Source organism: Haliotis cracherodii, unplaced genomic scaffold, assembly GCF_022045235.1.
Source record: "Haliotis cracherodii isolate W230 unplaced genomic scaffold, xgHalCrac1.p SCAF_11, whole genome shotgun sequence".
NCBI lineage: Eukaryota > Metazoa > Mollusca > Gastropoda > Lepetellida > Haliotidae > Haliotis > Haliotis cracherodii.
In genome coordinates, this window is record NW_027266266.1 from 42606479 (window position 1) to 42750657 (window position 144179).

Consider the following 144179-nt stretch of genomic DNA (forward strand, 5'->3'; position numbering starts at 1 on the left):
ACTAACATTCTATATGAAATTAAACCACGCCCTCCACGGGTGCTATGCATCTCTGGTTATGTATCTGTATTTAATATTGAGTTGACTGATATACGTATAGTAATCTCTAACGCAACCACTGATACACGATATGTGTAGCTGAATACATGATTGTGTGTCAGACATAGTTTACGAGACGTATTTTTCAAGTTCAAGAATTTTGACAAGAGTATCTTTAAAAAGGATGATGAAGGCATCATTTTAATCCAAGAGAAGAAGAAGCATCCTCTACAGACTTAAACTATGTTTCCCATATCCAAAGTATTTCCTGTTGACACACTTGAAGCAGCATAAGTGCATGGTGTTTCCCATAAGCAAATATAAGTTGATATATCCCCAATATAATGATAAGGATGTTCATGTATTCCCCATAGTGTGACAAGGAAGTTAATATATCCCACATATAATGATATGTATCCCACATGTCGTGGCAAAGAAGTTCATGTCCCACACATAACGACATATAGTCACAAGGAAAATCATATATCCCCCATAGTGTGACAAGGATGTTCACATATTCCAAATGTAATGACAAGGAAGTTCATATATCCCACATATAATGATATGTATCCCACATGTCGTGGCAAAGAAGTTCATGTCCCACACATAACGACATATAGTCACAAGGAAAATCATATATCCCCCATAGTGTGACAAGGATGTTCACATATTCCAAATGTAATGACAAGGAAGTTCATATATCCCACATATAATGATATGTATCCCACATGTCGTGGCAAAGAAGTTCATGTCCCACACATAACGACATATAGTCACAAGGAAGTTCATATATCCCCAATATAATGACAAGCGAGACAATGACTAGGAAGTTCCTATATCCCATATACTGTGAGGAAGTTCATATATCCTACATAATGTAACAAGGAAGACAATGACAAGGCAGTTCATGTACCTCATACAGTGACTAGAAAGTTTACATATCCCACATATAGTGACAAGGATGTTCATATATCCCACATGTAGTGACATGGACGTACATATATCCCACATATTTTGTGAAAAAGGGTTTTATATATCCTACATTTAGTTACAAGGACGTACATACATCCCGTATATAATGACAAGGTAATTCTTATATCCGATACAAAGTGACACGGAAATCCAAATATACTGACAAGGAAGTTAATATATTCTATATATGGTGACACAGACTTCATATATCCCACATATAATGACAAAGACGTTCATATATCCCTCAAACAGTAAATTACGTTTATAACGAACACGTTTATAACGAACTGACAGATATAACGGACATTTGTTGGGGTCCCGGCCATTTTCGGTATATATGGTGTACATATGCATATAACGACCAACGGTTTAAACGAACTTAAATTAGTGGTTCCTCTGAGTTCGTTATTACCGTAGTCCACTGTATAATGACCTTGGCGTTCATACATCTCACATATAGTGACAAGTAAATTCATATATCCCACATGTAGCGGCAAGGAAGTTCATATATCTAACATATAATGACAAGGAAGTTCATATATCTCACATACAGTGACCAGGGAGTTCATATATCCCTCATACAGTGACAAGGACGTTCAGATAACCCACATAAAGTGAAAAGGAAATTCATATATATCCCTCTTGTAGTGACAGGGAAATTAATATAATGACAACGACGTTCATAATCCCACATAAAGTGACAAGGACGTTCATATATCCCATATATGCAGAAATGCCTACCACTATATTTAGAAATGAGTTGTATCTTAAACTTGCTGCATGGTCGTCACAGTTTGCACTCTCAAATCCTACACTCAATGGGCGGACCTGAAATGATGTTTTCTAAATATACATCCACGTCAGTGGAAGTTGCACATATAATGGCAAGGAAATTCATATGGTTTCATGTTACTAACAGAAGCAACAATGCTGTAACAATTATCCAACATTCATTTCATGATGAATTATAATTCACATAAATTCCAAAGAATCAGGATGTTAAATTAATAATAATTACATGAATAATAACAAACAGATATTGTCAACTTGTCAATTTAACTTTTTATCCAGTGTAGATCAGGGCCTCTGTGCACGGAGACTCGGTATACTATGCAATAAGTCTATTCATACACGTGACATGTCTGCTATTAGGTTTGACGATCTAGGTCACTCAAACAATTATAAATAACCGAAAAAGACGGATTTGAACAAACTTACTGGGCACAAATCACATATATTTCATGAAGGTCAGAACTGATTTCGTACTCGGGTCCCATTGCATATAGTATGCAATGTGCAATAGGAACAGTCATGTAGGACCGCTGGACTGTTTCCTCGGTGAGAGTACAACACTACTTCTTGGTCCTTATAGCCGACACTGCATATGTGACACAGTGCACTCGTTCATCAGGTTACATTTAGAAAAAGTCGCGCCACCCTGGTAACCTGTGTACTACTTCCGGTTTTGCCGAGTTTGACTGCTGCCGTCGTATTAAATGCGCTCCGCTCAAACCTGGCTCAACAATAAGGCCGTGTGCCGTGGTTGTTAATATTAATATTTGTTTGTAGACCTATGTTATAAATAGTATTCGTACCTGTATAGAAGTTATCCCGCGAGTGTGCTTTGGGTTGGTAAATATCCTGTATTAGGAATAAACACTGTATTTAATACAGGGTATTTACCTTCCCAAAACACACTAGCGTAATAACCTCTTTACCATATAATGTCATTCCAAAATTCTGTCGCCGAGAAACCTGTTCTCATCTCACACAAACATTACCTAAACATTGCAAGTTTTCGTTGAATGTGCGCATTAATATATATTACGTCAGGCGGTCAGTATTTGTCAGTCGGACAGTGACAACAGTCAATAGAGTTGTACATACTCATTCTGAATAAGAGTGTGTTCTTGCTATGAAAAAATGTTGTTGAATCGCAAGCGGGTTTGCGCAAAGCTTACAGTACTATTGATAACGTTTTCTATCCTACCGTCTGTTATTGATCGCTATCTTTTTTATAAAAAAGAGGTAACTGGTTTGAATGTTTCATAGACTTTTCGAAAGCTTTTGACTTCGTGAATAGGGTATAATTGTAGTACATTTAAAGGCTGAGAGGCGTAAGTAGTAAAAGGTTAAATTCAACCCAAGCTCTCAAGTTTTAAAGCATGTCTTAAAAATTTAATAATTATTTTTAAACATATTTTGATTGTCCACTGGGTTTACGACAAGGGTGTATCTAAAGCCCACTTCTATTTTTCATTCTTATCAATGAACTAGCTTATGAAATAGAAGCATGTGACGTATTATGAATACAGCTTCATCCTGAACTTGTACAGTTACTTCTTCTTTTATTTGTTGATGATGTTGCGTTTTTCTCCGATACAATTTTGGTTCTAGGGAAGAGACTGAATGCCGTAAAGGACTTTTGTTTGACGGTAAATTTGGAAAACACAAAGGTAATATTAAACATTGCGTACAATTAGAAAGTTTTTCTTGGTACAGATATCTAGGTTATCTAGAATATCTATTTTACTCAGTAGGTCATTAGTATGGATCAAGCACGTAGAAAATGAATGTTTGCAGGCGAAACAAGTATTATTTGGTATGTCAGATCACTGTCAATGTTTAAGTCGTTACCTTTTGATGCCAAAGTTTGTCCTTTTTTAATATACGGTTCGGAAATGTAGGGACTGAATGTTAAGGAAATAGAAGTTGTACATTTAGCAGCTTGTAAACGATTTTTAGCAAGTAAGTCCTGTGTCAGCGCATGTTGTGCGAGACGAAGTTGGAAGATATCCATTGTATATTTATACTATCTAAAGGTCTCTGAGATATTAGAGTAAAATATTGAAAATATCAAATGAGCGTTATGTCAAGAAATGTTATTATGTGCTTATACAGTTGGAAAGTAATGGTTGTAAAAGTTGGGAATCTCGGATTAAGCGTACATTACATTGGATAATCGTTGTTTAAACCTATTTTCGGTGTTGCACAATATATCCACATAAACAACTATTTGAAACAGTGTTCTTGCTCCGTTGTGGTCGGGTCCTCATTAACTACGAATAGAAACACTGGCAGGTATATTGGAGAAGCTAGAAATGAAAGATTAAGTAATATCTGTAAACTGCAATACATAGAATCTGAATTAAATTTCTTACTCATTTGTAAAAAAATATGTCAAGCATTGCGACGTTCGTACATTTCATTAAAAGATGAATATTTAACAATCCACAAATTGAATATGCTTATGCTATCATCATATGTAACCATCTTAAAACATTTATCAGTTTATATCTATCAAGACATGTTGGTGAAACAGTCTTCATTATAATATACTTTCTCACACTGTACTTCTCGACGTGTAACCTGGGCTTATGGCCCATTTTACTTTTTGAATAAACTACAACAACTAACAGAAATCCAAGATCCGAGTTTTAACTGATGATCTCAACCTGGGGTTCCCCTTCTATATATGGCATCGTCATAGCCATTAGTAGGACATGGGGAATACCCAAAACAACTATTAATAAAATAGTACATGTATCTTGATATTGAGCCTAACGAACATATTTTAAGGCCTCTTGAGCTTTCATGTAATTTGTTGGTTCCTTAAAGGGTTACTATGAGGATAATGACTTTAGAAAGCAACTGTGTTGAATAGTCCATCCCAATTACACAATTTAACTTACGACGCAATAGTTAAAAATACTTTATTTACAGATGCGATACTTCTACAATGAACACAACCTCGGCAGGCTAATTTGTGTGCCATGTCATGTGTATATTTATCCAGATAGACGAGTCGAAGACCACGTGAGTTCAACTCATTCAACTACTGGTTGACTACCCTTTCTTATCAGCCAATCAACAGCCATATTTTATGAACGGTGCGACTTCTACTTCAAGGAGCAAGGTTAACCTATTCGTGAATCCTGTGACAAAGGGTGTTCATACCAATGAAACATACGCTATTGGGAGCTAGAATACGTACAATCTGTGTTTGTGCATTTCTGTAAACTGAATTTTTATCTTTCCGATTATTTATAGATTCCAACTGACAGTGCAGGCTGTCAGCCATGTTGGAAGGTACTGGTGTTGGTCTACTTTTCTTCATTGTGTAAGTATGCTGCAGTATTGTGTTTTTGTATATAATTTGATTGACATTGTATTAATATCCATTCGTTATTTTGAATAAACATGACATTATGCGAAGGAGTTTTTTTAGATTTTGTCAAATGTATTAAAATGGGTGGACGTGGAGCTAAAAATATTCACGCATGATGTGGAGCTAAAAATAATTCACAGTTCAACAATGTCGACACATTTGGGAATATCACTGTATCTGCGCATGCCCGGTTTTATACTAGATGTGTGACACCGAGTTGTAACTGTACATATCCGGCTATTCCATAGGCTGTATGACAAGCTCATTGTCAAGTATTTAGCATAGTTAGATCATCACGAAAGGAACTTGGTTTCAACTCCTGAAAAGATGGAAGTAAATGAGAAGTCAGGTGTCTGTCTGCATATCAACAACGAATCACCACAATTTAGACGGAGGCTCAACACATTCCAGGCCCTGAATAGTCGGACTGTGCAGTATTCTCTAGCACGAGCTGGTTTCAAGTTAATAGGTAGGTAACACAGCGAATTCTTAATGTACTATATAGGTATCAACCACGTAGTTTTTTTTCTGTTGATGGGCCTAGGGTGTGACAATATATCTTTTTCGGTCCTCTGCTGGTGGGGAGGTGGAACTATGGCAAAACGATTTTGGTGTCCATATTATCTTCTTATTGGTTGGAATGTGACACTTTGTTTCAACAAATGTATTTCCTTAAACGCCATTTAACTCCCAAAAAAACGTTGAAATCTGAAAATGTACTTGCCACTATTGTGGAGAGGAATCGTTTTGGAGGTGGCTCTGTGATGATTTGGGGTGGGATAACAGCACGGCACCGAACCCCTTTGGTGGTTGTGCAGGGCAATCTCACCGGTGTTGGCTACAGAGATCAGTTTCTGAGGCCTGTGGTCATTCCTTTCCTGCAACGTCATGGCCCGGGATTGACATTTCAACAGGACAACGCTCGTCCTCACACGGCTAGGGTCGCAATGGATTTCCTTCACCATAACAATGTCATGTTACTGCCATGGCCTGCAATTTCTCCAGATCTCTCCCCAACAGCATGTGTGGGATGAAATGGAGCGCCGTCTGCGTCGTCTTCCACATCCTCCAGATAACGTCCGTGACTTGGCACAGGATTTGAGGAGGATATGGCAGGCCATTCCCCAGGCCTTCCATGCCCAGTTGGTGGACTCCATGCGTCGCCGATGCACTGCTGTGATTCACGCACAGGGTGGTCATACCCGTTATTGACTTTGTGACTTTGTCGTATGACCCCCTACTCCATTTTGATCTTCTGACGTCATCGTAACAGATGTTGTTCAGGTCCCGTTGATATTTTCTTATGGTCCGATCATTCAGCTGCTACAGCGTCTGCATCATTTTGTTCTTGCTGTGTTGTATTTCAATCCAGAATATATTTTCTCCGTGCACAGTTTCTTTATGTGGCTAGTATAGTAATATCTGCCAAGGACAATCCGTTCTTGTATTATGTATGTTGAGAGTTTATAAATCTATTTCAGGACCTGGTACCAAAGTGCAATGTGACGTCTGCATGGGAAGGTACAACTGGACAGAAGGAGACGACCCTTTTGCTGAACACCAGAAATACTTTGAAGACTGTGCTTTTATCATACAGTTAGCACAGGACATGAAGAAACCTGTTACAGCTCAGTATAAAGCTCAGTACCAAAGGCTGGCATCCTTTTCCTCAAGGCCATTCCAAATTTTACCAAACCTTTTTGCGGCGGCTGGCTTTTACTATGACGGAGAACAGACGCGGTGTTTCTACTGTGGATTGGAACTCCGGGATTGGGGTCCTTGTGATGACCCGTTCTTAGCCCATCAAATGTTCAATCCATGCTGTGGCTACATCAGGAACAGATCGAATTTCCAGACACTTGGCATTTCGGAATATGCTGATTGGTCACTTGCGGACAGAACTTCACTTCGACAGATTGTAGGAGCAAGTCTAATCAAAGACCCACACCTTCGGGGACAACTGGACGAGGTCAACTCGTCCCTTCCTCTTGTTGTGGAGTTATCAAATGTGTATGATCTTGAAACAATACTCAAAGAAATGAAACTCCAGATTATTAGAACTGGAATGAACTTTGAGACTGTTGCAGATTTTATTTCTGGAGTTGATAAGCGAAAAGAAGCAATGGGAAACAAAACAACTGATACCCAAATGGCTGGCCAAGGTCCACAACTCTTTTCTGAGAACCAGAGACTTCACCAGTTGAAGTTGTGCAAGTCATGCAATACTGATGCCTTGGTTGTCTTCTTGCCATGCGGTCATCTGGTTAGTTGCTACTTGTGTGCAGCGACCATTCAGAAATGTCCCATCTGCAGAGCGGGGATTCATGGTACAGTGCCAGTTTATTATTCATGACATATCTGTGAAGATCTGGTATTTGACTTAGTAGTGAATGTTGTTCAAGGTCAAAGCCTGCAATATTCCAACCACAAGAAAAGGGATAATTCATAAAACAGTGCAAGACATGCAATGACGATGATGCCATGGTTGTCCTCTTGCCATGTGGTCATCTGATTAGCTGCTACTCATGGGCTTCTTCAGTTCAGAAGTGTCCCATCTGCCGAGCAGTGATCCACGGTACAGTGCCAGTATTCATGACATGTCTTTGAAGACCTTGGGGGTATTTGAGTGTGTGAATGCTGTTTAACACCAAAGACAGCAATATTCCAACTACGCATATATATCACTGAATCATTAGGGTAATGATCCAAGCAATAAGGGTTCAACAACAGGCCTTTTACCAATTTGTGAAACATGTGAAATCTTGCTGCCTTGACCTGAACATGTGAAATATTGCTGCCTGTAATAAATGTAATCAACTTAAAGTATTATTCTTTTCGTTTGTAATAATGTGTGCTGTATATCCTTAGTTCTGCTTTAGATTTGTGACACCTGTTTCTTCTCATCATGTGACATGACCCAGTCCTTGCAACCATTTGGAGGAACAAAGTATTCTTGTACCCACCTCTCAGCAGATACTGGTGGCGTCAGACATTATGAAAAAAAACAAGGCCAATGTCATATGTAGATATTTCCAAAACACACTTTTAACTATAGAATGTAGAAGTGAGTGAGTATGGTTTCACCCCGCTTTTAACAATATTCCAGCAATTTCATGGAAGGGGGCACCAGAAATAGGCTTTATACGCTGAACCCATGTCGGGAATCGAACCCGGATCTTTGAGGTGATGAGCGAATGCTTTAACCACTAGGCTACCCGACCGCCCCAAAGAATGTATGATAAAACAAAAGGATGGTGTCTTACTTTTCCAGGTATATAGTTATATATTTTGTCAATTTTATCAATAAAATAAGTTGTTGAATAGCAATATGTTGACTGCGTGGAGAGCATGAGATGAAAGTGCAGTGCTAACAGAAGGAAGAACAGATCATGATGAAAGATGGAGAAACAATGACAATGGCTAACAATGAAAATGTGATTTTTTGGTGTTTTTATTGTTTTGTTTGTTTAATGCCACACTCAGCAATATTCCAGCTGTATGACGGCGGTCTGTAAATAATCGAGTCCAGACCAGATAATCCAGTGATTGACATCATGAACATCAATCCATGCAATTGGGATACGATGACATGCATCAACCAAGTCAGCGAGCCTGACCAGCCGATCCTGTTAGTCGCCTCTTACAACAAGCATAGTCGTCGCCTTTTACAGCAAGCATGGGTTACTGAAGACTGATAACATGAAGGAGAACTAAAAAAGTAAAACAGCTGAGTGACATGCCAGCTTATTTTGGGAAAACGTGACGCACAACATGTCCATTAGCACAAACGTTAAAACCACGATCACAGGTATGGTTTTATTATTAGGATATCATTATTAGGGTCATTACTAGAACTTAAACCCATATTCATAGGATCCTGTCACGACTAAGGGATTCAACTCCATTCAGACAATTCAGCCACCCAGCCTTGAGAGATGTGTTACAAACAAATCATGACATGAATGCACGTCTAACAATATGATAAAAGTCATTCTGTGGATTTGTGAGGAACTAAAATGTGAAACTGATCACAAAGGTAACAATGGTTCAAATTGGAATGATGGTGGCAAACAAACATGGTTGGTAATATGAACATACAACAACCGTCTTTCATCATATTCAATAACCATGGTAAAATATCCATAACATATCACAAGTACACCATCATTATAATGAGTTTAATGCCGCTTCCAACAGTATTGCAGTCATATCACGGTGTGTCAGCTAAATGTGGGAGGAAAGCCCGAAGTGATGCAGGTCTCAGATGGGTATGATGACAACACCTAGAAACATAATCGGGGTGGAGCAGGATTCGAACTCACGACTATAGGTGTCTGATGTGCCTGAGGAATGCAGCTCTGGACAGCAAATTGCGGTGCCTCAGATGACTGGGTTGCATCGTGCCCCCCCCCCATCATCATCATACTCATCTATATTGAACACTGACTCATCCCTTGTGACAGTTTAGACCCTTCTCAACTCTATGCAAAAGTAACTGTCATCATGTTGTTCTTTATTGCACTGTTATTTCATTAGAAGCATTTCTTTCTTTTACAGATTTTCAGGTTTTTAATTAGGATGAAAATAGACCCCATAAAGTTTTTAAGATATTTCAATTATAAAATTCAAAATTTAAACAAATTAAATTTCTGCCATTTTTGTCATTATTACACAAGATCAATCTATACACCATTTAGTAATCTAAATAATTCATATAATCAGAATAGTCACTTTTCTGCTGTCAATAAAATCAATCAGTTACTTTTGCCTTTTACACAAGGACAGAACACGATCACTCAAGACTGTGAAACAGATTCATCCGTAGCTTCTTTGAGTTTTTCCTCCAGAGCAACATCTAGCTCCTTGTGGAGATCCTTGTCAATGTCCACTGTGTGCAAGTCTTCCATGCCTTCTTTCGGCTCGTCTCCGATAAGAATGTCGATGAGACTCATGATGGCGACATTGTTGACTCGATCTGTCTCCCACTTATGGAGTTCTCTCATAATGACGTAGGTGTTCTTCTCCTTGATGTACAGCCGCCATTTCCTCGTTGAACAAAGCTGGGACAAGAAATAGTTGAGTTAGCACAAAGGGTGTGTGAGTGAGTGAGTATGGTTTTACGCCGCTTCGTCTTCGGCGTGATGAGCGAACGCTTTAACCACTAGGCTACCCGACCGCCCCGTTAGCACAAAGAGAGAGAGAGAGAGAGAGAGAGAGAGTGAGAGTGAGAGGGTGAGTGAGGCAGATTTTATGCTGCTTCTAGCATTATTCAAGCAATATACAGGCAGGGGACACCTGAAAAGGGCTTCATACAATGTACCCATGTGAGAGTGAGTTTTGTTTTACCCTGCTTTTAGCAATATTCCTGCCACATCACGCCTGAGGATGCCTGAAATGGGCTTCACACACTGTACCCTTGAGGTGAACTGAACCCGGGTCTTTGGCGCAACAGGTATACGCTTTAACCATTAGGCTACTCCCTCACCCTGCTAGTACAAAGAGTATTCTCCCATCCCATATATTGGGTCTGAACCCAAGCCTAGTAATTGACAAACTAGGCAACGCAAGTAAGTGTTGTTTGTTTGTTGTTTACACCGCACTCAGCAACATTCCAGCTATATGACAGAGGTCTGTAAATATTCAAGGCTGGACCAGACAATCCAGTGATTTACATCATGTGCAATCGATCCACACAATTGGAATACGATGACATGCATCAAGCAAGTCAGCGAGTCTGACCACCAAATCCTGTCACTCACCTTTTACAGCAAGCATTGTCAAGTAAGTTAACGGTTGTGCAAATGAAGGAAGAGAATTTTTTTTCATGTCTACATCTTTCCCTGACATGAGTGAGTGAGTGAGTTTGGTTTAATACGGCTTATATGAGCAATATGCCAGTTATATCAACTGTTGACCTCATGTGAGTGCACATTCTCAAAACTGTAGATGATCCTTAAGGGGCTCCATAAAACCATCTTTGTTGACACTGTGGATAGTCCTTGAAGAGCTCCACAAGATCCCCTATGTTAAAACAGAAGATACTCCTCAAGGAGCTCCACATTACCACTTTCTTAACACTGTAGATGTTCCTCAAGGGGCTCTATTAGACTCCCTATGTTAACACTTCAGATGCTCCACAAGGAGCTCCATTAGACTCCCTATGTTAACACTGTAGATGCTCCACAGGGAGCTCAATTAGACTCCCTATGTAAACACTGCAGATGCTTCAAGGAGATCCATTAGAACCCCTATGTAAACACTGCAGATAATCAAGGAGATCAACTAGAACCCCCTATGTTAACACTGCAGAAGCTCCACAAGAAGCTCCATTAGACCCCCTTTGTTAAGACTGTAGATGTTCCTCAAGAAGCTCCATAAGACCCCCTATGTTAACATTGTAGATGCTCCACAAGGAGCTCCATTAGACATCCTATGTAAATACTGCAGATGCTTCTCAAGGAGATCCATTAGAACCCCTATGTAAACACTGCAGATAATCAAGGAGATACACTAGGCCCCCCTATGTTAACACTGCAGAAGCTCCACAAGAAGCTCCATTAGACCCCCTTTGTTAACACTGTAGATGTTCCTCAAGGAGCTCCATTAGACCACCTATGTTAACACTGTAGATGTTCCTCAAGGAGCTCCATTAGACCACCTATGTTAACACTGTAGATGTTCCTCAAGGAGCTCCATAAGACCCCCTGTAGATGCTCCTCAAGGAGATCCACTAGACCCCCCTATGTAAACACTGCAGATGCTTCTGAAGGAGATCCATTGGAACCCCTATGTAAACACTGCAGATAATCAAGGAGATCCACTAGACCCCCCTATGTTAACACTGCAAATGCTTCTCAAGGAGAACCATTAGAACCCCTATGTAAACACTGCAGATAATCAAGGAGATCCACTAGACCCCCCTATGTAAACACTGCAGATGCTTCTCAAGTAGATCCATTAGAACCCCTATGTAAACACTGTAGATAATCAAGGAGATCCACTAGACCCCCCTATGTAAACACTGCAGATGCTTCTCAAGTAGATCCATTAGAACCCCTATGTAAACACAGTAGATAATCAAGGAGATCCACTAGACCCCCTTTGTTAACACCGTATATGCTCCTCAAGGAGCTCCACTAGAACCCCTTTGTTAACACTGTAGATATTCCTGAAGGAGCCCAATTAGAACCCCTATGTTAACACTTTAGACGTTCCTCAATGAGGTCCACTAGAACCCCTATGTTAACACTGTAGATGCTCCTCAAAAAGCTCCATAAGACCCCCCATGTTAACACTTTAGACATTCCTCAATGAGGTCCACTAAAACCCCTATGTTAACACTGTAGATGCTTCACAAGGAGCTCCATTCGACCCCCTATGTTAACACTGGACGTTCCTCAAAAAGATCAATAAGACCCCCTATGTTAACACTGTAGATGCTCCACAAGAAGCTCCATTAGACTCCCTGTGTTAACACCTGTTGAAGCTTCTCAAGAAGCTCCATAAGACCCCCTATGTTAACAATGCAGATGCTTCAAGGAGCTCCATTAGACCCCCTTTGTTAACACTGTAGATGCTCCTCAAGGAGCTCCATTAAACTCCCTATGTTAACACTGTAGATGTTCCTCAAGGAGCTCCATTAGACCCCCTATGTTAACACTGTAGATGTTCCTCAAGGAGCTCCATTAGACCCCCTATGTTAACACCTGTAGATGTTCCTCAATGAGCTCCACTAGACCTGCTATGTTAACACTGTAGATGTTCCCCAAGGAGCTCCATTAGACCCCCTATGTTAACACTGCAGATGTTCCTCAAGGAGCTCCATTAGAACCCCTATGTAAACACTGTAGATGCTTCTCAAGGAGATCCATTAGAACCCCTATGTAAACATTGCAGATGCTTCTCAAGAAGATCCATTAGAACCCCTATGTTAACACTGTAGATATTCCTCAAGAAGCTCCATAAGACCCCCTATGTTAACACTGTAGATGCTCCACAAGGAGCTTAATTAGACTCCCTATGTAAACACTGCAGATGCTTCTCAAGGAGATCCATTAGAACCCCTATGTAAACACTGCAGATGCTTCTCAAGGAGATCCATTAGAACCCCTATGTAAACACTGCAGATGCTTCTCAAGGAGATCCATTAGAACCCCTATGTAAACACTGCAGATAGTCCTCAAAGAGTTACGAACCTGTGTTACTGCTTCCACCAACATCTTCCGAATGTCTGGATCCTTCTCCCGCTCCTTCTCTGGAGGTAGGTACTGGAGGTCATCCGGGAGTCGGTCCATGTCATCCTCATCAAATTCTTCTGGCCCAGCCAGGGGCAGCAGCAGTCGAGGCAAGATGTCCACCTGGTCCCCCATCAACCAGTCATGGCGGTCTACACAAACACAGAATCAGTGTGTAGCAATGTAAGACTTACCTTTAGAATGTGACAAGATGTCAACCAGTTGTGGCAATCTGCACAAATACCATCTTCCCTGAGGCAGTTAACTGACTTTATAAGTCCAGTTTCCACAATTGCCAAACTACTCGAATTTCCAGGCTCGATCATAGCTCCACTCATGATTACGACCAATCAGTTGACATCTCTCATAAACCAAATGGTGGCGCCCAGTCAAGACGATCTGATCAAGATCTTTATTGTAATAAAATGGGTCTTACCTCGCGAAGTGCATCAAATCACTTGAGCACCTTCATTAAAATCATGAAAAGATTTTGAAAATATCTGTCGACACCCAGTTGATGACACACTACTCTGCAAATCCTGCAGTCGACCGAAATCAGTCAGTTAATGCCCTTGCTTCGGGAAGATGCACAAATACAGAATCAGTGTACAGTCAAGTCCCGTTAATCCGACATCGATGGTTGCATATGATTGTGTCGGATTAACGAGTATGTCGGATAAACGAAATTTAGTAGTATCAACGTTCGTGATCGAAAATCAGATAACTACACAATAGATAAGGATTCAAACACGTTATAAAAAATATAAAATATATATTCATATTGTTATGTTACATTGCTGGCGGAATATGTTTTCTAATCATGCAACCTCTAAAGTTTAACACAAAACAACTGTTACGGACTGTATGACAAATTCAAAATACTTTAAAAAGCATAGTCTGGAATGGAAGTCGCAACTTTGAAACTGGTACCCAAAGCTTGAGAAAGCTGCTTTCTAAGTGGCTCACATCGACTTCCTGTTGGTCATTTTTTGGTCGGTCATAGTTCGCGAAAGGTTGTTCTGACGTGACTTGTAATGGGATGTCCTCGTCGATAGCGAGAACTTGTATCTGATTTTAATAAGATTGAGGTAATCTAAGCATGTGAATTATCCTGTTTTCTTTATTTAAAGCTTTAATTGTTTATTGTTAAGCAAGTTTATCTCTGCAGCTTTGTAATATGCAGCTACCAGCCGACTTGCCTCGCATCAAAACACTGGCTGTGTACTCGCGGGCAGATGACCACGGAGTATGCTGATCACTGTGTCGGATTAACGAGACTGATTTCAGTAATTCGTTGCAAATTAGGTGTGTCGGAGTCGGAGTACAAGACTGTCAGATTAACGGGTCTAAATAGCACTGATTTAATCGGTTCCCATCATGTTGGATAAAGCCGATTGTCAGATTAACAAATGTCGGATTAACGAGACTTGACTGTATAGCCATGTAAAGATTTACAAGTAGAAAGTGACAAAATGTCCCGTTGACATCCCATCAACCTGTCGTGGCAGTCTACACAAACACAGAATGCGTGTGTGTGTGTGTGGGGGGGTAATTCTGGAGAAACGTCTGTCAACAGCATAATCTGACAGTGAACAACAGTGCATGAACGTCACCCTGATGCCCTGCAGATGGATCATCAGGACACAAACGTCAAAATAACAATGCATATTTTCCTCTGAACATGCTGAAGAGGCACAGTACTTTTTCCCCATACTTTCCAGTGAGGGAGTGAATGAATGTTGCTTTACGCCACAGTCAGCAATCAGTATGAAGGTCCTGGGGTCCTAATATTACAAAGATTGAGTGGGTTCCAGACTCATATACCACAGTACCATGTGTTAAGGACCCCAGGACTCCCACCCTCGCACTTTATTTGAATGCTGGCAATTTGCCAAGTCTATCTTGGCAGCCTGTAAAGAACCAAGACTGGACCAGACAAACCTGTGACTGAACACCTGAGCATCAACCCTTCCATCGTCGTCATACAGCTGGAATATTGCTGAGAGAGGTGTTAAACAAAAAAACAAAAAACACACAACAGATAGCCTGACCACCCAAATCCATTACCCAGCTGCTGGACCTCTGTGCTGCTCCCCAAAACTGGTTTTATTTAGAATTGTCGCTACACAGATCCAAATCTGCATTGCACTTTATATGCTTCAGGAAAGTACTGTTGTCGTGATCTAACAACAATGCAACATGTATGCAATTGTTGTTACTGTTAATCCCCTGCCGTTAATTCTCCACCTACTATAAACATTCTGTACAACGTCCCTCATTCAGTCCTGCTTGGCAACGGTATAAGGATCTGTACCGAAACGTCACTTTTTACAGTATTAAAGAAGTTGTTATCGATAAAATTGTGTCTACCTTGTCACCCATCAACTTCTAAGTAATGCCTATCAAACAAAGACAAAATATGCAGAAAACAGGGTCCTTATCAACTTATCCTTTGTCCTATGGAAAACATCAACTAACCTGTCTCAAAGCAGCAATTTTTCAGAGTTCCAACAACCCCTCCTCTTCGTAGATGGGAGCCTTTGTATTCTGTGAATGGTATCAGCCTTTGTAGAATGCGACTGTTCTTGTCCATCAACTCCTGTCTGATGGAGGAAATCTGAGTCAGATTGGACAGGAGCAGCCCCAGACAGTCCAGGGTAGCAGACTGGTTGTAGTCCAAGTTACACAGAGCGTCAACCATCTTCTCCACACCAACATCATCACGATGCTCTTCCACGACAGCTGCAAGTTTCAGAGCACATCTCTGTGTCCGTGTCATATTGGCTAACATGCTGCCCACCAGGTCGGCAAAATCACTTTCTTTTCTCAACAAATATTTCATCAAGTCTAGACTTATATTGGGAAATTTGGCCAGATTTAGTAAATGCCATGAAATGTCTTCATCTGTTGCCAAATTGAGCAAACTTCGGAACGCATCTTTTATGATATCTTGCATGTCATCAGAGGTCAAGGACACAATTGCTTCCAGGAAAACTGGATTATCTTTGACAAACTGAACACCCTCTTTCTTCCCAGTTAGACCAAGAATGAAGCCGAGAGCCTTGTGTTTCACGTCTGGTCGAGCAGATGGAGACAGAAATGGCAGCATTTCCTCTTTCACTGTCTGCATGGTCGCTTCATCAAGGGCAGACATTGTCTGGAAACAAATCAGAAGGCATTGTTACCATGGTTACCTTTGCGGCTAAATCAGAGCATTGTCCGTCTTTGTCTTCAGTAAATTTTACTGTCCATCTTTAGTACATAGAGCTATGTATTCCTCTTCCAATAACATGACAAAACTATTTCCACTGAGTGAGTGAGTGAGTTGGGTTTAGTGCCGCTTTTAACATTATTCCAGTTATATCACGGCGTGTCAGCTTAATGTGGGAGGAAAGCCCGAAGTGATGCATGTCTCAGACGTTTACCACTTCGGTGAAACCCACGAGCATGGGTATGGTGCTGACAAACCTAGAAACATAATCAGGGCGAACCGGGATTCGAACCCACAATCATAGGTTTCTGGCATGTCCAAGGGACGCAACACTGCACAGCAAATCGCGGCGCCTTAGATGACTGGGCCACCCGTGCCCCAAATATTTCAACTGAAACTGTGTCTTGTTTTCAACCAGAACATGTGAACTATTCCAGTGTTCCCCATTCCTCTGCCATGTTGATAATTTTATTTACATGAAATTCTTAGGGAAGCAACTTAACTTCTTCATGCTAGTTGCGTTTTCAGTTTCATAACTCATTTATTTTCTTTGTAAAATCTTCATTTATTCAGTTCTCAAAACAAGCATCAGATAAGCGTGATAATGTGACATATTCTTTCCTGGAATACCAAATGCAAATATCATAAAATAAGTGTATGTATATGATGTATTATTATGAGAAGACTGCCGTCATATAGCTATATACATATATATATATATATATATTTATATATATATATTTATAAATATAATATATATAATATATATATATATATATCAGTATGGTCACAAACCTGTAGTCAAAACGGCCACAAAGAAAAAGTCAAAACGGCGACAACAAAAAATAATAATAATGTGAGCAGGATGTGTACAGATTATGCATGTCAGATGTTGTTATTACAGTGTATTATCTTCCAGTGGAGTGCATGTGTTGTTGTTTTAACCAATCTCATCAATTTACTATGATCTCCTTACTGACCAATGTCAAACCGTTGTGCAATCTCATTAAAATCAGATCTTAGTTCTTGCTACAGCTAAACAAAGATCTGAGGATATCCCATTATAGGTCATGTCAGACCGACCTTGCGTGAACTTTGACCGACCAATGGAATGACCAATCAATAGGCATTTTTCTCGTGCTTTACGGCACTAGATTCAAATTGGCGACCGCGCTTCGAAACATATTTTGGAAAATTCTCGATTACAAATTTGAAGCCTGAACAAAAGAACATTCTGGAATGGCTAATAGATGGTCTAGATTGTATGGATTTAGTCGTTAAACCCGTAACTATAGTTCGGAGTTAAAGTTTTCGAGGTTGCATGAGTAGAAATCACATTCCGACTGCCACTTTCATAATCTGGTAAGCGATGCTGTGATTGGTCGGATGAAAGGTCGTTCTGACGTGACCCTAGTGGGATGTCCTTAGATCTTTGTTCAGCGGTAGCGAGAACTGAGGTCTGATTTTAGTGAGATTGACCGTTGTGTAGACATGAATAAACTTTTATTCTAATGATGATGAAACCTTTTGCTGCCTGGAGATTATACAAGGGAGGGGACACCAAATGGGCTTCAAACTATGAACCAAGGGTTTAAATGTGTGATACGAGTTAGTGCTGAAGATCTGTGTGTCTACAATTAATCTGATCTGATCTAAGAACTGTTATACAATGTATATAATGCAATCAATGCATAATATATTTAATGTGACATAATACTTGAGTTTGTCTTCTTTATTTTCTGTGTGGCTGTTATTACTTTTTGTGTGTGTGGCCCTATTGCCTTATTTGTGGCCGTATTGGCTTTTCTGGGGCCCTTTCGACCTGCTCTCCCTTCAGACCCCAAACACAACTCTTGAAAACACCTGACATCAATTCCATACTCTGCACAAACACAGGGACAGGAGAGGTCCCTTTCTATCACATTGAGATGACAGTAGCACATATACACGAAACTCTCTAAGCCAAATGAGATCAAATGTTAATGAAAATATGTAACAATAACTTGTAAGTTGTATTCTGACACATACCTTGGTCAACAAAACACAAAACACACGTGTGTGTGTGTGCAGAAACCCCAGTTATCTCCCTTGCGGAAGCTGTTTTGTTTCGTTTCGAATAATACTTTTGGTTGTTGATTGACTCACAATCACATTAATGTAGGGCTTATCGATAATAAATGTTTATAATATCATTACCATCAAATTAACGCCAGTTTAATTATGTCAAATTACGAAAAAGCAGATGTGTTTAACTCTGTGCAGGTGTCCATGTTGCGGTAATATTTCCTGGTGGAAGAATTTTTTCAGAATATTTCTTTTTCACTTACTGATCAGGTTCTTTGAAGAAAAAATATCATTTTCATTCGCCATACGTAACCCGATTTTCTTTTCATTTTGGCGCAAACATGATTAATATCTAAATCCAAACACTCCAGAGTAAACAAATGTGATTAAGTTTCAAAAAAAAAAAATGATTCTGTGAGTAAAGAATTGATGTTGATCATTGATATAAATAGGCCTAAAGAATAAAATGTACGAAAGCGGTTAGATAACGGGTTAGACTTGATCGTTTCAGCTCCGTATTGGCCGACATCATGCACGTTCAACATTCAGACTACCTTTAAGAATATGGTATGATTATGAAGACTTTTGACATTGTGCTATTATGTTTCAGAATTTCATGATGGGATAGAACTGTATGTGATGTCTTGCATGTTGAAGGTAATGGTGATACCATCAAATGAATAAAGTTAATTCTTCGATGGACATAGACTTATATGTGCATTGATAAAACATTCATGCAGGAAAGATTGTAAACTTACAACTGTGTAACATGTGATTATCATCCCTTTCCTTCTATAATTGGTTTTAAGAAACTTTTCTCTGAGATAGAACATTATAATCATGTGTCAGAGGAACAGTCAGATTGTAAGCCATGTTGAGACTCTGATCACTTGTTCAAGGATGCTTGAAGATAACGGGGTAGAATAGGTCTTCAGTAACCCATGCTTGCCGTAAAAGGAGACTATGCTTGTCGTAAAAGTCGACTAACGGGATCGGGTGGTCCCAATATTGCATGGACCGATGCTCATGATATTAATTACTGGGTTGTCTGGTCCAGACTCGATTGTTTACAGACCGCCGTCATAAAGCTGTAATATTGCTGAGTGCGGCGTTAACAACAAACCAACCAATGAACACTAGTTCAAGCCTTTGTATTCAAATTAAGAGCAATACATTTTCAGCACATTTTTAAGACAAGAGCTACAAGTATCACAACCTTAAATTGTACAGGCCTCAGTGTGCTGCACAGTTTTTACTTTTGGCTCAAACTAAATTTCCTTGTGATCAGAACCTCAACAGTTTTAGCTCACCTGCACCAAAGGTCAAGTGGGCTGGGTTATTCATTGTGATGTCTGTAGGTTCTCAGAAATTTATCTGAAATAGGTTATCTGAATTTAAATTGTAAGTTACTGGTTTCCTCCAGTGATTTATGACACCTAAGATGCTGTCACAGCTTTATGGAAAAACATACTTGTCATGTTTTGGCTCCAAGTAATTTTGAGCGCAATTGTCTTAAAATAGGTATCCGGGGAATATTTAGTGGGTCTCAAAGTAATTTTTGGTTTTTGACATGATTTGGGTACTAATCTGTATTGGACCTCTACCATCCTATCACCATAACATAAAAAGTTCTTTTGATTTGCATTCTTCATCTGAAAATGCTGCAATTTGCCTTTACTTGGCATACAATTACCACAAAGGTTTGCAAAATAATCTTTTTATATTTATCAGATTGATTTTTTAAACAAACGAAAGGAATTAAAATGTTTGGGAAAACAGAAATATAAAAAAGAAAGAACTTACTACATTTTGCAAAAATACAGACCAGCAAATTAAATCTGCTCAAATGATCATAAGAAATATATTTTTGTGTATTGATATAGTGTGTTTATCACTAACCTTCACAGCCTGGATGATGTTCAAGTTATGATTTTGGGAATTTCTTCTCAGATTTGAAACTGCCAAGCCAATCAACATGCTGAAACTTGTATGTTTTTCATCATAAGAAACTTTCTTTTCTTCAAGCAAAGTGACTGTAAGGAGCTTATGAGTAAGTGAGAGTTTATGCAGTTGTCAGCAGTATTTGAGGTATTTCATGGTCATGATAGTGAAGAACAGCAAGAATGAACGCACAGAATTTGTCTACATTTGACGTGTGATTCTTGTACAAGACAGACAAATGTTTTAACATTTAGACATTGAAGGGAACTCAATAAGATCAAGGGTCTTGAAAGATATTTGTTATATTAATGATTACTGAATTTTCACGTGTTTTGATCTGAATTAGTAGTTGATTTATCCTTTGTTTCATAAATCCTATTGGTGTCTGTTTTTCTTTGCTGTCGAATATCGAAAAGAAATAATTAGGTGAGCTACAGTGCCACTGTGCTGTTATTGAGACTAACATGGTAAGCTTTTGTTGGACATTGTTTGGTTTGTATTGTAATAATTCTTATATTTCTAAAAGTTTCTGATTTCTCTGTTTTTGCATTTCCTCAGGGGATGAAAACTTTATGGCCAGCCAATATTTTAAGATGCACTGTGCATTGTACTTGTAAAGCTGAGGTCCATAACCTAACTAACGTCAGCATTACCAGTACTTTCAGCAGTGTATGAGATCTCCTGGTCACATGCTCAGGTCATGTGACTGTCACATGACCTTTCATCGACAGGACAAGCTTTGATGGAATATCGTCGTCATTGCTGAACCTCACTGATGATACATATGATCATCGTTCAAATTGGCTTTCCTTGACAAATGAATGTTTCTGACAAAAATCTTTTGAAGTTGGTTTCAGTTGACTTTCATTCTCTTTTTTTTTGGCCAATTTTTTAGGTTTCATCTAAGACTCGTATGTTCTTTGTCTATAAACAGTTGTGAGCCAGTTTGATGCTGTTTGGCTGTTGCAAAGACTAAATCATAGTTAAGACTAAACTCAAAATGAGTGAACTTTCAATAAGCGGAACTGTGCAAAATAATGGCGATGAAGGGATTGGAATCGCAGCAAGCAACTCAGACATGGAGTCTGGGGAAGAGGAAGATGCCACGCCATCATCACATCATATGTCCAACTCAAAATATGAAGAGTTGGACTGTGAAAATGATGCTGGAGGGCTAACCACTGAGAAAGGCAACAAAATTCACCTCCAGTCGCAGGAGGAGGACGAACCACCACGGAAGAGACCCAGACGTGATCACACCAGGGATGTGAATGGGAAAATTGAGTTTGAAATTATTGATGAGATTGAGGCTGATGAAGAAGACCATGGGAATGGGGACGATAGTGATGATGACGACCTCTCAGATGACGAGATCTACGCATGGCTGGAGGAGGGAGTAGATAAGAATGTCCAGGCGGAGAAGGATGACAGTATTCCTGTCGAGAGGGAGAAGGTGGTATTAAAGGGTAAATTGTTGACACATTCTCTATTTGGCCTGTCAGGCAGGATTTTAACAGGCACCAGTTCCATTTTCTTGTCCAATTAGCTTCATGTATATATCGGAACCAGTTTTTGTCTGAACCTATAGCTTAGGTTAGGAGAATCTTAATGTGTGACTCACCAGGAGAAAAGGGATCTTATGGGTGCTAGGATACAATTGTGCTGTGACGTCTTACAGAAAGATGTTTGATGTCAGCTTACTTCCATAAAAATCAAAGTGTAAAAAAAATCATATTTTTCTCTAGTTAGTTCCTAATGCAATGAAAACATTATTTTCAGAGCATTTTAGCATATATATCTAGTTTCAATTAATCAGACATGTCTAAAAAGTGAAATTATTACATGAGCAGTTATAAGAAAATGGGACTTTGCAGAAAATGAGTCCAAATGTTTGATGCCATGTATATCTGTAATAAATATTTATTGAAGTGTGTGAATTGTAGTTTTATGGTCCTAAGATACTGTAGTTTTAAAATAAAATACGAAGTCATAATGTTAATTTTCACCCATAAGGTCCCTTGTCTCATGGTTGGTCACACATAATGTTAAGAATAGTTTCCTGAGATGTTAGCCCCAGGCAGCCAATGCAGATTTGACAAATTATTCTAAATTATGGCTGGAATTTACTTGAGAGTTGTAATAAATCTCTTACCATCACTTTCCTTACATATACACTATGATAAGAGTGACATACTGTTCACTCACTCTATTCTACTATGCTTGCTGTAAAAGGTGACTATGCTTGTCATAAAAGGCGACTAACAGGATCAGGTGGTCAGGCTCGCTGGTTGAGCGAGGTTGGTTGATGCATGTCATCGGTCCCAATTGCGTGGATCGATGCTCATGATGTCAATTACTGGATTGTCTGGTCCAGACTCGATTATTTACAGACCGCCGTCATATAGCTGGAATATTGCTGAGTGCGGCGTTAAACAACAAACCAACCAACCAACCACTCACTCTATTCATTCATTTTCAAGTATAGGGTTCAACATGTTCAAAAGACATGGATAGATATTTGCTGGTTCTTGTTAGCTGTGCTAATGTGCTGAAGTTTTGTGCTTTTAGGTGATAGTTTTTCTCATCAGACAGACCTGAGTAATGATAACATATGGAACACTGTTGAAAATATGAAATTTCTACTTGCCCCAAAGGACACCTCTAACATTGTGGCAGATTTCAATCAGACCAGTGGGAAAGTGCTGATTTCGTTTTCACTTTTGATTAGCGTTTCAGGAATGTAATGTTAGGGTCCTCTAGGATAGTAGGGTTAGGTTTGACAATGTCTCTTTATTGCCTTGGGTTTATAAGGAAATTGAGCCAGTGATAAGAACTACAATGTTTGGATAAATAATAGTTTGTTTTCACAATGCTGTTGATTAGCAACATGTCAAGAAGTAACAGCTTAAAGGGTTGAAACACGATTGAGCAAGTAGCCAGCTGCTGTCAATCATTTTCCACATCCTTCTGGCACACCATCTGTTTTTATGAAAAACTGGAATTCAATGAATCTAACTCTGCATGTTGTGACCCACCCCATATTTTGATGACTATATTGTATCACCGTGTTATGGGTTTTCGGACTCTTAAGAAGCATTTGTAGACTTATCTCTAGTCACCTGAACAACTGTAAAACATCCCATTCACTTTTAAAAGGCAACTTTCTCTTGAAAACAAGCCATCATCTGAGTATTTAAAATGTCTGTGTGATGCTACACTCCCTGTTATAGCGCGAGTAGTCACGATAAACATGGCCGTCCAAAAACATATGATGCATGTTCAGTCCCCCCTGTATTCAATTTTTGTAAATCCTGCAATCAAATTTTGATAATTCTGCACACATTTCTGCAAACTTTTAAGCTTAGGTTTTGTGAATTATGTAGTTTTGCACCTGTTTGACTTGTTGCAGGCATTTTTATGATAAACTTTTTCACAGCTAGAAGAGCTGATTGAAGTGAATCTGGAGATCACTAGTGTAAACATAAACATGCAGTTTTGGTATGCAATAATACAAAAGTCAACTTCATTTTAAAGTGAAATAAATATTTGTTTACTCATCAAAACTTTATGCTCACCTGTTAAAATTCTGCAGTGTATTTGACGAATTCTGCAGCAGTTAAATGCAAAATTATTGTTAAAATTTCTGCAAGATAGTTTTATTTCTGCACCAAGTAGGATGTTATGCAAAATATTCCATGACCATGGAATAGCGGAATGCAGAGGGGAAGGTTCAATAATTTTAATGTGTTATGCAATGTTAAGGGAATTGAAAGAATGGGCTTTGGTATTTCTACAGGTGAATGTACTGACAAAAATTTGAGATAAACTTGCCAAACAATGTTTCAGAAAAAGGTCACGATCCATTCGACATTCTCCCTGAAGGCTGGGTTGTGGTGACCCACAACAGCGGCATGCCGGTCTATCTGCACAAGGAGTCGAGGGTTTGCACCCTGGCTAGACCCTACTTCCTCGGACCAGGCAGCGTCCGGGTAGGTTTCATGATAGGAATGTGATGGGAATGAATAATGTGAAAATTTTCTGTGCATGCTCTGATACTTGGCCTCTTTCATTTCATAGACATTGAATAGAATTCATTTCTTCACGTCTCTTCATCGCCTCAACCTCACTTGCCTCGGGAGGCCAGTGAGATAACTGACTATAAAAGTCCAGTTTACACCCTTCCCGAGTTAGGCTGAAATTATGGAGTTATGTTTTAGCTGGACAAACGAGTCTATGCATTGTCGATCAAAATTGCATAACAAAATCGACATCTGGTTTGTAAAATGCTGTGCAGATTTCAGTCGGTTACAGGGGATTGGGGTACCTGTGTAATAAATTTGGACTTGCCCTAGCACGCATATCCATGTGAAACTGGTATGGTATCCCAATGGGCTAGCACTATAAAACTAGCATTAGTTTGTACAAGCAGACATGCGCGCATGCTTTACTATATAAGTGCAATAATCTTGGATGCAACGTTAAGTTCCATTTCACCTCACTTAGAACTAGCACTTTCTGGTTTCAGCGACAGAAGGCAGCGAGTGCTCAGCTTACATTGCGTTATGTTTCTTGCATAACATCATTGCAATATATGTTATTGCCTTGCGGTCTTCTGCTCAATGTCAGGCAGTAAAAGAGTTAATGGACAGAGTAGGGCATGTCCATGAATTTTATACGTCCTCATTTTTATTAAAAATAGACGTGGGTCACTGCAACAGGTCTCAGCAGTCTCATATATTCACGGGTGATGGACATTTGGGCATACAGGACTGTGAAGTATTGACAATGGTTTGGAGTTCAAGTGCAGCTCCCTTTGTTTTTTTATTAATAATGTTCACTAATTTGGCGACCGCCTCCGTGGTCTAGTGGTAGAGTGTCCGCCCAGAGTGCGGAGGGTCTGGGGTTCGATGTTGAAAAATGGCACTTGTAGTTACCCTGCCTGGTTCTCGGCATTAAGGGGCTAAAACAAGGATTGCGGAGGGTCTGGGGTTCGATGTTGAAAAATGGCACTTGTAGTTACCCTGCCTGGTTCTCGGCAATAAGGGGCTAAAACAAGGATTGCTTGGCTTGGAGTCAGTATACTCTGAGTGGGGTATTCATGTTACAGACCCGTGAAGATCCGGGGTAAAATAGGTCTTCAGCAATCCATGCTTGCCATAAAAGGTGACTATGCTTCCTGACTTTGTTGGTTCATGTCATCGTTCCCAATTGCGTTTATCAATGTTCATGATGTCAATCACTGGATTGTCTGATCCAGACTTGATTAATTACAGACCTCCGTCATATGCCTGGAAAATTGCTGAGTGCGGCATTAAACAACAAAGAAACAAACAAATATTCATGTTACAATGTACCATGGTATCTCAGTGGGCTAGCTCTATAAATTGACATTAGTCTGGACACATGCATGCGCACACCAGGGGTCCGGAAACCGTCATATGCGCCGGACATGTCCGATTGGGAATCTCAAATGTCCGTTTTAAAATATTGCTTACCGGACATTTTAAAAAGTATTGTCCGGACATTCTTAAATTTTGACCGGACATGATCAACAGTTAGGACTGAGCAGTTTCTGTCTGCAGTTGCAACACAATGAAGATTAACTACACAGACAAGCTTTGTTTGTTTTGATTGCTGTAAATACATCGTACCTACATGATAGTCCAATCGGTCAATCACTGTAATAGGCAATAAACTGAGTTGACACTGATTAATCGAGGATTAATTACTGAGAACATCTTGTTAATTTGAGTGAAAGGTGTTTACAACTGTACATTAATACCTTGCATCATCGATGTACCTCATTGTCCTCACAATGCTACGATACGAAACCTCAGACAAGAAGCGAAAGCGTGACGACAGCCAGTCGACCGATGCAGATCAGTCGAGCGAACTGCCAAACCCTCAAAGTCTGGACGATCATTTTGTAAGTCGTGGCTAACGACTTTCACTTGGTTGACATACAATGAGGATTTGCAGATTTTATTGTTTTCAGTATCTAGTCGTATATTGAATCTTGATTGACCGCCATTTTGCTTTCTCGGACGATCGATATCCAATTTTTTTATGGTCAATAATTAAGTACAGATGAAAAAAGTATTCAAATAACTATTGCTATCAACGATATTTTAGTATTTGTGATTAAATTATCTGTCTTGTTTTTAAAAAAATCTTTAGTTTAAAAAAAACTTTCCCCGTGAGGTCACGTGATAACCAAATATGGGATAATAGTCTCGATCCAAATGTTACAACGCGTACACTTGAGCAGACTCATGAATATAACTCATGAATATTAATTAGACCGTTCACTACGTTAACAGATCGTTATTATAACAGAAACAAACGTATGTTTTCCATGTAAATCTAAAATGATATTATTTGTTATTAATTGTCCGGTGAATTAAACAATTGGTTAAATTGAAACAATTCATAATTCATCATATTATGAATACGTGAACTTGTAATGTGTGTGAAAAGTCGTACTGAAATACGCTATTTGAAGGGGGCGTGGCCTAAATGCAAATGTCCGATTGGGATTTTAAATTTTCCGGACCCCTGGCGCACACACACACACACACACACACACACACACACACACACACACACACACACACACACACACACACACACACACACACACACACACACACACACAAACAAACAAACAAACATACACAGAGCTCTCACTAAATAGTGAACAGATTTATGTTCGCTTTTAACCATATTGTTTTTACCACCAGGCTGAATTTACACCTGTCTGGTACCACCAGGCTGAATTAAAACCTGTCTGGTACCACCAGCCTGAATTTACACCAGTCTGGTACCACCAGGCTGAATTTACACCTGTCTGGTACCACCCGCCTGAATTTACACCTGTGTGGTACCACCAGCCTGAATTTACACCTGTCTGGTACCACCAGGCTGAATTAAAACCTGTCTGGTACCACCAGCCTGCATTTACACCTGTCTGGTACCACCAGCCTGAATTTACACCTGTCTGGTACCACCAGCCTGAATTTACACCTGTCTGGTACCACCAACCTGAATTTACACCTGTGTGGTACCACCAGCCTGAATTTACACCTGTCTGGTACCACCAACCTGAATTTACACCTGTGTGGTACCACCAGCCTGCATTTACACATGTCTGGTACCACCAACCTGAATTTACACTTGTGTGGTACCACCAACCTGAATTTACACCTGTGTGGTACCACCAGCCTCAATTTACACCTGTCCGGTACCACCAACCTGAATTTACACCTGTCTGGTACCACCAACCTGAATTTACACCTGTGTGGTACCACCAACCTGAATTTACACCTGTCTGGTACCATCAGCCTGAATTTACACCTGTCTGGTACCACCAGCCTCAATTTACACCTGTCTGGTACCACCAGCCTGAATTTATACCTGTCTGGTACCACTAACCTGAATTTACACCTGTCTGGTACCATCAGCCTGAATTTACACCTGTCTGGTACCACCAGCCTAAATTTACACCTGTCTGGTACCACCAGCCTGAATTTATACCTGTCTGGTACCACTAACCTGAATTTACACCTGTGTGGTACCACCAGCCTCAATTTACACCTGTCTGGTACCACCAACCTGAATTTATACCTGTCTGGTATCGCCAACCGGAATTTGGAACTTACTGGTTTCACCGGGCTGAATTTTGAGGTTTTACTGCAGGTGCTTGACAAAGGGGAATTCTTTATATACTGTGGGTGTTGATCTGTCAGTAGTCAGATATAATCTGCCCCTGCTTGATCAGTTGATACCCGTTTTTGTCCTCAGAAACACGACATTCCTCTAAGTGCCATTCCATGCTTACAATACAAACGAGAAATAGAGAAGGAGAACACAAATGATGCCAATTCCATTCCTGAAGAGCCTGAACAAACAACAGTCAAAGGAAACGAAGTTTCTGATAAAAATACTGAGAATCAAAATGAGGTTGAGGCAGGGAATACAATAAATTGTGCGGATCTTGCGCAGAAGACAGCAGGCATTATGGAGACAAACTCAAGCGGCCAGGAAACGTCTTCTGCTCTGGCATTTGGTAGTGTCCGGAATATATCCAAGACTGGCGCTAGTCAAGATGAAGATCCAGACAAGACGTCAACTGAGAATCCTGATGAAGAGAAATCCAGTTCTATACTTGTTACAAATGCCATGTCGGATTCTTCCAAGGTGGGTGCTGTTGGTGGCAAAAATCAGTTGGTTACAAGCCAGTCGGAAACCTGCCCATTTAAACCGGTGCAATCTAGTGTGAATGTCAGTTTGGATGAAACTGAAATGGATTGTGCCGAAAATGAAAATATATCCTGTGCCACTACAAGTGCCAAACCAGCGGAAGTGTCTGTTGAATCTGAGTCAGTCAATGCCAAGGTCACTCTGGAAGGGGCATCTATAATAGAGAACGGCATAGCAGGAAGTAACACCGGTGGAGGAAGAGATTTTGAAAATGGTAGGTTTTTACTTAAGTCCCTTGGGTGAGGATAGTTTGTTACTTAAGATGTAATATAATCATCAATTGGATCTTTTACTCTGAAATGTCAGGGAACTTACTTATAGGTCAAACAGTGCCAAGGCTTCTCAGTACAAGTAAACAGAGCAGAGCATTCAGAGCAGCATGTATGATTTCTGTATCTCCAAAATAAACATACATGGGCAGTTCCAAATGGAAAAAATAAAGGTGTGCTATGTTTGTTGTGGATTTATTCCATACACTCGTTTTCTGATCTGTATTGCATCTAAACCAAAAAAGGTCCCTTTAGTCTACTTGTAGGAGCTATAGATAGCATACCAAGGGAGATAACTCAATCAGAGCTTATCTGAACCATGCAGACATCACTGCTTCTTCCCTTGTAGGAGCTGTAGATAGCACATCAAGGGAGACAACTCAAGGAGACCAACGAGTGGAAGTACATCCTGTCAAGGTTGAGAGTGCTGAAGAACGAAGAAAGCAAGCTTCTTTAGGTAACAAAGTTGTGTAATGTAGATGAATAAAAAAAAAAGGGAGTGTGTTGTAGACTTTGTAGAGTGTATTGGAGGGCAACGTAAGATGAATAAGTGATTACTAACTTTCTGTATAGAAATAAATGTTACACTCTCTGCTAGTCACTCCTTACAGCCGGAACCGTCTTCAGCAACCCATGCTTACCGTAAAAGGCGACAATGCTTGTTGTTAAAGGCGACTACTGGGATCGGGTGGTGGGGCTCGCTGACTTGGTGGTTGAAGCATGTCATCGATCCAAATTGAGGGGATCAATGCTCATGATATCAATCACTGGATTGTCTTGTCCTAACTCGATTCTTAACAGACATATAGCTGGAATATTGCTGAGTGCGGTGTAAAACAACAAACCAATCAACCAACCACTTGTTAATCAGTCATGTCTGGAATTTCAGCTCATCATTCTGTCACTTGATCATGTCATCACCATAATGTTTTCAATCTTTTTATTTCAGACCCACCTGCAGTTAGAGAATATTGCTCAAGACTGTTTGAATTTAGGACAATTACTGTCAGAAAATACAAGTAAGATGTTCTTCTGTCAATTCTTTAATCACAAAAAACTTTGCACTTCTTGCATTATGATTGTAGTCTGGCGGTCGGGTAGCCTAGTGGTTAAAGCATTCACTCGTCACGCCGAAGACCCGGGTTCGATTCCCGACATGGGTACAATGTGTGAAGCCCATTTCTGGTGTCCCCCCGCCGTGATATTGCTGGAATATTGCTAAAAGCGGCCTAAAACCATACTCACTCACTCAATCACCATGGCATAAGAAGTGTGAGAAGGACTATACATGTTTGATAAATAGAACTAAGCACTTGCTAATGCTGTTTATCAGTGGCTATGCATTAAGGGAGCAGTTTAAGATCTAGTTTATCTAGTGGTGCTCAGTGGCCTATATTTGGCACCAAGTCTGCAGCAAATGTCAGCCAAATTCCCAAATTGGAATTGAGATCTTGTCCAATCATGTTAATGTACGTTAACTACTGTATTGACCTTGTAGAGACTTTTACTTCATTGATATTGTGGTCGATAAACATGATGAAGAGGAAGAGGCTTGAATGCTTAGTTGTAGATATGGCTGGCTTGATAATCATGAACTCAATATCCATCAGTTATCGCTTAATATCGGACTTTGAGCAAAAATGCAAAAAGCTCAGGGAGAAGACAATATTTTTCACTTCATTGGTGAGTGGTGACACATTTATGTATGGATTACGAGGGACATTTAATTAAAGTTGCTTTCCGTCTTCAGTAATGGACAGTAACAAGTCTGCTTTGGTAATTAAAACATTATTTCATCACAGTAATTTATGTAAGATATAAATGACATAATTTTCATATCGATAATCATAAATATTTCTTCTCATCGGCGATATTTCTGATTATCAATCTTTTTGCCAGCCCTCGTTGTAGATTACTGCATTGAATGCAATGCTGAGAATATATTGGTAAAAAACACCTCTGAATTTAAGGAAACAAGAAATTTTAAAAAGCCCAAAATGGAGCAAAATAGCGATTATCTTTTTTCCCCCAACTTGCCTGCCAAGGGCACTTACTTAAGAATCCTAGATAAATCCCTGCCTGAAATCATTATGATACTCTCTCCTTCTATTGTATTTGTATTTTCATGGAATGGGCACATTTCATCCTCAGTTGATCTAGGCAAAGACGTATATGGATGTATATACATCTTTGATCTAGGTATTGGTACTTATTTCTTTTAGATGTTGTTCATAGTTTGTAACATTATGAAATATACCGTATTCAACGTAATAAGCGCCCAAGGCGCTCTCAAAATTAGAATTAGGGGGCTCTTATTAGAATATTATTTTGGTGGAAAAACAGAGTTGAAAGATAAATTTCGTTGTTTATGCTGACGGTCTGACTGTTTATATACGACAGATAAATTTTTCCAGAATTCAATTGCCTATAATTATGGGTGCATATAACACACGAGTGCGTATTATACACGAATAAATAAGTCTTGTGTACATTGCTCAATCGGAAGGGGTGCTAATTGGGATTGTTCAATTGCCAATATATTAGCAAATATCGCCGTGGGCGCTTATTAGAGTGGGGCGCTTATTACGTCGAATACGGTATATCAGTATCCCTTCTGAAGTAATATATGCTAAACATTCCTTGTAAGACACACTAATCTTGATGTTTTCAGAACTTGGCGAGATAGACGTAGACATATGACTCAGATGAAGAAACAATCCCGTCCAGAACTGGTAAATATGGTCAAATCAGTTCAAGTACAGATTCTAGATTGAAACCAGTGTTCCAAATTAAATGCAAAAGTAGAAGGGTTAAAAACATTGGTGTTTTAGGGGGTCCCTAATTTCAAATACAATCTTAAGGATCAGGCTTAATGTTTTAACACAATAAGCTTATGACCTCACATCGATCATGTTGACATGCATTAGTTTTGGATTTTTCACTCCGTTCACTGATCATGTGACAAAAGACATGCTAAGGGATAAAACTGCTTCTGTCAAAGTCATTGTCAAGTGATCAAATGCGCATATGCAGGGTTTTTTATTGGTTTATTTTTTAGGACATTGGCTGACATGTCCTGGCTAATTTTTCAAAATTTGTTAATTGGATAAAAGAATGTCCTATTAATACTGGATAGGGTCATAAAAATGCCCTACCGTATATGTCCGCAGATAAGTCGAATTTTGAGGACTAGAAATTAGATTCTGGGTACATTTTCTCACAGGTTCATTCTTCCATACACACGATTCACAAAATGGCATCTCGCTGTGGATGGCAACATAATAATCATTATGAGATTATGAGAACAGAAACAGCTTCCCACATTAGGGGAGTTGATGACTGGTTTGTTAAATCTTTATAAGAAATTATAATGACTTTTTCAATATAATTACAACATTTTTCATCTTATATTCTCTTATCTGCAAGTTCTGATAGTCTTGCAGTCCGACTTCGCGGTGTGTCGTTGCCTTTCACTGCCTGGTCATATCATGTTCTTTATATTTCAAGGGTCAAGGTAATGCCCCGACTACGGGGTTGGCTTATCTGGGGTCATGTACGGTGTTGCCATTTGTCTCTAGCAAAATTACTGATATGAACCTTCAGTTCTATGGATCATGGTGATGCCTTGATAAGTATACATAGTGTACATCCCCGATTACCAGCTGGTTACTGATGGAGGATCTAAGTCACGCTGTGTATATATACTTGTTGCGATGTCTCTAGGCAGATAACGTGTCCCGTGTCATGTGATTAGCTACAGTAGAAACATGGAATCTCGCAGACCAGACAATGTACTATTTTAACACAACAAAAATAATTGTAAGAAAATTACTCTAGAACCTCTGTATTTTATTTCAGCCACCCAACACAAAGCTCATCACTTGTTCCTTAAACGTCCAACTGAAACCCGGAGATTTCAAGTCCACCAAAAGGAAAGGTAAGAAATGATGGGAATTCTGGGAATATTCTGTGTTTTAGTCAGGAGACCCATACCCAAGCTGTTGGGAAACCAGTTCAAGGTAAGTGGTTGACGAATGACGAAGGTTGCAAGTTTGATCCCACTGAAATATATATAACATTTGTTGTTTGATTTTACATCATTCTGCATATTTCCTAAAGTGTAGCATTGTAATGTGTGTTATGTAGAATGTGTTCATTAGCAAACTTCTAACAAGAGGTCTCTGGTCCTGGACCGATCCTTATAAATGCTCTCTCCTTTCATCTTATTCCCCAAGTTTTAAGATTTAAATTTCAAAGATTTTGTTATCATACACAGAGTTTGTTATTTATCGTATTTTCCTTCTTTTTTTTTTCTGAGTAACAGAAGCTTTCGATTCAATCTTTCTTTTTTTCTCCGCCACCTTGACTCAGCCTAATTATAAATGGTGTCGGCCTAACTGTCAGTTTGACAGTCATATATTTCTGTGTTCAACTTTCATTGAATTGATCTTCTTCCAAATGAACAATATGGACAATCGAGAGAACTTAATATTTGTAATTTCATTGGATGCTGTATACACCAACCAATCAGCACATGCTTTATTTGTGCAGGAAGTAAGTCTGATGTCATCAAACTGTAAGGTCGATGAATATCTTTCAATGATTATTTTTTGTAAGTCAGATGAAAATATAAATAACTAATGACTGTTTTGTTATTCATTTCATCAAAGTTTAATATGCATTGTTCCGTCAGACCAAATGGCTTTTACATTACTTGGTCCCACATTAAGTGTGTCTGGTCTTGGACCTGTGGAGTGTCAGGTTCACTTAACATGTTTTACCCCCTAGACTACACAGGGACGGGGGATATTTTTGAGAAAGTCCCTTATAACAGGTCATTCTGTGAATCAAGGCTCCAGAACTAAATCATGTTTTAAAAGTGATTTTAAAACTCCTGATATAACTCAAGAGTTGCCAAAAATCTAAAGAACAAAAAATGAGCCCGCACTTGGGCGATAAGTGTAGGTGAGTTATTTCGGTGAACTTGATGTTTAATTAAGGTATCCTCAGTAAGGTGTGGTGTGCCTAAAACATAAAATAATAAGATCTTGTATTGAAGTTTTATGTTCCATTAATGTTATGACCAGCAATAGCTCTTTGATATGTTTGTGAAGAAAAATACATCTGTAAGCCTTGCATATTTTAGTTAACTGAATAATTTTCTGCTTTCTGCGTGAAATGGTGGAAGGAGTTATGTCCCTTGAGTGGAAATTATTTTTATCCCCCGCCCCAACGAAGTTGGCGGGGGTTATAGAAATGGGTTCCGTCCGTGTGTGAGTGTGTGCATGCGTGTGTGTGTGCCTGTGTGCGTGCGTGCGTGCGTGCGTGCGTGTGTGCGTGTGTGCGTGTGTGCGTGTGTGCGTGTTAGCGTGTGTGCGTCGCGAAATCATTTCCGGAGCATAACTCAGAAACCGTTAAATATTTCTCTACAAAACTTTGCATGTCTATCAGACTCATGCTGAACTGGTGTCTTTTGCTATTTAGGAATTTTATAAATTTTTATTTTTAACGTTTCCATGGCAACAAGTTGGACTTAGGTTCTATAAGGGTGCTGTTCGTTTCTGGAGCGTAACTCAAAAACCGTTAAAATATTTCTTACAAAACTTTGCATGTGTACCAGCCACATACTGAACTGGTGCCGTTTGCTATATAGGAGTTTTATAATTTTTATTTTTAACGTTTCCATGGCAACACGTTGGACTTAGGTTCTATAACAGTATAAGGGTGGTGTTCGTTTCCGGAGCATAACTCAAAAACTGTTAAATACTTTCTTACAAAACTTTGCATGTCTACTAGGCACATACTGAACTGGTGCCTTTTGCTATTTAGGAATTTTATAAATTTTTATTTTAGAATTTCCATTGCAGCTATTTTGACATGGCCTAAGAGAAATGTTGGGTCAGTTACCTGGTTTGGGACCGTAACGTGTTAAAATGGCGGGGGATATAGATGACCTCGTCGACTATGCGTTTGTTTTTAATCAACTTGCAATCTCATTAAAATCAGATCAAAGATCTGAGGGCATTCCATTACTAGTTACGTCAGAACGACCTTTCATCCGACCAATCAAAGCGTCGCATACTAGATCATGAAAGTGACAGTCGGAATGTGTTTTCTAATCATGCAATTGAAAATGTCAACACGTGATATTCCGAGTGACAGTTATGGCCCGTACGACTGATTCCGTCAAAATTATCATCTATCTCTCGCTTCCATGGGATAAACATTTGAACGGAGGAGGCGTTGCACAGTACGTGGGAAGCACTGCTGCACAATCTCAACCATATATTAGACATTCCGGAATGTTCGTTTGTTCAGTTTTCAAAATTTAAATCGAGAACTGTGTCAACATATCTTTTAAGTATAGTCTGAAATGGAAGGCGCCAGGTTGAAACGAGTGCCGTAAAGCTCGAGAAAGCTGCTTTCTAACTGGCTGATGTCGACTTCTTGTTAGTCATTTCAGTGATAGGTCAAAGTTCACGAAAGGTCGTTCTAACGTGACCCATAATGGAATGTCCTTATATCTTTGTTTAGCGACAGCGAGAACTTAGATCTGATTTTAATGAGATTAAATCAACTTGCAACTCGTCAGTTGATTTCAGTATATGTTTGGCCAAAATGAGTAATTTGCACTTGTTGCTATGGAAATTTCTAATGCTAAGCATGATTTGTGATGTATTTATAAGACCCAGTTGTAACATATATATGTTGTTAGTCTATTTATCATGTTCATGTACAAGTAGGTCTCATGGAGTAATAGTACAATGTGTGAAGCCCATTTGCGGTGTCCCCTGCCGTGATATTGCTGGAATATTGCTAAAAGCGGCGTAAAACCTCACTCACTCACTCACTCACTCACTCATGGAGTAATAGACTCATGGAGTTTTAGTTGATATTCTCTTTTTCAAACCTTTACAGAGATTATTTGTATCAATTTCTTGTTTTAGTCATGTTGTCTTGACGGGGATAGGGGCGGTTAGGTAGCCTAATGCAAGTTTTGCCTTGTCAAGCTGCAGTTTTAGTTTGGGTGATAGACATTGAAGAACACTTTTAGATAGGCCATTCTAATCCTCCAACAGATGTTACTACCATTGTTGCCCCACATTATGGTATGGATGGGTAGCCTTGTGGTTAATGTGTTTGCTCATCATGCCGATGACGAGGGTTCTATTCCCTACATTGGTACAATGTGTGAAGCCCATTGTAATATTGCTGGAATATTGCTAGACTAACATCTAGTCTCTGAAATGAACACATCTTACATAAAAAACAGTTGTTCAGTTATCTGAATAAAAATATAATAAAAAGGAGCCCAGTGACTCTCTTCATTTCCTGATACTGCAGTGATCTAGACTTGCCAAACATTATAGACTTGCATGGGATGTATTCGATATATATTTGTATCAGGGTCTGTAAGACAGACTAGAATATTGCTAAAAGTGGCGAAGACCATACTCGCTCGCCCACTTCTCTCATTGGTGACAGACTAACGGCCGGATCATATACTTTGGAAGTCTGCTCTTACTAAATACTTATAAACCCCTAGTGACTGTTTTGTTATTGATTTGATATAATTTCGAGTCATTCGACCAAATGGCCAATATACTCTAGGTCCCACATTAAATGTGTCTGGTCTCGGACCTGTGGAATTTTCAGCCTCTCAATGGTCAAACCCACTTTACAAGTTTTACCTTTCTAGGTGATCCAAGACTTTCTCTAGACTATCCCAGTGACAGGGATATTGTGGAGAAAGTCACTTCTAAGAGGTTATTCTTAAAAAGCAAGGCCCCTTAAAGATGATAGGATACCATCTATAGAGGCTTACCGTATTCGACGTAATAAGCGCCCCGCTCCAATAAAGCCCACGGCGAAATTTGATAATATATTGGCAAGTGAACAATCCCAATTAGAACCCCTTGCAACTGATCAATGTACACAAGACTTATTTATTCGTGTATAATACACACTTGTGTGTTATGTGCACGCTTAATTTTGGGCAATTTATTTCTGGAAAAATATATCTGTCGTACATGAACATTTCAGGCTGTCAGCACAAACCGCAAAATTTATCTTTCAACTGTTTTTTTCCCCACCAAAATAATGTTCTAATAACAGCCCCCTATCAGCATTAGAAATTGGCACTAGTCCTATAATCCTTGCCAAACTGCCCAATGATAAAGGTATCATAAGGACTAGTAGAAATTTGCCTTTTTTTAAGGGTTTTGCTATGTTATCATTATAAGGACTAGTGGACAAAAACTGTTAGTTTCTAACCCTGCCTATTCCTAATTTTGAGAGCGCCCTGGGGGGCTTATTACGTCCGTATATACATATGTGCATTTTAAACTCCTGCAGCGATACAGGAGTTGGCCAAAATTTGATACTAAAGAAGAAAAAATGTGCCAAGGAATTGGCAGTAGGGGGGTCAGGGTATTTGGAGAACTTGATATTTGATTAAAGTGTCCTCAGTAAGGTGTGTTGTGACTGAAACACAAAATAAGAATATATTTTATTGAAGTTTTTTTTTTTTCATTAACGTTATCACTTAATAGCCCTTTGATATGTTTGTGAAGAACAATAGATCTGTAAACAGTATATATCTTAGTTAGTGGAATAATATTCTGCTTTCTGAGTGAATCGGACAAAGGAGTTGTGTCCCTTGAGTGGAATACACAATTTCTGTAGTCAACTCCTAACTTGATTTCAGTATTTATTTGGCCATTTTGCACTTGTTGTTATTGAAGATATAATATTTGGCATGGTTTGTGAGGTATTTGTAAGACCCTGATGTAACGTACATGTTTTTTAGTCCTTACATCATGCTTTATGTCCAAATAGGCCTCATAAAGTTACAGACTCGTGGAGTTTTGGTTAATTTTGTCTTTGTCAAACCGTGACAGATTATTTGTATCAATTCCTCTCTTTTGTCATGTTGTCTTTACGGGGATAGGGGCAGTTAGGTAGCCTAATCAGCGGTAGAAACTAACATTTTTAGTCCACTAGTCCTTATAATAATATGTAGCAAAGAAAAATGGCAAATTTCTACTAGTCCTTCTGATACCTTAACTATTGGGCAGTTTGGCAAGGACTACAGGACAAGTGCCAATTTCTAACACTGCTAATATAAGATAAATTCATTGCAGCAGGATCACTCTGGGGACACATGGTTTTATGCGTCCCTCGTGAGGTTTTAACACAGGACACTTAAAGCCCCATGTACCCTGAGTGATCTGCTACAACTTGGATGCCATCACTTGAGGTTTGTAAGTGTATTTAAAACTCCTGCTACAATGCAAGAGTAGCCAAAAATCCAAAGAACAAAACATGAGCCCGCACTTGGGCTATAGTTGTGGCACAGTTTTTGGTAACTTGATATTTAATTAAGGTGTCCTCAGTAAGGTACGCTGTGCCTAAAACAGAAAGTAATAAAGTCTTGTATTGAAGTTTTATTTTCCATTAACATTATGACTTTCAATAGCTCTTTGATATGTTTGTGACGAGCTATACATCTGTAAGCAGTACATATGTTAGTTAATGGAATAACATTCTGCTTTCTGAGTGAATTGGACAAAGGAGTTATGTCCCTTGAGTGGAATATTAAATTTCTTTTATCAACTTGTTACTTGTTTTCAGTATATATATTTTGCCAAAACTCATTATGGAAGATGTAATGTTAAAATTAAAAAAGTGTGACCTTATTGCTTGCTTTGCCTGAAACTCTTTGAGTGCAAGTGCAAGTGTGCCCAAAATTGATTTAGTAAAGGAAACGTTACTGTGATGATGTGTTCCGGCAAGCTCCTTCCTAGCACGTGACACCTTCGTTCCACTCTTGGTAACATTGCTGCCACCAATGTGGGAGCGGCCATTACAAGAATCTTGAAATTTGCCCTCTCACCCCAAATGTAGTAACGTTTATACTTTTGTTCATTTCTTTGAGAATGCCATCATAGTTAATTTTTGAAAAGGTTTACAACTGACCATATTTCCAAGATGTATTTACCTTTTTGTCTGTTTAATTAGATTGGTTCGAGATTGCAGGCGAATGGAAAATCACTTAACTTCCCCCTTTCATTCTTGCTATATCAATTACATGATAGTTGGAATGAAATAGAAATTCAAATTGACAAACAAAGAAAATAATTCTGGCATAAGAGTATTCGGCGTCACGACTGTCATCACTTGCTTGTAAACATAATGATCAGTTGGTTGTGAGTTCAACTCCAGGCATGGTTGTGGTCATCTATCACTGTGGGGAGTTTTGACTGGTGGCAGCGATAGTAGATTAAGAACTTTGGGAGCAAACCTCAAGGACTCCTATAATTTTTATTATCTTACTCAGTATGACATTGACTTCTTTTATTTTTCAGAGTTTCTCCTCAATCCCTCAGGGAAGTCATATGTGTGTATCCTCCACGAGTATGTTCAACACACCATGCGAGTCCAGCCAAGATATATTTTCAAAGAAATGGGTAAGTTTGTAATCAGAGGGGCTATAAGGCTGTGATATAACAAATACAGTGTTGAAAGCAGTGTTAAACCAACTCACTCACTCACTATATAATCAGGGGGCACAGGTGGAAACCTGTGATTGTGGTCTCATATCCCGGTTCGCCCTGATTATGTTTCTAGGTTTGTCAGCACCATACCCGTGCTCCTGGGTTTCACCGAAGTGGTAAACATCTGAGACCCGCATCCCATGGGCTTTCCTCCAACATTAAGCTGACATGCCCGCGATATACAGGAATACTGTTAAAAGCGGCGTTAAATCCAACTCACTCTCTCACTCATTGAAGGTCAACTTTCAACCTCTTGCTTGCAGAAAGTGCCCTAACTCCCTACAGTGCTACAGTTGTGATAAATGATGTGGAGTATGGAGTCGGCTATGCATCCAGTAAGAAAGCCGCTAAACTTGAAGCTGGTAAGTTATCTCATCACAGACATCTTCCCGAGGCAAGAGAGTTAACTGACTTTAAAAGTCCAGTTTCTACACCTGCTGAACTTGGTAGGAATTCCTGGGCTCAACCGTAGCGCCACCTGTGGTTGTGGTTGTGCCCCTACTAAGCCTCTCTTATGGACCAATCAGATTCCATCACTTGCATTTCTTTCAAACAAAACGGTGGTGCCCAGTCAAGACGATCTTATCGGTAATCAAGATCTATGTTGTGATGAAACAGTCTTACATCGCGAAGTGCATCAAATCACGCGGGCACCTTTATTAAAAACATGAAATGGTTTGGAAAACATCTGTTGACAACAAGTTGGGGGTGCACATTCTTTGCAAATACTGCAATTGACCGAAATCTTCGCAACAGTTTACGAACCGGATTTCGATTTTGATGCACGATTTTGATTGAACTATGCATAGACTCGTTAGCCCAGCCAAAATGTAACTCCATAATACCAGCCTAGTTCGCCAAGGGTGGAAACTGGACTTTTATAGTCAGTTAACTCTCTTGCCTCGGGAAGATGCATCACAGAGGGTGACTGGGAGGGTTAACCGTTCTCAGTGTTTTCCATCAGCTCTTAGTAGGTCTGGCTTAAAGGATCGATAATCAGAATTGTCGTCGATGGGAAGAAACATTAATGATAATCGATATGAAAATTGTGTTGTCGATTATATCTTACATTAACTATTGTGATGAAATAAATTTTTAAGTTACCGAAGCAGACTTACTTTCCTCCACTGCCAAAGATGGAAAGCAACTGATTTCGTTCTTCCTCAAATGTCACCAGTGATGCGAAATAAGATGTTTTGTCTCTGAACTTTTTGTATATTTTCTGAAAGTAGGTTCTCCGATATTATGGATAATTGATCAATATTTAGTAAACAATTTTCGATCTGAAAGATCAATATGGATAGCCAGACAACTTTTAGAAGATATTTGAGTTAATAAGTAACATTTTTTTTAACAATTAGTAACGTTTTAGGGTGTGTGTCAGTGTAAATCTTATTGAACGGAGAAGGGGATGACTTCATTTTAGGGTGGGAGAAACCCAGGAGATACAAAAACTAATTCATCAACATTGAAATGAGAAGTGCAGGCAGTAAGACATCGATCTGTGATAAAAAGCACCATTTAAAGTTTGGGTCAATAATTTGGGACAAGCAAACCTTCGCTTGTCACGCCAAGACCTGGGTTCGAATCCCGACATGGGTACAATGTGTGAAGCCCATTTCTGGTGTCCCCCGCCATGATATTGCTGGAATATTGCTAAAAGCAGCGTAAAACCAAACTCACAAACTCACTCACTCACTAGTTGTTAAAGCGTTCGCTCATCACGCTGAAGACCCGGGTTCGATTCCCGCCATGGGTACAATGTGTTAAGCCTTTTTCTGATGTCAGCTGTTGTGATATTGCTGGAATATTGCTAAAAGATGCATAACACTTCACTCACTCACTCACTCACCCATGCTTGCTGTAAAAAATCATTGGATTGTCTGTTCCAGACTTGATTATTTACAGACTACTGAAAAATAGCTGGAATATCACTGAGTTTGGTGTTAAAAAACAAACAAACAAACAAACAAACACAAATTCAATAAGGGACACAAGTCCGCAGCAAATGATTTATGTTGTCATTGGTGATGCTTATCATGTACCTGTGACATTCTGTGTTCTAGCCAAAGACACCCTCAACATTCTCATTCCGGAAATGAACAAGGTCACAGATGACCAGAAAGGGGAGGGCGAGGATCTGTCGGTAAGTGTCCCAGTTCCCATCCTTGTACTCTGGTGGGAAGAATCCCAGGAACCCTTTGCTGTGCTTTTGCTACCTGCATGGACCCCAGCCGGATACTGTCCCCATGGACCCTAGCATGGTGATCTCTCTTCAGTGGCTGGCGATCTATAGCTCATTTTTATCGTGTATTGTTTCGTATGATGTTATATTTTTATGGCTAACTACTAGTTTTAGATATAATCTGTGATAAATCTAGTTATTTTACTGTTCTTTGTTGACAGGTTTTTATTTCGTATAAATATGTGTATTCTTAATGTACTTCTCGTCACGATATGGCTGAAATACTGCCGATTTGACGTTAAATCTTAACTCACTCACTGACTCACCTTTGCTGTGTACAGGAATGACTGATGAGGATTAGTTGCAATGTTGTGATGCTCATGATGGAACTCTGTTTCAGTTCTTTGATGAAATCAAGATTGAAGATCCTCGAATCTATGAACTGGGGAACAAAGCAGGACAGCCTAGCCCATATCAGATACTCTGTGAATGCCTTAGAAGGTAGGGCTGTGTATTTGGAATAAACCGTGTTTGAAATTAAGCATCAGTGTCAAGGGTTTACTTATATGAAAAGTGATAAACTGCCCCCTAACTCAAGTACTGTTCACAGTTTGCTTAAACCATAACTCGCTCGCTCACTCGCTTGCTCACTCGCCCACTCACCCACTCACTCACTCACTCACCCACCCACCCACCCACCCACTCACTCACTCACTCACTCACTCACTAGGCAGGGTAATTATTATTTTAAACATGTTCATCTCATCAAGTGTTTTTATATCTGTCACCTTATTTTGCACGGCTGCAACAAAGCCACTGCTACAAAATTTGAAAAAAATTAGGAAAGAGCCCTTAGATTTATTTATGAGGAATACAACAGCACACTTCCCAGTCTGCAATAGTAATAACCAAGCATTACAATCTCTTCCTATTTATTCGTCCTGTTATCAGTGAAAAACATGTTATTTCTACAAGGCCATCAAATTAGCTATTTGTTTAATACATTATAATTAACATAACTTGGGAAACTTTAATTTGATTTTGGGAATTTTTTATGACATTTGCTGCAGACTTGGGGCTGAATACGGCCTCTGAGCATGTCTGGATAAGTCCCTGCAAGTGTAAGACTGGGTTGATGTTGCAGGAACTACGGACTGGGTGAGACCCACTGCGAGATGGAGATGAAGCAACTTAAGCATCAGAAGAGCGAGTTCACCATGACTGTCGGCAAACACACGGCTACAGTGAGTGGAGCAACATCTCACAGTATACATTTCTTTCCCTCTTTGTGTGCTAAGTCTTCAGTCAGCCAGGCAGAGCATAGGGGCCCTTGCCTGAGGCCCTGCAATTCAGAGTTGCATCCCTTTGACACATCAGAATCCTATGATTGTGGGTTTGAATCCTGGTTCACCCTGATTATGTTTCTAGGTTTGTCAGCACCATAACCGTGCTTGTGATAAACCAAAGTGGAAAACATATAAAACCTGCATCACTTCAGGCTTTCCTCCCAAATCATGCTGACATGCCATGATATAACTAGAATGCTGTTCAAAGTGGGGTCGAGACCAACTCAATTACTCATCCTGGAGATTTTACTCAAGATGTTCATATGAAAAATGTGGTAGTCTTTGTGTTTTAATATACGACTCAAAAGAAGCAAGAGAATGCTGGACTATAGTCGTATGAAAATATCAGGGGTTCTTTAACTTCTTTTCAGTAGTATATAGGGGTATTGTAAGTCTCTGATATGGTAATCAAAGGAATAGGCACACCTACACAAGCATGAGTTTAATGAATATTCATGTGTTCTTGCAGTTAGATCACTATTTTTGTGTTCTTGAAGTTTGGTCCATATTCTTGTATTCTTGGAGTTTGATCAATACTCTTGATATCTTGGAGATAGATCAGTATTCTTGTGTTCTTTTGCAGGTGATTGCTAAGAATAAACGAGATGGGAAACAGAGAGCGGCACAAGCCATACTTCAGGTATGTCACACATACAGTTCTGTAAGGGGCAGTTGGGGTCAAGATGCCCTACACTAGGGACCGCCTCCCTGGTCTAGTGGATAGAGCGTCTGCCTGGTGTGTGGAAGGTCGGGGTTTGATTCCCATCTGCTTCATGCCTAAGAATGGTACTTGTTCTTATCCTGCCTGGTGATCGGCATTAGAAGCATATAAGATAAGGACTGGTTGGCTCCGAGTCAGCATGTAGCTATATGAGTGCAATAATCAATAAATTTCACCCTACACTATGAATCATATGAATCATTGCCCTAACTCCCTCACTAACATCCTCGATTATTTCAGAAACTGCATTCCCATGTGACCAGCTGGGGTTCACTGCTGAGACTTTATGGAAAATGTTCCGAAAAATATTTTGCAGAGAAGGTAAGAATTACGTCATGTTTATGAGCATGCATCTGTAAACTGGTCAGCTGAGTGGGGAGAAACTGAGGTCTTTTGTCAAACCTTGATCTGAACATGTCATGAATATCGCCATGCCCACACTCAGCAGCTGAGGTCTTCTGTCAAACCTTGATCTGAATATGTCATGAATATGGCCATGCCAATACCATCATCTTCAAATTTCAGACAGATTTGTTTTTTAATATGTATTCATACACTGTGAAAAGTTCAGAAGATTTCAGTCATTGATTCATCAAGCTTTCGGCACGTTTTGTAAGTGCAGTTACAGTTATGTGCAAAGTGAGCTAACCGTGTTATGAAATATATTTGTCTTCGCTCTGCCGTTGCCTTGAAGAGGAATCTCACTTCCTGGGTAACCATGGTAACCAAATGTACACCCATAATTGAACAAAATCTTTAGAATTGCTTTTTCTTGAATAATTGCATACTCTGGAATTTGAACTAGTTAATCATTACAGCCATCCGACGATTGTTTTGTTGTTACTTATTTGGGTGTAACAATTGTGGTATAAGATAATAGAATTGAACTGAAGTTCCTTTGGAGGCACATCACTGATGTCTATGTCCCTTATTGCTCTGACGTCACGTACCTGGGGTGATGACAGAACTGATGTCTATGTCCCTTATTGCTCTGACGTCACATACCTGGGATGATGACATAACTGATGTCTGTGTCCCTTATTGCTCTGACGTCACGTACCTGGGGTGATGACAGTTCTCACTGGCTGTTTCCAGAAAGACGAAATGAATATCAATGAGCTCCAAGCTCAGGTAAAAGCAAACCGTCCAAACAACGCCATTCTCGACAAGCTGAAGGAAGAAATGACCAGACTACACATGCAGAGGGTGAGTGGTGTCTTGGTACATGTGGGAAGGTTTTCTGCTGTATACATGATAAGGGCAAGACATTTCAAGCTATGTCTTCAAACCCCCAGTACCCAGGCCCATACCATCAGCCCCCAATTTTCAGTCCACAGCCCCAAGTCCCCAGTCTCTTGTCCCCCAGTACCCAGTCTCCTCTCTCGAATCCCTCAGTACCCAGTCTCCAACACCCCACTTCTCATTACCAAGTCTGCAGTCTTGTCTCCAGTCTCCAATCTGCTGTCTGTAGTCTCGCCTCCAGTCTCAGTACCCAGTCTCCAATCCCCCAGTCCTCATTACCCAGTCTGCAGTCTTGTCTCCAGTCCCCAATCTGCAGTGTGTAGTCTCGCCTCCAGTCTCAGTGCCCAGTCTGCATTCCTCAGTCTCTTGTCCCCCAGAACCCAGTCTCCTCTCTAGAATTCCTCAGTACCCAGTCTCTAATCCCCCAGTCCTCATTACCCAGTCTGCAGTCTTGTCTCCAGTCCCCAATCTGCAGTCTGTAGTCTCGCCTCCAGTCTCAATTACCCAGTCTGCAGTCTTGTCTCCAGTCCCCAATCTGCAGTCTGTAGTCTCGCCTCCAGTCTCAGTACCCATTCTGCAGTCTTCAGTCTCTTGTCCCCCTGTACCCAGTCTCCTCTCTAGAATCCCTCAGTACCCAGTCTCCAATCCCCCAGTCCTCATTACCCAGTCTGCAGTCTTGTCTCCAGTCCCCAATCTGAAGTCTGTAGTCCCGCCTCCAGTCTCAGTACCCAGTCTCCAATTCCCCAGTCCTCATTACCCAGTCTGCAGTCTGTAGTCTCGCCTCCAGTCTCAGTACCCAGTCTGCAGTCCCCAGTCTCTTGTCCCCCTGTACCCAGTCTCCTCTCTAGAATCCCTCAGTACCCAGTCTCAAATCCCCCAGTCCTCATTACCCAGTCTGCAGTCTGTAGTCCCGCCTCCAGTCTCAGTACCCAGTCTCCAATCCCCCAGTCCTCATTACCCAGTCTGCAGTCTGCAGCCTCGTCTGCAGTCTCAGTACCCAGTCTGCAGTCCCCAGTCTCTTGTCCCCCTGTACCCAGTCTCCTCTCTAGAATCCCTCAGTACCCAGTCTCAAATCCCCCAGTCCTCATTACCCAGTCTGCAGTCTGTAGTCCCGCCTCCAGTCTCAGTACCCAGTCTGCAGTCTGTAGTCTCGCCTCCAGTCTCATTACCCAGTCTGCAGTCTGCAGCCTCGTCTGCAGTCTCAGTACCCAGTCTGCAGTCCCCAGTCTCTTGTCCCCCTGTACCCAGTCTCCTCTCTAGAATCCCTCATTACCCAGTCTCAAATCCCCCAGTCCTCATTACCCAGTCTGCAGTCTGTAGTCCCGCCTCCAGTCTCAGTACCCAGTCTCCAATCCCCCAGTCCTCATTACCCAGTCTGCAGTCTGCAGCCTCGTCTGCAGTCTCAGTACCCAGTCTGCAGTCCCCAGTCTCTTGTCCCCCTGTACCCAGTCTCCTCTCTAGAATCCCTCAGTACCCAGTCTCAAATCCCCCAGTCCTCATTACCCAGTCTGCAGTCTGTAGTCTCGCCTCCAGTCTCAGTACCCAGTCTGCAGTCTGTAGTCTCGCCTCCAGTCTCATTACCCAGTCTGCAGTCTGCAGCCTCGTCTGCAGTCTCAGTACCCAGTCTGCAGTCCCCAGTCTCTTGTCCCCCTGTACCCAGTCTCCTCTCTAGAATCCCTCAGTACCCAGTCTCAAATCCCCCAGTCCTCATTACCCAGTCTGCAGTCTATAGTCCCGCCTCCAGTCTCAGTACCCAGTCTCCAATCCCCCAGTCCTCATTACCCAGTCTGCAGTCTGCAGCCTCGTCTGCAGTCTCAGTACCCAGTCTGCAGTCCCCAGTCTCTTGTCCCCCTGTACCCAGTCTCCTCTCTAGAATCCCTCAGTACCCAGTCTCCAATCCCCCAGTCCTCATTACCCAGTCTGCAGTCTGTAGTCCCGCCTCCAGTCTCAGTACCCAGTCTGCAGTCTGTAGTCCCGCCTCCAGTCTCAGTACCCAGTCTCCAATCCCCCAGTCCTCAGTACCCAGTCTGCAGTCTGTAGTCTCGCCTCCAGTCTCAGTACCCAGTCTGCAGTCCCCAGTCTCTTGTCCCCTTGGTATCCAGTCTCTTCTCTAGAATCCCTCAGTACCCAGTCTCCAACACCCCTGTCTTCAGTACCCAGTCTGCAGCCTCGTCTGCAGTCTCAGTACCCAGTCTGCCATCCTCAATCTCTAGTCCCCCAGTACCTTGTCTCCAATCTGTAGTCTCGTCCCCAGTACCAAATCTGTAGTCTCTTGTCCTATGTCTCAAGTGGCCAATCCCAAACTCCAATCCAGATAACACTGACCAAAGACCCTCAATCAAAAACCCTCTAAGCCAAATCCTCGAGCCTCACTGTTATAGGTAAAAACATAATAATATAATATATGCATAATCACCAACTCTCTTCATTTCACATTTTAAATTCTGATTAATCTGTGTTATATTTCTTCCAGGGGGCCATCCAATCCAAAGGCAAACTGCATCTTGAGACCACCGAACTGCCAGCCAAAGTTCCAAGCCTGGACTTATAAACTGTGTCTTTTTATCTTTCACTGCCAGTATAACCCTCTGAAGAACATATTCCTATTTTATGCAATTAGTCTCTTTTATATGCCATTTTGTTGCATAATGTGAAATATCAATTTGCAGGAGTGGACTGTCATATTGTTGGTGCCAAATTTGCTTTTATGTAACTACGGTAACACATTCAGCAGACATTATGAGGAATTGATGGAGAACGCAGATGAATCTGGACACCTCAGAAAGGAAAGGTCACCTGGAATACTAAAGTATTAAATCATAAATGACGTATCGAAGTCTTGCTATCAGGAAGGACAGTTTCAAGGTCTAGACGAACAGTACTCGAAGGAAACATGTCAATTTAATTCTGTCTGATACCTTAACTGTCATAATTTGTGCCCTTTCCTGGTGGTCTCTCCATGTGCAATCTCTGGTACTGTTCTGAAGACTAAGCAGGAACATTTCATGATCATATGCTGATATTCAGTTCAAAGTGTGCAGCAAATGTCAGTTTTGGATTTATGAAAAGTTTATCAATGAAACCGTTACTGGCATTACGCCTAGCATTGTCATTAACTATCATTTATCATTTTGGATGATCTGATCACCCAGTGCCCAAGGGGGCACGGGTGGCCCAATTGTCTAAGGTGCCGCGATTCGCTGTGCAGAGTTGCGTCCCTTGGGCATGCCAGAAACCTATGATTGTGGGTTGGAATCCCGGTTCGCCCCGATTATGTTTCTAGGTTTGTCAGCACCATACCCGTGCTCGTGGGTTTCACCGAAGTGGTAAACGTCTAAGACCTGCATCACTTCGGGCTTTCCTCCCACATTAAGCTGACACGCCGCGATATAACTGGAATACTGTTAAAAGTGGCGTTAAACCCAACTAACCCACCCAGTGCCCAATGATAGTATCTCAATAAGCACCAGGGGCACGGTTGTTTTAGGTGCCGCAATTTACTGTGCGAAGTTGCGACCCTGGAGCACACCAGAAATCTATGATTGTGGGTCCGAACACCTGCCTGTTGGTTGCATAAAAGCGGTCAACCTCTGAGACCTGCATCACTTCGGCCTTTCCTGACACGCTGTGATATACTGTTAAAAGCAGCGTTAAACCAACTCGCTCACTGAGCACCCAATATGGCCTCTTGTGAAACACCCCAATGTGGGGCTCCTGGTAAGAATTGGTTGGTACACTGCAACCTATTGGTAGTAAGAGGCATCTAATTTGATGTTTGGTCAGGGTCGGTGGCTTGCTTCATTGCATGTCGCGGATCATTGCTCATAATATCAATCACTGGATTGTCTTAAGTGTGAGTTATTTTCAGGCTGATGTCATATATCTGGAATGTTGCTGAGTGTGGCATTAAACACAAACAAACAAAATATCTATCTTTTGCAACACTAATTTATCTGGTTGGACACATAAGAAGGTGTCTGATGCAAACTCCTGACTTAAAGCTGCAATGTTGTGTCAAGATGAATGCAGTACATGTCATTGTGAGATATGTATATATAGAGCTATATCAAAGGTGAGTCTGTTGTAAGGCTGACTGGAGATGTATTGTTAACTTACGATGGTGTATATCAATGATGTTTGATTACATGGAGAGTACAATCCAGTCCAGCTCTTCACTGGGTTTCCCGGGATACAGGGTTTAATGGAAACACGGTAACACTGACAAATCAAAACAAGCCCAATCAGTGCCAAGTTTAACAGATGATTCAGCAGTCTTCTTCCAGGAATTGTTGTGAATTACCACAGGGATTATCTGGATCAGAGGCTGATATTCCGGTGACGATATTCCATCCCTACAGCAAATGTCAGTAAAAATTACCAATTGGAATTGAGATTATTCCTAAGTCATGTTATTATAGTTATAACTGATGTTATGGCACTGCAGAAGTGACTTATATTTTGCTAACAAGAGGACCAATAAAGATACTTTGATGCATAGTTTTACATTATTCCGTGGAAGGCAATGTTAAATGCTAAAAACTAAAAACAAGTCACAGTTTTCGACCAAATAACTTTTTTCAAATTGGCCAGCCAAGGAATCCGAGATAAATCCCTGGCCTAGAAATATGCTTTGTTACATGGAGATTTATTTGAACCCATTCCCATTACTCCTAACATCCACTGGGGTCTTGTGCCAAGCAACTTTCATATGCAGTGCATAGCCATTAGGCGATGAAAAGTTGGAAATATGTCTCATCATTGTTCAAGGAGTTTTTTACGTGAAGTCATATGAAGTGTTTTTTTGTTTAGTTTAGTCAATAATTTTGTGGGCTGTATATAGGTGTTAAAAGTCTGGTTTTGATATTAGTTTTAACTGAAGAGTCTCTTGCCTCTTGTTACTATATATTGCTATCTATAATCAAAGTTTTTAGTACCCAGAATGAGAATCCAGATTCACAGTATTGATGTACTGGGTATATGAATCAGCATTGATTTTTGAAGGTTTCTGCAGGATTGCGTGATGTGTGTGATGGTATTATACGACAGTGATATAAGGTAATTCAGTTCTTTTATTATAATAATAATAATAATAATAATAATAATGATAGATCTGTAAAGCACCAAATCTATTACCCCGGTCAACTGATCAGTTTGCACTCGATATTCAATCACATCTCCCTGGAGAGTATACAACCCAAGTTGTGGTGATGTGCTAGAAGGTCAAGAGTAACGTTTACCATCTCTGCCCACAAAGATCAAGAAAAGGAGGCTGAAAGGAAGACTCGAGAAACTGGTGACCTGGTCAATTTGAAAATAGGCTTCTGATGGGAAACATTTTGTTCATGGCCTCATTCCTGTGTTCCGTTAGTATCACAAGTATGGTGATTGACTGTGTATGTATATTGAGCTTTACAGTTATTTATTGTCATGATTCATCACCTAATTCCAGCTTGCACCCCGACATATCCAACTTACTTGTGGCCATTTTTTCGTATTTTCTAAATAGTATTATCAATGTTTGTACTCGATTGAATGTTGCTTCTTTCCATGTCATATGTCAGTTTTCCGCTACCAGGCGATATTGTGAAAAACTATTGTATTATTACCATGTTCCAGTATATACCAAGATGTTTATTATATTCAAGCCCATATGACCTATATTAGATGGAAATATATATGTAACATGCACGAGGTTACATGTCACCTCCGAGTTGGAAATGCGAAGTAAATATTTAGTAAAGGTACAGTTTGTTTCTTCATCTTTTAACATACACAGTTGGCAAGGTATGATATTTTTACCTAACAAGTCACTAAATTAATCTCTCATATCTTCATATAAAGGGCATGTAATATGACATGATTCTCGTCTTCAAGAATGTTACATTCTATGCTGAAAGTGTAAGCATTACGTGATGTGCATAGTGCTCTGCCAACATTTGTGTTCCCAAGTGAGTTAAACCTGAGAAAATTCAAATTTAAGTAAGGATGTTATCTGTAATGGAAGTTATTTTAGTTATTTAAGACTCACATTCTAAAAGAGATTTAAAAGAGGTGTAAAATAGTATGTACCATGTTCTATTTATTACATGCCCTGCTCCAAAAAGAGCCCCTATTGTTTTGAAAATTAATCTCAAGTGTCCTTTGTTGAGAATAATGTAAGATATTTCCTTACCTTTAGTTTTTAGTACTGACTAAAGAATTTGGAAGCTTAGCCTTCTTGAAATGGTGTGTAATAGGTCTGAATCAACCATTTTAAAATCTAAACGTGTTTCTTATCCTGAGTGCTTGATAAAGAATTTGGTAGATTACTGTGACACAGAATTTTGTACTTTTGTATCCAGTGGCAGGGGCAGTCGGGTAGCCTCGTGGTTAAAGCGTTCGCTTGTCACACCGAGGATCCGAGTTCGATTCCCGACATGGGTACAATGTGTGAAGCCCATTTCTGGTGTCCCCCGCCGTGATATTGCTGGAATATTGCTAAAAAACGGTGTAAAACCAAACTCACACACTCACTATTCAAAACAGAATCAAACCCTATCATTTGAGCCTGGGAACTGCAGTGTTCTGATCAAATGCACCTAGATACCTTGCATGTCTAAGGTGCTGCAATGCCACGTGTACTGGTGCATCCCTTACACATGCCTGATACCAAAGATCTTGGATGCGAATCTTGGTTCTCCCTGATTTTGTTTCCAGGTTTATCAGCACCATACCCATGCTCGTGGGTTTCACTCAAGTGTAATCTGTAAACGTGCAAGACCTGCATCACTTCAGGCTTTCCTTCCCACATACTAATGGGATACTGTTAAACGTCGCGTCCAAGATTATTGCACTTATATAGCGACTTGCATGCACGTGTGTGTGTGTGGATTGTACTAGTCCGGACTGATGATGATTTATAGTGCTAGCCCACTGAGATAACATGCCGAAGGTTAACATGAATACCCCACTCAGACACAGTATACTGACTCCGAGCCGACCAGTCCTTGTTTTAGCCCCTTCATGCCGAGAGCCAGACAGGGTAAGAACAAGTACCATCTTTTAACGTCTTTTTGTATGACGCGGCCGGGAATCGAACCCCGGACCTTCCGCTCTCCGGGCGGACGCTCTACCACTAGACCACGGCGGCGGTCTCCCTCATTCGTGAGAACATGATGTGTATTAATGGATTGATTATTGACAGCGTCTGGTGAGTACATGTATTGCCAACTGTCCCTTTCAGAGGTCATATTCTCAGCTGATATTAATGATTTCTATAGGTAATTGCAGAGCACAGTTCCAGAGACGTATTTGCACGGTAAGGAATAAGCTGCACAAACCTCAACTCATTTCAGAGACATTTCAGATTGTTTTTTTGGTTCTTCAGAGAGTTCATTGAATATGTTGACGTGTGTTTGTTAAACTTGTCTTGTCATCTCCCCTATTGAAACCTATTGTCTTGCAGCTTACGTTAGTTTAACATAATGTATGAACAAGTTTTTTGGGTGAAAATTGTAACTTTGCATATAGTGGAATGAAGAATATAGTGCTTTAAGTTTTGTTTTTTTCAACATTGAATTTGTTTAGTGTTGGCTAAATGTGTAAACTGATTTAAGAAAAATGTCATGCCCTAAACTGATTTTTCTAATTTTCATTCTTATATATTAATGCCTGGGGAAAATTTATGTGCCATTCTTTCTTTTTCTGTTTAAATGCCAAATTTTCCAAGTATCATTTGGATAAATGTCTGGAAAAAAGGAATCTGATGCAATGTGTTTTTCTTTAAAAAAAAATCACCCCCCCCCCCCCCCCCCGAATATTAAATGGCTGAACCCTCATACACTACTCCACTACTCCCTAGTGGGGTACTCCGAGTGGCTAGATGGAGACTGAATGAAACAAATTACTTGGATAAGTTGTCATGAAAATATTAGTCAGTTGCCATGGGACTAGCATTTCCGCTATTTTTCAAGTTCAAATGAATGTAAGTGAACATTTTATGAATTGTTTTGTAAAATTATAACATGTCTCAATGGTTGAGTAGTATGCCATGTGATGCAAAGAAACGGGAAAACAAACGTTATTCAAATGACTGTTGTCACAAAACATGCCAGATAATAAGTGTCAGTTTCTGCTTTTCAATATGATTGTCATTTTGTAAACTAAACAAATTTGTTTGTCAGAAGATTAAAAACAGGATTTCATTTTACAAAGTGGCTATTTAATTTGGAAATTAGACGTTAACGGCGTATCTGCCAATATGTATCAAGTCATAGAGAGCATTGGCTTCCCACCTGATGGGCTTTATTTGTTTTGCCCCCATGGCTACAGTTTGTATTATCAGTTCTTTGTGTTCCCTACCTTTCAATGAATAGAGCTAAACAGGCATAAAAAATTCTTACCTACTTATTTGTGTGTGTCTTTTTTTTTTATAACGATTTATCTGTTATCATTATAACAACCTTCACTCTTTACTTGGGATTACCATTGTGATGATATCGCAATAGTTTTGACATTTATTGCGTTAATTGGGGCACGGGTGGCGCTTAGACATCGCAATTCACTATGCGGAGTTGCACACCTCTGGTCATTCCAGAAACCTTTGGTCGTGGATAGGAACCCCGGTTCACCCCGAAGCCCATTTCTTGTGTCCCCCGCCGTGATACTGCTGGAATATTGCTAAAAGCGGCGTAAAACCATACTCTCTCACTCACAAAGGTACGTCTACCTTCAGATGTTTCAAATTCCCTGTGTTGGTTCAGCAAGATGTCAAGGCTTGAGACAATAGACATTCCTTGTTCCCTTGAAATTGACCTGCCCTTCCCATTTTTGCAAGTAACAAGACACGGCCCCAACGACACGGAGAATACCTTCTAGTTAATGATGTACATATGTATGGTGTGGACTCTCCACCCAACAGGGGCACGGGTGGCCCAGTCGTCTAAGGCGCCGCGATTCCCTGTGCAGAGTTGCGTCCCTTGGGCACTCTTCGAAACCTATGATTGTGGGTTCGAATTCCGGTTCGCCCCGATTATGTTTCTAGGTTTGTCAGCACCATACCCGTGCTCGTGGGTTTCACCGAAGTGGTAAACGTCTGAGACCTGCATCACTTGGGGCTGACACGCCGCGATATAACTGGAATATTGTTAAAAGCGGCGTTTAACCCAACTCACTCACTCACTCACTCCACCCAATAGAAGGTTACAACATAGACCATCTTATATGGTCTCTGGTTACAATAAATAATTTTGCGTTGCAGGTGGTTGAGAGAAAACGTTTTTGACATTTTGTAACGTGACGACCGGTATGGCATGCACAAGAAGCTTGCATGACGCAAGTGGATCATAGTTTGCCCAGAACAATCAAGAGTAAAATAGAAAATAACTTCATGAGTCGATATTTGGCGATATGTCTGATGTAAAGGTCAGTAAAAATCCCATATTGGAATAAAAAATACCCGATCCAGGTTAAGATAGTTATAACCAATGTTATTGCTTTTTAGAGTTTTATCCCTTAGCTGTACCAGGATGAGCTAGTTGTGCGTTCGACACCCAGATTCATCCAGGTTATGACCCCTGGCATGTCATCTCACCTGTGCCACTTTACCTTCCCTCCAACATCCCTAACAGTTGTGATATGACTGAAATATATATTCTTTTGTTTCAAGTACATTTCGTTTTCAATCACAATGGTGATGATATTTTAACTGGTCAATTTTACATAGATCGTAGTTAACAAGAAATGGAATATAGAGAAGTTCGTGCATTTTCTCATTTGTTTGGCTAGTAACTCTTGTTTATAATGACACGCCGTGATTTGACCCGAATACTGAAAAAAGCCGCGTTAAACTCGACTTACTCTTGTTTCTTATATTTAACAGGGGTCGATGCACTGACCCTCACTCATTCATCTTCTGTATTAATGACTAATTAATGACATTATTCAAAAGTGAGTGAGTGAGTTTAACGCCGCTTTTATTCCAGCGATATCACGGCGGGGGACACCTTAAATGGGCTTCACACATTGTACCCATGTCGGGAATCGAACCCGGCTCTCCGGCGTGACGAGCGAACGCTTTAACCACTAGGCTACCCGACCGCCCCCATTATTCAATAGGATTACATTGTGCAAACTATACTACACAACTTCAGATAAGAATACCGAGATCAGACCTGATGTAACCCTTCTCAGAGACGATAATTTATATATCGAAATGTGAACCCATGTTGACATGAAGCTTAAAAATGTCATTTTCATGAAAATGTTGAACACAACTATGTCTATGACATCAGTCCGTATCATTCAGTCCCGAATCAAATGTTGAGCGGTATATGAGAGGCATTGCAGGATTCAGTTTGCAGCATTGAATGACTTTATTTTTCTGTTTCTTTATATTTTCTGAAATACCTTTTGCCTATAGAATGGCTGCCTTCCACGTCAAAGGTCAAAACGAAAGATGCACTTAGATTACTATTGAACAACCATTTTTTAATTCTTTACAAACTGTACCACACCAGGTGGTGATATTTAGTTAATACTGAACCTGTCACTATAGTATATGAAAGAATCTGATGGTCCTTAACTTCTTTTGGGTAGTATACCTGATAAGATTGCAAATTGAAAGTGTTGGCTAGATTTAGAAATGGCCGTTCGTTGAATTCCACTTCGTCACGGGGTTGAAGTACACGTTGCAGCCATTTCAGTTTCTGGAAGACTTTGGTTGTTATAAACACAACTGATGATCACATATTCATTTCTCAAACAAAAGCCATAAATGATATGACCTCTATAATTAGGAAATGGCAGTGTGTTGTCTGAATGAGTGTTGATGGGGCATGTTCAATGAGAAATGATTTTGACTTGAACTTGAACGCTCTCATAATATGTGAATATATCTGCACTTCGGTCACCTTATTTGTTGATCTGAGTTGACTGACCGGTTCCTGGTTATGTTATGTGCCAAAGAAAAATCAAAAGATGAGGTTGAATCTACTTTTGGCTTATTAAGCTACAGATTCCTGCAAGATGCACATCATCTACAAGTTGAATCACTTAGAAGCATACTGGGCGGTCGGGCAGCCTAGTGGTTAAAGCGTTCGCTCGTCACGCCGGAGGCCCGGGTTCGATTCCCGACATGGTACAATTTGTGAAGCCCATTTCTGGTGTCCCAAGTCGTGATATTGCTTGAATATGCTTGAATATTGCTAAAAGCGGCGAAAAACCATACTCACTAAAAGCATACTTTTGTCAGGCGAGCTACAGTGCTTGCGTCTTACCAGACATCTGAATAATGCATGTAGTTGCAAAATTGTTCTTAATCGTAATGATCTGTTCTTAAAGAACTGGTCAATATTAACTGCAATCATGATAGTCATTACAAAAGTATATTTTGTCCCTGTGTGTTTGTAATGCTAACGGAAGTGCTGTATTAAATGTGTTACAACATACCTCTTTTGTGCACATTGAGTAATTGTCCAATAAACGTGATCTTAAGAAAATGTTCTGTTATTACTTCATTTTTAGAAGCTTGTTGATAAACAGTACAACTCGCCCTCTTCGTCCCATGCTTTTGGTCAAATGGCTCTGTACGTGCTTTTGGGAAGGGTGTAACTTTTGTCTTGAACTGGCATTATTCGTGTCGCATCTTAAGCTTACTCAGAACTGAGTGGCTAGTACATAAAACGTCTGCCCGGAGAGCGGGGCTTCGATCCACACCCGGAGTTTAAGGATGATACTTCTTGTTTAACTGCCTGGCGCTCGGCATTAAAGGAATAAAACAAGGACTGGTCGACTCGGAGACAGTATACTGTGTCTGAGTGGGGTATCCATGTTAAACTGCAGCATGATATTTCAGTGCACCGACTGCTGAAGGTGTTTTGGTCTGTCCCAATATCAAAGAAAGCCGATGAACGCTTATTTGCCTCTGCGTTATCCTGACTATAAATTTTCAACCCTGATTTTAAGATTAAATGTAATGCTCTCTTCCTTGTTAACGATGCGATCGTAAAATATACAACTGTTTCTGTTAACGATGCGATCGTAAAATATACAACTGTTTCTGTTAACGGTGCGATCGTAAAATATACAACTGTTTCTGTCAACGGTGCGATCGTAAAATATACAACTGTTTCTGTTAACGGTGCGATCGTAAAATATACAACTGTTTCTGTTAACGGTGCGATCGTAAAATTTACAACTGTTTCTGTTAACGGTGCGATCGTAAAATATACAACTGTTTCTGTTAACGGTGCGATCGTAAAATATACAACTGTTTTCTGTCAACGGTGCGATCGTAAAATATACAACTGTTTTCTGTTAACGATGCGATCGTAAAATATACAACTGTTTTCTGTTAACGATGCGATCGTAAAATATACAAATGTTTCTGTTAACGGTGTGATCGTAAAATATACAAGTGTTTCATACAGGATCCATTTAGGGTTTTCGGCCCTTCGCTGCTGTGTCGAGCCTTTTATTCTGTGCATTTAATAAAACAGACTTAGGCAAGGTGCTACCATTTAGTTGGTTTATGAGGTGTGGTGAAATGGGGTTAAACAACGCGTTCAAGATTATTGCAAGAATACAGCGACGTGTATGCATGTGTGTGTGCGTATGCTGGCACTAGTCCGCTGAGGAGTGTGCTGACAACGAACCGACCAGTCCTTGTTTTATCCCCTTAATATCGAGATAATAGGTATTCAGCAATCCATGCTTGCCGTGACAGGCGACTATGCTTGTCGTAAGAAGCGACTAATGGGATCGGGTGGTCAGGCTCGCTGACTTGGTTACTACATGTTTTCGTATCCCAATTGCGTAGATCGATGCTCATGTCAATCACTGGATTGTCTGGTCCAGACTCGATTATTTACAGACCGCCGTAATATAGCTGGCATATTGCTGTGTGCGGCGTTAAAGAACAAACAAATCATCAGTGAATGCTTTCTGCCTCTTCCGGGGGGACTTGGCAGAGTTGTGCCCTGGTTAGGATCCTAGCAGCATGTCCATGGGTTTAGTGAAAGTTATCAACTTCTTCGACCTGCGCCACTTTCGGTTTTCCTTTTACAAGCTGTCACACCGTGATAAAACTGATCCTGTTCAAAGCAGAGTCGATTGTCCGATTCCGACTAGATCTTGATCATGTGTGTATGAATCACTATCAAATAGCGATGATACTAGGAGTTCGAGAAACGATAAGCGTATCCTGCCCCACCGGTGCACCCGCTACAAACACATGCAAAGGCAAATTTATTGTTCACACTAAAAAACACACGGGAACATACGGTACAAGTGAAATTGGGGAATTGCATGGGACATCATTTTTTGAATATCTGATCATGGTTATCTTGACCTATATGAAAACAAGGCATGACGAACTACCCCTTGTGTAGAAATAGAGAAAAGATGAACATACATCCGTGGAAATTTTTTTTTTTATTAATTATTATCTGTCATATGTGTAGTTACAATACTGACAAATTAAAACAAACATAAAAAAGCTCACTCGACATTGACATATGTATTGAGAATGTGTAGAATCAAAACAAATGAAATGTAAAATGAAATAGAACACTAACATCCATGAAGACTTTCCCTTGGTATGTATCTGTCGCAGCTCTACATCGCGACTGTACACATGATATGAAAAGCTTAGTCGCAAGTATTACAATTCCATTTGAAAATGTACCAGCTGCTTTCCTAATAAAACGAATTGTCACCATCACTTGGAACCACGTTATTTCAACATTTTAAGTGTTCATATATCTTGTTAATGTCTTGAAGTTACCTGGCCAGATCTCTAAGATGTGCTTTTTTTCATAGAAAATAAAGGCAACTGATGATATGGTTACATCGAGACACAAACTTTACATTAAGATCAGAAGCGCAATTGGCCGGGGTAGCGTCTTTATAACAAGAGTCTTAATGCTGACGTTGATTTTACAATTGATAAATATGAAATTAGCTTCTCCGCCCTTTTCCCGATACATTTGACAGTGATATGCAAATTGAACAAGACACTTGAAACAAATTATAACGCTGGTATGATGTTTAGGTGAAACTTTGGCGTTATCGGAACAGTCATATAGAGCCGATAATGTGTTTATTTTCAGAATAGGTATTATACCTAATTCAATTTCTAAATCGAATATGCCCTTTTGATAAGAATAGTGACAGTCAGCCCTTCATAAAGCGTATGTAGTTCAGGCAACAGTCAATTTGTGTTTTTGTCACCACAATTAAAACAGGAAGCAGTGTCCCACACATTTAGCTTTTCCGTCCAGATAAAGAACCCCAGTCAAGTTCAGAATACTTGAGAAGAAATGTTACTTTAAGTAGACGTTTTAGTGGACTCGTTCATATATAAAAAGCGTGGCAATAGACCCGTAAACTGGCTGTGTTTATTAGACATCTTCAAGATGGATCTGGGAAGAACATAAGGACACAAAACGCGGAGACAAAATAATGTCTGATTACTTTACATTGTAGTGAAAGCTCTGAACTTATTTTCCTCAGGCGAATCAGAACACGAGACAGACCTTTGACACCGAACACAATTGCACAAAGAATTGGTACTATAGCTGGTAAAGTTCGTTTGGTCAGATGATGTGTTCAACCAATCTTCTTGTACTTCCGGGTACACGTCACTCCATTTCCGGTCATAGTCTGCAAAGGAACAAACACATATTGACCAAGGTGTCCATGACCAAGGTGTCCATGATCAAGGTGTCCATACATTTCAGAAACGGCTGATGCTAGAATACGTTTTAGTTTTAGGAACTAAATTGGTCACACACATACCATGTTTGTGACAACATTTGACTTAAATAATTGCACTTAATCCATCATCCCAATTGTCCTTGACCGTGCTGTAACTGAATAATTAAACACCACTTGCCAAAGACGGAACTTGTTTATCGTACCCTTAAATAATCGAGTTTGTTAATACACGACTCTGGACACATTGATTTAGCTTGAGACAAATGGCGTCACGACATTTTAATGATATTGTCATTTTGTATACGCCATTTTTTTTATCATGGCCAATTTTGAAAAAGATTCTATTGAATATTTTGATCACGACCATTCGATGCCCCAGAAAAGTTTATTTTTCTGATAAACCAATCAACTTAATCGTCTTTTACGACCAGAATGGGTTATTGGGAACCAGTTCTGAGTGAATGAGTTAAAAAGTAATGGCAGCATTATTTCAGCCATATAGCGACGACCTGTTCTGACCCACAGGGTTTACAATATACGTTCTTTTCGAAATGCTTAGTATTAACTTACCATAACCAGCTCGTCTCCGGCTACTGTCCTCACGTTCTTGGTCTCAAATCCATCACCCTTCTGTACCTCCACCAAGGTGCCGCCTTCCTCCGTGACAACAACCTGAAACAGCAATCAAATAATCTAGTCATCCGTGACCTCAACCTGAAACAATAGTTATGTCATCTAGTCATCCGTGACAACAACCTCAAATATCAATTAAATCATCTAGTCATCCGTGGCAACAGCTGAAACAGCAGACAAATCATCTTGTTATCCGTGACAACAACCTGAAACAGCTATCAAATCATCTAGCAATCTTTGACCTCAGCCACAAACATCAACCTTAGCTTCCAGTCCTCCGTGACAAAAACCTGTACAGGCAATCAAATCATCTAGTCATCCGTGACCTCAACCTGAAACAATAGTCATATCATCTAGTCATCCGTCACAACAACCTTAAATATCAATTAAATCATCTAATCATCCGTGGCAACAGCTGAAACAGTAGACAAATCATCTAGTCATCAGCGACAACAACCTGAAACAGCTATCAAATCATCTAGCAATCTTTGACCTCAGCGACAAACATCAACCTTAGCTTCCAGTCCTCCGTGACAAAAGCCTGAAACAGCAATCAAATCATCTAGTCATCCGTGACATCAACCTCAATCATCAACCTAATCTTCCAGTCCTCCTTTACAACAACCTGAAACAGCAATCAAATCATCTAGTCATTCGTAACAACAACCTCAATTTTCAACCTAATCTTCCAGTCCTCCTTTACAACAACCTGAAACAGCAAATAATCTTCCAGTCATTCGTAATGTACGAACTTGTACGAACACGTCCTCAATGACTGACGCTACTCTGACACAACACAAATATCAACCCAAACTCCTTCTACTCTAATCAAATAGGTCTTATAAACACAGAAAAAGATAGTATACGTTTTGTAAATCATCACATGTATATGATGTCTTTTCGACCCTACCACGCGAAACCATTGAAATTGGCATTGCTCCAGTCTTAATGTTTTCAAACACGGTCTTGAAATTATTTTAGATTGGCACGAATGAAACGTCTTTGCCTAACGATGTGGTAATGGTGGTATAACATTACCTTTGCCTATCCACAAGAGAGGCATCGTCAATTACCAAGTGTAATACCTTGAACCCATTCGTCACCTTAGCTTCGTGTCAGTCGTCTCTCGTGTTATTAACTAAGAACAAAATTTCTTCTGCACCAGTGTGTAATTTGATTCGACAGCTTGCTAGTTTTAGCAACTTGTCGTGTCTTTCGAATCGGGCTTCTAACGAAACTATGGTGGCACAGGATATTAAAGATAATGGAACGAAGATATTACACACTCGATAATGGAGGATGTCAGAAAAGGGCAAAATACAAGACAAATCTAATCAGTAATGACGAAAAGGGTTGCGTGGATGTGTGTCTCGTGTGTTTTACTTCTATACATACCTTCACTGGCCTGCCATCAAGAGTGGCTGTTGAAAATTCTTCACCCAGATTAAACGTGATCTCTTTCTCTCCTGCGCTGGTGATGGTCTTGAGGGTCCAGGAGTTGCCACTGTTGGAGAGATCCTGCACAAGCTTCGACCCTGCCGACAGAGCAGTCTTAGCCTTTTCGATGTTCTCGGGGGTCACACCTGAAATGAGTGAGTGAGTGAGTGAGTGTATTAGCACTGATGTAATGATCTTAATTGAATGAGTTAGTTGGTTTTAACGCCGCTTTTAACAGTATTCCAGTTATATCGCGGCGTGTCAGCTTAATGTGGGAGGAAAGCCCGAAGTGATGCAGGTCTTAAGCGTTTACCACTTCTGTGAAAATGACACACCTAGAAACATAAAACGGGGCGAACCGGGATTTGAACCCACAATCATAGGTTTCTGGCGTGTCCAAGGGACGCAACTCTGCACAGCGAATCGCGGCGCCTTAGACGACTGGGCCACTCGTGCCCCCTGTAATGATCTTAAACCTTACGCTAATTATATACTTCTTAGTGACTGAGTGTAGTATATAACAGTCTGACGTACTTTGTATTAGAATGGAACTATCATTTCGGTTTATAGGCATGCTACAACTGAATTAATTGTAATGAGCCATTCAATCATATTCTTTCACTCCCATCTGACTCATACATATGCGCCCATTCTAACTTTAATGCGCACAGCACGTGATATTGCGCCCATTCTAACCTTAATGCGCACAGCACGCGATATTGTGCGTCTGGTAAATCCCAGTACATAAATAATGTAATTGTGTATCTCAACAACGAGAAGCAGAGCCTAATTATTTCATGAGAAATACGACACAGCATCACAGAACACGTTAAAAAAGCTTCAATGCAAACATACAAACCTGATGTTTATACACTGATATAACTCCAGTTTATCTTAAATGTCTTAATAAATTAAACAGATGTTAATATAATCATCTATTATGATGATTGCGTAAATTGTGTGGATCGATGCTCATGATATTAATCACTGGATTGTCTGGTGCAGACTCAATTATAACAGACTGCTGTCATGTAGCTGGAATATTGCTGAGTGCGGCCTTAAACAACAAACCAGCCAAACATACTTCAACTCAATACACCATATCATATCTCACTGTCCTTATTACTTATATACAACTCTACTTTTGATTGGGATATTTTTCATATTAAAAAATGTTATCCATGATACACAAACATGATTCTCACGATATTTCAAGTGCATATTTAGACAGAAGGACATATCTGATTACGCCTAACAAAAGACGAGCAGAATATATCTTTCAGTTCGGTAGCCCCGCAATGCCACGGATGTTTACACTGCAGTAAAGAGGTAGACACGAGCGGGAAGGGATCACCAAGGCTGTGTTTAACACATTAAGTATTATCATGCACAGCATACGACGTATTTACGTTACGTATTCAGATCTCCCACTGATGGTGTAAATGGGTTTAGCGCCTGATGTACATGTATCAGCCGAGCGATGCCCGGTCACAAACACACAGAACAAAGTCACCCAACCCGACCTGGCGTCTATGTCAGAATTTAACATGCAACTTGTCTGGCAATAGGAATCTGAGTTATATGGGATTTCTTCATTATATCCAGTCAAAATAGCTCTGGCATTAAAAATCAATCCAACGCTTGCCTGATGTATTCCATATGTACCCACCCTTGTCTAAACATTCTTCCATGGAGAATGCCATAGAATGACGTTATTCTGCCGTATTCACAGCACGAATTTGCAGACTTGTGTAGAGCGATTGTATATTTATGCGTAGGCATACAACCCTATAGAATGCCATGTTTTAAATTTATTTATTTAAAATATGTAATTTGATACACATAGACAAACGTGTCATTCGTTATTTAGGTAATTAGAACTAAGTATGTATTTGTTGGTTGTTGAAGTTGCTAGTCAACGCCCTTAAACTAAACAGACACGGTGATAGAAAATAAGACCACAGGATTATTTAAATGTTTCGGTTGAAACGACCTAGTTTCATTAAATAATGAGGATAAATATAATTAATTTACCTTTTACAAAAGGAATGTCAGTAAGTAGATATTATATAGGACTGAGTGAGTATTGCTTTACCCAGCTGTCATATATTCCGGTTCTATAAGGACAGCGAGTAAATAAGTGAGTCTGGATTCGGCAGACGGATGGTTGACAGCATGAGCAATGACCCAGGCATCATAACACACAATCAGCCAGGTCACACAGTGTAACCATTAGAATTGTATGTTTGTTGTTTAACGCCGCACCAAGCAATTTTCAAACTTTAGTCGGCGGTCTGTAAATATAAGAGTCTGTACCAGACAATCCGGTGATAGACATCATGAGCATCGATCAACGCAATTAGGATACGGTGACACGCATCAGCCAAGTCAGCGAACCTGACCACCCGATCTTGTGGCCTCTTACTTCAAGCGTGGGTTAAAGAACTATTCTACCCCGGATCTTCATGGGTCGTAACCATTAGGTGGAACTTGTGACACACATTGAGTACTGAGGACGTATTCTACTTATGGGGTTATAATTACAATATTAAGAAGGGCAGAAACCCCTTAGGTAGTCATTTACAGATCACATTCCCCTCAATACATGACTAGAACATTGAAAACAATAGCAAATGAAAGCGATGGCGATTCCGACAAACAAATAAGTATTTTTTCGTGTTATACATGCAAAAACATGGGCGTCATGGACAAGCGTATCTTTCATCAGTAGATAGTGCCAACGTGTCTGAATGTTAGGTTGTTTTGTGAAAGGTCTAAATACAAATACTTGAGGTGTTATCTAGACAAAATGTTTTTGCCGACTGATCGATGTTAGAATATTGTTTTTGAATTCACATTCGAGAACTGAGGTTTCATGTTTTTCAACCCTACTTCAAGTGCGACGGCTTGAAGCTTTGAATTTTGTTTACAAAATATGATATCGCATCAGACAGAAAGCCTAACGGTTTTTTCCTTGTTATAAACAGAATGATATCTCAACCGAGTGGGTGTATTGCTCTTCAAAAGAGCTGGAATCTGACCGTATCATTGCATGAAAAAACAGACACATGCATCCCGGAATTGAAGGGAAATTAAGCAATCTGAACGTGGAACAGTATCTTTGAAGTTTAGAAGACTCGGAAATTGGGACATCAGCGTACATTAGGGTAAAGCCTCGCGATGGTAGGCAGTGACGAGGGGTGAAACAACAGAATACAGGCAGGTCAACAGAGAGAAACCTCGCACACTCGTAGTCTTTTCTGTTTGCAGCCTTCAGGATATGCCATGCATCTTGTAGAATCTGCTTGATGGCGGTGTACTCTTGAAAACATGGGTCAAAATTATCTCTATCTTTTAATAAGTAAACAAATATATTTCTGAAAATAACATGTTACTGAAACTTACATTCAAATATTTTTATATACGATGTATGAATATATTCTGGTGACTGTGTTTCTGTGAATCTCCTGGACACTTGTAGCCACATCTGGATGTACCTACTGACATCACACATTCTACATCCCGATCCCAGGGTAATTTCCTTAATGGTCGACGTGCCGAATGTAAATAGTCAGATGAACCCCTATCAGGGTGTTTACATAAGCACTATTCTCCAGTCACCGCGGCTACTATCGTTAGACCAGGGCATGTAAGGTACATTGATTTGTGGGTGAAGGTTTCAATGAAGAACGTTTCTTTCTTGTTAGAAGGGGCACAGTTTGCCAAGTCTGATACCTGCATCACTTCAGGCTTCCTCCCACATCAAGCTGCCCCGCCGTGATATAACTGGAATACTGTTAATATTGTTCAGCGGCGTTAAAGTCACCCACTCACTCACTGACATATCCTTAATTTACCGTACATGTTTATATGAGAAACATACCTTCGAATAAGGGAGGACATATCGAAACCCTCAGTGAATGTTAATGTCAAACACTGTTGGAATTAATCAACTGGGATTATTCTAAAGCAAAGTCCTCCCTGATAAGCTGATCAGTGGTGCTTCACAATGTTCTCAATCGATACAATTCATTTCCCCCGCGAACCACATCATACTAAGTGGTCATAACTTCTGATGACAATCTGGGGTTATTAGATTATTGTCTAATTTACAAAATCTCATTCTAGGTCAAAAGTAGGATTTCAGTGCAAATCAAATCTTTAATATGATGTGAGTGAGTATGGTTTTACGCCGCATTTAGCAGCAGTCTAGAAATATAACGACGAGTGACACCAGAAATGGGCTTCACAGTTTTCTCATGAGCGGAATTATCGAACCCAGGTCTTTGGCGTGACGGGCAAACACTTTAACCAATAGGCTACCCCACGGCGCGTAATGTGATATGTAAATCACTCACAGCCAAATGTCTAAAATTGATGTTATTGAGTATACAGAAGCAATGCTTCCTTACATTAACAGTTTTTGCGAACACCTGTTATGATCACTATTAGATACTGATTCATAAAGACATGCTTATGAAATAGTCGGATATGTACATTTGAGTCTGTTTTTAGCCGAGATCTCTTATGATTATGAAAAGGGCTGTGTAACATTGATATAGATTGGTATACAATCTTAGTAATTGTCTTAATGTCTTATTATTATTGTATTTGATTGTCAGTCAATGAGAGAGGTTAAACGACCCGCTGGTGCACTGTGTAATCTTAAGCACGATGTGATGACCACCTGGGTCACAGCCGTGAGTCGTTCATACCAACCCATGGATAGAGAAATCTGCATTATGTATCAACGTAATCCAACATTAATGACGCCAGGTGTTCACGAAACGGGCGCTTACAAGAATAGCAACGTTTCGTCAAACAGCCACATGTTGTAGTGTTTGACATTAAGGGGTGGGGGAAAGTCCTTGGGGTATGCTCCTATAATTGACACCCCCCCCCCCCTTCCCTTAATTTCAAACACTGTGTTGTAACGTTTGCAAAAAAAGAGAATATAATGTCTGTTCGTGACTGAAAAGTGTTTCATATTTCTAAATCTAGCATGAAATGACGTGTCATCAGCTTAATGTAAACTGCATACCACATCCAGATATAACGGGGACATCCAGGATCCATCAAATCGTGGAATTTACTGATGTGTTCGAACAAAGGATAAAGCAAAGATACAAAGGGAAGTGCCTGAGCCTATTGACTTTTTGGAAACTCACCGTGTGCCTCTCATGCATGCACGTGTTAATGATTTATTATTTAACGGTGATCGATGCAGGCTGCCACAGAAATACTCCCACGGCACCAATCAAACCCTTGTCAGTTCTAGCGATCTATTCCCATCGTGTCAATCAAATCATTGTCAATATCATGTTCAATTTTACTCAAGCCGTACTGATTCGGAGTTTATAACATGGCTTGGTGTGAGATAATCCCTGCGGGATAGCGTCAATATATTCAATATTAATCCAGAACCGGTCTTTACAATCAGCGAACAATGCCGAGTCTCCAGTGACTCGGAACTTTCCGAAATAAGATGCGGATTCACATCATTACCGACTTGTTTAAACTGGAATGATTTCAAACCTGAGTCACACACGTTTACAGCTTGTATGATTCGTCAAGAAATGTAGACACGTCTTTACTTGGTTTACTTAAGAGTTAGTTGTGCAAACTGTATAGATGGGAATATATGTATTTAAGAAATAAACGAGTGGGAATGGTTTATCGTACAATAAAACACTGCAGGGAGAATAAACCATTAGGGTGCAGTGCCCTCTGCCTGCTGCGCCCCCTCATGGTATATTCTCCCTGCAGTGTCTTATTGTACGATAAACCACTCTCACTCGTCGTGTATGTCTTATGTGAGATACCAACATTATGTACAATCTCTTTATAGGATGTTGATAAAATGTACAAGATTTAAAAATAATCAAATTTTAATAATGATGACTTTCTGAACGGAATCTGACCTAAATCATGATGATAACTGAGCATGATAATTATGCTTGTGGCTATGCGCTATATATCAGTAGCATCTTAAGAAAATGTGAGAAAGAGTTCTTATTAAGTATGAAAGGTACTGGAGGATATTATGAATCTGGTTGACTAAACGAAATATAACAGTATATCATTGTTATTCCGTCAGTATAACAATGAACAGCTTGTAAAGAATACCTACGTAACAAAATGTCTGAAATGTATATTTTTAAATACATTTTTATGCAAATTCCTCATTCCAATACGAAATTTAATAGTGCATTTCAATATGCCAAGAAATCCATTTACTTTCATATCATATGGAACATTTCAAATGTGTTATCTACTTAGGAAATAACTGATACTGCAAATATGCAATTCATTAATCATGATGATAAACTAAACAAAAGGGGGCGGTCGGGTAGCCTAGTGGTTAAAGCGTTCGTTCGTCACGCCGAAGGCCCGGGTTCGATTCCCGACATGGGTACAATGTGTGAAGCCCATTTCTGGTGTCCCCCGCCGTGATATTGCTGGAATATTGCTAAAAGGGGCGTAAAACCATACTCAATCACTAAACTAAAGGGGAGGTAACTCAAGTGTATCGTGCATTCCGTGTTTAGCTCGGTAAAAAACTGCTACAACCCTGTATATTGATCAGACCACTTCACTTAACAACGCCCAGGACAAGAATTCAAAGACCATGCATTGCCCGGTACGGAACCGCACCCAATGCCACTCGTTATCAAATACCTTGTACTTGTTTCTTTGTCTGTTGTCAAATACTGCATCAACCTTCGTTATGGATCGTGCATTTGAGGACGAGTTGGACACAGGGCGATGCGTGCAAGTCAAATGGGTGAATTAATAACTACGATAAGAAGAGGAGCTAAGAATTGAAGGGCTTTTTCACATCGGATTAAATTTAATGTCACACATAACAACCTGAGGTTTATTTAAGCAGTTAATGCGCTCACACATAATAACATCTACTTAAGAAACTAAACTCAATAATCATCAAATTTCACCAGCGAGAAACACTCTGTAGTTGTCCATATACATCAATAACCATTCCTATTACCTACTGTAAACTACGGTTATTACGAACTCAAGGGACCACTTATTTTAGATAGTTATAACCGTAGTTCGTTATAAGCATATATACAGCATATATACAACTCATAGCCGGCTCTACAAAATAAGTCCGTTATATCGGTCAGTTCGTTATAAGCATGTTCGTTATAACCGTAGTTTACTGTACTTATTTCTGGGTACAAAACATGCAAGAACACACACCGCGATTTATTTGCATTCAAGCATTTAAATATCAATGCTAATGAAATGTAAAAGAGCCTTAACTACAAGCGTTTCGGAATAACTGATTTACAATCGACTGTCTCCATTCGATGAAAGCAGACAGAGCTACAAAATTGCCTAGTTTTATTGATCATTTCCCACTACATACATTTAGGGGCTCTAACTGAGGGCCTTGTCATATTACACATGTACAAGGCTGGTAGTGAGTGGATTACCATGTTTACACATTAGAAACCATGTTATTAGCTAATGGACCTGGGGTAGAGATGAGATTAGTATAGGAGAACAAGATAATTATTTTGACTTCTTGACCACTGAAGAAAACTTGCATATATTGGTTTCCCTTAATGACTGTCATGGTCTTCAGAAGCTGGAAAAGGAGGTGATTGTTTTGAAATTTCTGAAGTTTAAGACACGTCATTGTTGTTTAACAAAAGCGACCAAACTGTTTCCATATTCATAAGAAATCTTTGCCAAAAACAGAGTAAATTGTGAAAAAAACTAGAGTATAAAGGGATCGCAAAAAGAGAACAATTTAGATAAATGGTCACAATATCTTGAAGTATTGGTTTTAAGAAAAAATTTAATTTCATCCTATCAAAGTTAAACATTAACTCACTAGTTTAGACTACATATACAGTAAACTGCGGTGGATATAACGAACTGTTTTTGTCTCGGCCATTTGCTGGATATATGCTGTAGATATGTTTATAACGAACTATGGTAATAACGAACTAAATTACTGGTCCCTCTGAGTTCGTTATAACCGTAGTTTACTGTATTTAATTTTTCTCACAGAGAGTAGACTTCTGGCATTGAACCTTGTCATTATCAGGTGTTGTTGTAGCCATGTATCAGTTCCTGCCTTTTTCAACTCATATGATTTAATATAATACAATCTCATTGTTTGTTACATGTATAGGTGTGTACATGTCTCCTTCAACATGTACAAGACTGTGTGAATAACTTACACAGCGCAAGACTGCAGATAGGCTAACACCAGAGGCCATATCAATGGTCTCTGCTAACACTTGCATTTTGAAAATATATACTTTCGATAGAAACAAGCAACATTTATATTTAAAGTGAAAAGGAGAAAAGACGACTTGCTTCATTTAGGGACATAGCATTACATTTCATTTAGGGCTGAGGGGAAGGGGAAATAATATGGTTCAGGGAGTGTGAGACAATTTTGTCTGCAGACAACAGAGTTCCATTCTCAAAGCGACGTACTTTAATAACTCTATGAGGGTCGGTGGGTTAGCATAGAGTCGAAAGATTTGCTCGCCACGTTGAAAGTCAAAGTGTTCTGCTCCCCACATGGTTACGTGTGAAATCCATTCTAAGTGTCCCAAATTGTGATATCAGAGCTCCAGATAAGCTTTTGGTGTTGTGGGTATTTTACCCATGCATTTTAAAATCATTGGGTATCAGTAATTCTATCTGGGTATTCAAATTTCTGTTACCCACTAGTTTTTACACATATAGGTATTTAAGTTAAATATTTAAAACCACTATACATCTAGTCCCTGCAAACTGGTGTCGTGTGGGTTCGAGAGCTTTATATTAAAAAATACCACGATACTTCCACAAGAAAGTGTGATGGCAAATGATCATGATGTAACTGTCATCGTGGAGTTTGGCAAGGTTGACGGAATGCCCGTTTATAATTTCAAAATAAGTTGCTGATTTGCTAATCGAATACGCAGGGTTACTTCACAATATTTTGATAATACGCACAAGTTATATTTTTGTAGCGTAACTGTAATGTTCGTTGCGTATTTGATACGCTTGGATTTTATTTTACTGCGTATTTCTGCATTTCTGATGAGTATTTTACGCAGATATGCAGCCTATCTGGAGCTCTGTGATATGGCTGTAATATTGCTAATAGCCTAGTGTAACAGTACCCTCTAACTAAAACATTACTGTTATCTGGTCACCATGGCATTGTGATACTATAAATAACTATTCTGGGACGTAAGGGAAGTTCTTATTCACGTTCAATGTCAAGAAGCACAATATCTGTCATGGACCGAGTTCGTATCATTCCGGATCAAGCCTCCTTGCAGTTTACGGAAACACGAGAACCATGAGACCAGTATACCGTAGTCGCTTTGAGCGGGTTGAGTATGTCGTAAATATGCGATATTGTGCTGCAACTGAACGGAAACGGTTTTAAATAACTAATTGGTGTTACTTTATGCTGTGATCGTGTCTCAGAAAGACGCAGTAATGTGAACACACTCGTAGAAAAGGACGGAGATTAATTTATACATAACTGATGAGTTAGCCCGTCTAAGCTGAACTAGATATAACCTAATAGGGTAATTGGAAACAGTGCTAAATCAGATAGGAATTTCTCAAATAATGAAACTGATTCGGTAGCAGAAAAAACGGCTATCTATATACCATGCAAATCATGTGATCTCATTCCGCAAGGGAAATCTAAACAGAAGTTATAACCCTGTTTGCTTTGGTTAGTTTTCAAAATGGCTCTCCAACTAGATATATGGTGAAAAGTGTGATTAAGCCATAAACTGGCGTGAACAGATGAGCCTTGATACACGATAACGACTCTCCCAAACTGTTTCCCCGGGGCGATAGGTATCTCCCCGACCCACTTCGGAATGTGATGGCGTAAAAAGCAGAACTCTCATAGGAGTTTTTACAATCCTGATTTGCCTGATATGAGTAGTCACTGAATTTCACAAACGTTTGAATACGACTAAGAAACTGGACAAAACAGATTGCATTACATATCTTTCACACCAATCACAACTTGGAATTAGAATTTCCAAAGATCTTTCTTGAGTTTATGATAAATGATTACATATATCAAACAGACTGTCTCAAACTTCCGAATCCAATGCTGTAAACCATAGATTCCAGATCTGTGCAAGGAATTCTTTCAATTCCTGGAATTAAGGCTATTTTCGAATAGGTTTTAAATGACTCGATGATTCATGTCATTACTTAGCATGTTTTGAGTGTTTTGCCCTCTCGAGGAGGTAATCAATACAGATGTGACAGGATAGTTGTTTTACTGCAAGACATGTCCACACAGCGGTTTCACTCCACCTCCTGACATAAGTAGTTACACAATCTATCAAATATTAAATGAGCAATGTGAGAAAGAGTATAGAAACAAGAACAGAATCTATCAAATATTAAATGAGCAATGGGAGGAAGAGTATAGAAACAAGAACAGAATCTATCAAATATTAAATGAGCAATGTGAGAAAGAGTATAGAAACAAGAACAGAATCTATCAAATATTAAATGAGCAATGTGAGAAAGAGTATAGAAACAAGAACAGAATCTATCAAATATTAAATGAGCAATGTGAGAAAGAGTATAGAAACAAGAACAGAATCTATCAAATATTAAATGAGCAATGTGAGAAAGAGTATAGAAACAAGAACAGAATCTATCAAATATTAAATGAGCAATGTGAGGATTAGTATAGAAACAAGAACAAAATCTATCAAATATTAAATGAGCAATGTGAAGAATAGTAAAGAAACAAGAACAGAAGCTCTGCAAATGGATGGCGGTCATGCATGGCGAGATATTTCAATCCATCAGCTCGAGTGTTTTGGCATTCAGATTGTTTATATGACTTGACAAGGTTGTCATCACAATAGTTGACTGTGGCGAAAAACATGCTATTATTCACTCACTGTCCTCAGACCAACGACTAATCACTGCAGGACAACATGTTACATATACATGACATTTATCACTACGTATCCGGCGATACACAGCTTCGGTATACCGTGCATGAATTACACGATATTTCCCGCAGGTTGGCAATCAGGTTGGCAACCACCACGAAACATCGACCGATTGCCAACCACTTTGATACTAAATATATTACTCATAATGAATGAACTAACGAGGATATTTATGTGAACTCACAGATAGATATTACTTGTGGTCGTGAAAGCGGTATTGGTCAAACGTACCTATACGGATCACAGGCTTAACTTCCATATGTGCAATATTTGAAGTAAAACATGTGCTTCTGGAATTATGACTGACGATATGAATATTTTTATGACTACAAGGAAATATATCGCAATGACAGGCGCATATTGATGTCATCTGTATGGATAAATATTTACACAGATTAAGGAACTTTGGTCAGTGCGTGTCATGGACAATGTTATTTTGAAGTTAAAAATAAAGATTTTTTCCTGTCGTCTTGCAGTTGTTACATTGTCCATTAAACATTTAAGAGACATTTCGTATACAGCGGGACCGGGGAAATAAACACCGGCACTGCTGATTGTATACTGGAGAAGGATACAGTTATTTGCCATTTCTGTAACAACTTTAAACTTGCAGTTGAAACTGGAAGATTCTAAAATCCCATATGAAGAACGTGTGTGCTGTTTTGCGACTCCAAAGGTTTAACTCTAATTGAGGATGAGTATCATGTATTGCCACTCCAAAGGTTTAACTCTAATTGAGGATGAGTATCATGTATTGTCAATCTGTGACAGATACCGAGCTGCAAGAAGAAAATGCTTTGCTGAAAGTGAAATCAACTTTACCACATTTCAACTGTTTTTAAACCTTATGTCAACAAACTCCACACTCCACTTAAAACACACTGGACTATTCCTATCTAAAGTTATGAATATACGTAACTCATCACTGTTCTAACATATTCTAAAACTATTTGTCTTAACATAACGCCACAGTATATAAGCATGTATGATCTACATTATGTTAACATGTATTATGGGCTGGAGGCCTGATTACTGAATAAATCTGTCTGTCTGTCTGTCTGTCTGTCTGTCTGCCATTTCTGTATCTTTATAATGTTTTGAATCAATATCATACAGACAAGGGTGTATCTAATATTATTTATTTAAATTATTCGTTGATTTGTGTTTTCGGCTCCTGAGAGTATATTCAACTACGTGCTGTCCCAACCACGGGAAATGACATCACTAGAAGGGGATCTCTTCTTATTTAAATTAATTTCGACGTGCTGCGTTAATTAGAGTTGATTGTCTTGTAAGATCAGGATCAACTGTTTCGCTTTTGACGCTCTGCGCTGTGTGCAGAGACCTTTTGACAATCGTAAATCCAATACTTCAGGATAGGCTTACGGCAGTCGTAGCACAAATATAGCTTTGTAGGCTAAAGTAGGTGAAACATTCCTTTTAGTTTACCAACTAACAAGTGAAACAGCCTCATAAAATACAGAATGTGTTATAATGAAGAAATTAAGTTTACCGCCCAGCAGATCAACAACTTCTAATTTCACTCGCATCTGACATGTACTGCTTTTGTCACGAGTAAATAGACACTCTAGTAATCTCGTAGCACGGTGCATCACTACCATTCCGCAGAGATAACATCGTGGTTGAAAACTTAACGCCTTAAAAGGTTAAAATGATGTTACCGTACCATAAACACCTTTCAAATATCGAATACATATTGCCAATATGTGTGCACTGATAAGTAAGTTGAGCTAAATCTCGAATATAAGCTGATAGTTGTGTTTAGTTTCCGAATGAATTCATAATTGAACTAATACAAACCATTACGTGGGCACCAATACTTCAGGTACTAAGGGTAATCATATGAAGGTTGGTTCACTGTTCCTTTACTCTGTGACCCGTGAAGATTCCGGGGTAGAATAGGTCTTCAGCAACCCATGCTTGCCGTAAAAGGCGACTATGCATGTCGTAAAAGGCGACTAACGGGATCGGGTGGTCAGGCTCGCTGACTTTATTGATGCATGTCATCGATCCAAATTGCGTGGATCGATGCTCATGATATTAATCACTGGATTGTCTGGTCCAGACTCGATTATTTACAGATCGCCGTCATATAGCTGGAATATTGCTGAGTGCGGCGTTAAACAACAAACCAACCAACCAACCAACCAACCTTTACTCTATAGAGCAAATATGTGAACATCGAAGACTTGAGTTTCAATGTTACAATGTCTACAGGTTATAAATTGTTGGCCATCTCTACCCGTTCCAATCCCCATCCGACTGAGTCATCATGGCTATCTGAAGTGTAGTGTTCCTACACGCTGCTGGTGACTTCTTGATAATTTAAATCGTCCAAAATACACTGTGTACTACTGTTAATGAAAACTGGGCGTTGTCAAGGAACATTCTATTGAAACATGATCAGATATAATCATTAACAATCCTACAAAATATCCATGATGCGTGACATCAGGTGTATATTAGGTAATGATTTTAGTTTTGCGCCATATCCGATCCTAGGTCTCCAACAGAAACACCATCAAGTGATAATTGTTTGTTGATTGACGCCGCACTCAGCAATATTCTTACTATACGACGGCGGTCTGATAAATAATCGAGTCTGGACCAGACAATCCAGTGATTGACATCATGAGCATCGGTCCAAGCAATTGGGATCCGATGACATGCATTAACCAGGTCACCGAACCTGACCACCCGATCCCGTACGACAAGCATAGTCACCTTTTACAGCAAGCATGGGTTGCTGAAGACCTATTCTACCCCGATCTTCACGGGGCCCCCGAAGTTACATAGTTATTCGTTTATCACTGTGGCATTTGTAAAAGTTTGAGGGTGCAGTTGTTCAAAGATAAAACAATAACAAATGTTTATTTGCATGAGCAAATCATTATATCTGGGACTTGACACACTTGAAGATCATAAGAAACCGATATGGACCGGCGTGTCCACCATCCTAGTTTCCAGACTTGGATATAGTCTAGTGGACACGCTTGCCCCGGGAAGATGTATTACTTTATGTCAATTCATATGTTGCAAGAAATCATGACACGCATCAAATACCATGATTACAAAAGGATTACTTCGCATATGGAAAAAGAACACACAAAACTGAGATACATGTGCAGTCAGTTGAATCATGATTTATATAGAATTGGTATAAAAGATCCCCCGAACTGTACATGTTCAAATACATGTGAAAATGCATATCATTATCTCATGGAATGTACATTGTTTTGTCATCAGCGTGAAATTGTTTAACAGCCTTAAAAATATTGTTAATAACATACCTGTTGATGTACACCTACTGTTATACGGCAATGCAGATCACGTTGTTACAGAAAATGAAGCTATATTTAAGGCAGTACAACATTATATATGTACAACTAAAAGATGTGTGAAAAAGAACTTTTCATTCAACAATGCATCTCTCCCCTTCAAACTCTCTCCCTCTCTCTTTCTCTCTATCTCTCTCAACATTTTATGTCTCTTCTACAGTGTTGTATGCATATATATTGAATTTGAAATTGTGAAATTTTATAAATACCAGTGAGAGGGCAATCTAAGTTGGAAGAACGTGTTCCCCAATGCAGTTCACTTCTTATTAATAAATATGTTTAAATCAAAGGATTTAAGTAGGAAACACACAGACTTCATTCTGTAGACCATATACTACATACAGCCTACGGAGCCTCATGAGGTAGACATTACAAACTAAAGCACATCCACAGATAAACTACATTATTCATTCGAATTTTCCATACTATCCATCTAAACAAAAAGCACAGTAGACTCATAAATTTTGCCCAATGGGAAACGGAGATCATCAAAACATCGTTTTCAATGCACACCTACATCTGGTGGGATGAATGGAGGCGTTCAAATAATATTCGACCCAATAAGCGCCCATGTCCCAATAAGCGCCCCCCCCCCCCCCTTTTCCCGGATGCCCAAGTAAGATTTACTCACCTGTTTTTTACATACGGTCAAGAATCTTTTGTAGTCGGTTAATGAGGAGATGTTCACCAGTAAAACGTAAGTAACAGTTTATCTCTAGCCCCCCAGCAACAGAAGAATATCGATAGGCTTACAGATGAATTTACGCCAATTTGACTTCTGAATTGGTCCCAATAAGCGCCCACCCTTCTGTCTTTATTTCAAGCGCCCTGGGCGCTTATTGGGTCAAATACGGTATGTGTTGGGTGCAGTGTGACTGTGGGCGGCTGCGCCTCTAACTCACTATAAGTGATTAACGGATCACAGTGAATCACAAGTTGTTCCGCTAAACACGCGAATACGCTGAATACAGACACGACATCAACAACCATAGGTAAAACAGGTGGCGGGAGTGTTGTTTACAAAGAAACATGATTCGTCGAGTAAAATGTCAGATTTATTTAGCTCCCGAAACACGTATTTGATAGAAACCCACACAGACGAATCTTCCTCGGTAAATGAACCAATATTTGGCAGATATTTATCTGCCACACGTCCACAACGTAACAGAAATTGTGGATTTATTTTGGAGAGGGCTGCTGTTTCCTACTGAAACTGAACGTTAACACTCAATCAAGTAAATATTTTAATCGGACAGACAACGAATAACTGTAATTGTGGATTTTATTGTGAGAAGAGTGCTCTTACATTTAGACAACGAACGATAACCCTCAAAGTTGTGAGTGAGTATGGTTTTACGCTGTTTTTAGCAATATTCCAGCAATATCATGGCGGGGGACACCAGAAATGGGCTTCACACATTGAACCCTATCGGGAATCGAACCCGGGTCTTCGGCGTGACGAGCGAACGCTTTAACCACTAGGCTTCTGTGTGATGCACGTATTCACTGGCGTAGGTGTATAATGGGCGAGCATTAACTTTCGAATTCTCTCTCCCGTGGAAACACTTGATAATACAGTATGGAAATATTATCACATTAGCGAATATAAAACATGTTTTCCCCACAACGTGTAATACTTGTGTTATGTGTTAAATTAATTAAAAAAAAATTTTTTTGTTATTTGTTATTTTGTTTAATCAAGGCAATGAATGTTGTCGGAGTCAAAATACATAGTTTGCAACTCCACTCACTTCCAGACAGTTTGGCATGTGGTTTCCACAAACGTTTTCAATTTTATAAACCAGAAACCGAGTCACTTCGGATCGCGGATAAAAAAACTGCCAACCTTGCAAGCCAGCACATGTCAAAGGTAGAGTTCGTGCATGCAACTTCGTACAATAGCACTATATTTGTTCCCAGGCGCACACATGGCAACACTGATTATGTTCAAACATCCAACGAGTGTTAAAGTATCCACGACAATCAAACAGGTGATATGATAGTGTTATTTCTTGTACGAACAGGTGCTGCCTCAGCTTATCCACGCCAGGTTTTTGATACACCAGCACTAGACGATAGCGTGTTCAACGCCTCGTCATAAACATGGATGAAAATGTGTTTAAAAAGATGGGAATGAGTAGGCTATTTGTTGAAATTGCACAAAACGAAAAAAGGCAATATACATCAAATTTGCACATATAAAGACCATAACTGAAATATACATCGAGTTCAGACACAAAACTATTTGAGTGTGTCTTGGCCGTCGCATGGCAGTACAGCTGTTCGGCGTCAGGCAACGAACAAATACTTACCTTTTTTATGAAAAGTGTGTGAGTGGTGGGTTCTACCGGTAGAGCAGGACATGATTAACCTTATCGCGAACACCTGGTGTTCACTTATCCATTCATATCATTACCACTGTTATTTTGCCATTTACGCCCAATGGAATCTGTTTCGAGGTTTTTTGCTCGTGTTGACGTAATAAAATAAACAAAATTGAACAAGCACTCGGTTGTCTCAGACCGGACGCAAGTAATAGTATACTGTGAAATCTCTTTACATACATTGTGCACATTTCTGGCATTTGCACATATCTTAGACTTGTTCCTTGGTAGGTCTGGATCACAAGCTACTCGTAAAAGTTTGTTATGTTCCGGCGTATGTCTTAGCCATGTGATGTATTAACGACATGGGTGGACAAGGATCTGCAACCACATATGATCGACGAATGATGATACGATGATACGATGATACGTATTATGGTGACTTACAGACTCTCCTTTACCATGCAACTACAGAATCAATGTGTATGAACCAAGACGTAAATGTAGACGGATAGAATATCGAGTTATTTGAAATTTCCAAAAAAAGACCTGATGGCGCCATCATCAGCATGGCTAAATAAATAGATATTATCTTGCTAGGTATCTTCCCGAGAACTCTATATCTGGAAGGTTTGTTCAAGATTTGGGAAAAAAGCGAGTATTCTATGCATATCTTCATTCCAACTTTACTTAAAAGAGTGAGTGAGTATCACGCCGCTTTTAGCAATATTCCAGCAATATCACGGTGAAGGGGGGGCACCAGAAATGGGCTTCACACATTGTACCCATGTTGGGAATCGAACCCGTATCTTCGGCGTGACGTGAACGCTTAAACCACGCCCATCGCCCTCCAACTTTACTTCTAAAACACATGGGCGTTTCAAGCGGTAATTGTCCAGAAGGTGGGGTTTCCGGATTGACGAGGTCGGGACTATCGCGGTGTCACTGTATATCCGATGTGTCACAAGACAATAGTAATTAAAACATTTCTTCTGTTGAACCTGCATTCAAACAACTAGATGTACACAACATATTCACAAAGTTCCGAGCTTGACACCCCTGATCCCCATTACTCAATCTTAAAACCGACACAACGGCACCGTGTTCTGCGATAAAACAAGCTATAAACGACTTCTTACACAATAATATTAGCTCTACCCCCGACCACATGGTGTGCTGGCTGAACAGATGTTGAGTGAAGTATTGAGGGCGCAGGCTGGCGCTTAACCGTTGCATTTCACTGTGCCGTTTGTTCAAGCCACCGGCATAAATCACTAATTACCCGGAATTACCTAATCAGCGAGATCAATGTGTTACTGGCACATAATACGACATTAAGCTGGGGGCATGTTTGAAAACCCATTAACAAACCATGAGGCTTGGGTGAACAGTGGTATCTTGGCACGATGGTATTTTTTTAATTTATAGTTACACCACATGTGTAAAAGGTCTTGATTAAATTCTGATTAGAAATCGTCTCAGAACCTTTGACACAATGATTAGAAATCGTCTCCGAGCTTTTGATAATTTGATTTTATGTTCAAAATTGTGTTCATAATCATGCATGTTGTCAATAGTTGCTTTTATGCTTCGTTAGAACAGTAAACTTGCAAGGCATTTTCAGCAACGAACACCAGAATAGGCTTAAAAGACTCTACTTGCTCATCGACCATGACCCATTATGACAGGACGATCGAATTAGTCCCGAGTTGTACACTCAAGCATGTCTTAAGCATTCTTCTGGAGAGGTTGGGCTACTGACTTGTTCTTATATACCATTATCTACAGCATTAATTATATATTACATCGTGCATCGTTTCATTCTTCTGAGAGGTTTGGCGACAGAGCTGCGCTGTTCTACAATACCATTACTAACAGCATTAATTATACATTGTACTTTGAAGCATCGTTTCATTGTGAAATGACTGCAACTATCACGTCGAGATATCGATAAACGACCTAAGTATCATACTATGTTTTCTCTCGGTGTTAACTAATCTGATATCGTTTGATATATCGGATCGCATACAGAAGCAAATAAAATTGTGAATAGGAACTGGTCTGTTTCAGAATGTCTTCAAACAGGCAGATTGTGAAAGGATGTTTTGATGCGCATAACCATTTTTAAAGTCAACATCCCGATATTACATATATTCAGTCATACCTGATTGATGCGAAACATCAAACGATATACAATATATATGATAAAAATAATTCTTTAAATCTGGTAAATCCCAATTATATCACAATATCTAGTTGATATTTTCGTAAATTACATTTGAGAAAATATATATGTGTTGTATATTGTAATTGTTGAAAAGGTCCATCGTTCGATCTGACAAGTGTTTCCCATATTTCAAACAATCTGCTGACATACCAATACGTACATATGAACACATCAAACAAAGTTTAATCAAACTCACCGATGGCTTTCATATATTCAGCAAATCCATCGCTGCTAGACAGCTCCCAACGTCCAACGCATCCCGCCATGATAGCTACACACAGACACTGAAACTTGCTCGCCAATAACTTTCCACTGTGTCGTCTGCTCTTATCGGCACGTGCCAGTGATCATCAGACTCTCGTGCACTCTATATATAGTCTATCGGGTCACGTGATATCAGCTACTTCCGTTAATCGGAATCAAGAATTATGAGAAAGGTGGGGCACAGCATTGTCAATTTGATTCTAACATGAATGCTGTTTGTTGCTTGTCAAAACTTGTTTGGCATTTCTGACTCAGTGCTTGTAGTGTTTTGGGGGTATTGGATTACTGCGAAATGTCACTGTTTCGTACATTGAGAAACGTGTTACTGTGAATGAAAGAATGTAGTAAATGTAATTATTTGCGTTATCAACCGAGCAGCGACTCTGACCGCCCGATCCCGTTAGTCGCCTCTTACGACAAGCGCCTTTTAAGGCAAGCATTGGTGGCTGTAGACCAATTGCAACCCGGGGCGATCAGGTAGCCTCATGGTTAAAGCGTTCGCTCGTCACGCCGAAGACCCGGGTTCGATTCCCGACTTGGGTACAATGTGTGAAGCCCATTTCTGGTGTCCCCCGCCGAGAATATTGCTAAAAGCGGCGTGATACTCACTCACTCTTTTAAGTAAAGTTGGAATGAAGATATGCATAGAATACTCGCTTTTACCCACATCATTAACAAACCTTCCTGATACCGAGTTCTCGGGAAGATACCTAGCAAGATAATATCTATATATTTAGCCATGCTGATGATGGCGCCATGATGTTATATTTTAAATTTCAAATAACTCGATATTCTACCCGTCTACATTTACGTCTTGGTTCATACACATTGATTCTGTAGTTGCCTGGTAAAGGGGAGTCTGTTAGTCACCATAATACGTTTGTGGCTAAGCCTCTGGAGACAGTATCACTCACTCACTCACTCACTCACTCACTCACTCCAATTGTAACCTGGATCTTCACGGGTCAGTATTTTAGTTATGTTGTAATAGTATACCTTTCAATTTATGTCAGGAATCATCAACTATCAAAAGTGGAGTGGTATTCGTTATCTGTGAACATTGTAAGTTGGTAGTATGTAATGAATTTTGTATAAAATGATGTCAACGTGCCTACTTAGCCCCTGTTCATCATTTTGGAGGGGCGGTCAGGTAGCCAGGTGGTTAAAGCGTTTGCTCGTCACGCCGAAGACCTGGGCTCGATTCCCGACATGGGTACTTTGTGTGAAGTTCATTTCTGGTGTCCCCCATCGTGATATTGCTGGAATATTTCTAAAAGCGGCGTAAAACCATACTCACTCACACATTATTTGAGATGAAATCGCCAACGCCCTTGACATGCCGTGATATAACTGGAACACTGTTCACAAGCGATCGAAACCAAACTCACCCCCTTTCTCAATGAGACAGTATGAAGACAAAGAAATTACTCCAACATTTCATCCATGTTGAGAATCGAACACTGGTTTTCTGTGGAACTACTGCAGGTGCCCCTACGAATTCGAGGGAGGACACATCCAAGGTGCAACCAACATATAAACAGAGGAAGGCATTTCCGAGCTTGTTCAACGTCCAGCTAGCCAACCGACACTTTCACAACTGGGCTACGTCACCGTCATATATGTACTGGAGAAAATACTGAATAGCCTGTAATTTGTAGGGGGCACGGGTGGCCCTGCGTCTAAGGCGCCGCAATTCGCTGTGCTGAGTTGCGTCCCTTGGGCACACCAGAAACCTATGATTGTGGGTTCGAATCTCGGTTCACCCCGATTATGTTTCTAGGTTTGTCAGCACCATACCCGTGCTCGTGGGTTTCACGTGGTAAACATCTGAGACCAGCATCACTTCGGGCTTTCCTCCCACATTAAGCTGACACGCCGCGATATAACTGGAATACTGTTAAAAGCGGCGTTAAAGCCAACTCACTCACTCACTCACTCACTCACTCACTCACTCACTGAAATTTGTATTGTATGAGTGGCAGGTGCTATCGGTGGAACAGGGTATGCTTACCCATTTCGCGAAAACCTGGTGATACTGATTTTACGTGATTCATTTATTTAATTTTCAACACTATTTTGCCTTGAATCTGTTTCGGCAGATAATCGAAACTGGTCTTTCTCTGGTGTTGACGTTTTGAATTTACAATATAACGAGGATGTGTACCTAAATTGACGTATCTACTTTTTCGTGATTTCTGAAATTAAAATCAAGTCGGTTCAAGTATGAAATGTTGAAAATATATGAGGATATAATTTTCTTTAAACATATACCTAATCTATAGTCATGCATGCGCTGTTTTTGTTAGAAGTATATACTTACACTGGCAAGTGCACCTTTAAGATCATCATTGCCTTGACTAAAGTTTTAATAACAGCTCTGACAAGGTAAAAATAAGATTCTAATGCCATTTTACAAGCAAAAGACAACTATCCTTGACGACTTAACGCATATTTCACACATAATTGAAAGCACATCTACGTCGTATCTCGTTGGAGATTCTCGTTTGTACACATACATCAAAGGGGGATATTCTGTACTTGATTACACACGCACCGGCGACCATGCGGGGGGTCTGTCAAGTCCGTTTTTGCCGAGATAAACAAGTGCGTGTTTCTTTATCCACGAGGTGTATCTTCTTTGTACATTAAGTGCTTTCGTTGCCACAGGTGTAAACTGATCCTTTTCCCATTCAACGTGTCGACAGGTTGAATCAGCGTGCGCGTGCGCGTGCGCGTGTATGTGTGTTTGGTGTGTTGGTGTGTGTATGTGGAGAGGGGAAGGAGCTGTGCTTATTGGTCTGATGCCCATTTCCAACCAATGTCTAGATGAAGTAGTTAATGCCCTTTGTTAAATTGAGACTCTGCGTTTGGGCTATTCATCGGAACATTTGACATTTGATAAGGCAGAGTATCAAGTGATGATAGGGTGAAATGAAACAAACTTGCTAGGACTGTCGGTCTGGCCGAGCACAGCCCCCCTTTAACAGTTTATGGTGTTCCATATTATACACAGACATTTTTTCATCATCATCATCGTCGTCGTCGTCGTCATCATCATCATCATCATTGTCCTCATCTAGACCCAGACAAGACATGGACTCCAGACAGCGGTGTATAGTCCTTACATCTGTTGTCGTTTATGTATGCCTTCAAAATGAGTCCTTGAGTGAATGAGTGAGTGGTTTGGGGTTGACGCCGCTTTGAACAGTGTTCCAGTTATACCGAGAAACTGCAGTACGTTTGTAACTCTGTCGAAATGTCTACATCTCAGATTAGCGTGTATTTTTCCGTAATCGTGAATAGATGAACAGATGTCAGTTTATTCTCGCAGCAAGACGACACCATCGACTGAAGAAACGCGTTGGCAGTGTGCAGTTGTGTGAGATTGTAATAAATTATGTTATCTCTCTGTTAAGGAGATTACTCTTGTTAGTATAACAGATTCAATTGCATATGTATGTAAATATACACTCAATGAAATAGCAACACGGCAATGTCAAGGTAAATATAGGGATATGGCTATTTACAGATCATGTTTTATCATTTACTGAACCTTACGTCAACCACTGCATATACAAAGAACAGTGTTTGAATCACCAGAACCACTGTCTGCACTACTCTAAACACTGTCTGCACTACTCTAAGCACGGTCTGCACTACTCTAAGCACGGTCTGCAGTAATCTAAACACTGTCTGCGTATGTGCGGCTACGCCTGGCCTTACCTGAGATACAGAGACAAAACTGCCAATTACTCTTCACGTTTGAATAACTACTTATTATAAAGGAGGACCCTAGAAGACCCAAAAATCTAGACTGGAGACTTAAGACTCCTGATAGCATGCTCAAAGTAAATGGCGGTTGTAGAATGTTTCAAGGGCCATTTGCACAGTGACCTTGACCCGGGACGGACACTTCCGGTGAGGTACCTGATCTGATCCCAGACACTTCCGGTAAGATACCTGAAATGGCCCCCAGGGTCTTCCGGTAAGGTACCTGAACTGACCCAAAACTCTTCCGGTAAGGTAGGGCAGCTCATCCGTTTCACGAATAACTGGAGTCCTAATTGTTCAATGAAATTAGTTTTTTTCAAATTTACTGTTTACATTTGCAGTTCGGACGGTGGTGTAGTGCTTAAAGCGGTCACACCTCACTACGCGGATACAATTTGTGAAGACCTATTTTCTGGAATCCCCCCACCCCTCCGAGCTATGGTTGAAATATTGCTAAAGGCGGTGTAAAACAACACTCACTCATTTGTTCTACCAATTATTATACAATGAATAACACATTTTTAAGTACAAACTGTACGAATTATACATCAAACACTAAACTTTTTGTGAAGTAAGTTCACTTTGACGCCGCCGTGGATAATCGAGACTGGCTATTTTCTGGCGTTGACGTTTTATAATTAGAACACTATTCCAATTATATCATGGCATGTCAGCTTGATACAGGGAAAAGCCTGAAGTGATGCAGGTCTTAGATGTTTACCACTTGGGGACGGGCACGGGTATAGTGCTGACAAACCAAGAATCACATTTAAGGCCAATCTGGGATTCGAACCCACGTCTGGGCCACCAATGAAACCTCTCTCAATGAAACATAAAGCCTGCACATCTCGTATTGATTTGTAAATTACACATTTTATGCAAATGTCTCGAATCTTTGACCACATGATTCTGGCACAACAAAGGGACACCACTCTGCACAACAAAGTACCACTTCACCTCCAAATGCATCTGATTCTGACACAACTTGGTTTCCTTCCCGTACCACGAGCTCACCCGCCTCTCTTGAATTACATACATGCTTACTCATGCTCATGACCGTTAGGTGTGGGTGTTTATAGACAAGTTGAGCTCTATTTTCACGCATACAGAGAAGATAGAGAACAGCAAACGCTATGATGAAAGCATCCATGTGTTGACCACGTGTGTCTGGAAGCAATATCCGCGTTCTCAGCTGGGAGGGCGGTCATTCACATATATTGCATTGTTTGAATTGACATTGGGAAATGCTTCTTGTTCATCTTATAATGTCATGATACCTTTGGAGAAATAACTGGGGCATGTATATACGCACCGAGAACACAGCATGTAGACACGGGGAACTGCTAACTTGTACATCATAATGTCATAATACCTTTGGAGAAATAACTGGGAAATGTATATACGCACCGAGAACATATCATGTAGACATGGGGAAGTGCTGTCTTGTACAAGTTCTTAAGGTATGTCATCTATATTTGAAATGTTACGATACAAGAGTACGTGTATGTTTCACGCATGAATGGGGATATTTTTATCCATATGTTACAGCCATACTGTGGGATGAGTCATTTCGTGAAATGACTAAAACTTTCATTCTTTTCATGAAATGACTAGTAGGTGTAGTCAATTAATGACGGTGGTGGGGTGGCCTAGTGGTTAAAGCCTTTGCTCGTCACGCCGAAGTCCCGGGTTCCGTTCCCCACATGAGCACCATGCGTGAAGCCAATTTGGGGTGTCCTCCGCCATGATATTGCTGGTATTTTGCTAAAAGCGGCGTAAAGCTATACTCACTATTCACCCTTTGCATGAAATGACGTTTTAAAATTTGAATCGCCATAAAACGCCATACGCCATAAAACATGAGTATATTTAAAGCATACACTACTCAAAGAACACCCGATGTTTTCATATTACTAATAGTTAATTGACATTGACATCTTGCATTCATTATATGAAGACCCTGTCCTTCTGGGGGTGTTATAATAGGCTATTTATATTGTGCATATTTCCACACCACTTAGGGGCATGCTCAAAGCGCCGGCCACTAGATCAACTCAAGCTTGTACATCCAAGCTGCCTGTAAGGTGCTAGAAGGTTAACAACCACATTGCCATCTCATCCTACCGGGTACCCATCCGCTGCTGGGTGAACAGAGAATAGTTTGGACATAGTCACTTGCCCAAGGATACACCACATGTGTTACATGTGCTTCAGGGTGGGACAGGAGCGAAGCCCTAGAAACTCACAGGAGCCAAGCTGCCGAACATGGTCACCCATCCAAGGACTCTTCACGGCGGACGTTGCTTAACTTTACGTTGTGCGCATGACCACGTGCCACCACGTGTTACATATAATACTACAGCCGCATTAAGACACTACCGCAATACATAACACAGATTCATCTACCCTGTAGTTGACCCACCGATGTGAATGACACGGCGGCCAACATCACCAATATGTCAGCGTGTAACTGGAGCCAGCGAAACACTTACAAGTAGATGCGTGACCTTCACAAATGGGTAACTGGCAATTAATATCGTCTCCAATGACAAGTAAACGCTACTTGGGAGTGATTACTAGTGATTTGATACCTCTGTTATTAACATAATGTGTTCGGAGGTTCATGTATGTCTAACGGGGTAAAGTTAAACAGGCAAAGGGAGATTAGTTACTGTTACTGTGGTAAAACATTGATGACTAGCAGAACATGATATACATTACGTATTGCATAAGCAGAACATGATATACCAAAGATATTGCATGAACAGAATACGATTTACGTAACATATTGAAGATAAGCAGAACATGACATACATCACGTATTGAAGATTAGCAGAATATGATAAACGTAACATACTGCAGTAGGACAATGATATACGCAACATCTTGAAGAATAGCAGAAAACGATATACAGTAAAGTACGGTTATAACGAACTCAAAGGGACTACTAATTTTAGTTCGTTATAACCGTAGTTCGTTATAAGCATATATACAGCATAACTACAGCTACTAGTCGGGACCAAAAAGTAAGTTCGTTATATCCGTAAGTTCGTTATAAGCGTGTTCGTTATAACCGTAGTTTACTGTACGTAACATATTGAAGATTAGCAGAATATGATAAACGTAACATACTGCAGTAGGACAATGATATACGCAAAATCTTGAAGATTAGCAAAATACGATATACGTAACATATTGAAGATTAGCAGAACATGATACACGTCACATATTGAAGATTAGCAGAATACGATATACGTACCATGAAAGATAAGCAGATTATGATATACGTAACATACTACATTAGCGGAACATGATATACATAACATATTGCATGAACAGAAAATGATAAACGTAACATATTGAGGATTAGCAGAAAATGATAAACGTAACATATTGAAGATTAGCAGAATATGATAAACGTAGCATATAATATTAGCAGAACATACTATTAAAAGCTGACAGTAGGAGTTTTGATGTTACTTTTCTGATTTGTGTGTAATTTGTTAAATGGGGGTAATCTGTGGACATTGAAACAGATGTCCAAGGCAATGTACTACTAAATCAATTATGCTTCACCCGATTCTTTTGTATTACTATAGTTAATCTGCCATTTCGTGACAGATTAGCTATGGTAATATGAAAGAGTATCTATGCCATGACAGAATAGTGAGTGAGTATGTTGGGTTTAACGGGGCGAATCATAGGTTTCATTCGTCACCACTCGCCCCTTTCCGTAACCTGTAAGAAGACTCGCCCCCTATCGATGAATGTGATGTGCGAAAATACGACAAACCAATCAGAATGCACTTATGATTTCAAGTTCTTCGTCAAAGAATCCCACTGAAATAATTTTGATTTTACATATGTCTTGCATCTAAAAATATACCAAAGACACAGTTAAATGTGTTCAATCATACTGTATAATTCCGCACGTCCCGATGCGTTTTAAATTGCATCTGAAATATATATAACATATGGGAAGAATGTGTGAACCTTTACGCAAAGAGTTGACAATTGTTTTAGGTATGCCCGTTCGCTTGCTCTAAGACGGAACCCGGTCGCAAAAATGGCCATGAGAGGGGCACGAGTCGCTATTCGGCTTGTCCCGGAATAACACGAGTTGGTCACGAATGCATAGGTTTTTGGCGTGCCCAAGGGACGCAACTCTGCACAGCGAATCGCGGCGCCTCAGACAACTTGGCCACCCGTGCCCCTTATTGTATATGAAGGTATTGACCCTTCACAGTCGCAATACAAGCTCCATAGTTCATTTGTGAGTTGAGTTCAATGTCGCTTTGAACAGTACTTCAGTTTTATCACGGCGTGTCAGTTTGCGTTGGTCTACGACATGGATTTCACCTGTATTAGTTTGGCAGCCGCCTCCATATGATACTCCTGTGAGAGGCAAGATAACATGCTTTCCTGGGTTCTGATAGCACCAAATAGAAAAGTAGACATGATATAAATCAAAAGAAAAGCTGAATATTTTTCTACGTTCTGTGTTATCTAAGAATTTTGATGAAATTCATCACCAGCTTTACCAATGTCATCACGGGGGCAGTCAAAATTAGGAATTTATCAGACATATTTTTTGTCACTGATGCGGCAGATTTGTAAACGCCATCACATGTCTACCATTAAACATTCCACAGACTTCACATGCCCTTGTGGAATATCAGAACATTGTTACAATTACCAATGGGTGGAAATGAAGGGTTAAGGATCGGAAGCAATTTACATAACATAACACAACTGAAACCATTATAGATATTTCTTGCCGATACACGTCTCATTATGGAAATGAATGATGTCCTAAAATAGAAGCACAGTAATTTGCAAGACTACTTTAGCTGAAAGCGACATGAATCATTTGGAAACAGTGCGTATTATGTCATAGACTCGTTAATAATCCTTTCCATCCCGGTTTGTATAAAACAGCATCCTATTATTTACGAAATGGGATAATTCTCAGAGTGGAAGAAGAATTAAAGTGATACTCCCAGTCTGGCCATTTCCTCCGTGGTCTGGTAGATATACCGTCTTCCCGGTGAGCGTAAGTTCCCCGCCGCGTCATACCAAAAGAGGTGAGGTGAAATGGGGTTTAACGTCGCGTCCAAGATTATTGTACTTATATAGCGACGTGCATGTACGTGTGTGTATTTGTGTGTGTGTTTGTACTAGTCCTGACTGATGCCGATTTATAGTGCTAGCTCACTGAGATACCATGCCGCAGTTTAACATAAATACCCCACTCAGACACAGTATACTCCGAGCCGACCAGTCCTTGTTTTAGCCCCTTAATGCCGAGCGCCAGACAGGGTAACAACAAGTACCATCTTTTAACGTCTTTTGGTGTGACGCGGCCGGGGATCGAACCCCGGACCTTCTGCTCTCCGGCCGGACGCTCTACCACTAGACCACGGAGACGGTCATACCAAAAGATGGTATAAGGTGGTACTTGTTATTACCCATTTTGGCGCTCGGCATAAGGGGATAAAACAAGGACTGGTTGGCTCGGAGTCAGTATACTGTGTATGAGTGGGGTGTCCATGTTAAACTGCGGCATGGTATCTCAGTCCGCTGTCACTATAAAGCCGGCATCAGTGTGGACTAGTACAAGCAGACACACGCACACACAAATGCACACGCACGAACGTGCATGCACGTCGATAAATAATTGCATCAATCTTGAACGCGACGTTAAACCCGGCCGGTTTGGAACAGCGAATAATTTGTGTTCCTATAATGGACCCCACATTTGGTTACAAGCCTACAACGGGAAAGTCCCTGTTTGAATTCAGGGTAGGAACAGATCTCCAACATAAGCTGGCCTTTAGAGACGACTGAATGGACCCGGCTTTCAGATTCGGTGACTTGGTTGATTTCGTGTCATCGTACCCCCACGGCGTGGACCGTTGTTCATAATATCAATCACAGGTTTATCTGGTCCGTTCGACTATTTACATTATCATAAAGCTGATTATAGCGGCGTTAAACAGCTAACAAATAGACAAAACATAAGGAGAGCGTACCGGAGAACAATAAGGAGATCTTTACTACCAGACATATGCGTATTATACATACTTTAGTTGGTTGATTGGTTGATTTGTTGTTTAACGCCGCACTCAGCAATATTCCAGCTATATGACGGCGGTCTGTAAATAATCGAGTCTGGACCAGACAGTCCAGTGATTAATGTCATGAACATCGATCCACGCAATTGGGATCGATGACATGCATCAACCAAGTCAGCGAGCCTGACCACCTGATCCCGTTAGTCGCCTTTTACGACATGCATAGTCGCCTTTTATGGCAAACATGGGTTGCTGAAGACCAATTCTGCCCCGGAATCTTCACGGGTCTACATACTTTAGAAAAACCTGGGGGAGTAAAGTCCCTAGAGGGGAAAAATAGTCACCAGCACTTGTCATATGAACCGAAGAATAAGGATTTAGTGGTGACAATCTGAAGCCATAATGCCCGGACGGCGTGTGTTGTTGGCCAGGACATGCTTGGCTTGTGTCATCACTGATTTGTACACAATTCTCACCTCTATGTTGCCTTTTCGCCTAAAGGAACTCGTTTCAGCAGAGATGGGTAATCTTTGGTGACTTTTAATATTGCTTCTCATGCTTTCAATCACTGGCTTTCTTAACCAAGACGCTATGGAGCTGGATAGAGTTGCGTCCCTTGGACACACCTTTTAAAATGGTCTTCTGATCTGCAGACGTGCAGTTGATAATCTTTATTTTATCGCCAAGTGGCTCACCTCAAAGTCTGGTTTATGTAGAAGTAAACAGAAGCATGAAATAACAACGCTGGAGATTACTGGTCTCGATTATACACCGAAACAGATTCTGTTGGGTTGAAAGTCAAACTAGTGGTGAAAATAATATAAATGGATCACTGAAAATCAGTGATGACACCAGGTATCAACGCTTCGAATATCATCATTTCTTGATCGAATATTGATCAAGTGGTTCGATTACGTTGTGTACAGTGCATGTCGGTTTCAGTCACTATTCAAGAAGTATTTAATTATGTTGACAGAAACGTATCGTGGAAACTAAATCAAACGGGCTTTTAAAAAAACATTTATTTTAGAATGGGAAACATGATTTTATACTCGATAAATTACTCACATCAAAAAGAGGGAAGGAAAATGGTTGACTCATATTAAATAATCGAATATTGATCGAGTAGTTCGATTAACGTTGTGAACAGTGCATGTCATTTTTATGTACTGATAAGGAAGTGTTTAAAGTATTGACACGTGGAAATTAAATCAAACGGCTTCAAAAAACATTCATTAGAGATTGGAAACGTGTACTCGATGAATTTCTTACATCATAAGGAATTTAGGAAAAGCGTTGACGATAACGTTACCATGACCTTGACTTTGCGACCTTGTGACCTTGCGACTTCGGTTAAGTAAGAGTATCGTGTAAATGCACTGTTCTCAATTATGCATGCTTCTGTAATGCAGGGGCGTTACGTCATATCCCATCCCCAGTGGTATCGCTGATAGGCCAAATAATGCATCCATTGGCCCCTGTTCAAACATTCTCCTCTGAAGTGCATCAGTATGGCAATGACACAATGGTACCTTGGCTTACAGGTCATAATCAGTGAGGTCATAAGTCTCATAGGTTGCTCTATAAATATAATATAACACAGTGGCGAGAATATTGGTAACTATGCAATAATGTGCTAATCATTAATATAGTTTTCGAAAATATACAATTATAAATATTTCATGAAAACAAAATGAAATATATCTGTAATCAATAATGCTCACGAAAATGACAATCAAAATCGTCCAATTAAAAAGTGTGCTCAAAACAGTGTAGGAATTGAAATTCAAAAGAAAACAATTTAAATAATATAATAACAAAATCAATAAGAATGTCAACACATCAATCATAAATTGTAGGGTTCCATTTAACCATCAATTTACAAATCGCATCTTCATTGGTTTCCCAGTTATCGTATATAAGGAGACGTTGCTACATCAACAATGAAACAGACAACATTTTAAACTCGAAGTCCAAGGTACCATTGGAACTTCATCGTGATACCTGTTGTTTCAGAAGATTGGGATTATGAGTCAGTCCATTGTGACAATATGAAGTCTGCCTGGCCCATAAATATACCTCGTCTTCAACGACATTTTCAGTAAATCGAAGTTCTAGATATGGAGGTTTCACCACTTCTTTCTGTATTTTTGCCGATTGTGATGGTGATGGTTGTTTTCAATATATATATACATATATGTATATTTCTAGTATTGTTAACCCTATTGAAAACAATATATCTGTATGCGCCTGTACTTTATGATCAATGCTTTGCAGGAGAAACTGATATAGTTTATTGAATCGCAGCCAGCGTAAGTCCCAAGAGCAACAACGTTATCAAGCGTCAGTAGTACAGCCGCCAACAACACACACATCGAGGCTACGTGTAAACCAAAGCGAGGCTTGGCACGTGCAGTCCGTGAGTATTATTGGACATGTTAACCCGAATCAATTCCCCAGCTTTAGATCTCAATAACGCATTGATTACATAGCAAGTTAATGCAATAAAGTCTGATATTGTGTGCAAATAACGAACTTGGGTGAATGATCTGCCACAGAAGTAATATTTTCTGTTGAGAGATTATCCATGTAACAGGAATTTTATTGAGTGTAGACTGGGATACTGTCTCTGTGTGAGGTATGTTCGGGCGGCTGGCTGTTAGTGGATACACCAAGTACAAAGCTGAATCTGGGAATCGGTGATAAAGCCTAGTTAATATCAAAAGCTGGCAATTAGATGTCACTGTCTTTGTCATATGATAGCTCAAGCAGATTTTCTTGTATTGATTAAGTGTCATTTTAGTGAGTGGATTCAACGCCTTTCTAAACATTATTTCAGTCAAATCACAGCCAGCTTCGATTCAATCCACACTCAAACCCAGTCGACCTGTCGTCTACCTTTTTATCACCTATTTTACACAACCGACCAACATTAATATATTCAAAGCAGAAACAATCACATTTGACATTTAGAAGGCTGGCTGTTTTTCACAATTGTTCTATATACTGATTGCAGGGTGAAAACCACCACCATTTACAAATTGATGGCTCTTCGCGAGCGAAACCTCAGAGGACACACGCGTTGATGTTGCCATTGACCTTCGCTCCAAATATACTACCCAAAAAGGTCGAAGACACCCGGACCGCCTCCGTTGTCTAATGGTAGAGCGTCCGCCCAGAGAGCGGAAGGTCCGGCGTTCGATCCCCAGCCGCGCCATACCAAAAGACGTTAAAAGATGGTACTTGTTGTTACCCTGTCTGGCGCTCAGCGTTAAGGGGCTAAAACAAGGACTGGTCGGCTCGGAGTCGGTATACAGTGTCTGAGTGGGGTATTCATGTTAAACTGCGGCATGGTATCTCAGTGTGCTTGCACTATAAATCGGCATCAGTCCGGTCTAGTACAAGCAGCTACACACACATACACATGCATGCACGTCGCTATATAAGTGCAATAATCTTGGACGCGACGTTAAATCCCACTTCACCGCACCTCGAAGACACCCGATATTTCAAATAGTTAATCTGCCATGGTTAGCGGGTATTGCAACATAGAGCCTTCCAATAGTGGGTGTTTTTTTGAAACTTGTTTTGAGTACCTCACTCATAAAATATCTTGTCTTCATTCTTTTGAGTAGTATATTTATCAGTGTGTACTATTGTTGATCTTTTGTGTAACACCACACTCGCATTATTCCAGCTATATGACAAAAGTCTGCAAATAAACGAGCCTGGGCCAGACACTCAGTGATTGATGCCATGATCATCGAGCTACGCATTTTGGATACGATGACGTATCATCAGTGATTACAAAACTGATGGAATCTTGCTGGAAAACAAAGGGTAAGTCCACCAATACACATTGGCCACACAAGTGGTCTTCAGATACTTCACTGGACCCCATGTGCAACGTAAGGAGGATACGGGTTTTAACAAGATATGGTGAAGTGTAGAAAACATGAGAGTTAAAAAACAACAACTCCACAAACTGATTTAACGCAGACACCTTAATGGATGACTATTACCGTTAAACATTGAAGCAATCGATTTTGGACAAGACAATCCATGATTGACAGCATGACCATCGATTCACGCAACTGGGATACGATGACATGCATCAACCAAGCCTGACCACCCGATCCCGTTAGTAACCTCTTACGACAAGCATAGTCGCTTTTTACTTGCTCAAGACCAATTTTGAGTATGGTTTTACGCCGCTTTTAGCAATATTCCAGCAATATCACGGTGGGGGACACCAGAAATGGGCTTCACGCATTGTACCCATGTCGGGAATCGAACCCTGGTCTTCGGCGTGACGAGCGAACGCTACCACTAGGCTACCCGACCGCCCCAAACCCGGAAGTAGTATACAGGCTGGCCCAACTTTTTCTAAATGTAACCGTATGAGCGGGAGCGTTGTGTCATATATTCAGTGTCGGCTAAACGGAACAAGAAGTAGTGTTGTTCTCTCACCGAGACCTTTTGTGTCTTATGTGTCTGCATTTTATCAGTTGATCGTTTTGGGAGAACATCGCAGTTGGAGACATTCAACTCTTATACAACAATTCACGGTAACGACCTTTTTACTGCTAATTCCTGGAGTAATTAACGTGTTTCTATGGTGATGTAAGATAAAAAAAGATATCCAAGTGAGAGGGTTGATACCGACGTGATGTGGAGAATGTAAATAGCTCTATTAAGACCACCATTTACATACAACTGGGAGGGATGAAAGTTACAAACCTCCACAGCTCTGAGAGACTGTGGCCCTTCAACTGTCAGACCGCCTCCGTGGTCTAGTGGTAGAGCGCCCGCCCGGAGAGCGGAAGGTCCGGGGTTCGATCCCGGCCGCGTCACAGCATAAGGCGTTAAAAGATGGTGCTTTTTGTTACCCTGTCTGGCGCTGGGCATTAAGGGGCTAAAACAAGGACTGGTCTGAGTCAGTTTACTGTGTTTGAGTGGGGTATTCATGTTAAACTGCGGCATGGTAGCTCAATGAGCTAGCACTATAAATCGGCATCAGTCCGGACTAATACAAGCAGCCACAGACGCACACACTCACGTGCATGCACGTCGCTATATAAGTGTAATAATCTTGGACGCGACGTTAAACCCAATTTCATCTCACGTCACCTTCAACTGTCAACAGGGCCTCGCATTGGCAACAAAGAACGAAATGTTTGTGTTAGGCTCAACTAAAAAAAACATCAACGCCAGAAAATAACCAATCACGATTATCCCACGAAACAGATTCCATTGGGCGTAAAAGGCAAAACTGAAAGTAATGCTAAAAGTGATGTGAGTGGGACACCGAAACATAGATGATCCGGGATAGAATAGGTCTTCAGCAACCCATGCTTGCTGTAAAAGGCGCCTATGCTTGTCGTAAGAGGTGACTGAGGGGATCGGGTGGTAAGGCTCACTGACTTGGTTGATGTCATCATATCCCAATTGCGTGGATCGATGCTCGTGATGTCACAGAGACTCGATTATTTACAGACCGCCGTCATATAGCTGGAATATTGTTACCATATCACGCTTTAGGTTTATACCAGGAGCCGGAGGCATAAAACAACATAAACCCCTCGTGATACTGCTGCAATTAATTTATATTGCCGACATGTTTCAATTTTGCGATTGTATATGAATTAAAACAAATTGAAAATTGATAGAAAAGAAACCTACGTGCTGTGTCGCGTGACATTCATTGACTCTAAAAGCATGAAGGTTTTTGCTTCGTAACAGGATGCAAGAAATGTATACTCCGTTAAACATTTTACGTGCAGCCTGTTCATGGAGGACATGTACACTCTCCCTCAAGCTATTTAACTGCCGGACGAAGGAAGGTATACACTCATTCTTGATGGTAGCTATAATGAAACAAACAAGAAATGGTTATTTGATGGTGATGTATTTAATACGGGTACCGTATGAGTGAGTGAGTGAGTAGGGTTTTACGCCGCTTTTAACAGTATTCCAGTTATATCACGGCGTGTCAGCCTAATGTGGGAGGAAAGCCCGAAGTGATGCAGGTCTCAGACGTTTACCACTTCGGTGAAACCCACGAGCACGGGTATGGTGCTGACAAACCAGGCGCCTTAGACGACTGGACCACCCGTGCCCCCTATATATTATGAAGTTAACAGGGAAAGTTTGTGGTGTGCAAAGGTCAATAAATAGACCACCACCAATCTCATTAAAATCAGATCTACGTTCTCGCTGCCGCTTAACAAAATCTGATGATATGGTTCAGATTGTATGGCAGTGCTTCCCACGTACTGTGCAACGCCTTAGACGACTGGGCCACCCGTGCTGCCTCGGGTGCCATATGAGATATTACATGTACCATATCTTATCAACCTGGTATTGTTTCCATAACGTTTGTGATATTTTGGATGCTTTCTTTTGCCCGGTTGTTTAGCTGTGCCAGAGGTTGGTCATCACATAAACACGTTCGTTTTGATTGTTATTCATTTATGTTTTTATTGTAGTTTGCTTCTGAGTTTGAATCTGTCTATTTTCAGGATAAAAAGGAAAGAAAAAAACAAACGCCATACTTGGTAATAAGCTACAAACGTTGAATTGCCTAGCCTAGTTATTGATGGAGAGATGGAGACAATTGCCCAACACAGTCTGGCGTGTAGGGTGTCTGTTATATCGCTTGATGAATCGTCAAGCATTGCAAGCAGCGTCCGCATGTTTGCTGAAGACCAGATAGTCGCATTAAGGCGATTATCATCAATAACAGTGTACACACTGCATGACAATAGCCCGGTAGGCGGATATGAGATAATAGCAATGACGAGGCTGAAGTGGGTGGCATTTTAGGATGGCCAGGACATTTTCAAACAAGAAGAATTTATGATGTGATTTGTAACGTAAGAGAATATATCATCAAGATAAATGGTGCACTTTAAGATATATTTTTAGGAAACGTGGCTGTGGTCTATATGTTTCCAATCGTCTGATGAGAGTTGCGTCCCTTGAGTGTACCAGGATCTGCTAATTATGAGTTCCGGGTTTAAACTAATGGTATTAAAGTCATAAACTCGTGGGGTTATAAAGCGGCAGCAGCATCAAACTATTCACTCCCTCATTGCGGACAGTCACCATTCACTGAATATATGGGATAAGGGCTTCCAATAATGAATAGATATTAGGAATCGAACCTTGGTGTCTAAAATGAACACACGCACTGACCGTTGTGCTTACCTTGCACGTAGCGCAGCCTGTGAGTGTGTGTGGTATGTCTGATCTTCTAGTTTTCATCACATCATCGAAATACGATCAGAGACGCTTGGGAATACTCTATACTCGGATCCCTCCTCGCGAGCTATTTATTTAGCTAGGGGTCCCCAGTGGTTACAGGCTTCTTGGTAAAACAAGCGTTAACATATGCTGAGAGAACGTTCACATTCTGATCAAACAGGCCAGTTTACACGCCTTCGACTGTCGCGTACGATGAGAGGCTAGTGCATACCTAGCTGATATTTGATTGCGTTTTAATCGTTTGTTAGGTTTGTTAGGGAAAAATGAATCGCGAGGTGCATGTACGTGGGTGCATTATCTGACGGGACTGAAGATCGCAGGTGCAAACTGTGTTTGTGAATACGTAAGTTGTTTTGAAAGCTATTAGGTATAATCAAGTAGATATATCATTTATTGCCACCAAAAATACCCGGGAACGGGTATACTGGAGGATATTCCTGTAGGCTTTTGCAGATAGTGACGCACGGTATTTCACTACTGTACTTATGTAATCCTTGGTGCAAGCTCGACTGTCACTATGGTCTCGTGTGTAGAGCATCTGTCCTTGGTTCGATCCCCGGTATCTTTGCAAGATCGACTGTCCCTATGGTCTTGTGTGTAGAGCGTCTGTCCTTGGTTCGATCCCCGGTATCTTTGCAAGCTCGACTGTCCCCATGTTCTTGTGTGTAGAGCGTATCTTTGCAAGCTCGACTGTCACTATGGTCTCGTGTGTAGAGCGTCTGTCCTTGGTTCGATCCCCGGTATCTTTGCAAGCTCGACTGTCACTATGGTCTTGTGTGTAGAGCGTCTGTCCTTGGTTCGATCCCCGGTATCTTTGCAAGCTCGACTGTCCCTATGGTCTTGTGTGTAGAGCGTCTGTCCTTGGTTCGATCCCCGGTATCTTTGCAATCTCGACAGTCCCAATGGTCTTGTATGTAGAGTGTCTGTCCTTGGTTCGATCACCCGGTATCTTTGCAAGCTCGACTGTCACTATGGTCTTGTGTGTAGAGCGTCTGTCCTTGGTTCGATCCCCGGTATCTTTAGAAGCTCGACAGTCCCAATGGTCTTATGTGTAGAGCGTCTGTCCTTGGTTCGATCCCCGGTATCTTTGCAAGCTCGACTGTCACTATGGTCTTGTGTGTAGAGCGTCTGTCCTTGGTTCGATCCCCGGTATCTTTGCAAGCTCGACTGTCACTATGGTCTTGTGTGTAGAGCGTCTGTCCTTGGTTCGATCCCCGGTATCTTTGCAAGCTCGACTGTCTCCATGGTCTCGTGTGTAGAGCGTCCGTCCTTGGTTCGATCCCCGGTATCTTTGCAAGATCGACTGTCCCCATGTTCTTGTGTGTAGAGCTGTGTCCTTGGTTCGATCCCCGGTATCTTTGCAAGCTCGACTGTCACCATGGTCTTGTGTGTAGAGCGTCTGTCCTTGGTTCGATCCCCGGTATCTTTGCAAGCTCGACTGTCCCCATGTTCTTGTGTGTAGAGCGTCTGTCCTTGGTTCGATCCCCGGTATCTTTGGAAGCTCGACTGTCACTATGGTCTTGTGTGTAGAGCGTCTGTCCTTGGTTCGATCCCCGGTATCTTTGCAAGCTCGACTGTTCCCATGGTCTAGTTTGTAGAGTGTCTGTCCTTGGTTCGATCCCCGGTATCGTCACACCAAAAGACGGTAAAAGATGGTACCTGTTGTTACTGAGCCTTGCGCTCGGCGTTATGGGGACAAAACAAGGACTGGCCGACTCGGAGTTAGTATACTGTGTCTTAGTGGGATATTCATGTTAAACTTCGGCATGGTATCTCAGTGAGCGAGCACTATAAATCGGCATTAGTCCGGACTAGTACAAGCAGCCACACAAACACACACACGTACATGCACGTCACTATATAAGTGCAATAATCTTTGACGCGACGTTAAACCCCATTTCACCTCACCTCACCTTAGTGGGGTGGTCATGTTAAACTTCGGCATGGTATCTCAGTTGGTTAGCACTATAAAGGCGACATAAGTCTGGACTAGTACAAGCAGACCACTAAGGAGATAAAACAAGGACTGGTCATCTCTGAGTGGGATTTCCATGTTAAAAGTCTAATATGGGATCTCAGATGGCTAGCACAATAAAACAGCCATTTGTCGTAAGAGCCGGCGCAAAAGGGGATCGGATGGTAACGGTGACTGACAGTGTTGAGTGTTTGTCACCTGACGGCCTAGATCGCTGCCGATGTGATCAAATAGTGAGTGCATGTTGTTTTAGGCTGCGCCAGTAATATTCCGGCTCTTGATTTATCCGAGTAAACCAAGGATTGATAGCATGAACAATATTCCACACAATGAGTACCATGGCAATGACAAGCGATCAGCTTGGTCACACAATGGAAGCATTAGATCATTACTTTAGTTCGTTGTCGTAGACAAAACGCCATCACCCGACTACCATGACACAGCAAACTGACACGCCCTGATAAAACCGAAGGACTGTTCAAAGCGACGTTGAACTCAACTCAATCATGCACTATGGAGCTTGTATTGCGACAGGGTCAGAACCTACGTATACAGTAAGAGGCACGGGTGGCCCGGTCGTCTAAGACGTCGCGATTCGCTGTGCAGAGTTCCGTCCCTTAGACACGCCAGAAACCTATGATTGTGTGTTCGAATCCCGGTTTGCCCCGATTATGTTTCTAGGTTTGTCAGCACCATACCCGTGCTCGTGGGTTTCACCCAAGTGGTAAACGTCTGAGACCTGCATCACTTCAGGCTTTACTCCCTCATTAAGCTGACACGCCTTGATATAACTGGAAAAATGGTAAAAGCGGCATTAAAACCAAACACACACTCACTCACTCACAAACAATAAAGACAGAACAGTGTAATAAAATTGACGTTAACTTTAAACGTGGTATCATTCGAACGGACTCAAGACAAGATAGACGTATGGTGGCGAATGGGTCCAGGGTATAGTAATACAATCGATGATGTATCAGAACATTTTTATCTCAAACTTTGAAACCTTTCCTCAGTAAAGCGTGCCTCACGTGCAACAGTGTCATTGTTTATCATAAGTGAAATGAACATGTGTTTGGCAGGTGTCCGACGTACAGTTAAATCAACCACCCTACAGCCCAGACTTAGCCCCCAGCTCCTGTTACGGCAAATGAAATCTGCCCTACGTGGAAGACACTTCCAGGATGACGAGGACATAAAGGCTGCCACAGAGGCATGGTTAGAGGGCCAATCTGCGGATTTCTATAAAAGTGGTATTACAAGCTTGAAGGACAAATGGAATAAGTGTATTGAGGTGTATGGAGATTATATTAAAATATAAAAGTACAAAAGATATTCTGCGACTTGGTCTTATATTGAAGTTGCAAATCGCATGGACAACAGCATTCGACCCTGTTGCTGTTGGTCAAACATTATAGCCCATTTATGAATATTCAAGAGATGCCAAGTCACTTATAATTTCAAGATTTGTTGGCATTGTTTTCAAAGGAAACATTGCATTTAATATTTATTCAGCCTATCATATAATAAGTGGTACATGGCAGTGTAATCTATTGTTAAACATGATTGTAACTGTACTACATTGTTTCTTTTGAGATTCAGTAGAAGTTCATTGCATTGAATTTGGACAATGAGTAATTGTCAGGAATGCGGGTACTATTTAATGTCAGCAGTGGCGAGGAAGTTATTATATTTTGATGCTCGAATTATCTTTAAGCTTCCGGAATAGTATGAATGGATGTCAAGTGTGGTAGAAAAATGTTGAATATTCTGTGATGTTCTGGCGACACCGGAATGGTCTGACACTGTGTAGAAAGTGCAGGAAGCTGGTTAGATTATATAAGTGGAGCGGGCGTCTCATCTCTCATTTCATCTGAAATTACATCAAGACCAGCTTTCCTATGAACATTTTCGTTTCGCCCTCGTGTTCAGCCTTGGTCTTTCTCGGAAGCTTGACTACTGTTGCGGCGAATTGATTATTATTCTTGTCACTGTCATTTCAACTCCTCTAACATTTTATACTGCCATTGAATATTGTACTGCCACTCTATTGTGTACTGCCATTGTAAATGCTGTGCAGTAATTTGTTTTGATTTGAAAACCTAAATAAGTTTGTAATACAATTGTTGATTGTATACCATTTGTTGGTTATTTGTTGGTTTCACACCAAATTCCTTTACCTACAGATTTCTGTGTTAACATATTGTTTCAATTTGGGAATCGACTCGTAGCATAAGTCATAATCAATAATCCTCCATATTGACATTAAGTGAATATCAAATCTAGATTTGTCCCCAAACCTTCCAGCAAGACAAACATAATTTATCAAACTGAAAGAAATTGTTCTGGTTTGTGAAACACTCGCAATTGATACAACTGTACCTGGAGTTATGGAGTTGAAATGAACTGTCTCTAGGGACATATTTGTGGTCGTCACCCGTCTGTGACTTCATTTATAAAACAATAACACAGTGGAATATCAGACAACGATATCGATATTAGTTGTCAACTTGTTTAACTAGAGAAGAAATCATTTAATGATATCGAACTCTACTGCCATTTGTTATACCTTCAGTGCTGAATAGTTTGAGTCTTGTTCCAGTCAAACAATCAAACACTTAAACAGTCAAACAGAAACGGCTCAGCCGGAACAAAGCACGGCGAAAATCGAACATTCATTGTCGGAGCTGCATCGCCTGTCCAATTGATGGCGATGGAGAGATTCAAAAAGGTATTTCTATTCTGTACATGTTTGTGTCATTCATTGTGTGTTCCCATTTCAGATTAAGAAGGGGACACAGGTGGCCCACTCGTCTAAGGCGCCGTGATTCGATGTGTAGAGTTGCGTCCCTTTGGCACGCCAGAAACCTATGTTTGTGGTTTCGAATCCCGGTTCGCCCCAATTATGTTTCTAGGTTTGTCGGCACCATACCCGTGCCCGTGGGTTTCACCGGATTGGTAAACGTATGATACGCCGTGATATAACTGGAATACTGTTAAAAGCGGCGTTAAACTCACTCACTTACTCAGATTAAGAATTATACTTAGGACTTTAACATCATCCGTCAGGATTACGTCAGGTTGATATTTTGCTCGACATGACTCCCTGTCTTCACTCCCTCTCGTCTTACACCATGAGGGTCAACTGCAAAATGAACTCTTCCACATCTTTTTCAATGAAACGCACCAACATCGTTCTATAGGAATCCAATGTAAATAATGCAGTTCTCTCTCTCTCTCTCTCTCTCTCTCTCTCTCTCTCTCTCTCTCTCTCTCTCTCTCTCTCTCTCATTTACATTTACTTACCAAATAAAAAGGTGAATTCATGTATGACTATTACTATTTTATCGTATGTGAAATAAAACTGACAAAACTGCAGGACAACTAAACCAAATCAGAGACCACGGTGCCTGTGCCTACGTCCTCAGTACTCAATGTGTGTCACAAGTTCCACCTAATGGTTACGACCCATGAAGATCCGGGGTAGAATAGTTCTTCAACCCAAGCCTCCCCTAAAAGATGACTACCTCTGTAGTAAGAGGCGTTTGGGATCGGGTGGTCAGGCATGCTGGTTTGGTTTATGCATGTCATCGTATCCCAATTGCATGGATGGATGCTCATGATGTCAATCACTGAGTTGTGTGGTCAAGGCTCGATTATTTACAAACCGCCGTCATACAGCTGGAATATTGCTGAATGCGGCGTTAAACAAACAAACAAACAAACAAACAAACAAACAAACACATACAATAGGGGCCGGAATAACGGTGTTTCGATGAAGCCGAATTAAGTCACAAGGAAGACGCTGTACATTAAGGGTAATTAGCAACAGCTTGAATTGTTTCACTAACCCGATAACCCTCCTGCTGCCATCGTCAGATGAGAACTATTCCAAGTCCAAGTCAATGAGGTCATAAACTTAGAACGCACTAAACCAATCATCCTAATGAGATCACGATTAGTATCATTGATTAGACACAGTAGGATTGGAAGTAACTGTTTATTTATGTCTGGATCGATGACTCATTAATTCTATTGAAATGACAGTTTCAGAATTGACAGTCAGTTGAAGGCCACGTATATTCCTAATATGAAGTTAAAGAACACTCCATTCTTTCATATTGCTTTTATTGATCTGTCATGGCATGACAGACTTACTACAATAATGAAAGAATCGGGTGTTCCTTAACTTCTTTTCATGGCCTCACAGGTGGACAATAGTAATTTGAACAAGTGCGGTGTTCTTTAACTTCTTTTCATGGCTTCACAGGTGGACAATAGTAATATGAAAGAGGCCTCATAGGTTTCTGGCGTACCCAAGGGACGCAACTCTGCACGGAGAATTGCGGCGCCTAAGACGACTGGGCCGGCCGTGCCCACGATGAGAGAAAGACCCAGCAAGGTGCCTGTTGTCAGGAAGACATGTTGAGTAAATCGTCAACTGGACGCAATCCTGACGGATGATGTTAAAGTCTAGGGATAATTCTTAACCAGCAAATGGGAACACACAACGCAGTGACACAAACATGTATAGAATAGAATTACCTTTTTTAATCTCTCCTTCATCATCAATTGGACAGGCGATGCAGCTCCGACACTTTCGTCGTTTTTGTTTGACTGTTTGATTGTTTGACTGTTTGAGCGTTTGATTGTTTGACTGTTTGAACGTTTGACTGTTTGAGCGTTTGATTGATTGACTGCAGTGTATGCTCTTCTTACTATCTATACTCGTCTTGCCCGGACAGTTTTTCATCCTGAATATTCAGCCGACCTGAACTTGAATTGGTTACAAGAACTCGCAGCTAGCTACGTAATACACAGTAAATGTGATTATGTTTCTGTGATTCAATTAGCTGCAGTGTAGCAAATGCCGTGCGACACACTCATAAAATATTTTCTTATCTGATATTACCTGTAAACGAAAAATCCGAAATTATACGGGTCGTAGACTTTTAGCCTGTACAGCTTGTGCGTGGGTGAGAGGGTTGGGTTTTAACGCCGCTTTTAACAGTATTCCAATTATATCACGGCGTGTCAGCTTAATGTGGGAGGAAAGCCTAAAGTGATGCATGTCTCAGACGTTTATAATTACCACTTCGGTGAAACCCACGAGCACGGGTATGCTGCTGACAAACCTTGAAACATAACCAGGATGAGTCCGACAACTGAGGGTCGGACGCCGTGAGACTTTTAAGTCAACGTATCTTCTAATAACGACCTATACATGTTGGTCAGTGCCTGATATGGTTACCTGGACCAGGTTGAGAGAACAAGACTACCAAGCCGTATCATTAATAGGTTGTCTTTAAAAGGTTGTGTCTAGTTTCGGAATCACGTTGTATAGAATTATCGTGGGGTGATTGAAAGGTCACCATGGATCTGTCATGACTGCCTGGTAAATTAGCCATAGGAGACCGGCGTATTAGAGGAGATAATAAATATGTGTGGTTTGATGATTATTGGGATTTTCCTTATTAAGGTGAGGTGAAATTGGGTTTAACGTCGCGTCCAAGATTATTGCACTTATACAGCGTGCACGTGTGTGTGTGGCTGCTTGTACTAGTCCGGACTGATGCCGATTTATAGTGCTAGCCCACTGAGATACCATGCCGCAGTTTAACATAAATACCCCACTCAGACACAGTATACTGACTCCGAACCGACCAGTCCTTGCTTTAACCCCTTAATGCCAAACGCCAGACAGGGTAACAGCAAGTACCATCTTTAAACGTCTTTTGGTAAGACGCAGCCGGGGATCGAACCCCGGACCTTCCGCTCTCCGGGCGGACGCTCTACCACTAGACCACGGAGGCGGTCTCCTTATTAAGGATACGCTTGATCAACAGTTCATACCAATACATCAATACGTGAAAATAAAATGCCTTTGACTTGTCTCAAACATTTAATTTCATTTTGTAATTATTTTACCCAATCGACAATTCTATAAGTAAAGTATATACATGTAACTGTTATTCTTTTGTCTTCGTGTTTATCATTTTTTTTTATCATAAATCATCAACGCCAGAGAATAACCAGTCTCGATTATCCACCGTAACAGATTCTTTTTGGCATCGGTGGCCCTCAACACAAACACATGCAAAGGCAAGTTAGTTGTTCACCTAAACAATTGTTCCTTCAAACAGCTCCCTCAATTTGCTCCTTCGCCGAATAATAGGAAAGCACGTAATTGAATTTCAACACTTTCATCCTAACTTTGATACCGTTATTATCGTCCGTTTTATGTGAAATAAGATAAAGTTACGTTCACTCGAACTCTATTGTCTCGACATGCCGTTTAAGACGCTGAACGGTATGGCAATTATCATCACTTTTGTCTGATACCGATATGTCGAACGTCGGATAACACGAATAAAGTCTATATACCACGGGACCTAAATTAAACGATCTCCTGTTTTTCACCCTTGGATAATTAAATAATGATTAAACACCCCTTGATGTCTGAGCAACGAAATCGACTAAACACATTGAGTGTAGGCCAGACTAAATTAATTATTTGATTTTAAACTCCACGCTTTTCACAAGCAAATAGTCCACCTTACACCATTGTATTGTCCCTCTGTATGAATTTTACATGTATTCTCTTCTAGCTGTAGTACACTGCCGGGCAAAAGAAAGTATACACTCATGTTTGATTATTGACTAAAATAAACAAAACAATAAATGCCTATTCGATGGGGATGTTTTTGATAAGGATATCATAGCAGTGTTTTGGACCTTAAGTTTGTAGTGTTTGGGCGACTGTTTTCAGCCTAGTAACGTTTTGCTTGTTTCGTCACATACATTTTTATGTGTATTCTATACAGTAAACTACGGTTATAACGAACTCAAAGGGACTACTAATTTTAGTTCGTTATAACCGTAGTTCGTTATAAGCATATCTACATCATAACTACAGCAAATAGTCGGGACCAAAAAGTAAGTTCGTTATATCCGTAAGTTCGTTATAAGCGTCTTCATTATAACCGTAGTTTACTGTACTTTGCCCAGTAAGTTAGATAAAATACTCCATGTATCTGTTCCTATCAAACATTCATGCTATATGTGAACCGCATCCGTCGTTAATATACAAAGATGCCTTTGAAACAGTTTGATTGATAAATTCCTCCCTCATCCCATTTGAAAATCCATAAAAATCCATCTATGATGATGCAGTGTGGCCTTTGTTGAGATGTGTCACCAATAGTGCCGTTAAAAGCATCTCTTTTAGAGCCAACGGTAAAGAATAATGCGCGCAACTGAAAGTGACACTCTCATTATGTGGCTCATAACCAACATAAAACCTTTCACAATGTTCATCATCAGCAGCATGCGAGTCATTTAAGCCATAATGTGGGAACGCTTAATGTTTATGTGCGATCAATAGTTTTTGGTTTTGCCCGGTAAAACATTAAGTAATTGTAATAGCTTTAAATCAAGATTGTTCAGATTTTAACGGAAGATCTTCCCTTGCATAGACATAAACTGGGTCCACTGTTGGTACACGACGCAAGCTTTCCGCTTTAATGGAATCTATACTATATTTGGTTATAGCCGCGCATGCGTAACGTCCTTATTGTGGATACCGAGTTATCGTTGGATGCATTTTAACAAGTTCTGAAAAGTGAACGTTCATACGCTAACAGAGTTGTGTCCCTTAGTCGTGCCAGGATCCACTGATATCAGTTTCAAATCCAAGGTTCGTTCTTGTAAGGATCCTGTGTCAACACCGCACCCGTGTGTCGGGGGTTTCACCAAAGTCGTAAACGTCAAAGATCTCTATCACCTCCGACCTTCCTCCCAGATGAAGCTGACACGCCATGATGTAACTAAAATACTGTTCCGCGCGGCGTTAAAACCAACTCGCACTCTTTCCTGCAATGAGCTGCCTCGTATATACGTGGCTGACATGCATGGGGAGATATACATTGTATAGATGTTATATTCTTTATATTTAAATCTCACGACCGCCTCCGTGGTCTAGAGGATAGCGAAAAGAGAAGTGGTTCGTTAAATGATGGTATTTATTGTTACCCTGCCTGGAACTCGGCATTAAGGGGATAAAACAAGGACTGGTCGGTTCGTAGTCAGTATACTGTGTGGGGAATAACAATGTTAAACTGCGTATCTCAGTGGGTTGGCACTAGTCAAGACTTGTACAAGTACACACAAACACACACACACACACACAAACGCCGCACGCGCACACAGACAAACACTCATGCACGCACACACGCGGATGCACACACACGCGCACACGTCGCTATTAAAAAGGCAATAATCTTACACGCGACTATAAACCCCATTTTTATCTCACCTCACCTCATTCTGTTTGAAAAAATACGCAGAACCAAATATTAATTAGATGTTCGGCTTCCCCCCAGACCCCCGTCAGAGCTATATTTCTCTCTGAGTAAACGCGCTCGTAAAATCAATCTAACTGTCTCTGAGACGAGAGCTAATGTGTTCGTGCGCCGCTGAAACACAGAGGTGCAGGTTTCTGTTAATTTCATTTCACAAATAGTTGTTATGGGAACTACGTTCAGCTATTAACACCACGCCTAACACCAGATAGGCGTATGGATTACAGATTGGCGCGTTGGCGATTTCAGACCTCGCGTGGTTCATTGTAGTTATTTTTGCATCATTCTTAATGTCATTGCACTTCTTTATCACCTCGTTATGAGTGAGTGAGTATAGTTTTATGCCCCTTTTAGCCGTATTCCAGCAATATCACGACGGGGGACACTAGCAATTGGCTTCACACATTGTACCCATGTGGTGACTTCCTCGAGACGATCGAACGCTTTAACCACTAGGCTACCCCCACCGCTCCTCACCTCATTGTAGGAAGGTGGGGTAGCCTGGTGTTAACCGTAGACCCAAGTTCGATTCTCCGCGGCTATATATATACTGTGTGGAAAACTCAATCGTGATGCCTTTCGCCGTCAACTGATCAAATAATTGTAAGAATGGGTAAAACATGTCATCTATTCCCGGAAATGCAAAAAAATGATTGTTCTCAGGTTATGCCCAAATCCTCCATTGGACATACCGGATGTTCCGGGGCCCCAGAATATTGCCTGGCGTCTTCTCTTTGAAGAAATAAATTGTATGGCTTGATGCGCTGACTAAACACAAAAACAGAAGAAGTCAAAGTCGGGGGTCGATGACTGTCGGTACGGTGATTCATTGTAATCATCTCACCTCCATTTGATAATTAGTCGTCTCTTTGTAAATATAATTTCAGATTATGTCTCCTTTTACGACAAATATAGGGATGTAGCCATGTGGACCATGTGTGTGTGTGAGTGTGTGTGTGTGTGAGTGTGTGTGTGTGTGAGTGTGTATGTGTGAGTGTGTGTGTGTGTGTGTGTGTGTTTGTTTGTGTGTGTGTGTGTGTGTGTGTGTGTGTGTGTGTGTGTGTGTGTGTGTGTGTGTGTGTGTGTGTGTGTGTGTGTGTGTGTGTGTGTGTGTGTTTGTATGTGTACGTCTTTAAAAATGTGTTAAGATCCAAAACACAAACCGAAACACGTTCCTTGTCCCATAATTTTGACATGTTTAGGTCTAAACATGTCAAGAATTGTGTTTAACTGTGTTTAAACTGTAAACGTTTACGCGTGTTTAAATCCTTGAATGTCTGTTTAAATTCTAAACATGCTTAAACGTCTTTAAATTCTGAACATGTTTAGATGATGGTGATGCTTTGTTTAGGAGGCGTTCCTTGTCCCATATATAATTTTGACATGTTTAGGTCTAAACATGTCAAGAATTGTGTTTAACTGTGTTTAAACTGTAAACGTTTACGCGTGCTTAAATCCTTGAATGTCTGTTTAAATTCTAAACATGTTTAAACGTTTTTAAATTCTGAACATGTTTAGACGATGGGGATGCTTTGTTTAGGAGGCGTTTAGGCTATATGTTTAGACCCTAAAATTGTTTAGATAGAACACACCTAATGTGTATTCCGTATTGGATTTAAACTCATTCCTAAACATGTTCAGATCTAAACATGCCTTGAATGTGTTTCCGTTCTAAGCACATTTTTACAGTGTATGTGCGTGTGTGCGTGTGTGCGTGTGTGCGTGTGTATGTGTAGCTGATACACCTGAAGTTGACTGCAGTTTTATTAAGACAAATTATTTCTTATCTCAAATTTCCAAAGAATCTGTAGATCTGGAAGCCGTGTTGTTAGATTTTCTTAACTCGTGAAAAAACGCTTAGCGCTTACGATAATGTCATAGTTGTAAAATTGGTCATGTTTTCCTCAATATTTATGTAATAGTTAACTGTGGTAATAGTCTTTATTGTGTTATATTAAGTTAAATGTAAGGTGCTGTTTTCAATCAGTCTCACATGTGAAGGTCGCAGCTATCTAGAAAATTACATAACATCCTTGGAGCATGGTCAGTATTATCTATCTGTACGTGTCTCAGCCTCTATCGCAATGAGCGCTTGTCACACGTTTGCTGATACGTCCAACTCATATCAATATTTTCGGACTACTTCATCAATTATTATTCAACTTATGTGGACATCACTTGGTCAAACTTCTTAGGCAAGCCTTAATCCCTATTCTCGGCGCACGAACTCAAATTTTCTTATCAAGCTGATAATTGAACATGCAGTAAATTCGTGACCATTCAAGGTGTCTAGAGTATATATACTGGCTAGCCCCGGGGGTACCTCACTGTCGAGAAATCCCCAATAAAGGAGCTGGCCATAGACACTTTGTTTGGTTTCTTTGAAGGTAAGTCATGTTCACCTTACTATTTCTCTAAAGTTATAAGTTAAATTATTTTATTGTCATAGTTGTAAAATTGGTCATGTTTTCCTCAATATTTATGTAATAGTTAACTGTGGTAATAGTCTTTATTGTGTTATATTAAGTTAAATGTAAGGTGCTGTTTTCAATCAGTCTCACATGTGAAGGTCGCAGCTATCTAGAAAATTACATAACATCCTTGGAGCATGGTCAGTATTATCTATCTGTACGTGTCTCAGCCTCTATCGCAATGAGCGCTTGTCACACGTTTGCTGATACGTCCAACTCATATCAATATTTTCGGACTACTTCATCAATTATTATTCAACTTATGTGGACATCACTTGGTCAAACTTCTTAGGCAAGCCTTAATCCCTATTCTCGGCGCACGAACTCAAATTTTCTTATCAAGCTGATAATTGAACATGCAGTAAATTCGTGACCATTCAAGGTGTCTAGAGTATATATACTGGCTAGCCCCGGGGGTACCTCACTGTCGAGAAATCCCCAATAAAGGAGCTGGCCATAGACACTTTGTTTGGTTTCTTTGAAGGTAAGTCATGTTCACCTTACTATTTCTCTAAAGTTATAAGTTAAATTGTTTTATAATTTGTATCGTATATGGAGCAATATTACCAGCTGTAAAGGTGTTTAATCTTATGTTATTGACCGTGTATAAGTGCAAATATATTAAGTGAGTTGTATCTATTTAACGGACTTATCTGTCAAATATACGTGCGTTAGGTTAAGACAAAACTATCGTTTAAGTATTAACTCCACAGTATAGCATATATTGAATATCAAACATGTTCCGAGTCGGAAATAAGATGTTAACATTCGGGTGTCGTGGTAGCAAGCTGTGTTTTTTATCTGCTTATTGATATTTTAGTGTGATTCAGTTATTTTGTATATGTGAAAATGTCGCGTAAATGCAGACGAACTATTTCACTTTGATCAGACCTTTTATATCACACGAGGTATGTACATATCTTTTAATGTAAGGATTCTATGATGAACCATACATTGCATGTATTACTTGTTCATAAACAGAATCCAGACTGTTTTAAATAATTTTTATATGAGTTATTTGATGGATCTAGCCTGGCAGAAAACGTTAATTTCTGTAGCTAATATATGATGTATTCACATCACAAATATTTATGCTAATAGCACAACTAAGCCAGAGCTAAAATCAGTAATAATATCCATGTAATCATTTAGCTAATCTGTTAGCAATGTACAAATAAGATAGGTAACTCTCTTGTACTTACATAGGGCTGAGCATAATACATTTGTAACACAGCTTCAGCAAACATGTCTACGTTACGAGCAATGCCTAAAATGTACATGTATCCATATATTATACCATTCAGTAATGTGAATGGACATTTGTTAATGGGCCCGTTAACTCAGTGTATGTGGATGCTATCAGATATAGTTTGTTTGCTCCGGTAGTTTAGATGAATTATAGATATGGCCTTCAAGTATAACATATACCAGCATAAAACAATGAATGATATTTGCTCAGAAGTACAGCCAACGCATGTTGTTATTTATATTTAAATCTGCGTACATTCGATACCGATATTGGGTTTAACTAGGTTTATACGTAAATAAGACATACCTTATGGCAGTCCCATTTAGCAAGGCGTAATCATAATTAGGAGTGGCTGAAAATAAGTATCACATAAGATCATGTAAGCTTTGTTCACAGGTATCTTTGTAGACTGACTTTAATATTGTTATTTGTAATTGGTTATTTTATCAATAAGCCCATGATACATTTGTATATCATGACATTTACACTCTTATGTATAATCATTGTTTAATATCACGCACTATTGTGATAACTGCTTCTTTTATGGAAACTGTAAATGTTCTATATGACTTTGTACTTTATATGTAAAAATATTTCTTATTTTAAATGTGAAATGACTGTCGAGAAATCCCCAATAAAGGAGCTGGCCATAGACACTTTGTTTGGTTTCTTTGAAGGTGGTGCCCGATCCCGAGCTAATTCCCCAAGGCTAATTCTAGATATTGTGACGGTTTGCATACGAAAGTGTCAAACCATCATAATAATATGCGATTTATCTTATCACGTGCAGCGTGCAAACATGAAAAGTTGCACAGACTGAGTAACCCTTATCTTGACATATGTCTTTATATACATGTACTTACCTACCTTTTCGTAGTAAACCAAGAACAAACTCATACATACATTAACGATCGGTCGAAGTAATTACTGCAATTCTTGAAATTAACGTGAAAGCGAAAAATGCGAGTTGTCTTTGCTCGCATTAACTAAACGTCGCATTTACGAGTGAACTAATTACCAGCATTCTAATTATCCTTTCTTAGATCTTTCACACGCATATGTACAACGCATCATGACGCGGGGGCACGGGTGGTCCAGTCTCTATGCAGAGTTGCGTCCCTTGGGTACGCCAGAAACCTATGATTGTGGGTTCGAATCCCGGTTCACCCCGATTATTATCTTCCTAGGTTTTTTAGCACCCTACCCGTGCTCGTGGGTTTCACCGAAGTGGTAAACGTCTGAGACATGCATCACTTCGGGCTTTCCTCCCACATTAAGCTGACACGCCGTTATATAACTGGAATACTGTTAGAAGCGGCGTTAAACTCAACTCACTCGCATCATGACGCATAGCTAGTGTTATGCTTGTTTGTTGTTTAAAGCCGCACTCAGCAGTATGACGGAGGTCTGTAAATAATCGAGTCTGGACCAGACACTCCAGTGGTTGACATCATGAGCATCGATACACACAATGTGGATACGATGACATGCATCCCGGTTGCGTAGATCGATGCTCATGTTGTCAATCACTGATGTGTCTGTTCCAGACGCGATTATTTACAGACCACCGCCATATAGCTTGAATACTGTGCCCCGTTAAACAACGAGAAAACCCCAAGAAAAATCACCCTCTCACTACGTTAGAGCACAGGATTAACAAAAGGCGGAGGGATAAGGACCTAGCCTATTGCCTGTGTACATCCACGGCCTCGACGTTATAAAGTTATATGTGTAACTGATATACGACAATCAGTGTATTCGGGGACTAAAAAACTGCCGGGCAAAATAAAGTATACACTTTAACAAAACGTTATTAAAAACGACCCCAGGCTGAAAACAGTCGTCGATACACTCCAAACTTAAGGTCCAAAACATAACTATGATACCCGTGTCAAATACATCACCATCGAATAACCATTTCTTGTAAGTGTCATTTTTGTGTCATGGCCATGGGTGCATACTTTCTTTTGCCCGGTAGTTTAGATTGAGAAGTATTGATATAAAAAAAGTCAACGTCTGAGAATACATCAGTCTCGAATATCTGCCGAAACACGTCAACGTCCACAAAAACGTCTTGAATATCTGCCGAAACACGTCAACGTCAACAAAAACGTCTTGAATATCTGCCGAAACAGATCCCAGTAGGCATAAGGGCAAGAAAGGGGTGGAAATAATATAAATAGAATATTGAAACTCAGTGTTGAATGTTGATGAAACACATGGAATTCTAGATGGAATGAGCGTTTAAGGATTTATGGTACTGCAGTCATCTATATCAAGGTGGAGTCACAGCGAATAGGTGTCACTGTGTCAGAGTGACGTGGGGCATCATCCGAGACGCAGATTAATTATCTACACAACTCTCCTTAATTTCCCCGAGGCTAATAAATGCAATCAAATGCGTACGTCATCGGATATATAGATATCAATGTTTCGACCATTAGGCTTTCCCAACATCATCGCATCAAATGACCATTCCTTGAGCTAGACTTAAGCATATGGTGGATCTAGAAGCTTTCTATTTCATATTAAGAATCATATGTAACCGAAATAATGATACAAGCCACTTGTCACCCTAAAATATGTAAATATGCCAATATGTATATGTAAGTATAAAGATGATAATAAATGAAACTACAAACATCATTTTGATCACGTGTAGTGGTATAGTTTGGGATTTAATCCCACATTAAGGTGACACGTAATCAGCTGTTCAAAACAGCATTAGGTGAGGTGAGGTGAAATGGGGTTTAACGTCGCGTTCAAGATTGTTGCACTTATATAGCGACGTGCATGTACGTGTGTGTGTTTGTGTGGCTTCTTGTACTAGTCCGGACTGATGCCGATTTATAGTGCTCGCTCACTGAGATACCATGCCGCAGTTTAACATGAATACTCCACTCAGACACAGTATACTGACTCCGAACCGACCAGTCCTTGTTTTAGCCCCTTAATGCCGAGCGCCGGACAGGGTAACAACAAGTACCATTTTTTAACGTCTTTTGGTATGGCGCGGCCGGGGATCGAACCCCGGACCTTCCGCTCTCCGGGCGGACGCTCTACCACTAGACCACGGAGGCGGTCCAAAACAGCATTAACTGAACTCACTCACACTTTAAGGACTTTAACGTGTTTGCTTGCCCCTACAGAATGATATTGATGCGAGTTCTTGAAAAAGAAGCAGAAAATGTAAATTGAGTGCTCTAGCAGTTGAACCTCATTATTTATAAATATATAGATAGTACTTTGCTTAATTTCTAGATAATGACATTGGTGCATGTTCTTGTGGGAAATCTAAATTGAGTGCATTTTGCAGTTGAACCTTATGATACATAGATGTTCAGTTGTGGAAACTGCCCCGTAGCGGTCAGCGTAGTCCTGTACCATGACTGTTGATTATGTTTATTTCATGAAAATAAAATCTAGAAACTCATACAAAAGCAAGTCTAGCCAGCTCTAGCTAGCTCTATTACACGGTCTATGATATCAGCATAGGGAAATTTTATATTTATTTTTAGAGTCAAGAAGGATATTGTGTAATATAACATTTCATAGACTAAATGTTAGTCGATGGTCTGCGATACTGTGCCGTGTTTTCGTAAATAATGGCACCAATAGATTAATTACAAGGTGAGACCTAAACTATTTCACAATTTCCAGTGCAACCCTTTCAACTGCAAGTTAATTATGAGCTCAGTATCCGGAATAACATACAGCGAACCCAGCCAATGATAGAGTATCAGACACCCCGACACTGAGAAGGTACGATATCAGCATCAACCAGGCGTGTGTGACCTCATCTTGTACTCCAGACCGGTGAAGTGATAAGGTTTTACCGGATCAAAGTGCACGACCCTCAATGAACGCTGGAACAGTTCTCGCGTTATCAGCCAATGAATACACGGGAGATACAGGTGCAAACTGTACCAGCCCGTTTAGGAAGTGTGGTATGTTAAACCAGTTAAAAGATAAAAGATACTTTTAACAGTATTCGGCCAGTTATACCATGACATGTGAGAGGAAAGCCCGAAGTGATGCAGGTCTCAGACGTTGAACACTTTGTTGAAACACATAAGGGGCGGGCATGGTACAAACCTAGAAGCATAATCCGGGCGAACCGGGATTCGAACCAACAATCATAGATATCTGGCGTCCCCAAGTGGCGCAGCTCTGCACAGCGAATATGTATGCCCCCTCAATACATGAAACATCTTGAAACAAGAACAACAGTTTTGGAGTTTATGGCAAAATCAACTTGGTAAAACACTTCTTACGTTTGCGATCAGAACAAATCATTCTCAATAAACTATTACTCAAAGAACAAACATTAATTAAAACACATCTTATTTAATTTCTGAATATTAAATATAATCTAATCACTTTGTAGGCTGTCGTGTGTGGTCTTTCATTTCTCATATTCTTTGAACATTTTCTAAAGAAAGCTGTCCAACGTTTATGCACGGATTGCACGTGCATGGGTGATGAGGTGATAAAACCTGGAATACAGTCTGTTGACATCTGCTTGAGCTTCTTGTAATCATGTCATTATGTGTTATAAATTACAGCCCTTCTGTCACGTAATGTGCTATCAGTTTACCGATTTAAATGAAAATTATCAATTTAACAACTGTGTGGTTAATAAATGCGAGACCCTTATATTTCATATCATATGCTGAACAGGTACACACAAGAGGGATATGGTTTGAAGAGAAACCATACAGACACACACACACAGAGACACATACAGACACACACCCACCCACCCATATATATATATATATATATATATATATATATATATATATATGTATATATATATATATATATATACGAGGGGCGTTCAATACATTTTTCAACTTCAATATAAGACCAAGTCGCAGAAAATCTTTTGCACTTTTATTTTTCAATTTAATCTCCATTCACCTCAATAACCTTTTATAGAAATCCGCAGATTGACCCTCTGACCACGCCTCTGGGCTGTATAGTTAAATCACCCACCCTACAGCCAAGACTTGGCCCACAGTGACTATTTCCTGTTCCTGCATATGAAATCTGCCCAACGTGGAAGATGACGAGGACATAAAGGCTTCCACAGAGGCGTGGTTAGAGAGCCAATCTGCGGATTTCTATAAAAGTGGTATTAAAAGCTTGAAGGACAAATGGAATAAGTGTATTGAGGTGAATTGAGAATATATTGACAAATAAAAGTGCAAAAGATCCATCAGTCCGTTATAAGTGTGTTCGTTATAAACGTAGTTTACTGTATATATACATAAAATCAATGTTATTATTATTATATATATAGTTTATGAATTATACATTCTGGACAATTTCACTGTTGAGTCTTCAGTTACATATCGTTAAGTGAGTGAGTGAGTGAGTGAATGAGTGAGTATGGTTTTACCCCGCTTTTAGCAATATTCCAGCAATATCACGGCGGGGGACACCAGAAATGGGCTTCACACATTGTACCCATGTCGGGAATCGAACCCGGGTCTTCGGCGTGACGAGCGAACGCTTTAACCACTAGGCTACCCGACCGCCCCACATATCGTTAAGAGGCTGGTGTGTAGGCTTGTGGTTAAAGCGTTCGCCCGTCACGGCGTAGGCTCGGGTTCGATTTTCTACATTTGTACAATGTATGAAACCCATTTCTTGTGTCCCCCGTCGTGATGTTGCTTGAATATTGCTAAAAGCGGCGTAAAACCACGTTCTCTCACTCCCTCACATATCCTTAGACTATTACACATGCGGTAATCTATGCGTCTAACAGCGGTTAATTGTGCCATTGTCCATCACATCAATTACGTAGAATTATGACTTTTATAACCTTAATCAACTATCCCCTGGGTCGTGTAGGTATCTCATCCATATGTCCAGGGCAACGCCCGTGTCTCTTCGCCTGTCTATTGTTGTTCATTACTATTTATATGTTTGCATCTATACTGTTAGTCAGTCTGGTATTCCAATTGTACCTGTATGTACAGCCGCGAATAGGATGTTGTTGAGTTGGAATCTCCGCTCGACATATTTCTATAAGCAATTGTATTTGTATGTTTAACAACCGACTCACCTTATTCTTCGTCTTCAATCTGACCTGATTCCCCCGCCGACATTCACGTTGACAAAACACCCAAAGCTAAGACGTCAAACGTGCCGACAAATATGCTTACAAGAACTTATACATACTTTGCCTGTTTAGATTATCAACTAAATTTTTGCCAAATACAAATGCGGCCTTTATGAAATACAATGTACACAAGAATATTCCAATATTCAAATATTTAATAGTGCCATAGTATTGTTCGTTTCATTGTTATGTTTTAAATTGTTATCAAAGTAATAAGTTTACTCACCAACAGCAACCATGTACTCCTCGAACTTATCACTGTAGAATATTTCCCATTTTCCAGCACAATTCGCCATTGTAAAGAAGATCCAGCGTGCACTGTTCAATCCTGATCTGTGATGCCAACGGTTTTATTGGGAGATGGAGACTGAATATATTTATAGTAACCTCATCTGGAGGCAGGTTGCACGTGACACGTGCTGAGATCGTCTGGGAGTCAAATTATAGGGCGTTAGAGGGATCGTCCCACATCGCCCATAGCGGCGTTCACTCAGCACTCAAGGTCAGGTGTATTAACCATTGGATTTAATCAGCGCATCTCGTGGTATGAATGCTAAACATTGGAGATCTAGACAAATGTGTCTTCACATAGTGTGTGTGTGTGTGTGTGTATGTGAGAGAGAGAGAGAGAGAGAGAGAGAGACAGACAGAGAGAGAGAGAGAGAGAGAGAGAGAGAGAGAGAGAGAGAGAGAGAGAGAGAGAGGGAGGACATAAATGGCAAGGATGAACGCAAGAGTTATTGTTTTGTCATATATCGGCGAGGGTATCAATAATGTACGACACGGGACACATGGTGTCAGTGTATCGAATCTGACATCCTGTTCGAACAATTCCTGTCCATCCTAAAATAGACTGAGGGGCAAAAGAAAGTATACCGAGTTTTTGTAATGGAGAAAGGAACTGTCTCTATATTTGATTACGTCTTTTTGACCATCACTCATTCCTGCAACAGTTTGTAGAAAGTAATATGTGGCTGGGTAATTTTGTGTAAAAATAATTTGGTTCATTGAAGCCTGGAGTAAGAAATGAATTTGCAACTACATGACCCATAACATGTTTGAAACGTTTTAAATTTGTGCCGAAGAAAGCAAATTGGTTGATTTTCAACGATAATATGTAAAGTGAGTGAGTGAGTATGGTTTTACGCCGCTTTTAGCAATATTCCAGCAATATCACGGCGGGGGACACCAGAAATGGGCTTCACACATTGTACCCATGTCTTCGGCGTGGCGTGCGAATGCTTTAACCACTAGGCTACCCGACCGCCCCTAATATGTAAACATACCAATCAGCAGTTGTGTATTGTGCGATTTAATTTTTTTTAATAATTTAAAACAAATCCCCATAGCGCTCCCCTTGGTTTGTCTGCGACATAATGACGTTTTGTCTGACTGTCTATTGTGAATTGGCACCCAGCTAATATATATTGTGAGGCATAAACAACGTACAGTACTTCCCATTTCGGCCGCACAGTTAACTTTAACAGCCAGCCAGTACAACAATATTTGAGTAAATGAGTAAATTAGTCTTCAAGACCCGGGTTCGATTCCCGACATGGGTACAATGTGTGAAGCCCATTTCTGGTGTCCCCCGCCGTGAAATTGCTGGAATATTGCTAAAAGCGGCGTAAAACCGTAATCACTCACTCATTTCAAACAAAGAGGGTGATATTATAAAATAAAAGATGAATACAAACATACATTGAGGTATTTAGTTATGGTAATGAATAAAAAAGTTTTTTGCTTTTGTTTGTTGTTCAACTCCGCACTCAGCAATATTCCAGCTATTTGACGGCAGTAAATAATCAAGTCTGGACCAGACAATCCAGTGATTGACAGCATGCGTATCGATCCACGCAATAGGGATACGGTGACATGTATCAACCAAGTCAGCGAGCACCCGATCCCGTTAGTCGCCTCCTACGATAAGCATAGTCGCTCTTTACGGCAAGCATGGGTTGCTGAAGGTGTATAAAGCACAAAAATAAGAAAAACGACAAGGGCGTCTAGTAATAACCCGCCAAATATGGATCATGTCCCCCCTGATCGGCCAAACATTCGTTTTTGCGGCGTGACATGGTCCTAATCAGTATCCCAATGACACTAAGTCTTGTCTTGACACTCCCAATGAGGTTGTCTTGTCAACCCCTCTTGCAGAGCTTTGCCTACTTCGCTTGGCCCATTTCGCCGAAAGAAGCGGCTGACCTTTGACGTCGGTGTATACGTTTTCTGATCACGTCCCAGACGTGCACTATGGGGGAAAGGTCAGGGCTCATGGCTGTTCCATTGCATTCTAGTTGTGTTTGCAGCTGGAGGTACTTGGTCACGTGCTAGCGGTTGGCACGAGCGGTATTGTCTTAAAAGACAAATCGTGGACCAGCATGACGCACAAACGGCATATTGGTGCCGGTATATTGTCTCGGTAGTACTGTCCATGGTCAATATGCAGTGGCGTTCTGTGATCCCGCCTCATATCATTACAGAACACACACCCCCCCCCCCCCCCCCTCCAAATCTGTCACCCCCCTCCAAATCTGTCATGTTGGGTTACGTTGACGTTCGCATGACGTTCATGAGGACGCTTCCAGACACGTTTATCCAGTCCAGATCTAGAGTGAATCTGGTCATATCTGAAAACATTACACAAGACCATCTGCCATTTCCCCAGTTTCTACGCTCAAGACCACCCGTGAAAATCCGGGTTGAGAATAGGTCTACAGCAACCTATGCTTGCCTATGAAAGGCGACTCTGCTTGTCGTAAGAGGCGACTAACGGGATCGGTCGGTAAGGCTCGCTGACTTAGTTGATGCATGTCCTCGATCCCGATTGCGTGGATCGATGCTCATGATATTAATCTCTGGATTGTCTGGTCCAGACTCGATTATTTACAGACCGCCGTCATATAGCTGTAAAATTGGTGAGTGCGGCGTTAAACTACAACAAACCAAACCAAACCCAATTACGTAGATGGATGCTCATGATGTCAATCACTGGATTGTCTGGTCTTGACTCGATTATTTACAGACCGACGTCATATAGCTGGAATATTGCTGAGTGCTGCGTAAAACAACAACAAACAAACAAAACGCACTTGACAGCGTTGGCTGTAATGTGTCGACTTGTTAACGGTCGTACAAGACGTGGACGCCGATCACGTTGTATACAACGCATTCCCAATATGATCACAGAAACCGCTTTAAAGCAAGACTAGAGAGCTTACGTGTTACTGTGGATAACGGAAATCATCAATACCAATGTCTCGGAGCCATGACAACCATTCACTGAAGTGTCAAAATCAAGAATGACCCCTCTATTCACATGCACGGGTGAGTGAGTGAGTATGTTTTTATGCCGCTTTTAGCAATATTCCAGCAATATCACGGCGAGAGACACCGGAAATGGCCTTCACACATTGTACCCATGTCGGGAATCGAACCCGGGTCTTCGGCCTGACGAGCGAACGCTTTAACCACTAGGCTACCCGACCGCCCCTCATGCACGGATGAATTGCCACGTGTAACGTGGGGCGTTACGTTTACTTTGTGAAACCGTTCTCTGGCAGTCATTTTTCAAACCTGATCTTTTCCCGGATGAATGATAATAACATCTATATTTCATGATTCCCTACTTTGTTTGGAGAGTATATATACAGTAAACTACGGTTATAACGAAATCAGATGGACCATTAATTTAAGTTCGTTATAACCGTAGTTCGTTATAAGCATACATACAACATCTATACAGCAAATTGCGGGGACTAAAAATTAAGTTCATAATATCCATCAGTGCGTTATGAGCGTGTTCGTTATAAACGTATTTGACTGTAAATACATATAGAGAGCAGACGGAGCGAATGACACTTTGCAAAGTCTTATCTCCTATCTGCACCATCTTATCATCGGCATGCTTCTCCACCGACATATCTTCCCCAGTATTTCCCTATGCAATTTACAGAACCTGCTTCCAGATCTCGCCCCATTCCGGTTATGGGAGGACGCGAACGGTGCACTGATAGACAGCGGGGCCCGAGGGAGAATAGATAGCAATATCAATGGTTGTCTAGACGTGTCAAATCTGGTCTCCCCATGTATGAGAAGAGAAGACCGAATTTAATCGACTATTATCATTTCTGATAAATAGCATCATAGTTCGCATAACGAAGGATAACGAGCAACACACGATTCCACCTTTGATGTGTTCGCGATCGTTATGTTCTGAAAGTTCTTATGCACCAGGTGACATAAGTCATCATTGTGTACACAGACAGAAGAACGTCGAATATCGAATAACTGAACGAATGATGGACCAAGGATTGACTGAGGGATGATTGTTTTATGAAGTTATGAATTTAGGGAAGGGTATGACGGTTTATGAGAAGATGTGATTATCCGATAGAAGGAGGAAAGATCAGAGGGAACAGTGGATGAAGGGCCGGGATGAGGGGTTGAGACAGGGCGTGATGGTTCAAGGGAAGGGATGAGGATTTGAAGGCAGAAGTACTGTACAAGGGGGAGGGGTGCGTGTTTAAGGGAGGGGGTGATGGTCCAAGAGAAGGGATGAGGGTTTGAGGGAAAGGGTGATGGTCCTCGGGTGGGATGATGGCTTAAGGAAAGGTATTATGGTCCTCGGGAGGGATGATGGCTTAAGGGAAGGTGTTATGTCCTCGGGAGGGATGATGGCTTAAGGGAAGGTTTGATATCCAAGGTTTGATTCAAGAGGGCAGTGAGGATTCAGGGGGAGCGAGGATTCTAGAGAAAAGCGAGCGAGTGAGGTAATTGTCACATCGGCAATATTTCAGCCATATCGTGACTATCCAAGGTCATACATAATAAATACATTTAGACTAGATACAAACCTGCCAAGAAAGGAAGTAAAATAACTAGGCTTATCACAGAAATAGATATAAAAAAGTATTTGACCATAAAAAGGATTACACTATACACAACAATACATAAAGAAAACGGGTTACAGATCGCCAGGAACTGATGGTAGATCATCATACTAGGGACCATGGGGACGTACAGTATCTTTGCTACCTGCATGGACCCCAGCAGGATTTACACCATCCCTTCAAGTGTTTGCGATTATTAAAAACAAATAGCCTAACATTGAAACAACATATATTCTACGATTGAAAACGTGATAGTTTTAAATTCACTTTAAAAGATATGGAACTTACGTAACCTCTCAGGGGCACAAACATTTTACAGTATCTTAACCTCCTTCGAGGATACAGTCACAAACAATCTCAGTTGGTAATCTACCAAATTTAAAACGACATATTTTTACTAAACATATTAATAAAAAAATCAAACAATTCTATACCCTTTCAAAAAATCAATAATTAAACGAGAATTAATCCTATTAAAAATATCCTTAATAGATGATGATTTGAAATATTGATCCCTTTTAATGGAAAAATTAGCACAGTCAAGTAGGACATGCTTGACGGTGATTCTTTCATCACAGAATGGAGGATCTTCACCTTTCAATAAATACTGTAGCGGGAATGGCCAATACGACATCGTCGCATTATGACCTCCCTAACCTGGACTGACAAGCCAAGTAGGTGTAACCGATAGTTGGTTTAATTTCATGTAACCTATTGAACATGCTTGGGCGTCCAACTTCTTTTGCATTAGATCTTTGATGTAACATCTAATTACACGTTTATGATCACTGTATGGGACAAGAGGTGGTGTCACAGATTTGTTGAGTGCTGCCCTTTGCAGCGGTATCGACCCTTTTCTTAGCAATGATTCCAACATGGTAACCAACAAAATGCGATGTCTTATTGACCAGTAGCAAGATCATGAAATAAGTCATTATTTTCGAGGAAAAGAGGATGCTTACATGACATAGTTTTGATAGCCTGAAGGCACGAAAGAGAATCTGAACAAATTATGAACTGATTATGTCTAGACTGGTTATTGATATATTTTAGAATGGCATTTGCTTCGACTGTGAAAATGGAACAGTTACCTGGTAATCTTGAAAATATTGTTCTGGATCCAATGACAGTAACACCAGCAACTGCGCCACCATCCTTGGATCTATCTGAAAATATAGATTTTGTAAGTGTCATATGTGTTTCTTAATTGATTGTATTCTAATAGGTAAATTGATTGGTTTGTTTCTGATTTCTTTAATTTAGTTGATGTAAGGTCAGCCTCTGACTTTAACATTTGCCTAAAAGGTGGTGACAAAAACTGGATTGTAGCTATATCTTAAAGGTTAATTTTAGCAGCGGAAATGACAGCTTTGATTCTTATTCCAAGTGGCGGAATAAGAGATGATTTCTAATTGTGAATATATTCGTAAAGTGTCAAAAGCTGGATTTGATTAATCAGAATATAATTCAGTGATCTATTGTAAGGACAATTCCATACGGCGTTGTTTAAGGGAAGCTCATCCGCCTCCACATCCAGACACTGAATTTCAAAAGGCTCCAAACCAAGGCCTTAGGCCTTGATAATGTAGAGAATTTAATTTTAGTAAATTACTTGGAGCCATAATCAAGTTTTGAACGGATGAGGGATCTGTACAAGTTGTCTGATCCTCTCCGCACTTCGAATTAGATACTTTTCTCAACAAATTTCGAGTGCCTTCGGGCAATTGGCTTTAAGGAACTTAATTTGCGGTTAGAAAGACAAATGGCCATCGAAAATAAGTCCCAAGAACTTGGCAACCTTTACAACTTTGTTAGGGGTGCCATTCAAAAATAGTTCAGGGTCATTAGTGGCTTATACTTTCTGCAGAAATGTATACAATTTGTTTTTGATTTAGAAACTGTTGAAACTGTCCACGAAACGTGATGCATCAACTGAATCACTTTAAACCAATTTTATTTTTAGTAATGTGACAGACAAAACACTGCCTTGTTGGACACCCCGATCCTGATTATAATGGTCAGACAAGGTGAAACCCACTCGGACTTGAAATTGTCTGTCTGTTTAAAACGGTGATATAAAATGAGGTAAACGACCCTCAAACCCAAATCATGTTAATCCCTTAAGATGCCATGCTTCCAGGTAGTATCACAGGCTTTCTCAAGATCAAAGATATTTCATACTTCGTGTTATTTGTTTACTATAGCATTTTTAACAAAGGATTTTAGTAGTACTAAATGATCAATAGTTCTTTTCGTTTTATGAAAACTACATTGGAAATTTGTAATAAGATTATTGGTTTCCAAATACCAAACTCATCTATTATTTACCATTCGTTGCATGGTTTTGCGCACGCAACTGATTAACGAGATAGGGTGGTAATTTGAGAATCTGTATGATCCTGCCACGGTTTTGGAATGGGGACTACAATGGCATTATGCCACGAAGGATGAATATTCCCTGGCGTCCGTACTATTCATATACTTATCGAAAAGTGTCTCAACACACGATTCAGGCAAATGCTTCGATACCTGATAATGGATATTACCCTCGCTTGCTGCAGTATCACACCAGCTTGCTCAGGAGCAGTATGAAGCTCATATAATGAAAGTACTTCATTGTAATCTTCACCATCATCAAATACATTTTTTTCTTTCCCTTTTGTTTCCGATAGTTTTGAAACTTAGGAACATATTTGACAATGAAGAATGTTTGGCTTGAGTTTCGCTAGTAATTTTAACATTACTCAGGTTATGAATTGTAGGATGTCGGCGAAAATATTTTCCTGCATTCTTCCTACACTCTCTTGCTTGTTTGCATTCGGTATTAAACCCTCGTTTACGAATATGATGATTTGCAGAGGACTTAGGAATTGTTTGGTCAGCAATGCCATTAAGTTGACTCGAAAATAACTGGATGGGATCTGGTACATTCCTGAAATTATGGACAGTAGGGAAGTGGTCACTTCCACAAAGGTCACCATGTACAGAGGGTTCAAAGTTCTTGTAAACGTTTGAATATGTGAGGGACAGATCTGGGGAAAAATATGTTCCAGTAGTAGGATGTAACTTGGTGCTTGAATCTTCGTGGAATACACATTAAGTATTATCAGAAATAAAATCTTCAATAACTCTCCCCTTATTGTTTGTACTTGCACTTCCCCATAGAGAGTTATGCCCATTGAAATCGCTCATGATGATCTATGTGGATTCATACAGTTTGCACACCGGTTTTTCGATTCATACGTCAATAAACCGAAGAAAATACAGTCAGTCCTTAAAGGTAATTCGGATAGCAACAGCTTGAAGATTAGTATTTAGATGAGCAGCACTTGGAAGGACGTCCTCTCTAAATATAGTACCTGGTTATGTGTACAATATAGTACAGCCTTCTGTCCCTTTGGTGAGGTGAGGTGAAATGGGATTTAACGTCGCGTCTAAGATTATTGCACTTATATAGCGATGTGCATGCACGTGTGTGTGTGTCTGCTTGTACTAGTCCGGACTGATGCCGATTTATAGTGCTAGCTCACTGAGATACCATGCCTCAGTTTAACATGAATACCCCACTCAGACACAGGATACTGACTCCGAGCCGACCAGTCCTTGTTTTAGCCTTGTTTTAGTCCCTGCGGAGGAGAAAATGAATGGTAGGAACTGTACCGACGCAAATCATAGTTGTCGGTCTGTTTCAGATATCTCTCCCGCAGACATATTTTTGACGGCTTAAAATCTTGTGTAAATAAATGTAATTCATTAAACTTGATTTCGAGACATCTGCAATTCTTTGAATTAATGGATTGCTAATGTTCAGGTTGTAGGTGCACGAACATGAAATCTATTTCTCCCATTGCGCTGCGTTTAGCTTCTGTTCCGCCCATGGGGATTAGGAGAGACATCCGTGTCCTTCAGAGTTTGAAATCGATTGTATATCTGTAGGGTCAGGGTGGGCATTTGGTACACGATTTGAAGTTTTGAACAATCAAATTACCTTTCGTTGGCAACTATCAAATCAGGGGATAGTTTAGGTTCTGGTTCTGGCGCCGATGCTAAAGATGGCGACATGCTGATGCAATTTGAGTTGACACAGCTTCTGATGTTGATATATCATCTGTTTGTGAAGATGGACTGTACTGTACAAAGGAATAGCATTCAACAGACATGGCTGGTTTAGAAGGTATGAGTGTCACAGCTGCTGAGTAGGACACAGATGTGGTTGGAGAGACAGAAGCCATGACCAAACGCTTTGCTTCTGGGAAGGTGAAGTTTCCTTCATGTTTCATTTGTACAATCTGAAGTTGACGTTTAAACTTCGGACATGACTTCGAGGGAGCAACATGGTCACCAGTGCAGTTTGCAAAATGAGGACTTTTTGTACATTTAGAATGTGTATTGTGGCCATCTTCTCCACATTGATGACATATCTTGCGATGGTTGTATTAATGTGCACCGTGTCCGAACTACTGGCGTTTGTAACATGGAAGTGTTTGGAATGTACATGAATCCACTTGGATGTTAAAATATCGTCCTTTTATATTTATTGGACGAGTTGGCGTTGAAAATGTCATGAGATAAGTGTTTAAGTTTTGTGCGGCGAATCAAACTGAAAATGAGTAGAAAATAAATGTTTGGCAGGTTGTAAGGCTGCAGATTGTTTTGCAGTTGTACATTCAACCAGCAGGAATCACGATATATTTCTTTGGACACCCTGGACATATAAAGTACCCTACAGATGGCAAATGGTTTCAGTTTCAAAGGTACACCATCAGTGGAGGAAACCATTGAAAATCTAGACCAACTGATAGAAAACATTTATGGTATTCTGAGGAATCATCTGATGCACGTTTTTGTTTTTGTTTTTGTTTGTGTCATTTGGAAGTTTCTAAATGGTTCACCATCCCACCTCCCCACCCACCAGAGAGTGTCGTAGGGACAATGCTATAAGCAGGTGGATCTGCAACTGGCACCACAAAGTATACTGAAATGGTATACTCAAGCAGACGAAATGGTTCACCATACCACCTCCCTATCCACCAGGGTGTGTAATAGGGACAATGCTTATAAGCAGGTGGATCTTCAACTGACACCACCAAGGATACTGAAATGGTATACTCAAGCAGACGAAATGGTTCACCATCCCAGCTCCCCACCCACCAGAGAGTGTCGTAGGGACAATGCTATAAGCAGGTGGATCTCCAACTGGCACCACCAAGGATACTGAAATGGTATACTCAAGCAGACGAAATGGTTCACCATACCACCTCCCTATCCCACCAGAGAGTGTCATAGGGACAATGCTTATAAGTCAGTGGATCTCCAACTGGCACCACCAAGGATACTGAAATGGTATACTCAAGCAGACGAAATGGTTCACCATCCCAGCTCCCCACCCACCAGAGAGTGTCGTAGGGACAATGCTATAAGCAGGTGGATCTCCAACTGGCACCACCAAGGATACTGGAATGGTATACTCAAGCAGACGAAATGGTTCACCATACCACCTCCCCACCCACCAGCGAGTGTCATAGGGACAATGCTATAAGCAGGTGGATCTTCAACTGGCACCACCAAGGATACTGAAATGGTATACTCAAGCAGACGAAATGGTTCACCATACCACCTCCCTATCCACCAGGGTGTGTAATAGGGACAATGCTATAAGCCAGTGGATCTCCAACTGGTACCACCAAGGATACTGGAATGGTATACTCAAGCAGACGAATTCAGTAAATTTTAATTAGTCCACCAGACTGGCCCATGAGCCACCGCCTTCTGGGAATACGACATGAGGCATGTGAAACATTTCACAATCAAAATTCAAGATTTTTTACATACAAAATAGGGTCAAGACCTAAAAGTAAAAGTCAAATTAGAATTCATACAATTAATGCACAGTGCTCGACAGGACCAGCCGATTGATAGGATCAGGCCCATTCAACTACACGTGTAGCCGAAGTAAGGGTCTATTTGGCAAAGGAATGGAACTCCTGGAACCAGTGCCCTCAACCACCATTCTCCGCCGACACAGGGACACAACCCACGGCAAACAGATTGCCCAATTTAGGCGACCAACAATGGGGTTCTGGGGACACATTCTACACCGGGTCCTCGTGGGGTCAAGAGAGAAGTCATGATTCAAGAGAGAAGTGATGATTCAAGAGAGAAGTGATGATTCAAGAGGGAAGTGAGGTTTCAAAGGGGGGTGGGGGGTGGGATGGGGGGGTGTGGGGTGTGGAATATAAGAGGGAAGTGATGATTCAGGAGGGAAGTGAGGATTCAAAGGGGGGAGGGAGACACAAGAGGGAAGTGAGGATTCAGGAGGGAAGTGAGGATTCAAAGGGGGGAGGGGGACACAAGAGGGAAGTGATGATTCAGGAGGGAAGTGAGGTTTCAAAGGGGGGAGGGGGACACAAGAGGGAAGTGATGATTCAGGAGGGAAGTGAGGTTTCAAAGGGGGGAGGGGGACACAAGAGGGAAGTGATGATTCAGGAGGGAAGTGAGGTTTCAAAGGGGGGAGGGGGACACAAGAAGGAAGTGATGATTCAGGAGGGAAGTGAGGTTTCAAAGGGGGGAGGGGGACACAAGAGGGAAGTGATGATTCAGGAGGGAAGTGAGGATTTAAGGGGTGGCCGATGGACTAAACGGGGTTGATGATTCAAGGTCAGAAGTGATGATTCATTTCATGTGGGATGTGACACTTTAAAGTGAAATGTTACCCCACGTGGAGGAGTTAAACCCATGAGGGCGTTATAACGTAGGTTTAGTACATAATGAGAAGGAAGGAATTTGTTGTATCTACAATAATTAAAATACACTTTGTTCTTAAAGGTTTTATTATTTACATGTCAATGAAGTCATGACAAATGGTATTCAGTCGAAATATATATACAAAACAAGATTGTAGTGTGTCATGAAGCAGCAACAAAACAAACAAAAATATATTTTTCTACAACATTTCAAGTTGAGGTTAAATGAAACATGCTATGAAAGAAAGACGACTAAGCATGTTATTTTCATTTCTAAAACGGCTCCAAAATAGACCATGTCTTCAATGTGAGGTGGGACGGTCGGGTAGCCTAGTGGTTAAAGCGTTCGCTCGTCACGCCGAAGACCCGGGTTCGATTCCCGACATGGGTACAATATGTGAAGCCCATTTCTGGTGTCTCCCGCCGTGATATTGCTGGAATATTGCTAAAAGTGGCGTAAAACCATAATCACTCACTCACTTCAAACAAAGAGGGTGATATCATAAAATAACAGATGAATACAAACATACAATGAGGTATTTAGTTATGGTAATGGATAAAAAAGTTTTTTGTTTTTGTTTGCTGTTTAACTCCGCACTTGGCGTAAAACGGCGTAAAACCATACACACTCACTCACTCCATGTGAGTTGACGAACAGTTCAAGACATATGATTACACATTTTGAATATAGGAACACAAAAAAACAGGAACACACAAAACACGTTTTAGAACCGTATAATCAGGAGAAGGTTACCAAGATTACAACTTGGAATTGAGCTGTTCACGTGTTCATCATTATTTACTAAATATAATACCCTCAGTGAAGTGATCCTTAATATTTCAGGATTCATCATTTACTAAATATAATACCCTCAGTGAAGTGATCCTTAATATTTCAGGATTCTTAAACTTGGGTTCGTGTCTGCTATAAAGGCATTCACGCATCACGTCAAATAAATTGTCTACGTGTTGTCTGAATGAGTGTTGATGAGGCATGTTCAATGAGAAATGGTTTTGACTTGAACTGTTTATATCTTTACGCTTTCATAATTTGTGAATATATCTGCACTTCGGTCACCTTATTTGTTGATCTGAGTTGGCTGACCGGTTCCTGGTTATGTGCCAAAGAAAAATCAAAAGATTAGGTTGAATCTACTTTTGGCTTATTAAGCTACAGATTCCTGCAAGATGCACATCATCTACAAGTTGAATCACTTAGAAGCATACTGGGCGGTCCGGCAGCCTAGTGGCTAAAGCGTTCTCTCGTCACGCCGGAGACCTGGGTTCGATTCCCGACATGGGTACAAAGTGTGAAGCCCAATTCTTGTGTATCTCTAACGTGGAATATTGCCAAAGAGCGGCGTAAAATGTTTAAACATAACCACTCACACACTCACTCAGTCTCCGTTGTCTATCTAGTGTAAGCAGTAAATGACATAGAGAAAGCGATTAAATATCACACATGGCGATAAACAAAATCTATTAACACAATACAAAAAAAAGGCACCTGTCCGTGAATTTTTTTTCTTTTTGTGCCTGTTGTAACCAGCTTCAGCGGAAGCCCCATATAGCAACAGTCACCATAACAACCGTTGCTAGGAAAGATGACATGTGACCTGGAGAGGAACTCTGGCCCAGAAATGCTGCGCATTCGTCTGAAAACAAAGGACATATCTTTCTTATTACTGTCTTCATTTCTATCACTATGAATGCTTTGTTTTACGACTTCGTTTTAACAAGGAAATAATGAGACTTTATCACCATTTCTACTGAAAGGTATGGTAGTTTTATCATTTTGGAGGTTGTATCACGTATAACCATTTGCAACGTCACGGTTTTAGGGAAATGCCTTATTGCTATACGATGACGAGTTATTCGTGTGATATCTGCTGACAAACCTAGAAACATAATAGGCGAATCTGGGATTTGGTCCCATGACCATAGGTTTCTGGCACATCAAAGGGACGCAACTCTGCACACCAAATTGCTGCGCCTCAGACGGCTTGGCCACCTATGCTCAAGACACAGCTGTTACATAACGCCCATCAAACATCTGATCAGTTGTTCACAGCCAGGAAGATCCCCCCAGGCGTGGTACGATCTCACTTAGGCAGCGGCCATTTTATTGTCGATCACCTCCCAAAACTAGTGGTAGAGTGGAAGGTTGAGGGTTCGACCCCGTGTTAAACTGCGGTATGGTATCTCAGTGGACTAGCACTATAAATTCGGCATTAGTCCGGACTAGTACAATCAGACACACACACGCACGCACGCACGCACGCACGCACGCACGCACGCACACACACACACACACACACACACACAGAGAAGATCAATCCTAACCCGAATGTTCACGGATGGAAGATCAATGAAATTCGATTCACAGGGACATGATAGTAACGATGTTGACGACGTTTGCGCTTAAAGGTTATGTTAAGTGTGAGTATCTCACCAACTGGCGTGCAGACTTTACACGACAGGGGACATTCATCTCTGAAGAAAACACCAAGTCCGTCCCTCTCACAGTAGCCATTGGCGGCGAACAGAGGGCAGCCTTCGTCGTAATCCATACACGACCCTGAGGGGGCTGAAACATAGTCATTGACGTCAGTCGGGAAAGTGGAAGGTCAATGGTTTGCTTGTTGTTTAACGCCGCACTCAGCAATATTCCAGCTATGTATATATTAGAGTCTGGACCAGATAATCCTGTGATTGAGCATCGATCCACGCATTTTGGATACGATGATATGCATCAACCAAGTCAGCGAACCTGGCCACCCGATCCCGTTAGTCGCCTCTTACGACAAGCTTGCTAAAGACCAATCCTAACCCGGATTTTCGCGGGTGGAAGGTCAATGCAATTTTATTCTGTCCGCGTTGAAATATTGTTGTGCTGTGCTGTGGTTTGTTACAGTGTGTGGTATGTACGTGTTATGTGGTATGTGGTATGTGGTACAGTATCTGGTTCACAGTATCGTATGTGCATATGGTGTAGAATATGGTATTATTTGTGGTATATAGTATAGTTTATGAAATAGTATGTGGTGTAATATTTGGTTTGTGGTAGATAGCACATGTATTGTATGTGGTATGTAACATGTGATATACTCTGTAATGTGTGGTACATACTGTGTCATTGACGTGGTATTGCATGACGTTTGGCAGCGTTGCTTTACGTTACGTTGTTTGGCGTTGCGTTGCGTGGAGTATTGTGGTGTGGTGTGGTGTGGTGCGGTGCGGTGCGGTGCGGTGCGGTGCGGTGCGGTGCGGTGCGGTGCGGCATGATTGAGTTTGTGTCTTCACTAGATTTATGACCAAAGCTATTCTTCTTTTGTGCATTGACTAAGTATCCATGAACATATCCCTTACTATATAGGAGACTGTGATCAACAACATAAAGAAATATCCCAATTACTTGAGAAGTACTCACTTGTACTGCAGAGGTCACACGTTTTCCTGCAGAAGACGCTCATTCTAGCCGTGTCGTTCTTACACAAACCGTTGGCCTTGAGTTCAGCGCAGCCGCTACGCACATCCATGCAGTCAGGTCCTGAAACATACACACGGACATCTGTGAACGCGACCAGTGGTTCATCGCATCGTATTTAGACGAGCTATTCTGCTCATCATATGTTAATTTAACACGGATATAACCCGTTTTAGTTAATTATATAACACAACGGCATAATTCATGTGAATTTTATGAGTGTTTGTCATAGGCCTATTTCAGGGACACAATAAAGATTGAAGGTGAAGTGAAGTGGGGTGGAGTGTATGGGGTTAAACGTCATTCCAAGATTACTACATGTGTATAACTACGTGCACGCCATCTGTGTGTCAGCTTTTACTAGTCCAGGCTAAAGCCGGTTTTATAGTGTCACCCCACTGAGATAACATGCTGCAGTTTAACATGGATGACCCACTTAGATACACGCTGTGCAGAGTTGCGTCCCTTGGGCACGCCAGAAACCTAGGATTGTGGGTTCGAATCCCGGTTCGCCCCGATTATGTTTCTAGGTTTGTCAGCACCATACCCCTGCTTGTGGGTTTCACCTAACTGGTCAACGTCTGAGACCTGTATCACTTTAGCCTTTCCTCCCAGATTAAGCTAACACGCCGTGATATAACTGAAATACTGTTAAAAGCGGCGTTAAACCCAACTCACTCGAACAACCGACCCTCCATTCTATCCAAAAGGCCATGTATGTGGTCCAAAGGATTTAATTTGAAAATGTATTTGCATATTTCTATGTCCCACTGTAATCAAATCCATTTCTTGTGTAGAACCCCAAGTCCTAGTGTATCGCTGTTTTATAATTTACCGCTATATACCTAGCAATAACACTGTATTAGGATCATGTATTCACCTGGTGGAACACCTTCTGTTGTGGATGTTGCGGACGTTGTTGTTGGTGTTGTTGGAGTTGTTGGCCTGGTGGTATTCCCACATGGGACAACAGGACTCGTCCTGACCGGCCCTGGACAATAACACTTACAGTCCTTGCCCTGGAACCCCTCGCCAGGACAAGTCTTTTTTTCGCAGCCCACTAGAAAAATAAACATTATTTACTTCTTATTGTACAACTTCCCTAAATAAAAGCGACAAGCGATTCCGTCCATATCAAGAGCATGTGTTGATGAATCGTATTAATAGCGATGATACTAGATGTTCGTCAAAAGGTGTGTCCTGCCGCACCTGTCCCGCCACAACCCCGTGAAGATCCGGGTTAGAACAGGTCTTCAGCAACCCATGTTTGTCGTAAGAGCCGACTATGCATATGCTTGTCGAAAGAGGTGACTAACGAGAACGGGCGGACAGGCTCGCTGACTTGGTTGATGCATGTCATCGTATCCCAATTGCATGGATCGATTCTCATGCTATCAATGACTTGATTGTCTGGCCATGGTCCAGACTCGATTATTTACAGCCAGCCATCGTGTAGCTGGAATATTGCTGAAGTCGCCTTCTACGACAAGCATGGCTTGCTGAAGACCCTGTTAAACTGAAGCATGGTAGTCCGGACTAGAACGCACGCACGCACACACGCACGCACGCACGCACGCACGCACATACGCGATATATACTAGAAAAAAACGCACGCACGCACGCGATATATACTAGAAAAAACGCACGCACGCACGCACACACGCACACACACACACACACGTACACACACAGAGACACACAGAGAGAGAGAGAGAGAGAGAGAGAGAGAGAGAGAGAGAGAGACACACACACACATATGCACACATAGACACACACATATAGAATAAGAACTTTAGGAAGAGCTAAAAAAAATTATGATTAATTTCCGTATCAAAATATGTAGGATTGAACAATGTTCTATTTAGCCACACAAAACCAAAAACTCACTTGTGCCTGCACAGTTGTACATGAGATTCGCCAGCTTGATGTCGCGGAAACTCAAACCAAACCGCTGCCCTAGTCGGCTTTGATCTTCGGGGTTACGCGTCACAATGGTGCCGGGTCCGAAAGTCTGAAATACATATGACGGTTCATGATTGAACAATATACAAATGCATAAACAAGTCCCGACCTCTGTAAACAAAAATCCAAACGTGTTCCCCTGATGTGATGGTTTAAGCCACCTTGAGCAATATCACGTGAAGGAACCTGGGAATAGGCTCGACACGCTATACCCTTATAGGCAATCGAACCCAGGTCTACGGCGTGACGAGCAAACGCTTTAATCACAAGCCATAAGGACCTTATTTCGAGATCACAGTCACAGTAAGACCTCACACAATAGGGCCACGCATACCCTTGGGCATTTTTTACCAAGTTTACGTTGTGATTGAAAAAAACCCATTTATTTATTTTTTAAAATGAACTTTGCTGACCCCATATTTGTGTTGTGTACCAATTATTTGATGTCCCGATGTAGTATATTAAAACAACAATCGGTCATTCCACTTTACTTACAGACTCAAAAACCAAACTAACTGTGATCATGTTTAAAAATGGACCCCACATAAATTTCCATCACTGGATAAAAATAATTTACAATATTTGCATTCCATTGCACAAGTCATAATTCAAATTCTGGTGATTTTCTTTTTCCGTCACAGGCAACAGCAATGATGTGTTCACAGTTTATTAGACGACTTCGAGAAAATAATTTGAATAACGAGAAACTGATCGAAACAACGGAACAAAACTCAAAGAAGCGAGAAAATAATTGAAATGACGAAAATATAATCGAAGTATCGAGAATAAATTCGAAATTTAGAACAAAATAAACAAAAAGATGAAATAAAAGAAATTACATGTATGCTACCACAGTGGCACCATGTACAGGCTTTCGTAGGACACGACTGTTATAACGATCGTGGTATTGTCGTCGTAAGTTGATACCTACGTTCCCAGAGTAGTGCATTATGCTGTCGTAATCATACTCGACACCGCGGTCGTTGACGAGCGCTTGTGCCACTTTTCCAAATTGTGACCTCCAGTTGACGGGGATTTGGTCGAAATTGATGGTAACGAAATCATCCCTGTCGGGTCTCGCCTGCTCGTGGAACCATCCAATGGCATGGCCGAATTCGTGCACGACTATACCTTTCTGAATAAAATACAAGACAGATGATATGAGTACGACTACACGTGGTGTAAATTACCTGGACCAGGCAAGCCAGTGGTTGATAGAGTGAGCATGCGTTAAAGTGACGAAGTAAGCAGGCGACAGCTGGGAGTTGAAATGAAACCCAGACGGAGGAATAGTTGCTCACATTATTAAACTCTGATTTGCCTTGTTCATATTCGATTTAAATACAGGCATTTATGATACAGTTATAGCCGGATACATAGCTTGCTATGATATAATAGTGAGCCCCTGTCTTCCTTCTCCACACACACACCCTCAGACAGACAGGCAAACAGACAGACACAGACACACACCCTCAGACAGACAGACAGACACACACACAGACAGACACACTTATACAAACAGACACACACAAACACAGACACATACACACACAGACACACATACACACAAACACAAACACACATACACAGACACAGAGAGACTCACACACAGGCACACACAGACGCACATATACACAGAGAGAGACACAGACACATACAGACACACGCACAGACACACACAGAGTCACTCACACACAAACACACACACAGACACACGTACACACGCACGCACGCTACACACGCACACGCACACACACACACACAGACACACACACACCCTCAGACAGACTGGCAAACAGACAGACACAGACACACACCCTCAGACAGACAGACAGACACACACAGACAGACAGACAGACAGACAGACAGACACACTTATACAAACAGACACACACAAACACAGACACATACAGGCACACAGACATACACACACAGACACACATACACACAAACACAAACACACATACACAGACACAGAGAGACTCACACACAGGCACACACAGACGCACATATACACAGAGAGAGACACAGACACATACAGACACACGCACAGACACACACAGAGTCACTCACACACAAACACACACACAGACACACGCACACACGCACGCACGCACGCTACACACGCACACGCACGCACACACGCACGCACACACACACACACACGCTTACCCTACGACAGTTGGGTGCCAAGGCCAGGTCTTGAATTCCTCCCGTTCTCCCTAGCCTGGAGTAGCATCTGTGTTCAGAAAAAGACAAAGATTATGTTTTCAGTGTTTTTCAGTGACTTTCTTTTATTAGACTGTATTGACACTAGGAAGACGATAAATACTCCAGCGCCTTAGCAGACGCTCAGAACAATCGAACCATCACCTGGACCTTGTATTACTGAACTCGACTTACCCCCCGCCGTTGCGGACACGAATACGACTAGGTTCTGTACTGCTTCTCCTGAACTTAAGACACGTATAGTTCTGCCATTCCGCTAGTGCTTCAGCTATTACCACTCGGTCCGCGTCAGCTGAAAACGAAAGCGTAACTAGAACTGACAGTGTGCGTTGGAATATCATCCAACAAAACACAAGGAAATAAACGCTCAGTTCCGTTCTATTTTCAACATGTTTTGTGACACACCACTGACAAAAATGATGCCCGATGCAATTCCCTATTTTGACTTGTACCATATGTTCCTGGTTTATTTTCAGGTGAACAATTGACTTGCATTTGCAAGTGTGTGTGACGGGTGCCACCGGTGGGACAGGATACGACCACTTTTTCGCAAACACATTGTAGTCCCGAGCCTAATATATAACACTCAGTCTCTCAATGAGATAGGAAAAGTGTAAGTAAGGGTCGGCATTCAGTCCAACTGATAGTTTGTTGCAAAAGTACAACATCAATTATTCGCTGTTTGATGTTTGATGACCTCACGGTTTGATGACGTCACAAGTGACGCCATTGATATTTATAAATATTTTCAATATCTGACATTCTCTTGCTGTAGAGTTACAAGTTGGTTGGTTGGTTGGTTGGTTTGTTGTTTAACGCCGCACTCAGCAATATTCCAGCTATATGACAGCGGTCTGTAAATAATCGAGTCCGGACCAGACAATCCAGTGATTGATATCATGAGCATCAATCCACGCAATTGGGATCGATGACATGCATCAACCAAGTCAGCGAGCCTGACCACCCGATCCCGTTAGTCGCCTTTTACGACAAGCATTGTCACCTTTTGAGTTACAAGTATATCCCGTAGCAGAGCATTGGCTCCGCTGATAGATTAGACTACTTCATGGCTAGGTAGATACCGAAAAGCGGACTATTGAGGAATATCGGGTTATATAACTCACAGAAATCAGCATCTTCGATTTCATAGTAGACGTTACAGTTTTCCCAGAGCTGTCGGTCACTGGAGGTAGCTTTCCTCCTCACTCGGGATCTTTTATTCCTGAAATAGTGAGTGAGTGAGTGAGTATGGTTTTACGCCGCTTTTAGCAATATTCCAGCAATATCACGGCGGGGGTCACCAGAAATGGGCTTCACACATTGTACCCATGTCGGGTATTCCTGAAATAACAATACGCGAAAAAAAGAAATATGAATCATATTTCCTTCGTTAATGTCAGCGTCTAGTTTCACAGATAAAAGAAAACTATATATTACACCATCTGGACCCAATGTGTGCTTTCTGAACAATACAGGTAGAAGTTTGATGATCCGTGCAAAAATGTTATATTTGCTAAAATGATCTTGGGAATCACAAGTATCAGTGTTTCTTAATAAGGTGTACTACTACTACTACTACTACTACTACTACTACTACTACTAGTAGTAATTGTGAACTCATGTAGGAAAATATACTCCGGTCTAGTGAATAGTGCGTCTGCCCGAGGAGCGGAATATCGGGGTTTAATTCCCGGTCGCGAGGGAGGGTACTTGTTGTTACCCTGCCTGTCGTTAGGCATTAAGGAGATGAAAGAGGACTGGTCGGCTCTTAGTCAGTGAACTCCCTTAGGAAAGTAGACCGCCTCCCTAATCTAGTCAATAGAGCGTCTGTCCGGAGAGCAGAAGTTTGGGGGTTCGATTTCCGGTCGTGTCATACCAAAATACCAAAAGAGGGTACTTGTTGTTACCCTGCCTTGCCTGTCGCTCGGTATTAAGGAGATAAAAGAGGAATGGTCAATACACTGTGTCTGAAAGGGGTATCCATTTTAAACTTCGGTATGGTACACTCAGACACAGTGTACTGACTCCGAGCTGACGCGTACTAGTTTTAGCCCTTAATGCCGAACGCAGGGTAACAACAAGTACCATATTTTAACTTCTTTTGGTAGAACGCGGGCGGCGTCGCATCCCGACCTTCCGCTCTACGGGAAGACGCTCTACCACTAGACCACTGAGGCGGCCCCACTCCTATCATATATTGGAAAGACGAGTGATCACAATTGTTTATAACACAATCAACCACTGCACTTTATGTAACAATCAGGCCATTGGTGATGTATTTCATTTTGTATTTTAATTAATTTTAATTCCATCTGACAGCTGTTGGTACCATTAAACTCCCCTGTCCTTCCATCAATGTATAAACGTATCCCTTTTTATCCTAGCCTTTACAATCTAAATATCACATCTTAATGAAGAAACATTTAATAAATATAATAAATATGCTGTTCTGTTCGGAAAATATGTACTTGTCGACCGCCTCCGTGGCCTAGTGTTAGAGCGTCCGCCCGGAGAGCGGAAGGTCCGGGGTTCGATGCCCGGCCGCGTCATACCATAGGACGTTAAAAGATGGCACTTCTTGTTACCCTGTCTGGCGCTCGGAGTCAGTATACTGTGTCTGAGTGGGGTATTCATGTTAAACATGGTAACTCAGTGGGCTAGCACTATAAATCGATATCAGTCCGGACTAGTACAAGCACACACACACACACACACACACACACACATAGACACACACACACGCTATAGAAGTGCAATAATCTTAAACGCGACGTTAAACCCCACTTCACCTCACCTATGAACTTGTCGCTTTGCAAAATATTTCATTCAGTTGAATGTCTGATAGTGTGGAGTAAAATCTAACAAAATCTTGAGTAGTAAATTACACGCCTTTCAGGCACGCTTTCCGCGTCATGTTGCCCGACCCAGCGTACTGCCTGTGCCCCCTGTTGTAGATATCCCTATGCGTAATGGCCATTATTTCAGTTTCGGCCATTTTGCCAATGTGGCACTTTCTGGCACAATATACCAGCTTTTCGCCAGCCCATGGCACATTCGTCTGTGCTCTCCAATTCCCGTAAGCAGCAAGAGTGAGTTGGGTTTAACGCCGCTTTAATCAGTATACCAGTTATATCACGGCGTGTCAGCTTAATGTGGGAGGAAAGCCCGAGGTGATACAGGTCTCAGGCGTTTACCATTTTGGGGAAACCCACGAGCACGGGTATGGTGCTGATAAACCTAGAAACATAATCGGGGCGAACCGGGATTCGAACCAACAATCATAGGTGTTTCTTCACAGCGAATTGCATCACCTTGGGCCACCCGTGCTCCCGTTAACAGCAAGAAGACTCGTCCCACATCAGAAAGCGCGTATACCAACCTATATATACATGTACATACGTGTACTGATCCCTCCTTGATATATCAGTATCATTCTATAAATATAGCACAGTGACAGTCTCAATTGCGTCTCTGTACTTAATAACAAGTGGTTGTGAATGAGCAAAATTACGAAACGAATGATGTAACCTCTCAATGCAAAGGCGGATGCAGCATATCAAGATTCCTATTTATTAGCTACATGTATGTCTCCATGTGAGAAGGCGGAAGCAAGTTGATAAAATGACTACGGCAGGGGCAGGAGTCACCGTTCGGCTTGTCCCGGAATGACACGAGGGATCACGAATGATGACGACAGATACTGACGCCATCATTCGTGATACGGCTATCTCGGAACACCCTAGCAACCCTCTGGGCGGTGGGGTAGCCTAGTGGTTAAAGAGTGCGCTTGTTATGTCAAATACCTAGGTTCCATTCCCCACATGGGTACAGTATGTGAATCCCGCCTTGATATTGCTGGAATAGTTCTAAAAGCGGTGTAAAACCGCACTCATTCTCTCACAAATGTGGCCTCGTGCCTCCCTAGGCTTTACCCGGAAGGAAAGGGGAGAATATAGTGCCCTCTATGTCAGATAGTGCCAAATTGTCTGGAGTGAATATTTGTATTCACAATCTGTACATAACATTGACATCAGCTCCCTAGAATTTAATTTCAAGGGGAAGTTTAAGGACGATGGGTGTGTTTAGGCGTAATACTTCCGTTGAGCATTGTTGACAGTGGTTCGATGAATCTAGACTGGCTCTAGGCTCATAGTTTGCTGTTTAAGTGACAAGACCGGCAGGTTAGCCGCCATGCACCAGAACAGCCCGTGGTCGGTATTACTTTGTGTTAACTGCCATGTCACTGAAGACGGCAAACAAGGAAAATAGATGTGATCAGAAGCCAGGTGCCAGGTTTACGTTGTCAATGACTATGGATGACGTGGGTGTCGTCCATCTTTGGTTGGTTGGTTGGTTGGTTTGTTGTTTAATGCCGCACTCAGCAATATTCCAGCAATATGACGGCGGTCTGTAGACAATCCAGTGATTGATATGATGAGCATCACGCAATCCGGATCGATGACATGCATCAACCAAGTCCGCGAGCCTGCCCACCTGATCCCGTTAGTCGCCTCTTACGACAAGCATATTCATGGGTTGTTGAAGACCTATTCTACCCCGGATCTTCACGGGTCCGTCTATCCTTGGTATACCTACCCGTATTTTGCCAGTTCCTTCAGTGTTAGGAGAATATCCAGCTCCACCATCACCATCATCTCCCCGTCGCCCATGTCGTGAATCAGATCAAACATTTCATCTAAAAAAGGAAATTGTTTTTATTTATTAATGTTATCACGTCAAACAGCGGGCAGACCAATTTAGCCTACATTTCCATCGGAAGATGTTTATTTGTGTCAAAGGCTTGTCACATACCTGTGATTTAAAGACAACAGTTTGAAGTAATTCATTGTGTCTTAAATGTTAAACAAATTAATAACAAAAGCTAGTGTTGTATGACACAAGTCAAATTATATTTACATTTTTGTTTAAATTGAAATTGAAAAGTTGCTTTAAAAGCCTAGTTCAGACGCCATAACCAACGAATCTCCAGTGACGTAGGATCATATGTTTTCGGACGGCCATGTTTATCCCGAGTACTCCCGCTATAACCAGGGTTGTGGCGCTACACAGACAATGTAAAAAATCAGGCGGTGGCTTGATTTTAAGATGAAGTTGTCTTTTGTAAGTGAATGAGATGTTTTACGTTGTTCTTGTGATTATCACGACACTTTCGAATGTTTCTTAAGCGTCCGAAAACCCATAACACGGGTATACTATAATGATTAGGAGTCACACACATATACACACACATACACACACACACATACACATACACATACACACATACATACACATACACACACACATGCATACACAAATACACACAAATACACATACGAACATACACACATACAAACATTTACACAAATAAACACATACACACACATACATACAAACATACACACATACACTCACACAAACAAACACACATACAAACAGACATACATGCATACATGCATGCATACATGCATGCATACATACACACACACACACACACACACACACACATACATACATACATACATACATACATACACACGCACATACACAGACACATACACACACATACACACATACATACACACACATACACACACGCGTACATACATACAAACACACATACACACATACAAACATACAAAGAAACACATATACACACTTAAACACACATACACATATACAAACACACATACACAAACATACACACATACACACATACGAACAAACACATACACACACATACACACACACAAACACACACACAAACACACACGTACACACACATACACACATACAAACACACATACACAAACATACACACATACAAACATACAAACAAACACATAGACACACATACACACACACACGTACACACACATACACACACACACTCACGTACACACACACGTACACACATACACACACGTACACACACACTCACGTACAAACACACACACACACACGTACACACACACACGTACGTACACACACACACACACACACACACACACACACACACACACACACACACACACACACACACACACACACACACCCTTGTTGGTTGTTGAGATAACCGGAAGGAGAGAGGCTTGTGGCGTTGCCTCCTCTAACGCTACAATGTTTCCGGTTTACTTCCGACGGACGAGGATCAAAGGTCAGCCCAGCTGTCCTCATTGACACTAAACGCTCTCCTAAGGTCATGCCATCACAATGACTTAAATGCACACTCATGTACGTCCCACTCATTGTGCATAATGACAAACTACTACAATGATACAGCTAGAAAGGATACATGTGAAACTACCAACGATTTCAGGATATGCAGGATATTTCGTGAACACCCGACTTCATCACTGATTTGCATTATTTTATTTCTTCATATCTTTCCCCCCACTATTTTGTCTCTTACGCCTAATGGATCTGTTTCCCTGGATAATCGAGAC

At 40.7% G+C, this 144179-nt stretch overlaps 7 protein-coding genes across 10 annotated transcripts in view; 4 read left to right on the forward strand and 3 right to left on the reverse strand.

The window, feature by feature from the left end:
• The window catches only part of LOC139455114 (NXPE family member 3-like), a 9215-nt gene extending 8936 nt beyond the window's left edge, over positions 1-279 (forward strand). Inside the window, exon 6 of the mRNA XM_071236681.1 lies at positions 162-279. Within this exon, the coding sequence (XP_071092782.1) occupies positions 162-279 (118 nt within the window). The remainder of the gene's footprint in view (positions 1-161) is intronic.
• Positions 280-5506: 5227 nt separating this feature from the next.
• On the forward strand, positions 5507-7974 carry LOC139456525 (baculoviral IAP repeat-containing protein 8-like). The gene is made up of 2 exons (XM_071238294.1): positions 5507-5648; positions 6661-7974. Exons 1-2 carry the CDS (start codon positions 5507-5509, stop codon positions 7530-7532), a joined length of 1014 nt encoding a protein of 337 aa, XP_071094395.1. The 3' UTR covers positions 7533-7974.
• A 563-nt stretch (positions 7975-8537) lies between these two features.
• LOC139456524 (protein HGH1 homolog) lies at positions 8538-18712 on the reverse strand. The gene is made up of 4 exons (XM_071238293.1): positions 18653-18712; positions 15892-16570; positions 13375-13565; positions 8538-10239 (listed from the first exon to the last, which is right to left on the reverse strand). Exons 2-4 carry the CDS (start codon positions 16565-16567, stop codon positions 9976-9978), a joined length of 1131 nt encoding a protein of 376 aa, XP_071094394.1. The 5' UTR covers positions 16568-16570; positions 18653-18712; the 3' UTR covers positions 8538-9975.
• A 162-nt stretch (positions 18713-18874) lies between these two features.
• On the forward strand, positions 18875-53554 carry LOC139456526 (microprocessor complex subunit DGCR8-like). Of its 2 annotated transcripts, none has more exons than XM_071238295.1 (18): positions 18875-18900; positions 19299-19345; positions 21525-22095; positions 24476-24618; positions 28430-29102; positions 29507-29614; positions 30107-30176; positions 31829-31889; positions 33016-33094; positions 39525-39626; positions 39977-40075; positions 41780-41859; positions 42299-42399; positions 43043-43142; positions 43828-43884; positions 44206-44286; positions 45061-45171; positions 47681-53554. In XM_071238295.1, exons 3-18 carry the CDS (start codon positions 21630-21632, stop codon positions 47756-47758), a joined length of 2409 nt encoding a protein of 802 aa, XP_071094396.1. In that variant the 5' UTR covers positions 18875-18900; positions 19299-19345; positions 21525-21629; the 3' UTR covers positions 47759-53554. The 2 variants fall into 2 exon arrangements, with proteins under 2 accessions (XP_071094396.1, XP_071094397.1); XM_071238296.1 differs by having other exon boundaries at positions 21564-22095.
• Positions 53555-58648: 5094 nt separating this feature from the next.
• On the reverse strand, positions 58649-118747 carry LOC139455826 (fatty acid-binding protein, heart-like). 2 transcript variants are annotated; one of them, XM_071237377.1, is made up of 4 exons: positions 118647-118747; positions 61930-62117; positions 60472-60573; positions 58649-59847 (listed from the first exon to the last, which is right to left on the reverse strand). In XM_071237377.1, the coding sequence occupies exons 1-4, from the start codon at positions 118714-118716 to the stop codon at positions 59794-59796; spliced, it is 414 nt and encodes a 137-aa protein (XP_071093478.1). In that variant the 5' UTR covers positions 118717-118747; the 3' UTR covers positions 58649-59793. The 2 variants fall into 2 exon arrangements, with proteins under 2 accessions (XP_071093478.1, XP_071093477.1); XM_071237376.1 differs by lacking the exon at positions 118647-118747 and adding an exon at positions 81057-81226.
• A 10814-nt stretch (positions 118748-129561) lies between these two features.
• LOC139455115 (uncharacterized) lies at positions 129562-129960 on the forward strand. Its single transcript, XM_071236682.1, has one exon. The coding sequence runs from the start codon at positions 129562-129564 to the stop codon at positions 129958-129960; it is 399 nt and encodes a 132-aa protein (XP_071092783.1).
• Positions 129961-130909: 949 nt separating this feature from the next.
• Positions 130910-144179, reverse strand: part of LOC139455827 (protein SpAN-like) — a 19328-nt gene continuing 6058 nt past the window's right edge. For both annotated transcript variants that reach the window (XM_071237378.1, XM_071237379.1), the window contains exons 3-12: positions 142330-142429; positions 138858-138955; positions 137908-138025; positions 137677-137743; positions 136436-136639; positions 135430-135553; positions 134423-134602; positions 133486-133605; positions 132508-132642; positions 130910-131710 (exon numbers count right to left, since the gene is read on the reverse strand). In XM_071237378.1, coding sequence (XP_071093479.1) covers positions 131607-131710; positions 132508-132642; positions 133486-133605; positions 134423-134602; positions 135430-135553; positions 136436-136639; positions 137677-137743; positions 137908-138025; positions 138858-138955; positions 142330-142429 — 1250 coding nt within the window. In that variant the 3' untranslated portion in view covers positions 130910-131606. The remainder of the gene's footprint in view (positions 131711-132507; positions 132643-133485; positions 133606-134422; positions 134603-135429; positions 135554-136435; positions 136640-137676; positions 137744-137907; positions 138026-138857; positions 138956-142329; positions 142430-144179) is intronic.

Coding starts and splice junctions, on each gene's coding strand:
- LOC139455826 (XM_071237377.1), bottom strand. CDS start 118,716: ATGGCGAATTGTGCTGGAAAATGGGAAATATTCTACAGTGATAAGTTC. Junction 62,118..118,646: donor GGAGTACATGGTTGCTGTTG/GTGAGTAAACTT, acceptor CACTCATTTCAG/GTGTGACCCCCGAGAACATC. Junction 60,574..61,929: donor TTGATGGCAGGCCAGTGAAG/GTATGTATAGAA, acceptor TTGCTGTTTCAG/GTTGTTGTCACGGAGGAAGG.
- LOC139456526 (XM_071238295.1), top strand. CDS start 21,630: ATGAGTGAACTTTCAATAAGCGGAACTGTGCAAAATAATGGCGATGAA. Junction 24,619..28,429: donor TCGGACCAGGCAGCGTCCGG/GTAGGTTTCATG, acceptor TTTTGTCCTCAG/AAACACGACATTCCTCTAAG. Junction 29,103..29,506: donor AGGAAGAGATTTTGAAAATG/GTAGGTTTTTAC, acceptor CTTCCCTTGTAG/GAGCTGTAGATAGCACATCA.
- LOC139455115 (XM_071236682.1), top strand. CDS start 129,562: ATGATTCAGGAGGGAAGTGAGGATTCAAAGGGGGGAGGGAGACACAAG.
- LOC139456524 (XM_071238293.1), bottom strand. CDS start 16,567: ATGTCTGCCCTTGATGAAGCGACCATGCAGACAGTGAAAGAGGAAATG. Junction 13,566..15,891: donor AAATTGCTGCTTTGAGACAG/GTTAGTTGATGT, acceptor GTGTTTGTGTAG/ACCGCCATGACTGGTTGATG. Junction 10,240..13,374: donor TGGTGGAAGCAGTAACACAG/GTTCGTAACTCT, acceptor TTCTTGTCCCAG/CTTTGTTCAACGAGGAAATG.
- LOC139456525 (XM_071238294.1), top strand. CDS start 5,507: ATGGAAGTAAATGAGAAGTCAGGTGTCTGTCTGCATATCAACAACGAA. Junction 5,649..6,660: donor AGCTGGTTTCAAGTTAATAG/GTAGGTAACACA, acceptor AATCTATTTCAG/GACCTGGTACCAAAGTGCAA.